Genomic DNA, 144,179 nt, shown 5'->3' on the forward strand with positions numbered 1-144,179 from the left:
CTGAGGTGGTGAGGGGGCAGGGCTGGTACTCTCCTGAACTGTGGGTGCTGTGGGTGACTGCTCTTGCCCCCCAGCAGGTAAGCAAGGCTGGGGTTTTCTGGTAGGGGCTGGCAGAGGAAGCCAGGAAGGCCTCCATACCTGGGCCATTGGCTTTGAAGGCCAGGATGGACTCTGATGTCGTGGCAGAGACCGTGGTGTCTGAGTCCCTTCCCGGACATGTGGGGTTACTAATCACCTTGGATTTCTTTAAAGAGGATGTAACTTCCATTCAGTGAAGGAGGATTTGGTTTCCCTGATCTTAGTTTATTTCATCAGGCATACTTGTCAACTTGTACTAATTACTGGGATCACTCCTTGCAGTTGGACTATCCATCTTGGACTCTTTTGGAGGCTTCTTTTCTGGTGCCCCTCTCTAAGTGGAATGCATTAGGGTCTACTTATGCTAGAGTGGATCTCGTTCCTCTAGCAATTTCTGCAGCTATACAACAGTGGTGCATAATGGCATAACAATATCAATTTGATCCATTTAAACATGCTAAATTAGCATTATGGGCCAATTCAGATCTAAAAATTGGGAAGAAATTGTTTTTATGGAAGACTTGGTCTGATAGGAGGATTTTTACATTGGTCCCATTGATAGATTATGATGATGAGTTTTTGTTCATTTTCTCAGCTGAGGTCTAGGTATGAAATGTCACCTTCTGTAGAATGGTAATACTTACAATCACAACATTTGTTGGTGTTTAAACATTGCCCTGAGGCATTAAGTATCAGAGTCCCTGTTGCTCCTGGAAACGATAATTGAATCAAGGCAGAAAACAAAGCCCACAATATTTGTTTATAAATATTTGATGTCAATTAATAAATATGATATGCAGAGTCTCAGGAATGAATAGAAAAAGGAGCTAGATCGCCCTATTTTGCCAAAACTATGGGATATGGCTTTAAAGGTTATACCTGCTCTCTCCATGGATCTTAAGTTGAGACTTATTCAGCACAAAATTGTGTTTAGGATACATTAGACACCAAAATGACTCTTTAGCAAAAGACTGAGTAAAGTGTCTAATTGTTGGCATTGTAACTCACAGGACCCGTCCCTTAAGCATATGTTTTGGATGTGTCCAGTCATTTGGTTTTTCTGGAAAGAAGTTATTACTCATATCAATTTTGTATTAGAATGCTTATTGATTTTTGAGGATGCTGATGTACTTTTAAACTATCTCCCCGTCTCTTGGCGGCTAACTGATGGTCAACAAAAATGTATCCTCCATGACTTTGCTACTGCTAAAAGACTCATATTACAATATTGAAAAGATAAAAGCTCAAATCTGGTGAATCAATGGATTGAAGACCTTATAACTCTATCAATGTTTGAATGCATGGCACATAGAAGGCAATTGCATATGGACTTATTTTTAGATATTTGGAAGCTGTTTATAGAAACATGTGTGTAGATCTGCTACAACTGTTGTTATATTTTTGTCTTTATGCATATTCTTTTCCCCCCCTTTTAAAAAAATCTTATTTAGTTGTTGGATTTTACGTTTTTTCTCCGTGTTCTTTTTTCAGTTTTTAAAAAAAGAAATAAAAATAAAAATGTACCTTTGTAAACAATAACGTTACGTGCCTTAAATTTTAGAGGTTTTTAAATCTCTTATTTGAAACCCACAAGGAATTAATATAGTTTATTCACATTAAGGATTTTTTTCCAGTTATGGTTTTGCACTTCTCTCCTTATAGCTCCAGGGGTATTTCCAGCAGCTGTTTTTATGGGTCATATTTTAATTGTGTTTTCCTCAATTTTTTTCCTTGAGACTGCTAGGAGTTAGAAAGTGGAGCATATGTGAGATATGTGCACTGGAGCGTCTGTTGCTCAGGGATTTCATAGGCTACTGGAACGCCCATTCGTTGCCTGAGTTTTCATTGTGCACACTGTAAATCTTCTTCATTGGTTTTTCTTTTCATTCTTTAAAAGGCACATTTGCTCATAAATGATAGGCAACTTGTAAACAATGGTAATGAAGTGAAATCATTTCCAAACTATGGCTACAATCCAGCTGCTTTTAAACTATGCTGGGTTCCAGGGACAATTTAAGCACATGCTGATATTTTCCTATACGTAGGGTTGGCAATCTCCAGGTGGTGGCTGGAGATCTCCCGCTATTACAACTGATTTCCAGGAGACAGAGATCACTTTCCCCTGGAGAAAATGGCCGCTTTGGAAGGAGGTCTCTATGGCTTTATACCCCACTGAAGTCCCTCCCCTCCCCAAACCCCACCCTCCTCAGGTTCCACCCCGAAGGTCTCCAGGTATTTCCCAACCTGGAGCGGGCAACCCTACCTATACTCTTCCTGTGTTCATTTCCTTCTCTGAAACAAGGTCCAAGTACTTGGACAGAAATTGTGGGTGTAGAGCTGGGGATGAGGATTCTGTGGGGTTGAGCTCTCTCACTTGAAACATCTACTGACACTCCACTTTCCTGTTTGGAAATGAAAGAGGTGGAACATGGTGCTCCCTTGGCATATGCCATAGAATTCTGAGGTGAAAGTATTGACTGCACTCCTTTAGGATGCCTGCAGGTGTGTGATCTCATTTTTAACCCTCTTCTGTGTTATAAACTCCTTTAAATAGAAAACCATCAGGCAAAAGTCTGGGCTAGAGTACTTTTCATGATGTGTTACTTCTCTGTTTGCAGGAAGTCCCCCCCTCCCAACATATGGAATCATTCAAACATCTTATTCTACACCTGCAATCAGAAGTGGTATAATCCATTTTACCACTTCTGTATACTATCATTGCATCCCCATTTTATTCTGATGAACACATGAAGCTGCCTTATACTGAATCAGACCCTTGGTCCATCAAAGTCAGTATTGTCTACTCAGACCGGCAGCAGCTCTCCACGGTCTCAGGCAGAGGTCTTTCACATCACCTACTTGCCTAGTCCCTTTTAACTGGAGATACCGGGGATTGAACCTGGGACCTTCTGCATGCCAAGCAGATGCTCTACCACTGAACCACGCCCTCAGACTCTTTATCACTTATGATTACTTCTCAGGAGCAGCCATATTTCTGGCCAGCTTACTGGACCTGATCATTGGCTCTGTACAGTAAATGACTATTGCTAAATGGGCCTGTGCTCTTAAATGGGCTTGGGTTCTTAAGTATGAATGCAAAGGAACACCCATTTTGCTTTTTAAAATGTGTGTGAGAGAAGGAGAGAGAGAGACATCAGAAACATTGTTATAGTTACTATGAAACATAGTGGTAATTATAATAAATCTCACAACATATTCTTTAGAGGGGGGTGGTAATTGCATTTTAACTTTAAACATATGCAAAAGCAGTTATTTAAACCCCACATTAATTCATTGCTGTTATGCAATTGAAATGTCTTCACTCATATGCTCCATTTAAAAAAATCTGAAATGGCATCCCTGATTTTACTCCCATTTCTGTGTGGGTTGATACACGTCCAGATGTCCAGACATAGCTTTGTTAAGGCACAAATGTTAGTATAGAAGTAACCTTTGTTCACATCTGACAGTACTAATTTCCACATGTCTGGAAAAACAGGGTCAAGGATAAGATCAACTGATACATTATTGCTATCTGTTGGAGAGGTCTTGAGCCATTATTATGTGACTCTTCAATACTTCATTTTTTACATGCTTGTGGTTTTTGATATTACCTAAATTGCTTACTTTTACGATAAAAATACACACTGTCTATCAGTAAAGCAAGTAATTATGGGATTGGCTTGGTGCTGACCAAATCTATGTGACGAGAAAGCAGCGGGAAGCAAACACTGGAAAAGCTGAAAACATTTTCAAAGGCTCTTTTTTTTTTTGTAGTGGCTTTGAGGAAGGAAAAGCCATCAAGGAGAAAACATCTACTGCTACAGACTCATACAGCAATAGGCACTTATCTACAGCAAAACAAACAACATTTGCCCTGTTGGGCTTCCTGAATTTTTTGCAAGATCTCTGCTTCTTTTTGGCCACTATTTTGGTTGACCTGCCAATTGCCATGCTTGATTCAGTGTCCACAATGGCGGAATGTTGTGAGACTGTACGAAGATCTGAAGGGCATGTGTGGCTTAATTTTAAAGAGAGCTTGTGGAGAGGGCAAGGAAGACTGCCAGGGTGTTTAGGAGCAAGGTAAGGAGCAAGAAAGGCATTCTGTGCAATGTGGCAGCAGTATCTGGTTGTATCTGGTGTAGAGTGAACACACACACATCAGCTGAGGAGATCAGATGAAGTTCTCCAGAACAGAAATCTTAACAAATGACTTTAGTTTAGACAGAAAAGATCCAGCTACTGTGGGATATGCCCTGGTAGCATTTAGCTACTGCAATATGCTCTATGTGGGGCTGCACCTGAAAAGTGTTGAGAAACTTCAGTTGGTACAGAATACTGCAGCCAGGTTGTTGACTGGAGTGGGTCATGGGGACTATATCAGTCCAGCCTTGGTCCATATCAACTGGCTCCCAATTTGTTTCCAGGCCGAATTCAAGGTGCTGACTTTTAAAGCCCTATACAGTTTGAGAACAGCATACCTTAAGGACTGCCTACTTCTATATGAACTTACCTGACTGCTACAATCATCTTCCAAGGCCCTGCTTCAGGTGTCCCCACCTTCTGATGTTAGATGGGTGGGAACATTAAAGAGGGTCTCCTCAGTTGTGGCGCTGAAATTATGGAACACCCTCCCAGGGATATCATCTGTCCCCATCCATCTTCATCTTCCGCCATCAAGTGAAGGCTTTTTTGTTTGTTTCATCTACTGTTCCCTCAATGACCCCTCCTTCCTGCCCTATGTTTTAATTGCTGGTTTTGTGTTTTTATATATGTGTTTTACTTTTGTTTTTAATTTTTATGATGTATGGTAGGTTTTGCTTTTACTTGTTAGGTGCTTTGGTGTCCCTTATTGGTCAGAAAGGCAGGATATAAATTTTGTAAATGAATAAATAATAAATAGTTTCTAATATGCCACAAGATTGTAAATTTTACTGCAGCAGTGGTGAATGTTGTGAAATTTCATCAGCATATTAAAAATTATATTCATGAGGGGGCCAACAGCAGCACTTGGCATCAGCTGTAGCTTTCAAGTCATTCTCAAGGACATCCCCACATACAGCATATTACAGCATCAGTCCACAAGCTTACAAAGGTATGGACAAACTTCATTTAAATGAGCAGATGTGTTGTGTTTTCAGGAAGATCTAGGAATGTATTAAATAAACCCCAAAGAGCAATTTCATGTTTAGTGAAGAGATACCTCACGGATGTGTTGCCAGGCAGCAGAAGACAGGGTGGAATCATGGGGGAGAGTGCTGTCAGAAACAACATGATGTCACTTCCTGGGAAACCAAGAAGTGATGTCACACCTCTCTAGGAGTTTCCAGAAACTCTATAGTAATTACCACATATTGTTTCTAACCAATTCCTAGAAAGACAATGTTACTTCAGAGTTTTCCCCAGAAATGATGTCACAGCCTTGTACAATGGAAATTTTTTAAAGATTATTTTCTCCCATTGGCTTCAGTAGTAGAGGCAGGAAATAGCATCCAGGGGTGAAGCATCTCCTGCCCCTGGTGAGAGTTTGGCAACCCTACTCTCAGAAGCTTGTTTATTAATTTGTTTGTCCACTTTTGCATTTGAAAGTAGGCTTTGCAACCTTTACTATTTGATCAGTTTGTTAAAAAAAGACAAGTGATGTACACTGAAATCACTGCGATGTAATTGTTATAGATATGTTTTTCTTTCCTCTAAGGAGCCATAAAAGAAGAGAAATGCTTTCTCTTCAAAGATAGATTAGACATCCATGGCCAATAGCTTCTAAAGAGGTCACATTTCATTTACTGGAAAAAATATTTCCTTTTCCAACAAGCTTACTCTTGTCAAGATGTCAGTGTTGGGGGTGAGATGAATCATTGCCAGAAATACACTTCTTCCCTATTTGTTTCTTAATTTCTTGCATAGCTCTATGGGAACTAAGTTCTGAAGTACCAGGTCAAGGCGATGACCAGCTGTACTAACTTCATCTAGTGAGAAAACTCTGACCCTTTCATTTCCTGTGCCGATCTTGTCTGTCATTCAGGCCCTCCGGATGATACTGCAAGGTTCTCCATGGTTTAGCCTTTGATAACTGCACAGAGAATGTAGCCACTTGGTTGTACATGTGCATAGCAGGACACAAACATCTTTAACATCTGCTCTATCATCCTGTAGCCTTTATCTAGTTCAAGGGCCTTCTTCTGCTATCTTTGGCAATCCACATTAGACATTAAAAAAACCCTACTCTCTCAGGAGAATCATACAATTCTTCCTGCCTAACTGTTCACACTAGGGTTGCCAGGTCTGGGTTGGGAAATACCTGGAGATTTTAGGGGTGGAGCCTGAGGAGGTGGGTTTTGGAGAGGGGAGGAACTTCAATGGAGTATAATGCCATAGCGTCCATCTTCCAAAGTGGCCATTTTCTCCAGGTGAACTGATCTCTGTAGCCTGGAGATCAGTTATAAAAGCAGAAGATCTCCAGCTAACACCTGGAGGTTGACAACCCTAATTCACTCCTACTGCATTAAGGCATCCCTCAAGCTGCTGAGCATGTGTTGTCAGTTGTACCAGGCACACAGGACAAGTCCATACAATAAAGGCAGGTTTTTAAAAGTCTGTTTAATTGTATGGATTCTTCCTCCCCACAAGAGACTGATGTCCTGCATCTGTTTTGGAAACACTAAGAAAGCCCTTGAAGTCCACCCACTTCCAATTTTCTACATAGACAGCACTTTCATGGAGAAAATATAATGGAAACCACATGTAAATCATTACGTACAATGCTTGCACGCACATCTATATGCTATGTTTATTCCTCTGTTTTACAATATTTGGGAGAAACCAGACATGAGTGAGACAGAAGCAGCTGTATGAACATTCTGGACACTGTGGCCTACTGTGACACAGGGTATTATGGCTTTCAGTAGCAGGGTTGAGGTATCATTGAAGGTAGTAGAGTAGGGAATAGACAGGATGTATGGAGTATAATCTACTGGAAATGAGGTTTACCAGCATGTGCTCCATTAAAATGCGTGCAACTCCCAGGAGAACATCCTAGTAAATTGCACTGCATGTTAATTAGTAATTTGCATGTGTCTGTCTATATCTTTGTATGTATGCAGACTGTTTTCTTTCTCTAACATCAAAATATCTTGGCTGGCTTTGTGTGACCATCAAACATCCACACAAACGAAGATTGCCAGGTCCCTCTTCACCACTGGCAGGAGGTTTTTGGGGCACAGCCTGAGGAGGGTGGGGTTTGGGGAGGGACTTCAATGCCATAGAGCCCAATTGCCAAAGCGGCCGTTTTCTCCAGGTGAACTGATGACTATTGGCTGGAGATCAGTTGTAATAGCAGGAGATCTTCAGCTAGTACCTGGAGGTTGGCAACCCCAACATAAACTTCATGGAAGGGAACACAGGTTGTGCTGCAGCAGTGCTTGGAGTGTTGTGGTTTTGGAATGCAGCTCTGGAACAACAAAGGCAATTGCAAGCCATTAATAATACATACTGCTTAGACTGAGCCAGCATTTCCAATTAAATAATGTTATCTACCAAATATCTGAGAAGCAAAAAACAAAAACAAAAAAATTCTGGAAAGCTACCTTCCCAAACCCCAGACGAAATTTCCACTGTGATTGTTGCATCATCAGCCGGGTTGCCAAATTTGAAACCAATATTTCTCTGCTAGTTTACTCCTTTCACTCTCGCACCCTGTCCTTGAAATACCAAACATGATTAGGTCATGCTCTAAGATTATTGCCTGCCAATTTTCATGTCTTAAATCATGCTGAACTGCGTGATCTTACTGGAAGAATATTCAACTGACAACCTTGTTTGTGTTACAGCCATGTGATGCAAAAAAGTTCCTCTTTGAGTCTGGAGGCTGGCCCAGCAGTGAAGAGACATTTCTCCACAGATGTTCTATCAGCTTAGGGCAAACCAACCTGTGATGGCACTAAACACAGTCAGCATGGTGTAGTGGTTAAGAGCGGTGGTTTGGAGCGGTGGACTCTGATCTGGAGAACCGGGTTTGATTCCCCACTCCTCCGCATGAGTGGGGGATGCTAATCTGGTAAACCGGGTTGATTTCCCCCCTCCACATGAAGCCAGCTGGGTGACCTTGAGCTAGTCACAGCTCCCTTAAAGCTCTCTCAACCCCACCTACCTCACACGGTATCTGTAGTGGGGAGGGAAAGGGAAGATGATTGTACGCCGGTTTGATTCTTCCTTAAGTGGTGGAGAAAGCCGGCATGTAAAAACCAACTCTTCTTCTTCTCAACCTTATTGTAAAGGTAAGATAAAGGGATGGGTGGAGCATGTGTAGTAGAGATTTAGCTGATGGCGGATTACTCCCTGCTACCCATTGTTCAGCTGTTTCCCACGCATGCCTTCTTCAGTAAGGCTCATTCCTGATCTTGGAGCATGCTGAGAATTGCTGAACAGTCAAGAGAAGGTTGTAAGAGAATTGCTACCACCTGTGCTCTTGCAGATGGCCTGCCACTGTCATCCAGGAGCCATCTACAGATCCTCCAAGCTTCCCAAGGCCTAAGGCTGAACTGCTGCTGCTTACCACCACCATCTTGCTGTGTTGATGAGATGGCTTTTGGGGCTCTGCTGAGGGGGACAGAACTGGCCTGGGCAGGTAAAGCACAAGCCATTGGAATCGTAGTATACACAGTTGTTCTTCTGGCACATCCCATCCTTGCCTGTACACCCAGGCCACTTTCCGCTTGCTTGGTACTCATGGAGGAATCACACACGTTTGCAGAAATTTAAGAAAAAAATGAAAAATAAATACAAATTAAATTAGACAACATCTTAGGCGCCTCACCAGATCAGAAAGCAAGACCTGCGAACTTACAAATAAAACAAATGTGCAACTTATGCTATTCATTTCCCAGTCGATTATTGATTCTCATCTTCAAGTGCCTACTGGCACTGTACTGGAAACCATGTTTCTGATTTCTGTTGCCTGGGGTGGGGGGAGGCTTTAATTACTTTTTGCAATCAAAGCAAAAAAAAACATTTTTTCCCTTCATGATACGCAGGTGATTGTGTGGGTGTCGCTGCGCACAAAAGCTTTAATGACAAAATGCTCTGGCAGTGGTAAATATGAATGGGAAGCAGGTCTCCTTCTTCTGGCTGAGGTACCCCCATTCATCATTATCACAGAGTCTCACACCAACGAGCATTTTCCTCCAGTTGCATTGGAGAGGCCCTGGAGACACTCAGGGGAGCAACAGCCATTTAGATTCCATGCATGCAGACTGGTACTACTGGCACACATACCTGTTTCCATCTCCCCCATCACCAGCTGGCCAGTATACAGGGCAAATATGCATAAAAGCTAGTGTGCAAGAGAGCCAGTGTGGTGTAGTGGACAGAGTGGCAGTCTAGGAACCTGGGTGACCTGGGTTCGAATCCCCACTTCCACCATGAGTCTCTGAGTAATCTTGGACTCATCACAAATTCTCAGCCTGGCCTACCTCACAGGGTTGTGAGAAAACGGAGGAGGGGAGAATGATGTTCTAAGCTGCATAAAATAAGCACTTTTAAAATAATAATGGGAATAGAAAGATGGGGGTGGTAGGAAGAAGACACCACTCTGCTCTGGCAACTCTTTTCATCTCATATGTCCAAGGTGATAATCTGAGGGCAGGGCCAGAGGCCTGTAGTTTCAGAGGGATTGGGGCGGAACAGAGTGTTGGGAGCCCAACCAAGCAGAAAAGTTTTCAAGTCACGCACAGCTTGCCATTAAAATATGCCTGAGGGATAGGGGGACTGCAGTGCCCTTTCCTAGTGACTTCAATCAATTGCATTCAAAATATGTTTCCTGTTATTTGTTGAAATTGCACTGAGAGTCCTTGGCACCCAAAACCTGGAGTATTAGGAAGGGAGCTTCTGCTCATGTCCAGAGTCTTTCTGCTTGTTGTATTTGGGGCCAGGAAGGGATTTTTCCCTGGTGATTGGAAAGATTCTCTACCCATTTTCTTGGTGCATGTTGCTTGCTTGCCTGAGTCATTTGGAACTTCTGCTTTGCAAACACCCTTTTCAGTGGCTCCTAAAAAAGAGTGCACCAGGGTGGTGCAGTGGTTAAGAGTGTCGGACTAGTATCCAAATGACCCAGGTTCAAATCCCCACTCTGCCATGGGCCAATCACACTCTCTCAGCCTAACCTACCTCACAGGGTTGATGTGAGGATAAAATGGAGAGGAGAATGATGTAAGCCACTTTGCGTCCCTGTTGGGGAGAAAGGTGGTCTATAAATGGATTAAACAAACAAACAAATGTGCTTCCCCTCTTCTGTGCTTGTAGAACATTGCCATATTGTTTGTGTCTGTCTGTGCAAGGTTTGTGGTTCCATGGTCCTGTCTTTAGGTGAAACATTGGCTTCTTTGGCCATATTGTAGATCTGCCCTCAAATATCCTTGGAATTGCTTTGGACAGCTCTTGATTTCTACACCTGATGTTGGCTATTGTATACAAAGGAAGAACACAGAAACAATCCTATAGAGAAAAATCAAATCAAGACTTCACATAATATTGAAAGAAACACATGGTTTATTCAGCTCCATGAAACATTTACATCAGTCTGGCTGCAGTTCAGTGGTCACCTGCCCAAGCTTGGAGTTGTCTCCATGTTTCCTGAAGAAATTCAAATAAAGCATTAGTGTCATCATTAATGTAGCTGTTTCCCCTCATTATAGAATCAATAAGTGATACGAATGTATAGTATTATTTTTTCATATTACTTTAACTTGGGTGCCTGACCTTCCCTGAATCAGGGCAAAGGAACACTGTTGTTTCTGTGGAGCACAATCAATCTAGTACGAACTGGTGAGCATACAATGGCTGCCACATGGAAGTTGCTTAAATCTGCTTTGTATGTAGGTTGCCTCTATATGGCAAGCCACTCATATGTACTAGCTTGTTTACATCTCCTGGGCATGCAGTAGGGGTCACTGGGTGTGTGTGGGGGAGGTAGTTGTGAATTTCCTGCATTGTGCAAGGGGTTGGACTAGATGACCCTGGTGGTCCCTTCCAACTCTCTGATTCTATAATTCTGTGATTCAGGGCATTTTCAAAAATGTGATGTGAAGAAAATCCCAGTGCCAAGACTTTATACATGAACAGCATTATAAGGAGCAATTTAAGGAAACATCAACATAGGTCCTTTATGCATGGGTAATTTGACTCACATTCACCCCCAGACTGACTCAGTTGTTCCTTGGAGTTATGCATGAGTTTTCTGTCCCTCAATGTTGACCTTGTGCCCACCCAGCACTTTTCTTGGGTTTTCCCAATGCTGTTTTGCCACAGTTTTAAAGCCTGCTCTAAGATCAACTCAGTTCAAATTGTGTGTATAAGGCATTATAATGGTCATTCTGTGTGCCCCTCCCCCTTTATAAGGTCTTGGCACTGGGATTTTCATAAATATTGGCTATTGCATTGTATGCGCATGTGGCTGAGCCTGGAAGAGCAGAGTTGTCATTTGAGTCCATTAAGTAAGTTATAAAAATGTTCATCCGATTTTACAGTGCAGCCTAGCATTTCCTTTAAACATCGTATTTTATTGATATACATTTGGCTACATTCCTATCAAAAGGAATCCTAAACGCAGCAATAATATGTTGAAGGAAAATAACAATTAGTGCTAATCTTTCATTTACCTGCTGTTCCTGTTCCAATGGGAGTTCCCTTTCAATTTAATTTCTGTTCTGAGATATGGCTACACTTTAGGCTCTCAGGAAGGTGAATTTGATTTTTTATCTTTGATTTTCTTCCTCTGAACCGTTTCCTTAGGCTTTGTGATAGGGACTGTGCTGCCTCGGATGCAATCCCCATTTATGACGACTGTACATAAAGACCAATTGAGCAACACTCACTGCCTAAAGGAAAGAGCTCCAAACATTTTACTATGAAGCTACATCAAGGGGTTTTGTTTCTGTTAGGAATCCACCCAGAGGCTCCACAAGCTTGCACAGAAGTGTTTCCACCTTGGCACTGGTCACTAGGATTAAGCACTAGGAGCTTCACTAGGCAGTCTGCAGCAGATTTGTGCTCTGCAATCCAATGATCAGGAAGCTGATCCCTGCTAATAAATGTAGACTAGAAGGATCAGCATAGGCGGTACAGCTGCTGCCTTATAAAATAGATAGGGATTCTATTACTAAGCCTACACAATAGGAAGCATCTCTTCTATGAGGGATTTTCTGCACTGAGTTACCACTTGAAGAAGAGAATCCCCCTCCCTCTTTTTGTACCTCCCCCCCCCACTCTCTTGTACATAGAAGTTTGGGAGGGATGTGAGAGAGAATCAGGTGTCTCTTCCTTCCTTGTATGTCTGTGTCGGTCAGTCTGTCTTATGCTGTCCATCAGCACTCACTCCCCCTGAGAAGCAAGGCAATTTGTGGCAAACATGGGTAGGATTAATACTTAGTCAGCTCACACTCAAAGATTCTGAGTAAAATGAATTTTCAATAACTAAACATAAACCCTAGAAAGCATAGATAGGAACAATCAGAAGAAAGTACAGACTAGTTAGGCAGAATCTAGAAAAAAGCTATGAAAAGGAATCTTGCTTAATGGTCCTATACTTACAATACAACATTGACATTGCTGTCCTTAGAATGAGTTCAAAACAAGGCATCCTGGCACAGAATGATTCGGCATGCTTGGATATCAGAGCCTCCAGTTCAGGCTAATGCTTTTATGAATTCTTCTGCAGCCTATCAGTGCATTCCTGAGCCTGGGGGCTGAATGGGCTTAGGAGATGCCCAGACCCCAATGCCGGCGTCCGTACCACTTGTGCCATGCAAACTGGTATGGATTCAGGCATAGTGCCACTTGCACCAGCCCCCCAGGAATGCCGTGGTAGCGTGGCCCTCGGACGCCGGCTTGGCGTCCTGCCAGTTGGTGCAAGTCCTCATGCCGACATCCCAGGATGCATTTCCGGGGTGTTCTGGGGGGCTGAGCTTCCGGTAGGCAGGCTCCTAACCCCTTTCAGGCTGGAAACTCCCCCTTAGGCTTCAGCGGTACTCTGCCAGGTTTTTGCTGGCGCAACATCACTTTTCTCCGTGGGGCTTTACCCCCCTTTTAAATTTTTTAGTTAAAAATGCCCCCTTTCCCCCCTGCAGCAGCCGCAAAACCTCCTTGGAGGCACTGTGGCGGTGCCACGGCCATGCTGTTCCCAGCCACTGCAGGGCTCGGGAATGTGCTGTATGAGTCTCCTAACTAACCCAGTCAGATTTTCTGGGTGGCAGCCTAAAGGTTTCCTTCTAAGCCTGCTCTTGGGGATAGAAGTGATCATCACAGCTCCTCTGGTGGCTTGGCCAGATGTGCCCAAGATTCAGTTTTCTTTGGTTGGTTTATAGATCACCATATGCCAGTCTCTCCCCTTCCTGGGATGCAACTTTATTATCTAATTGCCAGCATTCCTACAGTTAATCCTGTGTTATTCTAACAGCACGTTTATCCTTTGCTAAGACCTTCTATACACGTGTATCACTGAATGTGTAGTGGTTGGGTGGGATGGGGGCAGAACTGCTCTAGAGGTTTTGTAGGGGGAAAGTGGAATATAAGTGTTTTGATAAATAAACCTACTTTTCCCTCTCCATCTGTGATTTTTGTGAAGATAGGGCTGTAGTGAAGGGCTATAAGGCTACAGATGCAATTGAGTAGGGTATGGGAGAGAACAGAATCACATTGCCTGCAAGGTTAGGTCAAGTTTGTCCAGTAAAACAAAGAAGGAAAAGAGGGGAGAGGGAAGAGCTGAGAGTTACAACAGAGGAGATGCTGGAAGATCTATAACTGGATCCTCCTATTGGAGTGTATCCAACCATCTGTTCACAAAAGTTTTCCCCATGTTCCTCTTCTGCTGCCCCTTCTGATCACTGGAAAGATGGGGTTGCAGAATCCATGCAAAGAAACAGCCTTGTGGGCCAGTGAGCTAGGGTGAGGAGAGACAGGGGGATGAAAACGATCCCTTTCTTCAGTGGAGCTGCACTTGTGGAAGAGGAAGGAGGAGTGGTTTCTCTCCTTGTCCTTCCTCACTTTAGCCCCCCAAACCCTTGTGGTTATTCTTCCATGTCAGTCCCTCCAAGACCTTGGGAATTATCTTTTCAGGGGTGAGAAGAGGCTGCAGGAACAAAGAAGAACATGGGAAGAGTCTGTTCCATGTATAGGGTGATAGTATTTTAAAAACCCTGGTGGGAATCCTAACTGGGGGGGGGGGAATCCAGATTAAGGCCATGTGGTGGGGGGTTTCATCACACATTGCTATTAGCCCTCAAAAGGAAGAAGATGGACAGAAGATGTCTGTCTTTTTTTTTTCTTTGAGTATTAATAGCATGGTGGCAAGTTGATCTGCAAAACTGCATGGGGGGAATTTAAACTCTATTTCCCACCTGCATGACCCGCTCTGAGTTGGGCACCATTTACAGTGCAGCTTCTATTAACATTTTTCAAATGATGTGAGGATCTCAGCATGGATCTCCTGGGGTCTCATCTACAATCATGTACAGGTACACAAAGGAAAAGATATGTAAGGAAAGGTGAAGGAGAAGACAGTAGATAAATACTGATTGCTTTGGCTACAGGGCTGTGATGTGGAAGGCAAAGATAGCCCCCCCCCCCCCGGCCAACATAAACAGCAGAGGCAGTTTTACAGCTCTTTCTTCCCTTCCAAATTGGTCAAATATAGTACTATAAGATACAAAAACGTAATGAACAAAACTGTGAGAGTCTCTCAGACATAGCAAATAATGTAGAAAATGAATAATCCCAATGGTTCCAATACTTGCAGTCGAGCAATTATATATTGTATCCAACTTACAAAGTGGAATTTTACAGCAAGTAATGGCTCAATTTGAGAACTTAATAGGCAACAAGGAAGGCTGGAAAGGTACGTTTTCTCAAATAGATCATGAAATGCTGCACCTTAAAGGCCATAATGGAAAATACATTAGAACTTGATGGGGAAAAATGTTAGGCATGGAAATTGAAGACACGGCTTGTTAAAAGAACACCCTTTATTATTATAAAAGAAACTCATTATAAATTCTCTACTGTTGGCATCTTAACTCCATGTAGATTAAATTGGAAAGACAAGAAAGACAATGGTAAGTGTCTGAAGTGTAATCAGCCCAGAACAGATTACTTTCATATTCAGCAGAGCCACTTAAAAATGGTTTGACTTTAAATGTCCATCATCGGTTGTGTAAAATGTACACGCTGGTAGAAATGGCAAAACTAGCAGAATACATCGGTGTGAGAGAGGGTAAGAATTCATAGCCTTCTGATAATACTTTGCAGCCCATTACTGATTTTATTAACCCAAACTGCAATACAGACATTGCTTTGTACATTTTTTTCAGTGTTATAATCCATTAATTGTGTCTATAATTTACCCTTTAAGTTTTTTTTAAAAAAACCCCACCAACCTGTTCCTGCACTATATCATCTCAGAATGCTAGTATAAGTGGTGGTGCTTACAGGGATAGATCTTTTCCCAAGGGTATTAAAAATCACTATACACAGGGAGCAGGTTCTGACATCTCTATATATGAAAGAATGTTTGGGCATGAGATCTCCTACCTGGAGTCTGAAGTACTGTAGTCCAATTTCACCCCATAAAACTAGAATAAGGTTTCCAAAAGGTAAGGAATCAACATGAAATCATGGGCTAATATTGATACAAGTGATTCTGTGAATAATATATAATAAATTTAATAAAAAGGTAAAGGTCCCCTGTGCAAGCACCAGGTCATTCCTGATCCACGGGGTGACGTCACATCCCGACGTTTACTAGGCAGACTTTGTTTACAGGGTGGTTTGCCAGTGCCTTCCCCAGTCATCTTCCCTTCACCTCCAGCAAGCTGGGTACTCATTTTACCGACCTCAGAAGGATGGAAGGCTGAGTCAACCTTGAGCCGGCTACCTGAAACCAACTTCCATCGGGATCGAACTCAGGTCGTGAGCAGAGCTTGGACTGCAGTACTGCAGCTTACCACTCTGCGCCATGGGGCTCATAATGAATTTAATACAAACACAAAATTAATATAAATATAAACAATATGTCGGTAGCCCTTTTCTAGCCTCTATGTATCTGTGCTGAACATGCCAAATAAACATAAAAACACAAAATTACAACAGTGTGACCATATACCCAAACAATATCACAGCTCAGAACATACATGTTTCGGCTGTGAAGCCTTCTTCAGTGGTCTGAATAATATAATTCTATGCCATTTTGAAAGTGCATGAATGTATAAGAAAATTGCAATCAGTCATTTATGTAGACCAGGCCATAGCCTGGTGCAGCAAATGAGAAAAATGGGCCCATGTCTGCGTGTGCATAGGCCCTATTAGAATATTAAACACCGTGTGGATAGCTGGTGGCATTAGAGACAGGGCAGACACACTGGGTAGGCAGAAATGTCTGGTGTAAGGCATACTTTTACTCTCAGTGTAACATTACCAGGTCTAGAAGAATCATTGAGGTCCGCACTAACCAATATTCTCAACTACTTTCACTCAAAAGTTCAAGGTGGTGTATATCTGTCAGCAATGCTGATTCTATGACCTTAGGCAGTTCATGAGAGGGAGGGCACCTTGGCCATCTTCTGGGCATGGAGTAGGGGTTACTGTGTGTGTGTGTGTGTTGGAGGGAGGTAGTTGTGAAATTCCTGCATTGTGCAGAGGGTTGGACTAGATGACCCTGGTGGTCCTTTCCAACTCTATGATTCTATATATTAAAATAAGACTTAAAAACAGCTAAATATGTAAAACAAAACACAGTACAAGTAGGCTTAACATCCAGGCCTGGAAATCTCCCAGAATTACCATTGATCTATAGATGACAGAAATAAGCTCCCCTGGAGGAAATGGCTGCTTTGAGAAGGAAGAGTCAATGGCATTATACCCCGCTGAGGTCCCTTCTCTCCACAACCTCTGCTCTCCCCAGGCTTCACCCCTACCCTCAAATCTCCAGGAATTTGCCAATCTGGACTGGGCAACCGTAAGCATAACAACCAGCACAACTAAATGTCACTTACTTGATCAACATACCAGAGAAAATAATACATGAAAAATAAATATGTGGGAGAACAGAAATGCCTTAGCCTGACTACAAAAGCTATACAAGAAGGACACCAGGCATGTTTCCCTGCAGAAACTGTTCCATCATTGTGTCATCACTGGCCCAAAAGATTTCCCTTCCCAAACAGACAGCACTTGGAAGAGGAATCAGCTTTGAAAGACGAGAAGAGACATCTCAACAATTAGTAGGGACAATTATATGTATTAGCAAAACTTGCCTCAGTGTCAGCTGAATAAAATCACTTTTTGGGAACCTCTGAAACTCTATAGTTCTTGGATGATGATATAGGTCATTACACTTTGCTTACCTAGTAGTTCAAAGAAAAAGAAAAAGCTTGTAAACTAAGCTCCGGAAAAGAATGGAATTTTGAAAATTGTACATAAGTATGCTCAGCACTATAAGACAAACATAATAAATATCCAGCAGCCAAACACTACAGTGAGATTCTTGAGCTTGAGTGGATTCTTAAGGGGTCAGACCCCTTGGATATTTCTTCTCTCCTTGCTGAGAGAATAACACAGACAGTGAAATATTTGGTTGGCACAAGCAGCTTCATTTGTCCACAGTCTCTCAGTGGGAAGATGAAAAATACATTCTGAACTGCTATGTAAGCAACCTGCAGCCTATGTAAGCAGCCTACGGTTAAGCTCTAGGCCAAATCTCCATTACATCATTTGGTCTGTGCGAATGTGATGGGCAAACCAGTCCCCGTGACTGGCATATCTAGGGGTGTATGTTCGGCTAAAGCCAAACCACCCCCCCCAATACCTTTTTGGTATTTTGAGGGTGTTTTTTTTACTGATAAAAAAATGGCGGCAATAAAAGGGAGCCGAAAAAGCAGGTTCCAAATAATGCTGCATTTATTTGTCATTATTCAGGGATGCTTTGGCCCCGCCACCATTTTTTTTACCCCTCCCTCTCCCTCTCTCACCTGCTGGCTGAGTCTGCCACTGCGGGGACACAAAACAGAAGGCTGGGCTCACTGGAGCGCAACCTTCAGTTCTTCCCTGCCCTGGCCGAACTGCACTTGGAGTTTGTCTGGGGGGAGATGCAGAACTGAGAGCTGGGCTCACTCTGAGCCCAGCCTTCAGCTCTGCACCCCATATTTTTCGGGTTCTGGTTTATTAACCTGAAAACTTTCGATTTTTTTTTTTGGGGGGGGGGGGGAAGCCGAATAAAGTATTAGAATTTTTCTGGATTTTTCTAAAATTTCCAGGTCTATTAAACTTGAACCCAAAAAATAACGGAAAAAAGTTGGTGCACATCCCTAGCATATCTTCCTCAGCTGAAGAGGCAACTACTGTCTGATCATATTTATGAATATATGAAGCTGCTTATGTAGTCAAAATATTGTGTTAGGAGATCAGTTCGAAGATCCAGCAGAAAAGTGGTAAAATTACAAAAATCATGTATATATTTTCAGCTTGTGTTTTTTTGGGGGGGTGGGTGGGTTATAGCTCCTCCTCAGGCTTGCCAGCTCCCCTGCATGATATCACTTCTGGGCAACACCTGGAAGTGAAATCAGTCCTCTCTAGGAATCGCTGGGAATGCTATGGTTTTACCATTGAGTTTTTGGCGATTCCTATAGGCGTGACTTCACTTTCAGGTCTTTTCTTCTTCTTCTTTTTAAAGTAAGCTCATTACAAATGAAAGCAGTCTTTCTCTTGCTATCTCATGGTGCTGCAAAACTTCTCTAAAGCTCCTGCAAAGTACTCTGCTGGGAAATGCAGTTAGACACAAACAGACCATTAGTCTATCTAACCTCTACTCTGGCTGGAAGTGACTCTTTACAGTCTCAGCCATGGGTCTGTCTCCAACCTGTTACCTGAGATCCTTTTAACTCGAAATGCCAGACATTGGTGGTTGGGTCTAGACTAGATTTTCCAATGGCAGCTCCAATGTAACTTTCCTGCCTTTCTCCACTAGGATTGCCAGGCCCCCTTGGCCACGAGCAGGGGATTGGGTGTAGAGCTGCCAGATCAAAGTTGAAAAACTCCTGGAGATTTTTGGGATGGAGCCTGGAGAGGACAGGGACCTAAGTGGGGTACAGTGCCATGGAATCCACCCTCCAAAGCATCCACTTTCTCCAGGGGAAATGATCTTTATAGTCTGGAGATGTAATTCTGGGGGATCCCCAGGTCCCACCTGGAGGCTGGCATCCTCATTCTTCACCCACTGCAGCCCACTGGCCTCCACAAAATGCTGCTCCTTGGGGATAGGGACCCTGAGGAATGACACTGGAGGTGTGCAGCAGTGGAACTTGACAGTTTAGTATGAATCCCACCCTGGATCTTCCACAGGCAAGGTATGTGCTCTACAACCGAACTATGGCTCTGGAAAGGAGGATGCTTTAGTTATGGAAACAGAAACTGTCAAATAACCCTGGAAATCTTGTTTGTCTCTAAGGTGCTACTGGACTCGAATCTAGCAGACCAACATGGCTACCCTCTGAAAGTGCTAAATAACCTTCCTCATAAAATAGGCTTTGACCCTTTCTTTTTCTAACCTAGTTTAAAAAACTGTTCTCTGAAAACATGGCTGCAGGCTTATTCACATGGGTATTGGACACATGGGCAGCAAAAGGAAAAGCACTGCGCAATCTTGTACTTGCTGGCTCAGGTCAGGTGTGTGCATCTACTGTCATAAGCAGGATGCAGCTGTGGGGTTGCCACAACTAATTATGATGTCCCTTTTTAGAAGGGCATGTAGTTGCAATAGGGTTGCCAGGTCCCTCTTCGTAACTGGTGGGAGGTTTTGGGGCAGAGCCTGAGGAGGGCTGGGTTTGGGGAAGGGAGGGACTTAGAGTCCAATTGCCAAAGCGACCATTTTCTCCAGGTGAACTGATCTCTATCGGCTGGAGATCAGTTGTAATAGCAGGGGATCTCCAGCTAGTACCTGGAGGTTGGCCACCCTAGTTTGCAAGCCATAGCTGCATTTTACACACTGGGGCAAAACAAAGAAAGAGCTTTTGTTGATGAAACAACTACTGAATGCAGCATTTGTAAAATATGAGGCATCAGGGCAAACCCTACAATGAAGCTGAGATCTGTGCCCTGAAAGCTCTTACCCCCTGAAATGCCCTGAAACTGGCATTGTTTGTGGGGAGAGCAGGTTGGCATCTTTTAATACTCAGAGACTCTGTGCCTTTAACAGATAAATAACAAGCAGAACACAACATCAATAGGTGAACAAGGACCACTTTCCCTGTTTCACTTGTTGCATCCTGGCCTCTGGACACCAAATCCTATGAGGAAAGGTTGAAGGAGCTGGGTATGTTTAGCCTGAAGAGGAGAAGACTGAGAAGGGATATGATAACCATCTTCAAATACTTGAAGGGCTGTCATATAGAGGATGATGCTGAGTTTTCTGTTAGAATAATTTTCTAACACTTAGAGCGGTTCCTCGGTGGAACAGGCTTCCTTGGGAGGTGGTAAGCTCTCCTTCCCTGAAGGTTTTTAAGAAGAGGTTAGATGGCCATGTGTCCGCAATGCTGATTCTATGACCTTAAGCAGGTGATGAGAGGGAGGGCATCTTGGCCATCTTCTGGGCATGGAGTAGGGGACGGGATCACTGGGGTGTGTGTGGGAGGAGGTAGTTTTGAACCTCCTGCATTGTGCAGGGGGATGGACTAGATGACCCTGGGGGATCCCTTCCAACTCTGATTCTATGAAAATAAAAAGAGGATATAGGTTTTGGATCTACCGGCTGAAGCAGCAAATGAAACGAAGCCTCTGCATGGACATCTTTCCCTATGTTGGCAGAAACTGCTCAGACGCTGAATCTTCTCCACACCCCCCCCCCCCAAATGACTTCTGTCCCTTCAAGATTAAAAATGCGTTGAGAGTCTTGTTTTGGGGAAGAAGGAAAGAAAAAAAGGCCCTCCAGCTCCTCCCTCCAACCTGGGTCCTTTGTCTGAGCTCACCAAGAGTTAAAGAGAGCCGCCGAGAGGTTTGGGGGGTGGGGTGGGGGCGTCGGCGTCGGGCTTCTGGCCCTGGGAGAAGCCTGGACGGTCGTTCCCTCTTCTGGGGCTGCGGGGAGCGAGCTGAGGTCTGAAATCTGAGCTCCTGCGCAGCCCCGCCGCTGGGGTGAAGCCCCAGCAAGAGGCAGCCCGCCCGCCCGCCTTCCTTCCAGCCTTGAGCAGTGTCTCTCTGGCCCCGAGCAGGATGCCCGCGGCTGCCGGGACTCACCTAGGACTCGCCGTCCTCCTGCAGCTCCTGCTCCTTTCCTGCTTGCCCAGAGGTAGTGTAAGTACGCGAGTGGCTTCCTCTGCATGCTGAAGAGCGGCTCCCTTTCCTTTTGGACAGGTCAGCCCAGCACTCGCGGGCTTCCACGCGCTGCGTCGTGGGGGCAAGAGCGATCTCAGGATGCATGAATAACAGAAAGAGGCTCTTGGTTATTTATTGCTTGCTGGCACTGGGAAGTTCTTCTAGGAAAGTTTTTTTTCCCTTTCTTTCTTTCTTTCTTTTTTTTTTTAAAGAGCAGTGTAATAGACTTAGAGGGAAACAATGGGCTGTGTGTGTAAGTAATGTATCTGCTTGTTGCTCACTGACATACTGGTTGCTTTAATTTCCTCGCACCCGGTGCCTAAAAATGATGACAAGAAAAGGGCCATTAAGGCTTCGCTTTCTTAAATGTAAATTGTTTGGCTTGGCCCGGGACACGTTTTCCTTTCCAGTCTGACTCGAAAGAATGAAGCGGAGGGGGACGCAAGCAAAACAAAAGCCACACAGTTTCACATCTCAGCTTTATTTCTGCCGATATAACATTACTTTAATATTGCTGCGGTTGAACGGGACTGTGCTGCAGTAGGTGTTTGCGTGATGCCATGCTCAACCGTCATGCCCGGCTTTCTTTCCTGATGTCCTGTCAAAACTGTTCCTCTTTCAATATGTATTGGCTGGGGCTAGTCCCTATTCGTTTGTGTTAACCCCACGGAGCAAGCTGTGCAAAGGAGACCAAATATTAGAATCCTCCTGCCCACTCCCAGAATCCTTTGCAGCCTCTCACAGGTTTCAGTTCTGAGTGATGTGGTCATGTCAGATCAAAAGTTCAAAAATACTGGACAACATGACGGTTTGGGTGTATGCAGTAAAAAAATTCATAAGTAACAATATTCTAGAGCAAGCAATGGAAGTAAGTATATTGTAGAATAAGCAGTGACTTTTTAAAATAGGAGGCATCCCTTACAATTAGGGGTAGCCCTCAACCACAGGCATCAGACTCTGGCTAAGTTGTCTTGTCTACTGCTGCCTCATTAAAGACAATAATAATGGTAAAATCACATGTACCAAGTAAACACTGTGACATTCCAAACACTGAAGCTCATAATATGTATAAATAACTCCACATGTCAGATATGCTGCCACATTTGAAAGGATTAAAGGAAAATGAAATGGATTTCCTGAGCAATTCCCTGGGCTTGGCTGAATTAAATACACGAGGCACTTGCGGTAGGCTTGCAGACTTGTCCAGGTGCTCTCTGCATGATTCATTTATCTCCAGAAAGTAGATAAGCAGCTCCCTCTTAAGGACTTATTGACAATGCATTTTTGTAGCTCTGCCTTGTGCCTTCATGCTCAAGCACTGCAGCAGCACCGACTTAAAACGTGGATGTATAAAGTTGTTCAAGAAACATTCCAAATGCCACAACCTCCTGCCCAGTCAACCAGAAGGAAAATGAGCTCATCTGGGAAGGCAGTTGCTTTTGGTGTCAGGCCCTTGAATGCACAGAGGTGATAAAGAGAGAGCAGAGAGAAACAGAGAAGCTTTTCCCAGCATAGTAGCATTGACAGCTAAGTAAAAGTCTAATTCAGGATTTCCATGTGCAACAATTTTAAAATACAATAAAATAATTGTTTTAACACCTCCTGCACTCCACCTTTTAGCAGTGTACCCTAGCACAATTTCCATTAGTGCTTTTAACTGTGACTAGCCTCCCTGTGGTCTTGAAGCGGGTCAGTGCGTTTCAGTTGACTATGCTCTTAGAATTGACCCCTTCCTGAGAAGTGGTATGTTATCCTATTCAGTTAGTCACCTACTAAGCAGGACTCAACTGATTTACTCAAAAAAGTAAGTCTTTTTATTGAATAGCTTCAATGTAATACATGTGTATATATGTGTATATACAAGTATTACAAAGTCTTCAAAGCAATAACAATGTATATAATACAGCAAGCCAGTTTTACATACTATTTAGTTTTAAAATCCAATACTTTAAATATAACAGTTTAAGAAGTCTGATTTAGTTAAAAGAATCAGATTCACACTATCTAGAACAGTGATGGCAAACCTTTTAGAGACCGAGTGCCCAAACTGCAACCCAAAACCCACTTATTTATCGCAAAGTGCCAACATGGCAATTTAACCTGAATACTGAGGTTTTAGTTTAGAAAAAAGCTAGTAACCTGTGATGGACTTTTCCTCCAGAAATTTGTCCAATCCCCTCTTAAAGGCATCTAGGCTAGATGCCATCACCACATCCTGTGGCAAGGAGTTCCACCGGTTAATTACATGATGGGTAAGTGGGTGTTCCTCTTTTAGTAGGGGATTTCACTGTAAGGTGAGAGGCATCGCAAAGCCTGTGCTGTGGCCCGAGCGCTCTGCTCCCCTCCAGCTATGCCATGCTGTGAGCTATGCTCCCCTCCAACCTAGCTCCTCTCTAACCCCACCACGGGAATCACCTTCACCACAGACTCAACTGGCTGCCGTCCGCGCCGCACCCTCATGCCGCATGTGAGCCGCCCTGCCGCATGTGACAGGGGAGGGAGGAAATGCTCCCATTGGGTGATGTGAGAAATGCCCTCAGGCGCGCATGGAGAGGGGGAGGGGAGCAGCCCGGCCCCGCGTTCCTCTGGCTTTCTAGTAACGAACTCAGGTGAACTCTGTGCTGGGGCGACAGTGCATGTGCCCACAGAGAGGGCTCTGAGTACCCCCTCTGGCACGCGTGCCATAGGTGCGCCACCACTGATCTAGAATAACATATAAGTAAATCCATACATACCCAAAGCCAGTCTCTTCTGAGATTCTCTTAGTCCAAAGACTTAGAGAGATCTAAAGTTCTAGCCTTTCTCTGCCTATATTTATACTGTCCAAATCACCTTGTATTGGTTTGGGTTTATTTTTCCGTTGGAATTTATTTTACTGCACATGCTCTGTAGCTTCACCACAGACTACCATATAAGGATTTCCTCTTCCAGTAGGCTATTTTGTTGAACATTGCTATTTTCTAGAAAATCAGTTTTGGGTATTGTTATATCTCCATTATAACTAATTTTACCAGTATTCTCATCTCCTAAAGAACACGATAAAAATGAATATATTCATAACTTTCTACTATCATTCTTTCATATTAAAACCTTAAAACCCAATATAACATTATATTACATCATTAGGTAACAGTTAGCAAAATTACCACCGGATAAAAATGCTACCAGAGGAAAAAATCCCCAGAGAACAAGGAAAAAGGCCATAGGAAAAAATGTTTCTGAAAGTGGAGTCATCCAAGGACAAAGACAAACAAGAGTGCAACAATAATTTCGGCACATAAGTCCTTGGCAAAAGAATGTCCAGACTTGTTCACTTTTAAATGAAAGACAAGCCTCTGCAGGGTTTTTATGAAAAATTGGGTTTTACATTGAATAATTCTGCACATGTACAACACTAATGCAGCAGTTCATATGTCCTAATATGTCAAAGCCTGTAACAGTCTAAATCTCTCACACATAAGAACGGCCCTGCTGGATCAGACCAAGGCCCATCAAGTCCAGCAGTCTGTTCTCACAGTGGCCAACAAGGTGCCTCTAGGAAGCCCCCAAACAAGACGACTGCAGCAGCACCATCCTGCCTGTGTTCCACAGCACCTAAGATAATAGGCATGCTCCTCTGATCCTGGAGAGAATAGGTATGCAGCATGACTAGTATCCATTTTAACTAATAGCCATGAATACCCCTTTCCTCCATGAATATATCCACTCCCCTCTTAAAGCCTTCCAAGTTGGCAGCCATCACCACATCCTGGGGCAGGGAGTTCCACAATTTTACTATGTGTTGTGTGATGAAATACTTCCTTTTATCTGTTTTGAATCTCTCACCCTCCAGCTTCAACAGATGACCTCGCGTTCTAGTATTATGGGAGAGAGAGAAAAACTTGGAGTATGGATAATGAACTTGGAGTATGGATAAACTCCAACAGTCTCCACCTCCAGGATCATGGCCAGTCCCAGCTCTGATTTCCATGCCATTATCTGAACTTTTGTTCACAGGGCTGTATGTACAAGCTGCCATGGATACACAAGGGGGGGATGACAAGGGGGGAAACTGCTCTGGGACAACAAAGGCTGAGGGCACCCAACATATTGGTTCATTTTGCTTAAGATGAATGGAGAAAAAGGTTGTCCTTATTTGGCCTTTTGTAAGAGCATAAGAAAACCCATGCTGGATCAGACCGAGTTCTATCAAGTCCAGCTGTCTGTTCACACAGTGGCCAACTAGATGCCTCTAGGAAGCCCACAAATGAGACAACTGCAGCAGCATTGTCCTGCCTGTGTTCCTCAGCACCTAATGTAACAGCCGTGCTCTTCTGATACTGGAGATAATAGGTATGCGTCATGACTAGTATTCCTTTTGATTAGTAGCCACGGAGAGCCCTGTCCTCCATGAACATGTCCACCCTTCTCTTAAAGCCTTCCCAGTTGGCAGCCATCACCACATGTTCCATGATTTAATTATGCGTTGTGTGAAGAAATACTTCCTTTTGTCTGTTTTGAATCTTTCACCCTTTGGCTTGAGCAGATTATTATACGAGAGGAAGAAAACCTTCTCCCTGTTCACTCTCTCCACACCATGCATACTTTTATAGGCCTCTATCTCCCCTTACCCACCTTTTTTCTATGCTGAACAGCCCTAAGCATTTTAACTGCTTCTCATAGGGCAGTTGCTCTAGTCCCCTGATCATTTTGTTTGCTCTTTTCTGCACTTTCTCAACCTCTGCAATATCCTTTTTTAGAACTGTACACAGTATTCCAAGTATGCTCTAACCATAGATTTGTATAAATGTATGATAGCATCAGTTTTATTCTCTATTCCTGTTCTTTTTCACAGCAATCACACGCTGAGTTGACATCTTCATTGAGCTATCCATTACCACCCTAAGGTCCCTTTCTTGGTCTATTGCTGCCAGCTCAGATCCCATCAGTGTATATGTGAAGCCCCCTTCCCTTAGAGGCATATCCTTGGTACAAGAGGATACCTGTTCATCCACCAAGGAAGGGGTCCCTTCTAAAGTACCACATCCCCTTTCATCAGAGAGATGATCTCCTTCACCAAGGGCTCCATCATCCATGAATGGCAGGGAGCCATCATCCTGGGACTGGGATGCGACTATTGCATCCCTTGAGTACTTGCCCACTACTTTCGCTGCCTGTCTCAGCTTCTCCAGTTGAGCTACGTTGGTCTCAAGGAAATGAACTTGCTCCTTGAGAGCCAAAATCTCCTTGCACCGAGCACACACCCATGATTTCTGTCCAGCAGGCATACATGTGGCACTCCCTGCAGCACACTGGATTGTCCTCCAAGCCCTGTGGCACAGAGTGGTAAGCTGCAGTACTGCAGTCCAAACTCTGCTTACGACCTGAGTTCGATCCCGACAGAAGTTGGTTTCAGGTAGCTGGCTCTAGGTTGACTCAGCCTTCCATCCTTCCGAGGTCAGTAAAATAAGTACCCATCTTGCTGGGGGTAAAGGGAAGATGACTGGGGAAGGCACTGACAAACCACCCCATACACACAGTCTGCCTAGTAAACATCAGGATGTGACATCACCCCATGGGTCAGGAATGACCCTGTGGTTGCACAGGGGACCTTTACCTTTACAATAGGATCAACTGGCGTATTCCCTTTTAGCATGGTGAAATAGAGGTGCTGCAGAGTTACGCCTGAAGAAATGTTCTGTTCTTTGGAACTCTCAGAGAAGCAGGATACCCCTCGGGGTCTGGTCTGGACTTAGCAACAGTGCTTGGGTATTGATAAATGGGTAGATGGTAGGGTTGCCAACCTCCAGGTACTAGCTGGAGATCTCCTGCTATTACAACTGATCTCCGGCCGATAGAGATCGGTTCAGTTTGGCAATTGGACTCTATGCCACTGAAGTCCCTCCCTTCCCCAAACCCCGTCCTCCTCAGGCTCCGCCTCAAAAACTTCCCGCCGGTGGCGAAGAGGGACCTGGCAACCCTAATAGATAGATTGTACTCTTCTTGTGCTACTGGTGGGAAGAATATAGTATCTGATAATTTCCCTGTACAGTTAAAAAGTGATAAATGGGTAGATAGATTGTACTCCTCTTGTGATACTGGTGGGAAGAATATAGTATCTTATAATTTCCCTGTACAGTAAAAAAAAAATCTCATTACAAAGTCATAAAACAGGTAACAGCTAGCAGGGTCTTTGCTGCCCTGGGCATTTCATGGAGAAAATCAGAAGACTGGCCCAGTGGCGGACCTACATTTTTGGGACCCTGAAGCTTGAACTGTTATGGGGGCCTCTTTGCAACCAACAACAACAAGGCAACATCCTAAGGACCTCGAGGCCCAAGTGGTGGAGAACATGGTGGTTGGGTGGAGTCCTTGAAAAAGGGCCCATACAGCGAGCCCTTTTCCACCAGCAACGAGGTCTGGGTAACTGCTGTTATCTTCTTCAATGGGGTTGTTCTATGGCAGATGTATTGGTTCGGAGGGGGCTCGTTAGGATAAAGAGGTGAAAATCTGTTTCTGGTGTTAAAATGCACAAATGAGACGAGTGCAGCCTGAATTGAGAATTTAGATGTCTTTTTATGGTTCCAATTGGCTGAGCTATAGAACTATTAAGCCATGCACTAATGAAGGATTCTAGCTGCCCAAATGTAGGCTGTGAATAGATTCTGGTGAGCCCATACAGCTGGGGGTTCGGGCACTGCAAGCCCCTAAGAAAATTTTGAAATTTGACCAATTACAGGGACATTTTAAGGCCATATGAAATGGGTATTAGAGCATATTCTAAGATCAATATTAAGTACTTCAACCCATTGGTTTATGATTCTATCACTAAAATAGCCTTATTTTAACAACAAACACTTAAAAAAACCTGATTTTTTTTAATTCACTCATTTAAAAAAAGTTGCTTCAGGGCCCCTCTGGGATTAGGGGTCCTGAAGCTTAAGCTTCATTAATTTAATAGTTGATCTGCCATTGGATTGTCCTTCCTTCTTAATTCTGGTCTGTTTCAGTGCAGAATAAGGAAAACTGTCAGGGTCTGTGCTGTATTTTTCTTAAACTGCAAAGGCAATAGCATCATGTGAGGAGATAACAGAATACCTACTCCACATAAAAACCTGTATAAGTGATCAAAATGGGCCTTCAGTATTGTCGTATCATATGTTTATAGTTGAACAGTGTTAAATTATGTCATGCTTTCCTTCCAATATGGGTTATTCAATATGTTTTCGAGGGTGCCGCTAAAAAGAGAAATATCAGTGGGCTGAAACGCAGCAGGCTTGTCAAATGATGTCTTGTCATAGACTCTGCAGCTGTAAACTGTCACAGAAAGAACAGCCAGCAATTAGATACTCCCAGCGGCGGAGCAGAGAATCCGAAACGGTTGACGCTGGTTCAGTAATGGCTCGATTTAGACCAGGGCCCACGCACAACGTGTCTGGACCCATACAAACTTGTAACACTTCCCACAATTCTGGGGCCCAGGAATGCACAGCAGCAGCTACTACTTTGGAGTGCAGCTGCTGAAGTTCCTTCCTGTAAAGCAGCTACTGCGGTCTATCTGAATAGTGAGATTAGTATTTTAGTAGTAGTTACCTTTAAATGTATACAACTGTTCAGGACTTGCTTTAGAATTTCCCAGATGCTCTGCAAAGGATTCAAACCAGAGTCAATTCCTGTGTGGCTAACTCTTTTTACACTGGTAACTTCTTTTCCATACATATCATTCTTTCCAAAAAGTCAGACCGTCCGTTGGAATGTATGAGGTGCTCAGGCTTGCTGTGGGTGGATGAGAATTATAGCCTACCATCAGTGTAGTAATAACTAGTGAACAGCTCCGAGTACAAGCAGTTTTGCCTTCCAGATCTCGTTACGGTCCCAGTGGCATGCGTGTGTGTTTCTGCCGTCTCACACAGTCCTGACCATTTCCTATGAAGAAAGGGCTAGCGAAAGTAAACAGTGTCTTCGTTTGACCCACCCAGCTTGATGTACTCAGTCTGCTTGGAAGGTTGTGTGAGGTTTGGAAAAATGATTCATAAGGGTGCATTCCAAACAAATAAGTGTCTGCAAGAAGACAGTCTTTGCACAATATACCCTTCCAATCCCCTCCTCCACACACACAGGATGAGTCACACGGTGAAAGCAGAACACGACAGTTTGCTCTTCAGATGCAACAAGTGAATGAACTAAATTCTTCTTATATAGTGCCTAGATACTTATTGGTGTCAAAACTGATATTCTTTTTTATGTGGAATGAAAGAGCATTCTGATAGCAAAGGGATTCCATGGCTCACTCCCAGATTCCACGTGTTGACCATCTGCCGAACTCATGAACAATCCCCAATGTTTGTGAAAGCATTGAGAGGTGTACTGGCTTCCTCAAATGCCAGAGAGCGGGGCCATAGGTACATCATATGTCACATCTTTTCTTGGTCACAGAAAACGTTCCCTAAACGGTCACAACAAAGGAGAGCAGCTTCTTTGTGGAGATATAGGAGGGAAGAAAGGGATGAGAAGTAATTGTGCCTCTTGGCCACTGATTTCTGAAACCTAACCAGAGAGGAGCATTGGAAGAAATAACATAGAAGGAGCGGCGTTCTTTCCCCTGAGCGGGTCATAGTTATTGAGAAGCATTTGGAGTCCTATCTAGACTGTTGGATGTCTGTGTATTTATTAATATGAAGCAATATTTCTGCCAGGCAGCCCTCTGGTTCTTGACTTTCCTGAGTAGCAATAAAAGTGTTTCTTGTGGGGCTGCTATCACCTCATGAGTTGCAGGCCTACAGTTTGGGATAGAGTTGCATTGGAGGTTTGGCATAGGTATTGAAGGTGAGTCATGTATGTGCCCAGACTGTCTCTGTGATTAGAAAAACAGACACTAGGTGAAAAAAATAGCAATTAAAATACTACCAATAGTTTCAGACCAGTACTATGGCCATCAGCCCAAATGTTTTGCTCTTCTGGAAGTAGGGTTGCCAACTTCCAGGTGATACCTGGAGATCTCCCGCTATTACAGTTGATCTCCAGGTGCTTAAGATCAGTCCCCCTAGAGAAAATGGCTGCTTTGGAGGGTGGACTCAGTGGCATTACATCCTGTGGAGGCCCCTCCCTTCCCCAAACCCCACCTTCCCCAGGCTCCACCCCCCAAATCTCCAGGTATTTCCCAACCTAGAGCTGGCAACCCTATCTGGAAGCAGAGGCGGCTCTATTGTGAAATTAATGAAGCTTAAGCTTCAGGGCCCCCAATGCTGGAGGGCCCCCCGAAGCAACTTTTTTTAATGAGTGAATTTCTCTACAAAATTGATGGAGTTTTTAAGTGATAGAATCATAAGCCAATGGGTTGAAGTACTTAATATTGACTTTAGAATATGCTCTAATAATACCCATTTCACATGGCCTCAAAATGTCCCTGTAATTGGTCAAATTGCAAAATTTTCTTGGAGACTTGCAGTGCTCTAACCCCCAGCTGTAAGGGCTCACTGAGCTCACCAGAATCTATTCATAGTCTACATTTTGGCAGCTGGATCCTCAAATCCTTCGTTGGTGCACGGCTTAATAATTCTATCGCTCAGCCCTTAGGCTAGAGCCAATCAGAATCATAAAAAGACATCTGAATTCTTCCCGCCGCCCAGCTTAGGGGCTTTGAACAAACATTAATTGTTCAAAAGCATGCCAAATGCAAACTTTTACCTTTCAATAAAAAGTTGTTTGTATCATTGAGAGCTCTGTTATTGTGTTTTTCTTTTAAGGCAAAAGATGTTAATGTATGTGTTGTTTTTTCTAAACTAAAACCTCAGTATTCAGGTTAAATTGCCGTTTTGGCACTTTGCGATAAATAAGTGGGTTTTGGGTTGCAGTTTGGGCACTCAGTCTCTAAATGGTTCGCCATCACTGTCCTAGAGCCTACAGGCCCTAGGGAGGCCTACATCAGTGTCACAACCCCAATCCAGACCTTTCTCTTGTTATTGTATGCCACTTTGCTGATAATAAGTAACCGTGACTGAAGAGCTGTGATCTGCCCCACCACTTACCCTTTCCTATTATGTTACTATACCAAGTCCACTATTAACTTCAGGTGTGTAAGGTAAAGTGGATTTCTTTTATTAGTGTGACTTCTTTTACACACACAGGATTCCTTAATGCTGTACCCATGAGCACATCAGCTACAAATCAAGTTCCCTTTTCTCTGGATCCTACAGAGTATGTAGTCCGGTATATTGGTTGAGGATAACGCGAGGGTTGAATATAACAAAACACATACGTTTATTTTGTTTGTAAGTGTTATCTGTAATCCTTTCTTACTATAGACTGTTGGGTTGACACAATTAACAGAGTTGGGAGGTGTGTTAGACTTATTGGTTACAATGTTGGTTTTTCCAGTCTCAGATTTCAAGACAGTATGTAGACAGCTTTAACAATTCACTGTTTTTTTTTTAATTATCAAGGAAGGCAAACTGCCTGTCAAAAATCATACACTACCATCCCTACACTATCATCCCTACATCATACACTACCATCCCCTTCTCCACACTTCAGCATTCCATACAGCTTTTAAAAATCTGATTGGTCTAGAATGGCGAGAAAAGAGGAAGGAATATTCTCCTGTCCATCACAAGCACAGGGCCTTTTCAGTGGTTGCTCCCCTTCTATAGAACTCTATCCTGGGAGATATCCTCCTGGCACTATCTTTTGGAGCTCTCCAAAGCCTTTCCTGCCTTCTCAAGCCTTGGGTGGAGGGAGCTATTTTGGTTTTGTATTGTAATTCTTATTGGCTTTGATTGCTGATTTGTATCCGCTGCTTTTATCACTGCTTAAAATGTTTTGTTATGTTATTTAATATTTTAACGTACTGTTAAGCTGCCTTGATGGCCTCATTATGGCATAAAGGTGCCATATCATTTTTAAAACAAACAAGTGATTACTATTAAGCATGAATATTCCATTTGCCGAGTCCTCCATCTCGTGGTAGAGCCCAGAGTACGAAACGAAACTGGAAGGGGCTGTGGCTGGTGGCTGGAAGGGGTTAGCTGGCTGGTATATGAAACAGGAGAAGCAGAAAGGTCTTTGTACTGGGTTAAGTTTCCATATTTTCCCTTCTTTTTTTTGCTGTCGAGTCACAGCTGACCTATGGTCACCCCACAGGGTTTTAAAGGCAAGAGATGTTCAGAGGTGGTTTGCCATTGCTTGCCCCTGCGTCATGACACTGGAATTCCTTGGAGGTCTCCCATCCAAAAACTAGCCAGGGTCAAGCCTGAGAGCCCAAGGGCACCCAGCAATCTTACATGGTGTGAGTAGGGATTTGAACCTGGGTTCCCCAGGTCCTAGTCCTATAGCCCTCCCTTATTGTGTTCCCTTCCACCAGTAATTAATCCTCATCTGAGCATAGAGCTGTCATGGTTGACAGCCATTGATAGATCTACCTTCCATAAATTTGTTCAATCTTGTTAACGCCATCTAAACCAGAGGCCGTCACATCACCTTGTGGCAGTTAAGGAAGGAAAAAAGAAAAGAAAAACTCTACGTCCATCATACAGTGCATAATGGCATTTTTAAAAACTCTCTAGTGTACATGCTTTTCTAAACAAAAAACTCTTATTTGAGGTTGATACAAACTGGAAATGCAGGGAATTAGGGCACCTGTGTTTTAGAATACAGGAACCTGGAAATGGGTTACCTATTTTTCCCACTTGAAGAAAATGCCTATTTCCTAGCTCACTGAGTTTGCAAATGTCTGTGAGCGCTTAATTGCATTTCTACCATTGTTACATCCTAATAAATTAGCTAGTTGCTTCTGTCTTTAATTGTCGGAAAGGGATTAATATTGAAGAGGTTGCCAGGTAACCTGTACCTTTAGGGTAATTAAACAATGTCACAACCATGTAAATCCCTACACATGTGCTTCCACATGCTTGACAGAAGTACCCCAGTCCTTAAATACATTAAATTCACCCAGTAAACATCTTCAGTGCTGTTCTCTAGAACATGTATCTTTGACAATGCATCAATGAGGATGTGGGAATGAGGATGAAACAATGGTAGGTCAGTTGAGCCACAGGCTGTCTGGGTCCCGTTTGAGATTTTAGGGGTGGAGCCTGAGGAGGGCGGAGTTTGGGGAGGGGCTGGACTTCAATGGGGTAGAATGACATCGAGCCATAAAGCAGCCATTTTCTCCAGGTGAACTGATGATCTCTGTCACCTGGAGATCAGTTGTAATAATGGGAGATCTCCAGTCACCACCTGGAGGTTGGCAGCCCTATTGAGCCATCATGTTTATGGTACCCTGAAACACTGGGCACCATATTTGTATGTTGTTTATAGGAATGTAAGTAGACCCTGCTGGATTGAACAAGAGGCCCAACTAATTCAGCATCCTGTTTCATACAGTGGACGATCAGATCCCCTGGAGGGCCAAACAAATAAGGCATGGAGGTGTGTCTCTATACTTTTATCAGCTGGACTTTATGACTTTGAGCTGACATGGGATATTCCTCAATGCAATTTTATAACCGAGAGCTCCAAATCCATCCGTAAAACACTTTTTTTTTTTTTTTTGCATGCTACAGTATTTTGCCTTTTACAGAGTGGCCCTCTAGTGTTCATTCCAAATCAACAGTTTGCATCCAAACCAATTCCCCGTTGCAAAGGCTCGCCACGTTTAACTGACCTCATCAAATTTTAAAGTCAGGCTATAAATAATGTCTAAATTAACCCTACAGTAAGCTCTTAAAAACCCACATGAAACTTTGCTTTGCTTTGCTTGCAGGTTACAGGATTTTTAATATATATATACAAAGAAATACTGTTTGGCATATTACAAAGGTCATGGTGCATATAGCACCCCCCTTTTTTTACTGAAGTACATAAGAGTAGTTCATGATAAAGTCATGCCATACTAACTGAAGAATAATGTGTAGAAGAAGAGTAGTAGTATTATATGAAGAAGAGTAGTGTATCGCACCTCAATGCTTAAAGTATGTGATTAACCACCATGGTTCCTAACGCTACCTGGACTGCGCATCCTTCTTGTATAACAAAAAAAAAAAAAAAACACTCTGCAGGAAAATCACAATGCAGCTGCTTCTGCTCCCTAAGCCTCCCCTGATTTTCCAGGGTGCTCCTGTCAGATGAAGCATGGTGTTCCAGTCCCAAAACATCCCTGTACCAGATGCAGGCAGGAAACAGGCATATCTGTGAACAGTCTCCACCTGCCTTGAATAATGTAACATGGAGGGGATAGAGGTCACATTGTATAAGTGAAAGGATAAGCAAATTCATAGATATCAAGACTTCTAGATAAGGACATTGCTGAATGGAACACAATACATTAGAATTTGGTGCTTGGGAGTTAATTTGGATATCCTTAGAGACAGTGACATGAAACAGAACCGTGTGCAAATTAAGTCAACTGCATGCGCTTATGGGATCACTTCTTTATATCTATGTTTGAGTTCATTCTAATTCATTATTACTTGTATTAATACTACATGTTTTTTTAAAACAAACAAATGAACTGAATAATCAAAGGTCTCTGGGTGTATGCTCCTAATTAAAATTTAAAATGCATAATCAGCAATTGCTGACACATTCAGGTTCATTTAATTATGTACAGAGTAATTTTCACATGGTCAGTGCACCCCCATTCATTTAAAAATAGGCAACTATTACTTTGTGACATTTAGGGCTTCAGTTTCTGCACCTTCCATTGCATGCAGGAATGCAATACCTCCATGTCTACACTGAAGGATGGGAAGGCTGATTTTCTAGAAGGGCTGGATCCACTTGTCCTAGAAGGAGTGAAGGTGGCTCTTTGAGACCAGGTTAAGAGCTTGGGAGTACTCAAGAGATGAGGAGGGGCTAGGGTTGCCAACCTCCAGGTACTAGCTGGAGATCTCCTGCTAATACAACTGTTCTCCAGCTTATAGAGATCAGTTCCCCTGGAGAAAATGGCCGCTTTGGCAATTGGACTCTATGGCATTGAAGTCCCTCCCTTCTCCAAACCCCGCCCTCCTCAGGCTCCACCCCAAAAACATCCCACTGGTGGCGAAGAGGGACCTAGCAACCCTAGGAGGGGCCCGTCTTGGAGATCTTCTGAAGGTGCTGCAACTCTTCCTTGTTTGCCTGAGCATTTCAGGGAGTCTGAATTGACCGGTATCTTTTAAGGGGTGGGAGAGGAAAGATTTTGGATTTGTTATTTTAATCTGGTTTAATTGGAAATGTTTTAAACTATTAATGTAAGCTGCCTTGAACCACAAGGTAAGGTGGAATGTGAATGTTTTAATAAATAAAATAGAATCATAAAAACACAAATCTGACTCATTTCAGTGTGATTTCAACATGCCTGACTTTTTAAGAATATGGCCTCTGGTAATAACTAGTACAGAGCCAGAAACCCAGCAAAAATGTGAAGGTTAAAGGGGTTTTGTTCGAGAGAACACAAATCAGGAAGTTGTGTTTACCAGGAATAAAGCAATATAAAACCCAACAACACATATAAACTGCAAATCATAAAGCAGAGGCTTTTAATTTCCTTTTAAACGAAAAGAGAGCCTGGATATTCTTTGCCTGAGGCTTATGCTCTTAAATGCTTCAGAGTCATTGCAATTTACTAGCAGCACATTCTGCCTTTTTCTATGACCTTTCCCAGCCTTTTCAATGGCTAAAGAGAAACGCTTAGCAGCATGTTCTGTATTTCTTGAGCTACAGAACAGAGTGCTTGCTTCCTGCCTTTCCAATGACTTCGAGTGCAGAAATGCTCTCTCCCCTTCTATATTCCAAGGGTATGTGATGCTGTAATGATGTAATGTAAACAATATATTATATTTTATGATTTAAACATGAAGGCAAGATGCTCGAAATTAATGAATGGGTTCAATCTCAATGCATTTTTCTGGAGATGAGAATGATGATGAAATTGATTATATAGAGTGATAACAAAACTCAATAATGATTGTTTAAAGTTTAGCAAAATAGCCTGGTGGAAGAGGAAGTCCGTATTTGGTAATACAATGGGAGGCCACTGAGCATGTGCAATAAAACTGTCTCCTGCTCGTTTGGTAGTGTCAAGCTCATTGAAAGTGATTGAAACAGTATAAATACAGGCAGGGAGAGGGCTAGAACTTCAGACCTCTAAGGGAGGCTCAGAAGATGGTATTGGTATGTATGGCTTTACAAATATATTATTCTAGAATGTGAATTAGATACTTTGAACTAAATCAGATTTCTTTAACTGTTATGTTTTAAGTGTTGGATTTTAAAACTGAATAGTATGTAGAACTTGCTTGCTTTACTGGATACATTGTTACTGAATATTAAGACTTTGTAATACTTGCATATACACATATATATACATAATTAAAGGAGTACATCAATAAAAAGACTTACTTTTTAAGTGAGTAAAGTAGTTGAGTCCTGCTTAGTAGGTGACTATCTAAATAAGATAACATACCACTTCTCAGGAAGGGGTCAATTCTAAGAGCATAGTCACTCGAAAGGCACTGACCCGCTTCAGCCTCATCACATTTATTTCATCTCTGCAACCTCTTCTTTTGATTCTTGTCTTCAGACTCCATAGAAACAGTACTCAGGTCCATCTGTTGACTGAGGGACTCACTGACAGCGTTTCCAACCCATTAAATTTCATTTTGCTCAATGCAGTCAGCATGCCGAAGAAAGATGCAATCTGCAGAATTATTCTCTTAGCTAACCGTCACAGTTTCAACTGTTTCAGTCTGGGATTTCCTTAAAAGAAATTGGCAGGCTTTGTAAAATCAAATAGGTTTTTAAATGACAACAGCACAGATATTTTGTAATGAAAGTGGATTAATAATATGGGCATGGGTCCAGACTAGCATTTTTGCAGGCACAAGGAATTGCGCTCAGAGACAGCAATTTTCCTTCCTACAGAACCTCGAAATGCATTTGGAACAGGTTTGGGGAGCATTTTGGGCTGCCACAAGAGGCAAAAAGTGGGGAAATCATATTCTGCAAGTGGAGGTCTTTGTTCCTACAGAAATGCTAGTCAGGAGGACCTAACCCATTAATCGCTTCCATCAAAGATGGTAATATTTTTGTCTCAGCTGTAATATTAAATGAATACAATATTGTAAAAGGAGGTACAAAGGTTGTAACAAAAATCATAATTCATTGTAATAATTGGGAGTGCCGTCTGCGAGTAATAATGTGTATTATGTAAAATCAAATGTATTGTAGCAGCTGTATTATATGAAGCACTGTAAGCTAGGAACTGAAAGTAAGGCAACTGTGACTTCTTCTGGTGGTACAAATAAAGCACAATTGTAACTTTGCATATCGCATTTTATTGTAAACTGCATCAAGCACTTTGGCCAAGAGCTGGTCTCTGCGAAATTTAAAAGAAACAACTTAAGTCTACGCTTTTTAAAATGCTTTCTGGCTAAATGTTGGCACTTGGAAGGCAGATATAGATCCAATTCAGTGAGGTGCTCGTCATTCTTAGGGGCTTGAATACATTTGCATAGAAATCTTTTTTGCTCATAATCTGGTTGTACAATCATATAGAAAATATTTGGTAAAATGCCTTCCCCCCAAGTAGGATGATATGGTATAAAATAATTCCAAGCCAATAACCTACTTTGCCCCATAGACAAGGCAGGCCGTGGTGGATACACCTTCATCTTCTGTAAGGCTTTAACAAGGGCTTGTCACAACACATGTGTTTGTGCCCCTGCATGTGATGTTCCTAGGTTTGCCAGCTCTGGGTTGGGAAATACCTGGATATTTGGGGGTTAGAGCCTGAGGAGAGCAGGGTTTGGGGATGGGAGGGACTTCAATGCCATAGAATCCAACTGCCGAAGCAGCCATTTTCTCCAGGTGAACCGATCTCTATTGGCTGGAGATCAGTTGTAATAGTGGGAGATCTTCAGCTACCACCTGGAGGCTGGCAACCCTAGATGTTCCCCTTTCCAAACCCTGTGCAGAGAGATATGCTTCTAAGTTTAAAGGCTGCAAAGTGGTTTTAATAAGAGAATGAATTACTTTCTTGGAACATTGGCTATGAATTTTTGAAATGTCCAAATATGACTTGATATTGCATATTCCAATGGGTTGACTCATCCATCCCTTTTCTCAACAAGAACATCTTACAGGGAAAATTATGGATCTGAGTGATGGATTAGCATGGAAAGGGCCACTAATTTGAAAAGTGCAGGGGGTGAAAACATATATAAAGCACAGAAAACAATGTTATATATCTTTGCCGGAACAAGTGAAAACATAAATATAAAGTTTAGGACTTTTTTTAAAAGGCAAAATGGAAGCCAGCATTCCCTGGAAGAAATCTAGTAACAGCCCAATGTGGTACACATAAATTTAAAACATTCACTCAAACAAGTAATTGTGAATCACTAGCTGCTGCCCCATTCCCACATTAGATTTAAATCCTGAATTTGCTCCAACTTTTTAAAATCCATGGTGTGGCTCCAACCAATATCCTACCATTCCATTGAGGAAAGTTTGAAGCCTTCTTCCAGCTTCAGGAGCCTGACTACAATGGAAGAACACCTTACAGATTGGGTGGGGGGAGAGTTCTGCAGGCTGGAAGGTTGAATCCACATTCATGAACCTGTTTGTATAATGGTACTGCCAATCACTGCCATATTTTTATGGGACATCTTGAGCTACTATAGTAACCCAATAAAATAACTCATTTTATTTTTAAAAATAAATTACTTTTAATATTTTTTAATTTATTGCAATGTCTTTGCATGTACAGAAATCACTGGTATCTTTTGTTATGTGTGTGGGAAGGTTAGTTATGATTTTGTGTGTGTGTTTTTAAAACAAGTCTTATTTTTCAGGAAACCTGGGGAAAACCATTGTGAAATCTTATATCCTAGTGCTGTTGGCTGGCTCTGTTGTGTGGGTTCTTTGATCCACACAAGGGTCAGTGAAACAGTAGGCAGGGTAGGAAACCTTGTATCTCACTTCCCTCTCCCTGCTGTCCATCCATTTGACAGGTGCCTGAAGGTGCGTTTATATTTTTATAAATGACTTGGATGATGGAATAGAGAGCATGCTAATCAAATTTGCAGATGACACCAAGTTAGGAGGGGTAGTTAATACCCCGGAGGGTAGGGTCAGAGTTCAGCATGACATCGATAGACTGGAGAGCTGGACCATAAGCAATAAAATGGATTTCAATAGGGAGAAGTGTAAAGTACTTCACCTAGGCAGAAACAACACAAGGCACAGGTACAGGATGGGAGATAGTTGGCTTGACAACAGTACATGTGAAAGAGATCTGGGAGTCTTAGTGGACCACAAACTGAACATGAGTCAACAGTGTGATATGGCGGCTAAGAAGGCCAACGCAATTCTGGGCTGCATCAATAGGAGTATTGTGTCTAGATCAAGGGAAGTAATACTACCACTGTATTCTACATTGGTCAGACCTCACTGTGTCCAGTTTTGGGCTTCACAATTTAAGAAGGATGTTGACAAGTTGGAGCGTGTCTAGAGGAGGGCGACCAGAATGGTCAAAGGTCTGGAATCCATGCCTTATGAGGAGAGACTTAGGGAGTTGAGTTTGTTTAGTTTGGAGAAGAGAAGGTTGAGGGGAGACATGATAGCCATGTTTAAATATTTGAAGGGATGTCATGTTGATGAGGGAACTAGCTTGTTCTCTGTTGCTCCAGAGACTAGGACACGGAGTAATGGATTTAAACTAATAGAAAAGCGATTCCACCTAAACATTAGGAAGAACTTTCTCACGGTGAGGGCTGTTCGACAGTGGAATACGCTGCCTCGGAGGGTGGTGTAATCCCCGTCTTTGGAGGTCTTTAAGCAGAGGCTAGATGGCCATCTGTCAGGAGTGCTTTGATTGTGGGATCCTGGATGGCGGGGGGAGGGTTGGGTCACTGGGGATGTGTGGGGGAGGTAGTTGTTAATTTCCTGCATTGTGCAGGGGGTTGGACTAGATGACCCTGGTGGTCCCTTCCAATTCTATGATTCTATGAATCAGAAGACCCCCTCATGGGTATCCCATATAATGTGTCCAAGAATCAATTTTTAAAATTTCATGCGTTTCTTATGTTTAGTTCAGATTCTACTGTTTTAATATTGTCTATTTTTTATGTCTTGGGGGTCTGTATCTTTATATTTCATTGTCTCTAGCTTTCTTCTGTTGGATAACTTGCATTCACAATTGGCTAAAAGAGTGTTCCTGACTTCTGGTATACTTAGACCGAGAATAGAATTATTTTCCCCTCTTCCGACCCATTGTCTTGCTTTTTTTGCAGAATATACAGTGATCAATGAAAACTGTCCAGGAGCTGAATGGAATATCATGTGTCGGGAATGTTGTGAGTATGATCAGATCAAGTGTGTCTGTCCTGGGCGGAAAGAAATTGTGGGTTACACCATTCCCTGCTGCAGGAACGAGGACAACGAGTGTGACTCCTGCCTCATCCACCCAGGTGTGTTGCTGTATTGCCCTGTCCCATCCCAATTCATGCAAGACATGAATTGTGCATGCTTGTGACAGCCATTCCTGTAGCTAGCTTAGTGGAGCATGCAGCTCGTTTTGCCTGCCATACTTTGATGATGAATAGCCTTTTCTCTCCTTGGAGAGGAATGGATGCCAATGCAAATGGTTCACTGTACTGATGAGAGTTAATGCATTTAGCATATTGCCTTTAGCATGTTCCTGTTTCTAGAAATATAACCTCCCACCAGGAGCTGAAAGTTTCCAGGATTTCACCATGCATGGCAGGAAGCTCTCCAGAGGGTAAAGTCATTCTTGGCTTCAGTGCTGGATGGAGATTTTAATTCCTTGGTCTCCGAGGGCTGGTTTGTGCACTGCTTTATTAAACAAGATCGGAAAGGAACTGCTGAGTTCACTCTCAGTAAAAGGATATGAAAAGCTGCAACACGGGGATAAGAAAGGATAAACCAACTGGAAGATTATTGCAATCCAAAGTAGAATCACACACTTCTAAGTCCATTGAAGTAAATGGATTTAGAAAGGTGTAACGCTGCATAGGATTGACCAGTGGATTTAGAAGGGCAAATTTCTGCATAGTATTATACAGTAAATTTCTGTTGGAGATGGGCGCCATCTTTTGATCTTGATTTGAATCCAGTAGCAACATAGACTTGCAACAGCTTCTCACCCACATGGATACGGACTCTGGGGCCAGAGCCTGTAACAAACCAAGATGCCAACTCTGTCCCCGTATTCACTCAGACAACACAATCACCAGACCTAACAACACCAACCTTACCATCTCAGGTTCATTAACTGGTTCATCTTCCAGTGTTATATATACTGTCAAATGTCAGCAATCCCCTTCCACTCTCTACATCTGACAAACGGGTCAGATCCTAAACAAAAGAATAAATGGATATAAAATACCACAACACTAAAAAAAACAGTGGGAGAACATTGTAATCTTCCAGGTTATTCCATTGCTGACCTAAGGGTGGCAGTCCTCAAACAGAGAAGCCTCAAGGGGAGGTTACAACATGATTGCAGAATTTGAGTTCATTCACAAGCTCACAACACTGGACATCCCTCCCAGGGCTGAATAGGGACACAGGATTCTTATTTCACTACTAGATTTGAGTACAATAGCACTTTAGCGATTAACAAGATTTTTGGGGTATACACTTTCGAGAGTCAAAGCTCCCCTTGATTCTCGAAAGCTTGTACCACCCAAATCTTGTTGGTTTCTAAGGTGCTACTGGACTCCAATCTAGCTGTTCTACTGCAGACCGAAATGGCTACCCTCTGAAACTATTCATCTTGGATTTCTGTTCTCCTGTTCTATGTTTACCTAAAGAATATTTAAACCCTCATACCATATATGCAGCAAAAGGAGTCCAATAGCATATTGTGGTCATGTTCTCCTTCAAAGTATAGGCAAGATTATTTAGACACAAGGGAATATTGGTCTGTCTAGATTTGGGATGCACTGTCCTTAGTCATAATCAATCCACGAAGTCAGCCTTTTGTTTTTTTATTCTTGCTGTTTGGTCCAAAAAGTGTGCCTGCCAGCCCTAGTATAGTGGGGTGGTTTCTCCCCCTGTCATACCACTCCACTGAGCAAAGTTTGAAGCTTTCTTCCTGGCTAAGGAACCTTCCTCCAAACTGAGTGGCTCTTCCTCGAGTGGAGGAATTCATCAAGAAGCCTTCCTCCAACATGAGTGACTTTTCCTACAACAGAAGAGCCACTTAAGTTTGAGAAAGTTAGGCTGGACGAAGGCTCCTTGGAGGATAATTGGATCCACCCAAGTATCTCCAGCTTTACTTATCCACAAGTAAGGCAACCCACTATCAGTTGCTCCATGCTGTTAACCCCAAAAGCTTACATTCTGTAACTATAGTATTGCATTTTTCACATAATACTGAGGTATTTGTGTGAACTGCAGGCCCTTCTCTGAGACAGAGATCCAGATTAAGAACATTCAGTCACTACAAATGACATTGGTTTGGACCTGCTTCTATATGCATTTTTAGCCCACTGTGGCTTCATACCTTGGTAAGTTTTGGCATGGATGAAGGCTAACAAGCTGAAACGTAATCCTGACAAAATAGAGGTGCTACTGGTGGGAGGTTGGTCTGACCCAGGAAATGGGTTATTCCCTGTTCTGGGTGGGATTGCACTCTCCCTAAAGGAGCAGGTTTGTAGCATAGGGGTGCTCCTGTTGGATAAACTGGTGTCAGTGGTGGCCAGAGGTGTCTTTCACCAACTTCAGCTGGTGAGCCTGTTCAGCCCTTCCTGAGCAGAAAATATCTTGCCACTGTGGCATATGCCCTGGTAACATCTAGATTAGATTTCTGCAATGCACTTTATGTAGGGCTGCCCTTGATTACTATCTGGAAGCTACAGTCGGTACAGAATGCTGCAGCCAGAGTGCTGACTAGAGTGAGTCACAGGGACCATATCTCCCCCATCTTTTTTCCATCTACACTGGTTTCCAATTTGCTTCTGGCTCAATTCAAGGGGTTACTATTGACCTTTAAAGTCCTATAAAGCCTGGGGCCAGCATACCTTAAGGACCACCTCCTCCCATATGAACCTACCCATACACTCAGGTCATCTTTGGAGGCCCTGCTTTGGTTGTTCCCACCATCTGAAACTAGATGGGTGGCAACCTATGAAAGGGGCTTTCTTGGTTGTGGCACCAAAACTTTTGAACTCCCTCACAGTTCATTCATCTGTCTCCCTTTATTAGTGTCTTTCACCAGTAGGTGAAGACTTTGTTTTGTTTTGTTTGGCATAACCCCAATAGTCATTACTGGCCCTCCTTCTAGTGTTGTTTATGAGTTTAATTGAATTATTTTATCATTTTTAACTGTATTTTAATTGCTTAAATGTATAAATATATGTGCTGCCTTGTGGATCCTGATCAGGTGAAAAAGCAGCATACAAACGTTTTAAATAAATAAATTTAATGGTTGGGACATTTTTTCCCCCTCCAGGTTGCTGGCAGGGTGAAATACACACTAACTAAATGCTAACACAACAGTCAGTCTGATATCGATGAGCCGTAACTTAGCAATAGAGTACTGTGCATGCAAAAGGTCTTAGGTTCAGTCTACAGAACCTCTAGTGACAATGGATCTCTGGATTCAGGAGAACTTGTTCGGAGAACTTGGAGATCCACTGCCAGTCAGAGCATCTAATGCTGTGCTAGAGGGGCCAATAGCCTGATATGCTGATAATGTGGTTTTGTATACGCAGGAATCAGAACCAGCTCTATGATGAGATGCAACAGTGTTCCCAGGCCATGGATTGAGGAGCCTCCACCACCACTCCCTCTCCTCCTCTCCTGTGCATCCATGCTAGACCAGCTAATGCTCCTTCCCTCCTTGCTGCCCCAGGTATCTTTAAGCACAGTGCAGCAAGCAGGACATGTCCAATAAAATTTTCCAAATCCTCATGATTCTATTTAATGATGACTGGAGAACAAAGAGAGAGGAGGAGTGTGGGCTGCTCTGGGCAGAGGTGGTAAGTGGTTGGTGGCGTGCTGGTGTTGAATGACACATATGCACTGTGGTTTCCCAAATAGTTGTTTGAGAAGATCGTTGATGATAAGCATCATTTCCCACCCAAAGATAAAAGAGAGTCTTGTGGCACCTTAAAGGTTAACAAGTTTATTCCAGAATAAACGTTTATGAATCACTGTGCACTTAAAGAGTTGGGCTTCCATTAACCAACTGGGCTATCTTCTTTCAGGCTGCATGATTTTTGAAAACTGCAAGTCTTGCCGCAATGGGTCCTGGGGAGGAACACTAGACAACTTCTACATCAAGGGCATCTACTGCGCAGAATGCAGAGCAGGCTGGTACGGTGGGGATTGCATGAGTGAGTATTGCCGGTGGTAGCTTTATTGTTGGGGAAGGAGGGAAAATGGCATGGAAGGGGGCAGAGGAATTATTGAGCGAGTTCCAAAGAGTTGCCCTCCCAGAACAAGACCCAGGCTATGGACAAGGGGCTGCAAGCATTAATTAGAATACCCGTTAAGGTGTAGAACTATGTATGTGTTCATTTATTTATTGCTGTCAAGTCACAGCTGACTTATGGTGCCCCCTGGTGGGACTTTCAAGGCAAGATACATTCAGAGGTATTTTGCCATTGCCTGCCCCCACGTCACAACCCTGGTATTCCATGGAGGTCTTGCATCCAAATACTAGTCAGGGCTGAACCTGCTTAGTTTCTGAGATCTGACAAGATCAGGCTAGCCTGGGGCTATCCATGTTAGGGAGCTGTTTATATACATTATATTTTATTTACATTTGCATTTTAATTTTTTGTGAGTTGCTTTGGGAGCCAGTTCTTGGCTGAATGGGATAAAAATGCAACTAATAGCATGTTCCTATTCCATGATATTTCATATATAAAATGTGACAACAAATATAAAACGTGACAACAAAAAGCTCTCCGAAATTCTTAACAGTGGCGAAAACAGGATTATATTTCTAGACTTGAATTGCACACATACATAAATGAGTAGGGTTACAGTTATAATTTTGGATTCTTGAGAGTCAGAAGAGTCTATTTCTGATCCAATGTATTCTTGTACATACTCTATTGGGATGAATTTCCTAAGGAAATAGGGTTACCATCCTTGAGAGCCAGTGTGGTATAGCAGTTAAGAGTGTCGAACTAGTATCTTGGAGACTTGGGTTTGAATCCCCAATCGTGCTGTAAGCAGCCGTATCCCTCCTGCTAAAAGGTGCCATGAAGACACAGGGACCAATGGCTGGCAAAGAGCAGAACACTGCTCCACTCAGAGATTATTGGGATCCATCTTGTGTGTCTAACTTGGGCAGGAAGATAATTGACAGCTGTGCATTTTCCCATGTCCTAAAAGTGTGCCAGGCTAGACAATGGAATGAGCTAATCTCCATTGCTTCACCTTAAGTTGATTTAATCAGCGCTCCAAGCTAACCATTAACTATCTTAGCTGCACCCATCCTGGGCAATAAATCAGCCCAGGCATTCTTCTGCATCCTGATGACTCATCAATAGGGTTGGGCATATCGATAAACTCGAACCAAAAATAAATCCGAAATTAGCCGTTTTGGTAAAATTTGGGTTTACCGAATGCAAAAACCTGGGGATAAAGCCGAAGATTCCCTCACCCACATGGATGAGCAATCTCTTTAACATGAGCTGCCTTGGTCATGACTTCGGCTGGCTTCCATATTGTTTCCCCACACTGTGACCATCTCTTGGAATCTGTTTTTTCATGACCACAATAAAGAACATTTTCACAGGATGTCATTTGCCACCAAAAGAAATGTTTTCTGTGCCTTATTTCTCTTGTATTTAAGCCTTTCCCCTCTGTATGGGAGCTCATTTGCATGGACATCATACAAAGCGACCCAGAAACGAAGGTAGAGCCCAGACTTTGAGGCTCCAGCCTGGAATCACCTCTTTCTGCCAGTCCTCGGCAATGCTGAACTTTTCAACCTGATGGACAGCTCGGGTTGCACAATTTAAATGCCTGCAGGATGAGGACGACCCTTTTGCAGGCCCATACAATTGAACTCCCTATCCCAAAGTTCATCAAACTTTGGTGACCGTCGAAGGAGAGTCCCTTGCAGCCACACTGCAAATTTGGGGGCTCTACCTTCACAACCCCACCCCCAGGAGCTTAAAAAAATCCCCATTGACTATAATGGACCCGAATTTTTCAGTAAACCCAAAAATAAGTTGAACACCCATATTTACCAGTATGGGTATTTGGCTTATTTTGGGTTTACCAAAAAAAATCAGGCCGAAAAAATCTGAACCCGAAATTTACCAGAAAAAACTTTTTTTGCACAACCCTACTCATCAACTCTTTCCTGTCTTTTTGTTCAGACCCCAGAAAAGCAATCAATTCTTTGTCTCTGGCTGGTTTTCCTGCCAGCTTACTTCATACTGCCTTAGGACTCATTTTGAGGTATAAATATTAGTCCGGACTCCTTTGGCCATTCATAGTATGTGTGTGTGTGTGTGTTGGATCCGTTCATACACCCTCACTTGTGAATGGGCTCCTTTTTCTTTGCTCCTGAAAACGATGGCTGTTTTCCCCCTCAATGCTGCCTTCTCTGGACCTCCTCAGGAATGGTAAATATTGCACGTCCCTGAGCTATTCCAATTTTCTACCCTTGTTTCCTTAGCTCTTGTATGATTTGTGTGTGTTTACTTAGTGCTTGAAAGTATACTCTTTACTATTATTGTTTTCAATAAAACCCCTTTTTTATTTTACAACTAGCTGTCTATTTAAGAGTTTTCCCCAGGATTAATCCTGGTATACATAGATTAAAAAGATCCCAGTTACCAGCCTCTTCCTCTGTCTCGTTGCTGGTTCCCCCAACTAAAGTGGAGACTGCATATTTCGGGCAACAGCACCATGGAAACTCACTGGGTGATGTCAGACCAGTCACACTATCTTAGCCTAACCTACCTCACCGTGTTGTTATGAGGATAAAAGGGAGGAGATGGGAATGATGTAAGCTGCTTTGGGTCCCCATTGGGGAGAAAGGCAGGGTATGAATGAATTTTTTAAGAATAGAATTGCAACTGATCTCTATAATATCAGTACCCCTGGTGGAAATAGCAGTTTTGGAGGGTGGGAGGGTGGGAACTTTGGCTCCAAAAGGCTTCAATGAAGACATTGACTGGCTTTGTCTTTAAGGGACTTTTTCAAACTTTACAACATTGTGATCTACTTGTAAAATCCCTTGGCTTGAGTGCACAGGATCAGTTGTAACTAACTTCTCATAGAGATACAGGGTGATTGCATCACCCATTTACAGATGTGCTGAGTCATAGAGCTTGCATCACCTTTTTAACATTATTTAAGTGGGATAGGATCACCAGTTTGACACTGCTCTACTAGGTTGATACCTGCACACATAGTATATGAGAGACATATACTAACCAGGTATGTGTTTATATATTGGTATATTTAATATACATAGTAAAGTAATTATTCAAGTTAGATTAATAATGAACCGAGGTTTCCAATTTGTTTAATCATGTTTTACAGTATTACAACTAGAACCAATCTGACCAGCTGTTTGAGTAATTGGTAATAGATTTTGTAAGTATCTTTCAAACATCTCTTTCAAAGACTTACAGAATGGGCTCTTAAATAGATAGAAACGAACCCATTATTAGTCTATCTTTTCAGACAACCTATACACATGCCTGTTTGGTTTTGAACTGTTTGTTTATGTATGTATGTATGTATGTATGTATGTATTTATTTATTTCTGTAAATGTGTGCAGGCTAACGTGGGTTTTTAACTAACCACTGATGAAGGCCCAATAGGCCGAAATGCGTTTGGTTGTGGTTACAGATGTCAACCTTAGGATATGCCATTGGGCTATTTTAATGTTTTTAAAATATTTTTAACCTTTTTAACCTTTACATAGCGCTTCCAATAAATTATATTTGGAGTATTTATATACATATATGGATATATTTTTTCCTTTTACCCAACCTCGGGTACCCAACTTTACAAGGAAACCATCCTGCACGGGAACTCCTTGTGTGCTTTCGAAAGTGCCTGCTAAATTCTGGTTTGAGAGCAGGGCAGGTTGAGTTAATAAGGCACAGAGATATTGTTGGTTATAAAAACACCCTTGTTTAACTTAGCATTAACTCTCATTTTCAAACACAGTAACTGAATCAGGCACAGAATTTCATATCCGCAGAACTGTAATCTTTATGTAATCTGACTTCTAAGCTTTATGACATAAGAGTGCTTCTCCGGTGAGCAAAAAGGTCACACAGGAAGGGCTTGTATCTATTACAATCTCTGACATCAGTATGTAGTTACTTCTGGATGCTCATTCCAGAGGCTTGGAGCCTTACCAGATACAATGGAGCCTTACCAGATGCTAAACACAGTGTATTTGAACTATCGCCGTATAATCCAGACATCATCATCCAAACAAGCATTTCTTTCATGGGAATTGCACTTTCATAGTTGTCAAATTGCAGCCCTGTTGCTGGGAAAGTGACAAGGGAAAAAACTCGAGTGAATAACACTTCCTCTGTCATTTCTGAGAAAGGAGAGGCATTTTTCTTCAGCAAGGGGCCTGCCTGCTACACACTGAAGAGCTCACCTCTTACTACTAGGGAATGAATGTATTTCTCCTCCTTTCTGTGAGATTCAGAAAAAGGTTTCTTGCAGCCCCAGCAAAGTATCTGAAACCACTCACAGATTCTTGCCCCAACATGTGGCTGTGGGCTAGCAGGAAAACTGGATGGTTCCCATGACTTCCCTGCTGAGTACATAATTTACCTGTTTGCTGTAAAATTGTACCAATGTCAGTGTCTCACGGTTTCAGACTGCTTTTACCATTTTTGCCTTCCCTCCACTTTCTTCAGAGGCTGTGTGCTCCTCCTCTCTAGCACTTGAGTGCATGTTTCCTATAATATGAAAAACCAACTGTTCCCTCCACCTCCACCACTATTCTATAGCTAAGCTATCTGTGAAATGGGGATGGGGGATGTTGCTTGATGTTTGTAATGTGCTAAGAGAAAGTAGGGTTGTGCCGCCATGGAACAAAGACTAGGGCTTTCTGGGAAAGCCCTAGATTTCTCCTTACCACATTGCAATAGCTGCTGCAAAAATATTTTTCAGTAGGTAGAGTTGTCAGGCCTTTTGCTATGGCTTTATCTCTATCATTTTACCATAACGTTTCCAGCAATTCCTAGAGCTACCCATTGTAGTGATGTAGTGACATCTGTGATGTTACTGGCCTTGCATGCCTCTCCATGTCACCGCCCACCGAACCCTCCTACATTTAGGTCCAGAATCAGTTATGGATGTAGTAACAGTAAAATTACTGCATTTATTAGAGTACAATGAATAAACAACTGAACAGGCCACAACCAAGCTCAACTGCTCTAGTTCTTCCCAAGTGCAAGGCATGAGACAACGAGCCTTAAAGTGACAGCACTAATATTTTACAGTTCTGCTAAGCACTTGACAGATTATGGCTGGATGTAATCTTGGCTGTTGCTGTCCTCTATATTAAGTTTTCCTGGGGCAAAATGTGTGCCTCTCTTTTTTTACTCCCAGAACTTCTTGTACAATATTTTTTTGCATCTCATAATGTCTTGGTGCTCCTTGTGAATAGAGAACAGAGTCCAATTTTAAACAGTTGTGGGCCAACTGAAAAACTAAAATAGCAAGCCGGCAAGAAGGACAGTTATATAGCTGTCCCACATTCCTTGCAATTCATATTTTACTATTTATTGCAGTGCTTCAATCCCTCCAGGAGGTGGTGCTCAGAAGCACTTCCAAAGGAAGATGAGAAAAACACATTTCTTTAAAAAAAAGTTTGATTCCTATCATTATTTCAAAAAAGTTTGATTCCTATCATTATTTTGTTCAACAGGAAATCACAGCATTAAAATTAAATATCCAAAGCCACAAGGCAAAAAATGTTCACAAAAAAAGCATCATAGCTTCATTTTGGGACTTTCATGAAAGATGCAATCGTAGAATAGTTGACACGTTCTTGATGGCCAGAACAGAGGGGGAAATGACCCAACCTCGAAACCAAGTTGGGTACTCAAAACGTTGGGTGAAATAAAATCAAATTAAACAATGAAATATATTTATTACTAAGTGCTCATGCAATCATATATTAAAAACAAGGACACCATTAGTGTAGATAAGAACCATATTAAGTGAAGATTTCTCTCATCGCTATTTCTTTGCTGGAGGAAGTTTCTCTTTTCAGTTCTGCCTCTACTGCAGCTAGAAAATACATCGAACCTCTAGTGATAAAAAGGGGCGCCAGGAAGAAAATCTGTTATTATTCCTCAAGTCCAATTAAGCCAAATGACTTGGCCAGAAGCCAGTTTTGCACCACTGATTTCAATGGAAATAAATCCACTAAAATCCCAGCCTTCTATCTCAATTTGGCTGAAAACCAATCTGTGTATCAATCTCTTATAAATCTGCTTTTGCTTACAGTATTTTGCACCTTATTATTTTAAATGATGGGGGAAAGTGTGAAGAATTATACTTTTATTCTTTTATTTCATTTCATTTACTTATATGGCTTGTTTTGTTTTTAATCCCACCTTCCTGTCTTGCAAATGGCACACAAGGTGACTCACAGCATAACTAAAACTAAACCCTTTTACAATTAGAACATTTGTTTCCCCCTTTTGCTGTTAGAGTTATCCATTTTCTCTTCCTCTTTTGACCTTAGTCTTCTATGCATGGCTGTTTTACTCACCGTCACCCCTCCGACGACTTCGGGCCTTTGTTTTGATTATGCATGCCGTTTCCGACCGTCAGAGGTCGCCTCGCTCTCCCCCTGTGTTTCCCCGCATTTTGCCCACGTTTTCAGAGACCTGTTTTATCTCGAATTTGAAAACACGGGCAAAACATGGGGAAATGCAGGGAGAGAGTGAGGTGACCTCTGACTGTCGGAAATGGCATGCATAATAAAAAACAACGACCCAAGGTCATCGGAGGGCTGCCCACGAGGGAAACCGCCATGAGTAAAAGGCCATGACCTCCTAAATTTCCAGGATTTAACAATCTCTGTGAGAAAGGCAGAGTTGCTAAAGTGGCTAAGTAAGGGCCTAATGTGTCCTGCTCAGCTGCCATCTTATTTGTGAGAATACTATTAATAGCAGCCAGACACAAAAATTAGGACGGTGGAACTTTTCCTGCCTTGAAAAGTAGTGGCAAAGTTTTGGGTGTTAATGAAATGACAAATGGAACAGGAGACTGGATCTTTAATGGAAAGACCTTAGCCAGGTGGTCCCACAATTGCCTGCAAGGAAACCTGAACAGTTATCCTGAGTAGTGCTAGATTGGGCCTGGGCCTACAGAAGTGGGAAGGTTCATGGAGCCTCTCGGGAGAAGAAAACATTGTAAAGTCACTCATCTGAAATATGTATGTACATAGGGTTGCCAACTCTCTTGAGAAAAAAAATGCCCTGTCCCTTTAATACAGCCTTAATGGGATATAATTTAGTTCCATATTTGGACGCTCTTGCGTGCTAGATACGTTTCTCCTTATGTTCCACTACAGCAGCTTCACTCATCCGAGCAGGGCCTTCTGCAGATGCTACCCTGTCAATAGGCAAGATCAACAACTACCCATACATATGAGTTCTGTGTAGAGGCCCCCACCTTGTGGAATGGCTTGCCTGATGAGTAGGGTTGCCAGGTCCCTCTTCGCCACCAGTGGGAGGTTTTTGGGGCGGAGCCTGAGGAGGGCAGGGTTTGGGGAAGGGGAGGGACTTCAATGCCATAGAGTCCAATTGCCAAAGCAGCCATTTTCTCCAGGTGAACTGATCTCTATCGGCTGGAGATCAGTTGTACTAGCAGGAGATCTCCAGCTAGTACCTGGAGGTTGGCAGCCCTACTGATGAGGTCAGGAAGGCTCCCACTCTCCTTGCATTTTGCAAACTATGCAAAGCTGAATTATTCACAAGAGCATTTTTACAAAGGCAATAGGTCTATGCCCCGACCTGGATAGCCCAGGCTAGCTTGATCTCATCAGATCTCAGAAGCTAAGCAGGATCGACACTGGCAAGTATTTGGATGCGAGACCTCCAAGGAATACCAGGGTTGTGACATGGAGGTAGGTAATGGCAAACCACCTCTGAACATCTCTTGCCTTGAAACCCCACCAGGGGTCACCGTAAGTCAGATGTGACTTGGCAGCAAACAAAATATAGAGCTTTATAGTAATCTCTTTAAGGAAAGAGATTGCAGACCATACTACTGTGTTTAGCACATATTATCTGTTGCTATATGAATTATCCTATTGTGTAATACCTTCATAATTTAATATGGCATGTTAATGCTTATGCTTTGTTTCATCTTTGTTCTGGATTTTTACTTGGTTTTAATTTCTGCCATCCTAATCCTATATATTGCTTCCTGGATGTCCCATCCTATTGACAGCATTGACATGCTGTGTAATCCTCCTTGAGACTCCATGAGAAAGGCAGACTATAAATAATGTAAATAAATACATAAAGCTGTTGAGGGGAGAAATTTTAAGTTCCAGTGTTTAATATTATCCTGTAGGGTTTTTTTTCCCTTCAATTGGAAAAAAGTATACCTGCAGAGAGATCTGAGACCTCTAACCAGACTTCAGTTTGTTTACAACTTCCTAGTGGTATTAGTTGCTCAACATTTTTTTCTGTTCTACCGATTTGCTAGAGGAACTCCACATACAGACATGTGGAACAGTGTTTAGAGGACATTTCAGGACTTGAAGTAATTCTAAGGAAAAAGTGGCACCAGTGTAAACACTTAGTGTGGGTTACCGCCTTAGAAAGGATCCAGTTTTTGGCCTCAAATAAGAATTTTTATGTGTCCCAGAAAAGTTTTGCCTCCTTTTCAGACACAAAAGGAACAGTGATGCTGACAATCTTCCAAATGGATTCTTTTCTTTCTCTCCCCCACCCCCCCAACAATGCAGGATTTGCCAGGATTAGCATTTGGAGTGTAAATTATTCTTGAGAACCTTCCAGCTCTCTCTCTCACTCTCTTTCTCTCTATGTATAAGAGTTAAAATATCTTTTTAATTGGAAGCTGGTGAAGCTGGTTATCTGATAACTTCCTTAGAAGGGTATCTGAGCATTACGTAAACCTCTCGTGGTTGAACTCAAGGTAGAAGAAATGAAGATCACATCTGACCCTTGACATGCTTCATGCAAAGAAAGTTTGAGGCAAATATGAGCCTGTTTTTGGAGGCTCCCTTTGAATGTCTCTCTCTTTAGCCTTTGGACCACCTGCCTTGTTGGCCAGTCCTATTTCCTTGGCAAGAATGTGACGAAAGTTCAGACTGTACTGTTCTCCAGAGAAAGGTGCATTCAGTATTCCCTGCACGCCGCCATCTCTTTGCACCAGTTCTTTCCCATCAAAAGCAATAGCAACAAAGGAGCCTCAAAAGCCCCCTTGTCACGAAAGGGGAATGTTCTCTGAGGTGATTCAAGGATCTTGTCAAGCCTTCTGAAGGTTTCCTGCAGCTTTGTCTCAGGTTGTTTTGAGGTAGGAGCCAGAAACAGTGCTAGGTTCCTCTCTTCAGTGTGGGAAGCCGCATTATCATGTACATTGCAGCGGATCCTGGCAGCCATGGGGGCAAAGTAATTAATTCTCCAGCCTTTCACATCAGGAGGAACCAACAAGCTCCGTGGAATGAAACACTTATGATGGACTCTTGGGAGCTTGTTTTCTGTTTCATGAGAGTGCACTTAATTGAGGGTAATTGAGGGTAAACTGACAAAGGGAATGGTATTAGAATGGAGAAGTGTTAACACTATAGTGTCTTGCAGTAAACAGAGGATACCAAGTTTTGCACGTTCCTGAATGTCGCACGCAGTCATCAGTTTTGTGGTGCATAAGCAGAAACCAAAAGCCACCCCTATGTATAGGAACAAACTAGTTACCACTAGAGAGCCTGCCCTTAAGAGAGCTTGCCCTACAGCCTTGAAAACTGGCTGGCATATGCCTTGAAGGGGTTTGGAGCTAGGCCTGAGCCTGTGCTGCTGCTGTTTTTATTACATTTTTATCTTTGCCTTCTTCCAAGGACCGCAAAGCAGTGTAGTTGATTCTCCCATTCTCCATTTGATCCTTCCAATAGTCCCGTGAGGTGGGTTAGGCTGAGAAAGGCAGTGTCTGCCCTAAGGTCACCTGGTGAGTTTCAAGGCAGAGGGGGGCTTTGAACCTGGGTCTTTCCATCATGATGCTCTGCTTGCTTCACCACCTGCCCAGGCCCCTATATTTTAATGTGTACCAATGTTGGAGGACTGATTCTGTACAAGATCAATATAATGTGCACACCCAGTACTGGCTGAGACAGAAAATTCAAATTACACTTCCTCTCAATCGACTACCATGCATAGGGTTGCCAGCTTTGGGTTGGAAAATACCTGGAGATTTTGGGGGTGGAGCCTGAGGAGGGTGGGGTTTGGGGAGAGGAGGGACTTCAATGGGGTATAAAGCCATAGAGACCACATTCCAAAGCAGCCCTTTTCTCCAGGTGAACTGATCTCGGTTGCCTGGAGATCAGATGTAATAGCAGGCATCTCCAGCCACAACCTGGAGGTTGGCAACCTTAGCCATGCCCCAGGAAATTCTCATGCTCAAACTTCATTGGAATAAATGGAAGCTGTGCAAGTGTGTGTGATAATCTGGCCAACAAGTGCCAAAATAGTGACCTGAGTAATGTGTAGTACTGGAAACAGAACTTCTGACTCACTGCAAGGCCCACTAGCCAGCCAGGGGCTTGATACCTCTCAGGCTCCCTCCACCATGGCTGCCATATTTTTCCGGTCTCAAGCAGGAAATGTACCAAGCACCTGGTAGAATGCCCCACATGGCTGGTGATCTGAATTCACGTTAGAGAGACTGAGAGTCTGACGTCATGTGTTGCTCTTTTGTCAGGAACATGCCAACCCCCTTGCCTTTTATACTTCAGCCTGTAAATGCTAAAGCTGATTCTATTTATGGATCTTAATGGACTTCTTTCCCTTCCTCCTCTTTCAGGATGTGGGCAGGTTCTTCAGGCATCAAAGGGGCAAATTTTGTTGGAGAGCTATCCCCTGAATGCTCACTGTGAATGGATTATACATGCCAAGCCTGGCTTTGTTGTTGAGTTAAGGTTGGTGGAAAAGGCTTATTAGTAGATTAAATTGTTTATTTTCTTGCATGTCACATGGCATAGTACATACATTCCATCCTGAGTGCAAAGTACTTTCTTGGTATCCGCAACATAAATCTGAACATATACAGCATCTAAAAGTTATTCTCTTTTTGTAACATATTAAGACATTCACATATGACGCCTTGGAAATAGTCAGAAAGAAATGTATGTGCATAGCTCCATCAAAGGCTGAATTCCCACCGATCAGCTGTTTAAGAGGAAAAGCAGGGAGCTGGATTCAATCCACCTCCACTCCCCTTTCCTCAATATTCTGCTGCACACAGCAGGAATCTGGCTTTTTAAACGAGGCTATCTGTGCACACCAGTTTGTGTGCAAATTTCTCTTTACTTTCCCTTTTTCCCCTTTGCCATAATATTTTTTTTCAGATGAGATGCCCATTTGCACTCCTTACCTATCCCTTCCTATCCCCATGTTTTTCCCCCTCCATACATTTACAAAATGTTTTGCATGATATCACTCCATTACACAATCTCTAATTATGCTACTTTATTAGGGTTGGATGCTTAGGCCAATGTAAATGACAGGTTACTCACCTAGAGACAAACTGTGGATTAAAATGTGTCTGCAGTTAATTACTGAGGCTCAAATGGACCGTGTGTTGCTGTGCAAGTCTCAGAGACACCCTGCTGACCTCTTACCTAACAGCCAATCCTCAGTAATAGAAGCCACTAGCTTTAGTGCATAGTGGATTGCTCCATTTGTGTGAAGGGCCACTTTCTCCTTCATGGACTTGCCCGTGTACCAAGATTATCAACTGAGGTTCATCTCTGGGTTCTGCCGCCAGCTGCAGTTAGGTGGGTGACTACCAAAGACAAGGCCATTTGGGGCATGGCATCCCAACTGTGGAATACTCACCCGAGACATATTCACCTGATGTCTACTTTATTATCCTTCAGGTGCAAGGTGAGGGCTGTTTTATTTTCTTCAGCTTTTAGTGTGGTTGGTTTTTACTTTTTTATCACAGTCAACTGTTTTTAGCAAACTTTGTCATTCATCAGTCACTGCTGCTATGTTTAAATTTTGGGTTATCTGTTTTACTTTGTTTCAGTTTGTAAGTACTCTTGAAGCTGTATGCAGAAAGGTGGGGTATATATTTCTTTAATAAATACATTTGCAGGATTCTCAGAACTATATCAGGAAGCCTGGCAGGGTGACCCATTCAAACAAAGTTAATAGCTTTTCATCAATATTTCATCAGCTTTGGAGACCAAAGTAGAAGCTTATGCTGTGAGCACAGACATATTTCTTTCCATACATTTAATGACACCTTTAATATTGCATAAGAGAAGGGAAGGTGAGACTCTACAAGAGAAAAGAAACTTGGAGGTTCCCGTGGAGTTCCTGCCTCCTTATCTGAACTCTACATTCCTTTTGTGGCTGTGAATCATGACCATGGTGATCGTCTTTGGTCTGTAGCCCATGAAAGCTTGTAGGGGAAAGAACAGATTCGATTTGGTTATCACTGAACAAGATTACAACATCCATTGTACAATTTATGAACCCAAGGGCATTGGCATTATGTGTAAAGCAGGCTTTTAGGGCTTGTACTGAGAACTGCACTAATATAAGGGGGAGGTTTTCCCAAAAGTTGTGGAAAAAATATGCAAAATAGAAGTCTTACTAGTAAGCCTTTGACATTTGGAATTATCATAAAGAAGCTGGGGGGATTAGTCCCACCCCCCCACCCCCGTTGCTTCCAGCAAATAGAGAACTGATTCCAGCCGCTTAGTAGATTCTTCAAGAGCAGGGGTCGGCAAACTCAATAGTCAAAAGAGCCAAATATCAACAGTACAACGATTGAGATTTCTTTTGAGAGCCAAATTTCTTAAACTTAAACTATATAGGTAGGTACACTGTTTATTATCTTAATAAACTTTAATTAAAGTTTTAAGTCTTAATTAAACTATAGGTACACTGAATAAAACTTGATATCATACTTAATAGTGATCTTATTTATTGATAAAAATTAAATTATAAGTCCCTGCCATTTCCCCCTCCCCGTCCGGAGTCCTTGTCTGGAGTCCTGGTCTACCTCCATAAAAGCCTATTGGTAGACCTGGCCTCTGGCTGAGTCCCATTGGGAGGCCAGGTCTACCTATTGTCTTTCTTGGCAGTAGACCTGGCCTCCGGAGGCCCATAGAAGCCAATTGGTAGACCTGGCCTCTGAAAGGACAATTTTTCCCCTCCTCGGAGTCCAGGTCTACCGAAGGAAGCCCGCCCCGCCCTACAGCTGATAGGCGGGGGGGGCAGGAACTGCCGAGCCGCCCTCCCAGCAATCGCGCGGCTAGAGGGGAGGGGAGGCTTTAGCCTCCAAACCATTGAGGGCAAGGGAAAGGGGGACCCGGCCATTCTTCATGGCGGGCGGGGGGGGGAGAGACAGCGCGCCTGCTCGCCTGCTCTCTCGCGCTCGCTCTCTCAGGCACGCCGGCTCCGCAGCCCGGCTGCCGACGTGAGCAGGCACGAGAGCAGGGGCTCCGAACCAAGTTCAGAGAGCCGCACTCAATGGGCCAAAGAGCCGCATGCAGCTCGGGAGCCGCAGTTTGCAGACCCCTGTTCTACAGGTTAAAAAAAAGAGATAAAAAAAACTTAGCTGTTTACAGCCGTGCATCTACTGTTGCTTCCTGATGAGTTATATGTAATTGCTGCAACCAAACTCTCTGGCTGCTAGTAATAGCATGCGAAATTAAACATGTTTTCTTTTAATTCCTCAAATTTGCATATGGCATAAAAAGAGAATGTTGTAGAAACTACTTTCTCCTGTGCTGCTATTCTGCTCTAAATTCTGCTCTAAATGTCTTCTGTTTAATAGTCATTCGTTGACAAGCAGAATTCAGGATTCCTTGTAGGAGTTTTTTTTATTATTGTCTGTTTTGTTATGCCAAATAGAGGGGTCTTCTTTTATTGGGGAAAATTAGCTAGGAGACTGATCGAGTGTTGCAAGAGGTTGGTGTGGGGAATCTTTGAACCTATTTTTACGACGATGAGAAGCTTTTATAAATTTTAAGGGTTTTATTAAAAATAATCAAATTCATATACATATTTACAGAAAAACACGCAAATCCCGATACATATAGAACTAGGAAAATAAAGGTATGAGAGGGTGGATACAAGGATTAGAAGTTCCCAGGGGAAACTATATTAACCTATCCGGGGAGTGAAGTCCAGATAGAGGCAGCTGCGTGGAGACGAGTAATGACCATCATTTCTTGTAAGGAAAGCAAAGGAAAACTGTACATGCAAGTACAGGGCTCATATTTTGGATCCAAGGAAAAATGCTAGCAATTGGCTATGGTGAATGGGGAGATATTTATACCCCAAAGAGTAGTTGGAGGTATGGTGTCGCAATGTCTGGTAATAGCCTGACATTGCCAGTGGACAAAAGGACTGATTGCTCTTGATGAGTTTAGGAGTTTTAGTTTGAAAAGCCAGGAGGTGAGACAGCATCAGAAACAATGCCTAGGTACTTTGGGCTAAGTATCCCTGTGTATTGGCTATAGATTTTCAGATGAGGGTGAGGTCTGGGAAACTGTCAGGGGAAGGATAGGTTGAGTCAGCTAGCAACTTGATGAGTTTATTTGTGTCCATCCCTATTCTCTGAATGAACTTCTGTCTCTGATGAGATTACTGAGGTGTGCCTTATCTGCTGCAGGAGAGAGCTAAACAAATGCTGAAGGAGTCTGGCTTTTGTCCTTTGGTTTCTAAGTTATAACTGGTGTCTTCTCAAGGGAAAACAGGCAAACAAGCCGGAACTTTCCCCGTCAGCTCTGTAGCTTGGCACACAAGATGGACGCCAGGAGACCCCTTTGGTCTCTGGCAATACAGCAGTGTCCCATCCCCGCACACTTGCTCCAGTCCTGAATGCTTTGCCTGGTATACCAGGGTAGCCTAGGTATGTCAGGATGCCACAACGGTTTGCTTGTTTTGCAACATGATTTTCTTTCAGATACTCGTGAGTCAAGTCAGGTTGGCCCATATTGTGAATATAAGCCTCAGTGTTACATAATCCACATTCATTTCCTTTAAGGCTAAACCCTGATTTGCATTTGAATATTGTTTTCTTTTAAGGATAGGACACTTTGGAGGACATTGATTCATAGGGTCGCCATGAGTCGGAGACGACTTGACGGCACTTAACACACACACACACACACACACACACACACATTGTTTTCTTAGGTATAAGAGCACCTCCTAAATGGGCAGATTCATATTTTCTTCATTCTTTAACAATAGCGCAGTACTGGGTTGTTTGCTAGAGAATTTGAACTAATATATAATTGAACTGAGTTTTGATATGTCTGCAGAATTAGTCTGTTGTCTAAACTACAGTCCAAATTGTACAAATTACACCATCACCTGCCATTCATCTATGCACTGCTACTGCAGCATAGTTCTAACAATCCAGCTTCCCTCCCAAGAAAACATATGTGTAATTGACATAATCTATGAGGCTGTGGTCTGGGTGTGTGCAGGGGAAGATCTTCTAACTCCAGACAGCCATAGATTTAAAACAATCAGCTGTTTCTCAAAATGTATATTGAAACAAGTATGGAGAAATACATGCAGAACTGGGAATGCATGCAGAACTCTTGTATCTATTTCAACCAAATTAGTTGAGGGAATGTTTTTTCTTACCCTCTGACTTTTCTAAAAAGATAAAAATCATCCTGAATAGTCAGTCCTTGTGGGAGTTCTCAGAGAACTAACCAGATAAGTGATTCCTAAACCTGGTTTTACAGCAGTCCCCAGTTATCTGATTGATTGATTGATTGAGAGAGAGAGAGAGAGAAATCTAAGTATTTTCAAAACCAAATAAAACTAGTTACCACAGAAAAAGCAAATTTTGAAATTAATTTGAGAGTTCCTTCTAAGCTAAAACACTTGAGGCGTTTTAGTTTTGATTAGGCTAGCAAAACTTTCCAGGGATGGAGTGAGGGTGAGGGTAGGGCTGTTGAAATTTTTTTTTTGGTAAAGTTCGGCTTCGGCAAAATTCGCCCCTTTTTAATTCGGGATGTGCCGAAGTCCGAACTCCCCCGCTTCGGATCCGCGAAATTCGGTGCCAGATCCGGAGTTCGGGGAAAAATTTGGCCGGGTCTTTGAAGTGCTGGACGCCGCCTGCCCAGGCGGTGCCCACCACTTTAAAGAGTCAGGAAGGGGGCGGGGGTCTTTAAAGAGCCCCCCCACGGGCCTTCATGGGGCTTCCATGAAGTCGTGCGGGGGGCTCTTTAAACAGATCTGCGCCTTCCAACTGGAAGGCGCGGATCTGTTTAAAGCGCCCCCCGTGCGCCTTCATGGAAGCCCCGTGAAGGCCCGGGGGGGCAGAGGGGTTTAAAGATACCCGCCCCTCTTCCCAGGAGTCCCGGGAAGAGGGGCGGTGGGTTGTCAAGCCCCTCTGCGCTGTCTGCGCAGGCAGTGCAGAGGGGTTTAAAGACCCCCGCCCCTCTTCCCGGGAGTCCCAGGAAGAGGGGCGGGTATCTTTAAACCCCTCTGCCCCCCCCCGCACCTTCACGGGGCTTCCATGAAGGCGCACGGGAAGTCCCATGAAGAGGGGCGATGGGTTGTCAAGCCCCTCTGCGCTGTCTGCGCAGGCAGCGCAGAGGGGTTTAAAGACCCCCCACCCCTCTGCTGCTGCCCCGAATTTTTTGAATTTATTCACGAACACCCCGAACTTGCTGAATTCGGCTCCCTGTTTTCCCGCCTTTTTTGAGTTCAATTCGTCCTGAACTAAAAACCGCCGAATCAGGGGAAATTCGGCTGTTTTTCGTTTCGGGATGAACCGAATCGACAGCCCTAGGTGAGGATGTTTTATGTGAAATTTGAAGAGAATGTGCAGATTCCTTCTCAGGAGCAACACTTGAGAAATTATTGGGGAAATTGTAAGTTTCAGCAAACCTAGCAAAATATCTTAACTCCAGGCAGAGTATACATCCCAGGATAAAACAAACAGGCCCAGGTGTAATTTTTACAGCTGTATCTCTGCTGACTAGGGCTGCCAAGTCCAAGCTGGGAAATTCCTGGAGATTTGGGGATGGGTCCTGGGGAAAGGAGTTTAGGGAGGGGAGAAGAGATATGATGGCATGGAGTTCACCCTCTGAAGGTGCCAGGGTAACTGATCTCTGTTGTCTGGAAATCAGTTGTAATTCTGGGAGAGCTCTAGATGCCACCTGGAGTTTGGCATGAGGGTTGCCAACTCCAGTTTGGAAAATTCCTGGAGATTTGGGGCCAGGATCTGGAAAGGGCAATGTTTAGGGAGGAAGTTCAGTAGGGATGTGATTGCATACAGTCCGCCCTTCAAAGCATTTTCTCCAGGGGAACTGATCTCTGTGATCCAGAGATCAGTTGAAATTCTGGGAGATCCCCAATTTCCACCTGGAGGTTGGCAACCCTTCTACTAACTGTATAAATTACTTCTATTTTATGAATGGAGGCTCTTCTCTTAAGAAAATGAAGGGAGAGGAAGACAAAATGGGGAGAGAGACTGATCAGATTAAAGGAGGTTAGATTTAGAACTTTAATACTAATAAAAATTATGTTTTCACCTTAATCTGACTCTTTTTTTGCCCAAGGTTTGCCATGCTGAGTCTGGAGTTTGACTATATGTGCCAGTATGATTATGTGGAGATCCGAGATGGCGAAAGTGTCGATAACAGGATAATTAAGCGTTTCTGTGGGAATGACAGGCCTCCTCCTATCCGAAGTACAGGGCCTTCACTCCATGTTCTTTTCCATTCAGATGGGTCAAAGAATTTTGATGGGTTTCATGCCATCTTTGAGGAAATTACAGGTAAAGGGAATGAAAAAAATATAATACTTTCCCACAGCTCAAATAGATCTATCTTCTGATTTCCTTTCCTCCTTTTTGTACCATTAAAAGGTTTTGTTCTGTTGTCAACAATATTTTTAAATAAAGGTAGGCATCGGGAAGAAGAAGTGTTTATTTTTATATGCTGACTTTCTCTACCTTTTAAGGAGAATGGAACCAGTTTATAATCTCCTTCCCTTCCCCTCCTCACTACAGACACCTTGTGAGGTAGGTGAGGCTGAGAGAATTCAGAGAGAACTGTGATTAGCCCAAGGTCACCCAGCTGGCTTCACGTGCAGAAGTGGAGAAACCAACTTGGTTCACCAGATTGGAGTCCACTGCTCATGTGGAGAAGTGGGGAATCAAACTCGGTTCTCCAGATTAGAATCCACCACTCTTAACCACTACACCACGCTGACTCTCAAAGCTTCCTCCACTGGACAATTGCACCAGATGCTCCCTTTTTTTCTGCAGCTGCCAGGCTATTTCATTGGGGGGGGCATCCCCAGTGGTGACTTTTTATTGCACAGGGAATTACTTCCAACTAAATGACACAATCTAGTCCAACATATTTCATGCATTATAGTTTAAGCTTATTGAAATCAAAGGCTTTTAAACATACCTAGCTCTGTGCTGGTTTGTAGCCAATGTGTTTAGGATCATAGTGTGAGAATCAAGACACATTAGAAAGAGATTGTCCAAAATAGTTGCAACCATAAATATGGATCTGATGTATCTCAAGTTCATTCAAACTCTCTAAAGCCACACACATACACCACACTATTACCAGCATCTTACACATGTGTATGGTTTATACTGCCTCAGAGAAGGCCATCAGGGCTGGTGTTGATGTACTGTCTGCCCATAGTTTTTCAAAATAACAAGAAAAGATGTAGAACTATAAATATATAAAAAAAGAAACAGAATGCTGATTTCCTCTATATAATCCAGGGGAGGGAAAATCCTGGTTTGTCAATAATGCATTCGTTTTACGTTCCTCACATAAGATTCTCATTGGAATAGTTATGCAGATAATTTACTGAGTTATAGGATCTCAAAATGTATGCATTCATAGTGTCATTTCCAAATGCCAGTTCTTGTTTACAGATAAAATCAGGGGTTGGACTTTTCTTGGAAGCTTGAGTTTGAGCGCTAAGAAGCAAAGAAGTGAATTTGTTTTAGATAGCTGGGGATTTTGTCTATAAATAATGTATCTATGTGACGGCTGACCCAGGGGTCTATTTTCCACTTAAGGTATTGTATGACATATAGAGGCATTCACACACATTACAATTCCAGAAAATGTTTTGGAGGAAAATTTGGAGTGTGGGTGGGTTACCAACCCTGCTACAAATGACATAGCCTGAGGCCCAGACTTGCATGTTGCTTTCCAAATTGCGGATTGCATCTTGACTTTTTTTCTACATTACAAGGCACAGTTTCAGAGTGGAGTGCAGGGAAAGGTAGCTGTGTGTCTAATGCATACAAAGATAGTTTTGTGTCTAATGCATACAAAGACGCACCTTTCGAAATGAGATGGCAGACCTTCAAGGTGGTAGAATAGACTGAACCACATCAGACCACAGATGGTAGATTCTAACCTTCCAGAAAATATCTCCATGCAAATAGAAACCTAGCACAGCAGGGAGAAAGGTTCTACCCCATCTCTGTTTTTCTGTTTGCAAGGAATTTTTAACACATGGCCACATTCCAAAATGTGATTTCACGATCCTCCCCCTGCATTCTGAAGTGGTCCAGCCTGTTCTGACTCTTCAGCATTCTACTGCCTCATTCCCACCTCACTCTCCTGTATGAATTGAAACAGGTCTGACTTAACTCGTTGATCTGCTATATCATGGTTTCCTTGCTTGTCACTGAATCAAGTACAAACAGTACCATCACAAGAGTGGTGTGAAGCAGCATTATGTTCAATTAAAGACCCTTGTAAAAACAAAAAACAAAAGTCATTTCCTTGAAATTGAACTTGGTGTGGGGTACATTGCAGCAAGGCCTCCCACACTTATGGGACTAACATATTCCGTACTGGGCATGATGAATAGATCTTGTTTCCTTTGTTCAGTGGGAACCATTTAGTATTCCAGCGTTGCCATCTACTTTTCTTTCCGCCCCATTTTGAGCTGTAATTATTTAAAGATTGGGTGGTTGCTACTCTGGTAATCTATGCAGAGTAGGATGTGGAGGACTTAAGGTTTCATAAGGAAGCTTTTTTGTGTGCCTTATTGAGAGTCTGTCCAGTGCAGTTGAATGAAAAGCTTTTAAATGTCTCCCTTTTGCCAAACGTTAACCTGGCCACTTACACTGTTTATCAGGAAGAATGTGATTCGCATGGGAAATGAAGAGGGTGGGAGCTTGACCAACTGTGGGATGGAGAGCTCTGGCAGCACTGATTTAACAAGGAATGGCAGTGTGAAATCCTTCTCAGTTCAAAAGACTGGAAGGGTAGCTGAGAGCAGTGGAACAAGTTGAACAGAGCTAATTTGGCTGATCCCCTGTTAAGCACATTTTATTTCTTAAGAACAGGTTTCAACATTTATGGGCTGTGCTTTAGGGTGACAATCCTAAGCATTCATACCAGTAAGCCCCACTGAAGTCCCCAGGACTTACATCTCAGTACCCTTATTTTAGAACAGGGCATAGGAGTATTTGAAGTTGAATAGGCAAAATGAAAGGAGAGGTAGTGTTATGAACAACTATACTAGTGAACAGTTTTGTTTGTTTTTTTCATTCTGATGCTTCTGTTGATGGACTTCAATAAGAATCTTTTCAGATAGCTCAGCGTGAACCTACATCTTCACTGGCATTTCATAATTCTTAGTCCTGTTTAGGTCAAGGGTGGGCAAACAGTTCAACCTGAGGGCCACATCTGAGTCTCTGATCCCTGCTTGTCTTAGTGGCTCTTAAATGGCACTCAGTACTTGAGCTGTAGTCAGGTGAGTGGCAAATTGTTGAGTAGCTTGAGGGCCAGACAAAAAGTTCCCTTGAACCAGATGTAGGCCCTGATCCATCACTTACTTCTCTCTGCTCTAGGCTCTACTGAATTACAGCTCTGTGATTGTAAAGTTCGCATTCTCCCAGGCTCCTTCCCTGCTGCTTTGTATCTGCTCTCCTAAAACCATAATGGACAATTCAAAGCTGTATCACACAATCTCAATTTACCTGGGATAGGTCCTTGGGGACCTGGACTAGGTCCTTGGGGACCAGATGGCATATATGGCTCAGATGATATACAGGAAAAGGTATCTGTTGGGGAATGAGATATTTTAGAAAGCTCAATTGTGTGAGTAAGGTGCCGTCAAGTCGCAGCCGACTTATGGCAACCCCTTTTTGGGGTTTTCATGGCAAGAGACTAACAGAGGTGGTTTGCCAGTGCCTTCCTCTGCACAGCAATCCTGGTATTCCTTGGTGGTCTCCCATCCAAATACTAACCAGGGCTGACCTGCTTAGCTTCTGAGATCTGAAGAGATCAGGCTAGCCTGGGCCATCCAGGTCAGGGCAGAAAGCTCAATTATTCAGTGTCTAATAACCCATCATTGTCTTGTCTTTGAACAAATGTTCCTTTCCATATCCAGAAAGATATGATGGGCCAGAAGACTGGGAAAGTTACAATTTATATTCTTATTAAGTCTCATACCCCTCTCCAATACCTATGTTATACTTTACCAAGGAGTAAATTGGAAATGCGTACTTTATGTGTACATTGCATTTGGGAAGATGGATGTATAAAGGGATGGAGATAGCATGTGGAAGAAACTGAGAAGTCCTCCATATATTATTTTTCCAGCTTGTTCTTCATCTCCATGTTTTCATGATGGAACCTGTGTCTTGGATAAAGTTGGTGGCTACAGGTGTGCTTGTCTAGCTGGCTATACTGGGAACCGCTGTGAAAGCTGTGAGTACATCTCTATGCCAATGAATGTACATAAGTGTGTTAAGAACTATTTCCACTAACTTGGTTACTGTTCCTTTTGGGTAGAATACAGGGTGATAAAGGAAAATAGTTGGATCACCCATTATTTTTAAAAATCACAGAGTTTTGAGAGATGCTAGCGAATACATGGATTTTACTGAAACACAGATTGGGTTGTGTAACAAGCCATACTCATTTGCATGTCTTTTTCTCTGTCCTGCGTGTTGGCCTTTTCCTTGTACTTTTCACATGTGTTAGCAGATGCTCTGAGGCAATTTAAATCAGACTGAGGCATGTACAATGCACAGTGTACCATTAATTACAGATTGACTGCATATTTGACACCATTGGCTCTGAGTATATGACAAGCAACACAGTGGCCAATGATTTTAAGTTATTAGCAAGGGAGTGAACTCTGCATGTGCACACTTAGGGCACTTTCACACATGCCAAATAATGCACTTTCAATCCACTTTCAGTACACTGTTGTTAGATTGTATGCAAGTGGATTTTGCCAGTTCACACAGTAAAATCCAGCTTCAAAGTGCATTTACAGTGGATTGAAAGTGCATTATTTGGCTTGTGTGAACGTGCCCTTATACGTTTCTGGTGAAACCTATGGAGCACGCCACAGAATAAAATTATTTCAATCACCTCTTGCTCAAGTTAACAGTTGCTTTAATAATCTCTGCATCTAATGTTAGGTATAAAATACACTCCATTCATTCCTGCACACATTCCCCCCCACAACCCATTCACTCATGCCCTCTCCTTCATTCTCATACTAACCCATGACACTCTGTTTGTTTCCTGGTGCACCAACAAATATCCTTCCTCACTGGTACTTCCCTCTCACATAGACACACCTCATGTGACTGCATCTTTAATTATGTGGCAGTGGATATCCTAAAATAAAATCCACACAGTGACAGATTGGAAAAGGACTGAGATATGCAGAGTGACTCCAAACCTTTCACTAATTAAAAGCCATAGAACTAAATGAGTTTTTTTAAAAATAAGAATGTGACATGGCTTATTCAAAGGAACATTTTAATATATACCTCATCTTGTTCTATAACACTAGAATGTTGGAAGGCAGAAAAAAATCCAATCTAAATACCACAGATCTTAGCATAGAATGTTATGGCAAAGTCTTTGTTCAAACTGGCTCTAGGGCAACACTGAAAATATTTTAAAAACTAAATGTTTTCCTGGGACATACTTTAAGAAAGAAGTAACAACATGTGTTGTTTCATACAGCAAGATGAAGAACTGAAAATTATTATTGCTTTAATTCTTTAAAATAAATCCATCAAGTTATCTGAATAGCAGGTTCATAATGGATCCTACCTAAAGGAAGATGGGTATAACTTTTCATTAGTCAGATCCTGCCAGTGAGAAGCTGTTTCTTGACAGATGAATTTTTTCTGAGCATTTATGAACAATCTTCATCTTTTTCCAAACCAATTTTTAATGCAGTTTCTTCACAAAATGACCATTATACCATTGGTCAGAACAAGCCAGCGTCCTTGATGTACTTGGTGAAAAACCAAAAAAAGTAGGCCTGCTCTTCTCTTTCTTCTCCTTCTCCTCCTCTTTCAATGGAGGTTTCAAAATAATTTTTAATGTGACTCAGCATCCCGAAAAGTTAGAATAAAGCTGCATTATGAATATAGTGTTATATAGGTTTTATTATTATGGATTCCTAAGTTGCTCTTGAATTGTAGCTTTGTAAGTCTTTAGAGAATGTAAGTGCAATCCTGCTAGATCAGACCAATGGCCCATCTACATTGGTATCCTGTTGCCCACAGTGGCCAACAAGATGACCCTGAAAGATATGCAAGCTGATCACAAGATTCCCCCTTTGTTGCCCTTCAATATGTGATACTCAGAGGTCAAGGAACTCTGAACATGGATTTAGTCATCAGGGATAATAATCATTGGCAGACTAATCCTCTATGAATTTGTTTAATCCCCTTTATAAGCTTCCCTGTGATAGTGAGTTCTAACAGTGAGTTATTTGTTGTGTTAAGATTTATTTTCTTTTGTCTGTCCTGAATTCATTGAGTCACTCCCACGTTTCTCTATCAAGAGAGAGGGGAGAACAGCTCTCTCTATTGACCTTCTCCAGACTGTGCATAATTTCATATCATATTACCCTAAACAATCTTTTCTCTAAACTGAAAATTCCTAAAACCTAGCCTTTCCTCACAGCAAAGGTGTTCTAACTCCTTTAATGTTTTGGTTGCTCCTGTGTTGAGAAACCTGGGTTGGAAATAAATAGTCTGTATTGATGGAAAAATCTAGGTGACCTTGGGCCAGTCACAGTTGGAACAATTTGTTCCAACAAAGTTTTTAATTACATGACCAATGGGGAGGCAGGGGAACCCCTGCAAAGAAGAAGCATCATATGCTGGGAAGATATATACAGGCAGCCAGGAAGAAATAGGCAGGGGGAAATCTGCAGGCAAGGAGGAGATTGATGACACTCCAACCTGCATAGATTCTCCTAAATACAATGGCCCACCTACTAGACAGCCCGAGGTTATGCCTAGGGTGCCAGAGGCAGGGCCAGTCCTAACACCACTGCCCTGCCCAACTGGCTCAGGTTGTGCCCCAGCTGGCTGGCCGGCTTGGGACTCACTTGCCCACCAATGTGGTGGGAGAAAGTGGGAGGAATTGTATCAAAACCCAGATATGACACCATGCCTGGGCAATGCTCTAGGAACCACCTAATCTCTATGCTCTTTCTGTCAAAAATTGTAGGAGATTCCTAGACCGTCACCCAGAAGTGGCCTTACTTCTGGGTTCTGATGCTATTTCCTCCCACTTCCTCCTTCTACATCAGCAAGCAATTGAGCCCCAAGCTACTCAGCTGGTTGATCACTCAGGGTGCCCGTGAGCCACTCCCAGGCTGGTCAGAGGATGGGGGTGCTCAGGCCAACCCTGCTTCCCTATAGACAAACCTTCTTCCCAACAGCATTGAACCTAAGGACAGTTGACCCATGAAGAAATGGCCTAATTAGGAGGGCACAGAACAAAGCAAAATATATTATTCATATTCAATGCGAAAGTAGAAGCATTTGGTTTTTTTAGCAGATTTGAGGGGAAGAAGGAAGTAGTAGGAATCTGCAAGCATGAGGCATCCCCTAATTTGTTTTATTTGCAAATCTTATTTATTTACGTATTTCATTTATACCCCTTCTTGCTCTCCAGTGGGGACCTCAGAGTGGCGAACATCATTCTCCTCTCCTCCATTTTATCCTCACAACAAGCCTGGGAAATAGGTTAGGCTGATACTGTGTGAGTGGCCCCAGGTCACCCAGCACACTTCTATGACAGAGTGGGGATTCAAACCTGGGTCTCTCAGATACTCATCCAGCACTCTAAACTCTACATTGGCTGTCACTCTTCCTAGAGAGGTGAATGATCCTTGAGTATTTCTAGATAGTGGGAGGTTAGAAGACCTCTCTGTAGGTCTTCAATGCCTATGTGATATTTAATCATCTGCTTCTTCTCTGTGCCTGCTGCAGCTCTTTCAGATTGTATGAACAGTTGGCATTTGGACACCCAACTTTAATGGGACAAATCTCAGGGAATCCATTTTCTCCTTTATTAAAGAGAATTCTATTACCTTAATGGGCTGGCCTTTATTTTTAAAGCAGATTTGCTGGGATAATTTTCAACCTAATTATCTCACCAGTCCCAATTCTAGGGTTAAGGAAACGATTAGACGCTACAGATGGTCCTCTCCTGTCCCCATTACAACAGCAGCCAGTCAATTACTTTGTAATTTATAACGCAGGAATGCTAAACAGGTGTTTAACGGGCTTCAACTGGATGGTGATTTACTGATACCGTTAATTAATACAGCTAGATGTTAATTAGGTAGCTGCTTATTCAGAATACATCTGAATCTTTTTTGGTTATGAAATGCAAGTTCTGTTAGGTGAATAGCAAAATAAAAATATCAGATTAAAAAGTAGATATGACAGTGAGCAAGAGATATCTTTTGTCTAAGTGTAAACTCAACAATACCCAGAAGGAAAAACTATGAAAACTAAAAATGTTTGCCAACCAGCATGGTTTTTAAATCTGTGCTTCGTTTCTAAAATGAAAGGTACCACAATGCAAGGCCATTGTTTAGTCTTCAGTGTCCCACTGGAACGCTGGTTTGCCCCATCTGACAATTCTTTGTAAAATAGCTTTCTGGCTTGTGGGGAGGATAAAAAAACAAACATGTTAAATGAATGAAAGCTTGTGTTTGGAATAGAAATATATCTGGTTAAAATTCACTTGTGTCTGGTCTCCAGCCCCATGGTACTGCTCCAAACTTCATTAACCTGAGCCACTCATTTCTGCCCATCCAGCATGCTCAGGGTAGCTGTTTCAAGACCACTGTCACTCTTATAATGCTTCTGTGTTGTAGAGGGTAGAGTGTTGGACTAAGATCTGGGACACCCAGTTTCAAATTCCTCCTCTTCCCTGAAGCTAGCTGGCATATCTTGGGACTGTCACTCTCTCCGAGCCTAACTTACCTCCTAGATTTGTTGAGAGGATAAACTTGAGGAAGGGAAAATGATGTACACTGTTGCTCTCCTTGGGAAAGGGTGGTATAAAAATACCAGATTAATAGATAAAATTAAGTTATCCGGGGGTGGGGGGAATCCCTCCTTTGACTACTAGGACTGTGAAAATGGTAGGGCACTTAAATGTGGAGGAGATCATAATCTTCTATAGCTTGGGGATCAGATCTTATTAATCAAGTTGCTCAAAGGCCATTTCCCCCAGCTGTGATATCACTACGTCACTCTTCCATAAATGGTTTTATGAGACCTGCCACATGGAATTGACTGGTCCATGGTCCCACATATGTTTTATGGAAAGCAGGGATTTGAATTCAGGTCCTTAGTCCTGGTGCTATACTATTACAACTAGAACACTATATCACTACCCCTTTGCTTCAGGAATTGATTGACACCAGTTCAAGTCAGTGTTTATTTACCCTGGAAAACAGCAATCTTAACAGAGGGGGGAAGTATGACTAGTATCTTAAGGCTAGAGGGCACCTAGAGGGATCTTTCTAAGAGTACAGAATCTAATTATGATTGCCAGACTTTTCTGTTGAAGGCCTTCTGTTTTTAACAGCACTTTTTCTCTGTCTTTTAGCTAAGTACCAGTTATTTTTACAGACGTTTAACATATGACACAAATGTGACAATCGACAAGAAATGAAAAAAACACACACCAAAATATTAAGGGGACAGGTATTTTTTTTTTAATGGAGACGGAAGGGAGAGGATGAGGAGAGGAAGAGAGAGTCATTTGATCATCCAAATAGTGGATTAAATATAAGGTGGCTGAGCAAATGGAACATATCCCAAATTAACGGCATTCTGCATGTGAAAATTCAGCAGGTACAACACCTGTCCTCTACAATGGCTTCTCAATGTCAAGAAAAACTGCCTATCTGACCCTTGCTTCCCATGCAGATGGCAAAAACAAAGCTCCCCTCCCCCAGGTAATCCTTTTAAAGGAAAGATGTGTGCTACACCCACACCATACCTAAACTGCTATGTGGACTGAGTCACACCATCCAGTGTACAACATTTCACAGGCAAGAGAGTTTAGAAACTATGGAAGTGATTCTAAGCAGCTCTACTCAGAAGTAAGTCCTCTTTTGCTCAGTAGGGCCTATGAGTAGACCTGAAGAAGAAGAAGAGTTGGTTTTTATATGCCGACTTTCTCTGCCACTTAAGGGAGAATCAAACCGGCTTACAATCACCTTCCCTTCCCCTCCCCACAACAGACACCCTGTGAAGTAGGTGAGGCTGAGAGAGAATGACTTGCCCAAGGTCACCCAGCTGGCTTCATGTGTAGGAGTGGGGAAACAAATCCAGTTCACCAGATTAGCGTCCACCGCTCATGTGGAGGAGTGGGGAATCAAACCTGGTTCTCCAGATCAGACTCCACTGCTCCAAACCACTGTTCTTAACCACTACACCACGCTGGCTCACCTGCTTAGTACTGTTCTGTAAGCATGCCAGATTCCTGCATGACTGAAGGAATAGTTCAGTATTACAAGTAAAATGCCCTCATCTGAGTCATGGGTTACAGAGAAAGGGAAAAGAGTACCCCCAACAAAACAAATCAGGATGGTTTGCCTAGATATGCTCCACTCAGGACTGACCCTGTTATTCTCAGCTCCCTTTCCTCCTGGGCTTTATATCTGAAGTTGTTTCTGGAGCTGGAGGAAGCGTATAGAACTATTATGTTAGCTAATATGAATGGTAGAAGGAAAAATTCCTCCAGCCCTGGATATGTCAATTAGATCCTGAATGTAAACACAAAGACCATCCACCATGTTTCCAAACAATATTTTCTTAGCACTTCAACACAAATCCTCTTTACCAAGAATCCAATTTGATACCTTAGAGTAGGAGTCCAATAAATAAAAATGGTAATCTAATACATTTCTCTCCTCTCTGGTTTCTTAACCCTTCTTACATGCTTACCAAGTACATTGATCCCCTTCTCTTAGCTGTTTTGACTATGTAGAAATAATTTTCCCCCTCTCCCATCCCTTTAAATTTGTACTGTTGTCTTCTCATGGGACTGAGCATTCTGGCTCAGTTGGCCTCCCATGGATCTGCTGGCTTTCAAAGTGAGGGACTCTGACCTCTTTTTGCTCTGAAACTTCCTGCTATCTTTGTATAAAACAAAGCCCAGCAAACTCAAGCCCTTGAGTAAATGTGGAGATCTTGTACTGAATAGGGAATTCATTGCTCAGATCCAACTTTCTATTTCTTTCTAGTTTCTCAGTCTCTGGTGCCAGCCGCATGATATTTATTCTGCTTCCTAATGAAGGCTGGTCCACCAAGTTGCGCTATGGTATGCTTTGCCATCATTACCAGTTTAAGATTATTCCAATGCCAGTCCTAGTTTTCTTCGATGAGCCTGTGAAAGGGTTCTCTCTTTTTCTCCAAGGCAACACAACTTGACTCCTGCCCACTATCATCACCCAGTAAGGCAGTTCTTTAGGATTGCTTTGTCTCTATTGACTGACTGATCTTTGAAAGGGCCTTCCTTGCAGTCTCTTGCAGCAAGACAAATACAAATATACGTTCTCTGTAGGACAATTAAAATGAGATCTTTTTTTAAAATGAAGGAACAAACAAAAAAAAGTCAAGGTTGGGAGAGTTTTTCGAAATGTTAAAAAAATATAGTTTGCAGAACTTCTTAAACCAGAGTTGTCAACCCTTGGAGGCAGAGCTAGGGGAGGAGACTATGCTAAGTGGGGATCTCTACCATAGAGTCTGTTGTGATAGAACTTATACTTTCAAGATATTCTTTTATATTAGTCTAGTATGTTAATTTAAAGACCTTCCCATCCATCTTCTCCATACAGGTATAGCTGGAAGACATGCAGCCCATTCCTGACCTGAAAGGACGAAAGTCTTTAGGAGGCCAGGAAGGGGCTGTGCCGGGATTCGTGTACCCCGCACCAGTGCCAGTGCCACTTACGTGCCAGGGGACCCGGGCGCCATCCTCCTGGTGCTGCTGTAGTAGCGCTGCCCAGGAACACCAGCTGGGCCTTCACACTGCTGCAAAGCCCCGTGCTGACATCCCAGGAGGTGTTCCTGGGGCGTGCCGGGGGCGAAGCTACCAGTAGGCATCTTCCTGACTCCTTTCGCCCTGGCTTTTTGCTAGCGCAGCCTGTTTTCAATGGAACAAAATGTCCCTTTAAAAAAAAAAAAACCTTTAAAAGGCTTTTTAAGGCCTTTTGGTGGCTGGGGAATGGCTTTGGAGGCACCGCGGTGGCACCTCAGCCACACTGTCCCCGGCCGCCGAAGGCTCAGGAATGGGCTGAGGGACTGATTTATTATCTTGATATACAAGTTACTATATATGAATTCAAAACCTCATACTATAGTTTGCTAAAATAAAATATCCAGGTGCCAAGGGTGGTTCTTCCAGGCTTTCCTTAGAGGCAGGTTCTTGAATGTGAGGCTGGAGTCTTTCTTCCTTTCAATTGAAATTGTCTTGGGGTTCCTAAAGGTTCAACTTTTGTCTCCTATGGATATCTACATGAGACTGTGAGAAGAGGTCATCCAGGCATATGGAATTCAGCGTGGTCAGTGTAATGTTCAACTGTGTTCTGTTTTTTTCCTTTTTTCAAGTCCAGGTAGAGCAGTGGCCTCCCTCCTTAGTGGAATGGTTGAAGGTGAATCAGCTTTAAGCATGTGGCAGATAAGGAAGAGTGATGGGGAAGGAGCTCAATAGCTGGGTGGTTGGAGGAAATGCCTATTTTATGAAGGGTTCACACTCACGTTGGTGGCCTGGCTCCAACCTTGGCGGGACTCCTTGGCCCAATTTGCTTCTTGAGCTCGGGTACTGACTGTGTCCTGGGATCTCCTTTTCCAGCTTTGGCTGATTCACCAGTTATGCTTTATACAGGAACAGAGAGATCTGGTCACTGTTACTAATACCTTGGTAATATCCAGGTTAGCCTGTCATAATGTACTTTATTTGGAATCCGCTTTTGAAGACCATCTTGAAATTTTACCTTGTGAAGCTGGACTTATGATAGATATGTAGGGTTGCCAGCTCCAGGTTGGGAAATACCTAAAGATTTTTGGGGTGGAGCCTGAGGAGGGTGGGGTTTGGAGAGGGGAGGGACTTCAATGCCATAGAGTCCAATTGCCAAAGCGGCCATTTTCTCCAGGTGAACTGATCAGTATCAGTTTAAGATCAGTTTGTAATAGCAGGAGATTTCCAGCTCGTACCTGGAGGTTGGCAACCCTTTAGATATGACCAACAGCAACATATTGTGCCTATTGGGTTTGGATCCATATAACCTTAAACAGTGGCAGACGTACATTTTTGGGACCCTAAAGCTTGAACTGTTATGGGGGGCCCTTTGCAACCAGCAACAATAGGGCAACATCCAACAAGGCCCAAAGGGCCTTGCTGCCCTTGCAAGGACCTCAAGGTCCAAATGGTGGAGAACAGGGTGGTGGGGCAGAGTCCTTGTAAATGGACCATACAGTGAGCCCCTTCCCTCCAGCAACAAGGTCTGGGTAACCGCTGTTATCTTCTTCAATGGGGTCAAAGCCTCCCCAAGGTCACCCAGCTGGCTTCATGTGGAGGAGTGGGGAATCAAACCCAGTTCTCCAGATTAGAGTCCGCCACTCCAAACCACCGCTCTGAATCACTACACCATGCTGGTGATGTTTAAACCTAGAAAACAACATCAATCTCCCCCCCCCCCCCATCATTTAAACTAGATAATGTTCTATGGTTTCTTGGGATTACGTGATACAACATGAGGTAAATTGCTTAACGTATCACATTACTAACTAGAAGGTAAATTTGTTTAAAAAGCAGACAGAATTTTTGATACTATGGAAAGTAATGTGTGTGACTTGAAAAGTCATTAGGCAAACCTTGTTTTTATTGGCAGCAAAGAAGGTTAAGTTGAAATGTTGGTTTGGAGTCAGGATGGGCAGAATGATGTAGAGGGAAGAATACAAATTCCATTCCTTTCTCTGCCACAAACTCATAATGTGAACTTGAATTAAGTCATGTGGTAGCTTTTCTTCCTCCATATGGGAGAAGGAGAGAATAATAGAAACGTGCATGATTTATATAGTTACTGAGATAATGATGGGTTTTATCCTGAGGCTTGAGTATTGTTGCCAGGAAAAGTGATGTGTTTGCAGCAAATCTGAAGGAAGCACCACTTTTTTTAGATCTGTGCTCTTTGATGCTTTAATTAGAAGTCTATTCCATCTTGTTCTGAGCACAGTTAAGCAATTCAGAAGAAAACCTACCCCACAAATTATCACATTTTTAACCAGGAGCTGAAATTTAATTCCAAACTGTTTCAGATTAAGAGCTAGAGCACAGATTACAGTCACTAGGGCAGGGGCAGACTGGCCATTATAGCCTCCAGGAAATTTTCTGCTGGGCTGATCCAATCTTGGGGAGTAGAACTATGCCAGCCCGGTGAAGTGGCTCCTGGCCCAGGAGAGCCACCTCTGGTGTAGGGAAATCTGCTCCCAGCTGGAATGAGCCTCTGCTTGCCTGGAGAAGGTGGCTCCTGGGCTTGAAGAGTTGTGCCTGGCCTGGGCAAGGTGCCTCCTGACCCAGGAAGGTGGCTCCTCAACCTAGGTGAGCCAGGTGCAGGGCCCAACAGTTAGCTGCAAGGCTGGCTGGTTCCTTCTTAAGGTTGCCAGCTCCAGGTTGGGAAATACCTGGAATGTTGGTGGTGGAGCCTGAGGAGGGCAGTGTTTGGGGAGGGAAGGGACATCAATGGTGTATAATGCTATCAAGTCCACCTTGCAAAGTGGCCGTTTTCTCCAGGGGAACTGATCAGTTGTAATAGCGGGAGATCTTCAGCCACCACCTGGATACTGGCAACCCTATTGCTTCTCTCCCCCCCCCCCACTTTCTTCCTTCCTTGCTTTGTGGGGGTAGGGCCTAGGTGGTCCTGGGGCAGGGCCCTTTTCCAGGGCTACTTTTTCCTCCCCATTTGCTCCCACACTAGGGGAATGATGCCATGATGCCAACATTGATTTATTATCTTGAATTCTTCCATCATCATGTGGTGTATGTAGGTACTAACCAACCCAAGCCTACTTAGCTTCAGCAAAGCTGCTGTAAATGGAAATTGGCTTGACTATCATGAGGCATCCTTACCACAGATATAACATCTACTTCATGATATACAGGCAGTGTATATCTAACCAGGCAACTAGGTGATTTTAATGTTGGTGGTAGAAAGTGCCATCATAAAGTGCCATCTTCTTCATAAGTGCTGACTTACGGTGAGCCCATAGGGTTTTCAAGGCGAGAGACAAACAGGTGGTTTGCCATTGACTGCCTCTGCATAGCAATCCTAGACTTCCTTGGAGGTCGGGACCTTGCTTAGCAGCTGACCCTGCTTAGCTTCTGAAATTTGATAACATTGGTCTAGCATGGTCCATCAAGGTCAGGACATATTAATGTTTGAAACAAGGAGAATGATGATTTTCATTCAGTCTGATCTTATGCACAAACCAAATCAGTACTATAGTTAAAAAAAGGGTTATCCAAATAACCAGAAAGGTTGTATCCAAAGACACAGATTTCTAAGGGATTGGAACAATGCTGATAAAGATCAAATGGCTAGTTGTAAGCAACAGCCTCCAAATTGCCTCCGGATGAATACATCAGAGTGGCTGATCCAAGCATACTGTCGCATGGATACTGTCTCATTCACAGAAGCATGGAGCTGGAAAACATCAGGGTGGGTTCCACTTGGCTGAAAAGGCATGAAAAGATTTTCATTGCAGCTGGGATTAGATCACTGTTTTATTCTAATTATTCCTGGCTTGGGGGGGGGTGGATAATAGCAGAAAAGATGCTCTGTTCATGAAGAGGTACAAAAACAGGGCTTTAAATCTACTGATTAAATCATAACAGGAGGACTGGTGGTCACCTTGATGTTGATGGTAAGAATGAAAAACTGTTATACACACAGGCAAAGCAGACAGACATTGTGAAGTGAGGTGAAAGTAGTGTGAAAGAGCATTTGCTGCATTCCAAGGCAAGAACTGTGCGATCAAAACTTTTCCACTGCACTTGGAATGTACTTAGAAGGTTTGTTGGTCTTTGTCTTGAGGCTGAAAGAGGTAAATGGAAAAAAGACTTCCCATACTGCACATTTTGAAAAGGATCCTCACATGTGCCCCCATTTTTGCACTATGCAATCTTCTCTCCCCCCCCCCATATAGGAAATACTGCTAGCCATTGTTGAAAGAGAGGGGATTGTTGAGCCTTTGCACAGTAGGTAGATGTTTCCTTCTTGTTGGAATACAGATGGTTTGAGCTTGCAAGAGCTCTTTTTTTGGGAGAGCCCACTAGGGCTGTTGAAAAAAAAATTGGTAAAATTCAGATTCGGCAAAATGCCGAAGTCCGAATTCCCCCTCTTCAGGTCCGTGCAATTCGGCATGAAGTCCGGAGTTCAGGGAAAAATTCGGCCGAATAAAGCCATTAAAATCACAACCGCACCTTTCCGCGGCTCCGGGGGGGGGGGCATTTTTGGGGGTAGAGGTCCAAAAATTTCAGCATAGCTTCAAAGGACCCTTCTTGCAATAACCCCCAAGTTTTGTAAAGATTGGATCAGCGGGGGCTGAGATATGGGCCCCGAAAGGGGTCCCCCCTTCTTAATGTGCATTTGCAGTTAGCAGAGCTTGCTGCCCACTCCAAGCTCCCAGCCCCGACAAACAGCTGAGCTGCGGGGAGCAAGGGCGGGGCAGGTGTGAAGAAGTTTGCAAACCATGCAAAACAACACAACCATGCAAACCATCACGTTTGCAACCATGCAAAGCAACACCTGACACCTGGGAGTTTGCAAACCATGGAAAGGGACAGAAGTTTGCAAACCTTGCAAAGCAACACAACCATGCAAAGCAACACGTTTGCAACCATGCAAAGCAACACCTGACGCCTGGGAGTTTGCAAACCATGGAAAGGGACAGAGGCATGCTAGCTAAGCATCAGGAGCAGGAGGGGGTGGAATTTCCCCTTTTGCATCGGATTCGGGACCAGGAAAATGCATTCTTTAAGTCACAATTTGAAAACAATTTTTGAGCAAGCATCAAAATAGACCTAACAGATCTTATGAATGAGGAAAAACCTGAGGACACACAACTGAAGCCCCCCCCTCAAACCAGGGAGAGAGAGACTCGAGGGGGCACACACCCCCCAGACAGAACAGGCAAAAGCCCCCTTTGGCTTCCCCCCCCACAGAAACTGCTCCCTCTTCACACACACACAGATTCTGCTTTTCCCCCCACACACACACACAGGAGAAAAATTATAGATTAAAGCCCCAAAAGGGGTCTTACTGTGGATGTCTTCTGTTCCATCAGGAAGGACTTGGAGGACTGGGTAATCCAATACGGTTCCATTTAAGCACGAGAGGTTTTGCCTTGGATTTGCCGCTGTCGAGATGCACATAGGATCGGCTGATCCCATTCATCCCAATAGGGAAAAGGGGGGCCCTTATCTCAGCCCCCGCTGATCCAATTTTTACAAAACTTGGGGATTCTTTCAAGAAGGCTCCTCTGAAGCTACGCTGAAAGTTTGGGGGCTGTACCCCCAAAAATGCGCCCCCTGCAGCCACAGAAAGGAGTGAATGTGTGCTGTAAATGGAATAAAAATGCACGTTAAGGGGGACCCCTTTCGGGGCCCATATCTCAGCCCCCCCCGATCCAATCTTTACAAAACTTGGGGATTCTTTCAAGAAGGCTCCTCTGAAGCTACTCTGAAAGTTTGGGGGCTGTACCCCCAAAAATGCGCCCCCTGCAGCCACAGAAAGGAGTGAATGTGTGCTGTAAATGGAATAAAAATGCACGTTAAGGGGGACCCCTTTCGGGGCCCATATCTCAGCCCCCCCCCGATCCAATCTTTACAAAACTTGGGGATTCTTTCAAGAAGGCTCCTCTGAAGCTACGCTGAATGTTTGGGGGCTGTACCTCCAAAAATGCACCCCCTGCAGCCACGGAAAGGAGCGAATGTGCACAAGCACCCCCCCACGGGGATTTCTCTCTCACACAAACGGATACTCTCTCTTTCTCTCTTCGGCCGGGCCGCACAGCAGCTGGGCTCATGCACTCAATCGCGACTGATTGGCCAGAAGAAGACCCAGCTTGGCCACCGATTGGCCGGGGGAGAATGCTGCTTACTAACTGACGGTTATGCTGCTGCGCCGAACCCCGAATTTGCTGAATTTATTCACCGAACACCCTGAACTCACTGAATTCGGCTCCCCGTTTTCCCGCCTTTTTTGAGTTTGGTTCCATCCAAACTAAAAAACGCCGAATCAAGGGAAATTCGGCTGTTTTTCGGTTCATGACGAACCAAATCGACAGCCCTAGAGCCCACCCTTCACTTGCTTTTTTCACTTCCAGCAATCTTGCCCATGGAATGTCTCTCATCATGCCTCTGAGTTTATTAAAGCCTGCCCTACTAAAATCTAACAGACACATGTGGCTACGAACTTCCTTGGTCCCCCACAGGAAAAGGAATTCTAGCAGGACATGATCACTTCTCCCTAAGGTCCCCACCACCTTCACCTCATCTACCATCTCTTGCCTGTTGGTCAATATTAAATTGGGTATGACTGAGCCCCTCATAGCTTCCTCCACCATTTGATAAAGAAAGTTGTCAGCTAGGCAGGTCAGGAACTTGCATGATAGTGCACAATTTGCAGAGTTTGTCTCCCAGAACACATCCGGGACATTGAAGTCACCCATAACTACCAGGTCTTGTTGTTTCGATATCCTGTCAAGCAGCTCAAGGAGGGCAGCATCGACCTCCTCACACTGGCCTGTCCTTCCTTTCTTTATCCTCAACCAGATACTTTCCACTGGGCTGTCTCCCACCTCCTCCAGTATTTCCTGACAAGTAACCCCTCTCCTGACACACAGCGTCATTTCTCCTCCTTTCGGTTTTTCTTGAGCAACTCATATCCATCCACGACTGCATTCCTGTCATGAGAATCATCTCACTAAGTCTCTGTATTGCCTGCTATATCATATCCCTCTGTCTTCATTAGAAGCTCAAGCTCTTTCTTATTGCCCAAACTTTGGGCATTGGTACAGACACCTGAAGCTCTACCCCTTCAGCTCCATTTGACCCAACCCTCCCAGGTGGGCCTCTGCTGTTTGCTCACCTTTATTTAAATCCCTGTGTTGGTCATCTCCTTCCCCTTGTGGTGTCAGTTTAAAACCCTCCTGATGAATCTCCCCAGGTTTCTGCCAAACATATTCTTCCCCAACCTTGATAGGTGGAGTCCATCACATACTAGTAGGTTGTCATCTAGAAAACCTAGCCCGTGTTCCCAGAATCCAAATTGCTCCTGCCTGCACCACCAACTCAGACAGTGGTTCACCTCCATTATCTTCTGATCCTGTCGCATTCCCCTTCCTCTGACAGGAAGGATCTAAGAGAAAACCACCCATGCCCCCATTCCCTTCAGCTTCCTCCCGAGAGCTTCATAGTCAGCCTTAATGCTTTCGATGGTGTTCATGGCTGTGTCATTGGTTCCCATATGGACCATCACAAATGGGTAATTAATTATCTGTAGGTTTGATCAGTTATGGGAACTGGTCTACAGTATCTTTAATTTTCACCCCTGGGAAGCAATACCTATCAGCAGTGAGTCACCTAGGACCAACACTTTCTTTTTCCTTCCAGTGCCATTTCTTTGCATCCCCCTGTCTTCCTCCCTCTGTCTTTCTTGTGTTTGTAATTCTTCCACTGGCAGTGTTTCTATCTCTGCCGCCACCTCAAGGGCCTGGAATTGATTCCTGAGTTCTAATGGCACTGAGTGCCGTCTTGCTCAATGCTTTTGGGGTCTTGCTGTAGCACTCTGAAGACTCTTGTTAGGGCAGTCAACCATGCTGTTGTCCCTTTGACCAGTCTTCCCATCCCTATGCATGGCATCAACACTTCTGTTAATTCCTCCCCTTCCGTGATCTCATGGACAGTAGTAATCCTTTCCTCCAGGCTCCGAACCTTCTCCTCTACGAGCCATATCAACTTACAGTTCTGACAAGTAAAGTCCATCTTGTCTTCAGAGAGGAAAGCAAACATGGTGCATTCCCTGCAGGGGAATCATAGCGAGCATTCATCGTCACCTTCCAAGTGGATTTCTTCACCCTAAAAATACCTTGGTGTGCAGATCTAACCTGAAACTTACAGACTTGACCAAATGTCTACTACTCCAGAAGCGGTGACAAGTGCCTTATCATTAACATCATCTCTTCTTTCACATCTGAAATTGATAATAATTGGCAACTTCAGAAGCACCATGCACAATCACAGTGAAGCCCATTTTTCTTTACATCAATGCTGTATCCAAAAAATTATGTTGGCAAATAAATACACAAGAAAGCAACTTTTCAGAAGTTCTTGTGTACCACATTTCAGAGGCATGGGTGGTGATTGTCAGTCTCTGAAGTGATATTAAAAGATAAAAAGTTATCATTGGACCATGGGATATATTGTTGATGAAATTTTGGTGAATGAGATTCAGCTATATATTATGCAGCAGTGAATAACGGTACAGAAAGAGAACAGAAAAAGTGTATTTTATTTATGTAGGAAAGTGATGGGACAGGCACAAAGAACAGGGCTCAGGAAGGATGGATAGGGGAATATTCATTGGAGGAAAAATGTGGTTTAAAGCAGGTAATCCTATCTTCCCACAGCAGATTGAGTGAGTATGGAAAGTATTTCTGAGTGGCAGATAATTCAGAAATGAGGAATATCGTCTAGAAGTAATTAGAGGGAAAGGGGAATGAAAATCTACAGTGTGTTATTAATAGTGGAACATTCAACTTAAAAATTCAGACACTATCTTCACTCAGTCTAGACTTTCCTCGTGTTCTAAAAATACTGGAGACTTTTAATATACATACAAGAAGTATACTTCATATCAAGACATATTGGTAGGATAAGTTGAGGATGGTATTGAATCACTTGTAGAATTACAAACATGGTTTCAGTTGGTCAGCGTTTCCACTAAAAATTCTTCAGGATTTGGTCATCTTACACCTAGACCAAATCTACGTTGTCAAGTTTTGAAGAGCTAGCATGGATCAAGACTTTGCACAGCTGTCAAAGCAGGAATAGCACTTTAGAAAAGTATGTAGGAATGGTTGTGAAACTTCCAAGGAAAAACAATGAGTATCAGAGGATAGATAAATCTGAGCATAGGGATGTGCTTCAGAGGGGAGCGTCAGGAGAACTTTCCTTGATATATAGCAAAGCCATTCTCATTCTCTCTATCACAACCCTTTCCTGCCTTCCATTGTCCAGTGAAATCATTAGTGTCTGTTTCATTACTTCGAAGACTAAAGGGGCTGCCTATTCTGGTTTCTGGCCTAATGAGAACACTGGGCATGGTCTGATGTCAAGCTTTTTGCAGGCTCCATTGCAGTACATGAACAGTACTAGGTGGTTTGTGTCCTTTGTATACTGCATTTTCTGGAATTTGCTCCAAGGATATTTTACAGAGCTGAACAACATGTGACATTATATGCCAGTGCTTATAATAGAATCCAGATGACTGGGTCTTTGAGGCAAAGCAGCTGCAGTGATGATTGGGGTGGTGTTTGATTCTTCCACTGCTCCCCATTTTTTTCTTTCCTTTTCTTCTCTTCCTGCTATTTTTCCCATCACATGACACATGTTTACCTTCCTAACATGCATCAGAACTGCCATTGAGGGAAAGTGGTTGATCGGGTGGTGGAGTTGCTGTCAAGAATTGCCACCTTAGATCTCCGCTATTCCAAATCACCTGCTTCCAAAGCTGCTTAGAAGAAGTGACTGTCAGGCTTTTATTACATATAGAAGAAGAAGAATTGGTTTTTATAGCCCGATTTTCTCTACCTTTAAGGAGTCTCAAACTGACTTACAATCACCTTCCCTTCCTCTCCCCACAACAGACATTTTGTGAGGTAGGTGGGGCTGAGATAGTTCAGAGAGAACTGTGACTATCCCAAGGTCATCCAGCAGGCTTCGTGTGCAGAAGTGGGGAAACCAACCTGGTTCACCAGATTAGAGCCTTCCACTCATATGAAGGAGTAGGGAATCAAACCCAGTTCTCCAGATTAGAGTCCACTGCTCCTAACCACTACACCACGCTAGCATGCAAAATTTCAATTGCTTTGTAATACAAATAGCAAAGCTACTTTGGACAGAATGCTCATTTGCATTACTACTAGTCTCACTTCATTTTCCATATGAACAGCTACCAGCTATTCACCTAGACATCGATGATGATGATGATAATGATCATCATAATCCACCTAGACATGGCAGAAAAATTAAACATTATGTGTAAAAATGCTCAAAAGGTCACACTAACTTCCTGGTGAAACTTCAGTCCTTTGAGTATTATACCTATACATTGCTGTAATTTTGACTGTTGTTTTCTGAAACCCTTTTCAGTCTAACTAGGGCTACAAATTATGTTGGGACAATTCAGTTGTCTGTACAACAGTGCTGCTGTGTGAATGTGCTGCATTAATTTTCCCTTGTCGGCTTTTTCTTCCGTTGCTTTTCTTCTCTCTTGCCACAGTGAAACATGCCTTTAGCCATGTCGCACAGGAATCCCCCCTACTGGAGTTGCATGTCAAGAACTAATGAAGGCTCTGGGAGGGAAGGGATTGTATGGTTCAGTGTTTGTCAGCTCCACAAAATGCATTTGGCTGCGCCAAGGACACTGTAATGTTGCCACTTGGATTGGTCCTTTGGGCTCGTAAGTCAGAGCATGTCGGTGCTTATTTTAGCCATTGCTGATTGACTAATGGGCAGAAAAGGTTCTGCTGACAGATCTGACCCAGGGATTCTCTTATTGTCTATAGTCCCATGATGCTCAGCTGATGAGAGTGCAAGAGAGCAGAAATTTCCCTCAGAATCTAGAGAAATAAATGATTTCAGCCTGGGAATATAATTGAAGCAGCACTTTGTTGCTAGCCCGAGCTGCTGAAAGCCTACGTCGATTCAAATGCCTCCTTAGAAGTGAAGATCTAAAGAGAATGAAGGCATTTGAATGTTTCTGAGGTTCGATTGTCACTACACTAAAGGTGCCATTGGTGTGAATGTGAAAATGTTCTTGAGAAAAACCTCTTTCACCAATTCATGTATTTTTGAACCTGTTCACACCATTCATTCCATTTACATGCGTTATTTCTCTCTTCTATGGCTGCCTTGGCAAGGGGGGCGGGGTGGAATGCGGGTGGGCTGAGGCTCCCTCCTTTGGCACACTGCACTGGCACTTTCATTGGCTGCTAGCGCTGCTCAGCACTGCCATTTCCACACATGTTGTTTGCCCCAGGTTCGATACTCTTGGGAAGTGGTGTTTCCCCACACACACACACTTCTGCACAGCATCATGGTGCATTCATGCACCTCCCAGTGTTTCTCCAGCTTTTCTCTGATCTTTCCCAAACCTCCTTTGATGCAAATCTTGGGGAAAGATTGCAGCTAGGGTTGCCAGCCTCCAGGTACTAGCTGGAGATCTCCTGCTATTACAACTGATCTCCAGCCGATAGAGATCAGTTCTCCTGGAGAAAATTGCTTTGGCAATTGAAGTCCCTCCCCTCTCCAGTGGCAAAGAGGGACCTGGCAACCCTAATTGCAGCAAAGTCTGAATGGATGGCTACTATGTTGGTGGACGAGTTTGGATTTCCCCAGTCCCATCCACATGGCAGCCATTTTCTTGCCCATGTCCCCATGGTGGCCATTTCCTCCCCACCACCGCTACGGTTTGTTTTTTTTTTAAATCAGTAATTGAACATTTTTACAACATTATAACAATATGTATATCAGGTTCTCTCAATTCCCAGGCATTATCTTCACAATGATAGGGGCTAGAAACACTTGTTTTAATGAATGATGGAAATTCAGAGAACCTGATACACAGATTGTTATAACATGATGACATTATAATGATATTCAACTGCCAGATGAAAAGGGGGAAAACCCCGATTGTGCAGGAGTGTTAGTAGCTGCTGCCCGAGGACTGGGGCAGGGAAACCAACCATGAGGAAGCCCCGTTGCCACTGTACTTTATCGGCAGCCACAGCAGCGCTGGGGAAGCTACACAGGCCTGTTTCTGTGTTCAAAACACCCAAGTCTTTTGCCCCAGGTCAATTCTCATGGCATGCAGTTTGAGCGCCATTTGATTTAGAACATCCACAGTGTGGCCAAATTATGCTACCTGAACTGCGCCAAGGGAACATTGACCCAGGTGCCCTCTTTCTTCCAATACACTCTTTTGTAAAAGTGTCCAAAATATTACTGAAAAAAGGTCTGTTTTATTGGACAGGTGATCGTGTTCATGAAATGTACACTTCAGCTCAGCACCAGGAATTGTCCGAGCAATGAGTTCAATGGCAGAGTTAAGTCAACTTTTCCCGTAGAAACCAATGGGATCTAAATGTGTGTATCTTTGATTGGATTATGCCCTGTTTCATCTTGGATTTGCTTTTTGAGATCAATCACTTAACTTTTATTGTGGGAGAATACAGATGCTTCTCCCCCACCCCAGGTTACATTTCCATTGCTGGGAATGGCTCACACCACAATACAATGTTGATTTCCATTGGATGAGGAGGAGGCGGAGCTCTGAGGCGGTGGAATGACCTGCACCACTTCAGATGGGAGAGTTGGATTCTAGCTCCAAATGTTCCTTCACATTAAAAGCTGCATGTAAAGAGAAAACTATCTCAGAAGAGAAGGATTCTACCATCTCTATTTTTCTTGCTGTACTTTTTTTTTTTTAATTTGCAGGGAGTTTTTAACATAAGGAGCTTTCCAAATGTGACCTCCTCCCAGGTTCTCCTTCTGTAGTCTATTCTCCTACCTTATTCCCACTTCATTCACCAGCATGTGTAAACCTAGGGTTGCCAACCTCCACTTGGTGGCTGGTGATCTCCTCAAATTCTGACTGATCAAGCAATAGAGATCCATTCCCTTGAAGAAAATGGCTGTTTTGGAAGGCGGACTCTGTGGCATTAATACCCTGCTGAGGTCCCTCCCCTTCCCAAGCTCCACCCTCCCCAGCCTCCACCACCAAAACCTCCAGGAATTTCCCAGTCTAGAGCTGGCAACCCTTTGTGAACCAGACATAGCTTTCTCTGGATTTGGGCAATTTAGTGCAATGTATATATGCCTCCGAGACCTTTACAGAATGATCTTCCCTTCCCTCTCCAAAAGCTTTTTTGGGGTATAACCATAAGAGGCTACTGCAAAGATTATATGTGCCTTGAAGAGAGGGAGAAGTGTTGAAAGGCATTTTAAAAATATATCCTACAAAGGAGCTTGTCATGGGCTAAATCTCTTTTGAATGTACTATGGAATCTGAGGGAGAAAAGAAAAGAGCAGGTTCATGCACCCTGATAGACATCCATTCATATAATGAAAGAAAAAGGTCTTATAAAGCACACAAGGTACTGACATTCATTTCAAACCGTGTTCAGAGCTATTCTTGCATAAAGCTGCTGCATTGAGGTAGAAAGGATAAAACGGGTGAGAAAGTGCAAGAAATGCTCAAAGGATCAAGTATAAAATAGGTTACGAGACAGCTTTTATTGGCCTCACTTTGCTGGGTGAAAAGGTATTGCAGGCATTTGCTCATTCATCAGGCAGAACAGCAAGGCAGCAAGTTCAGATGGAAACATATCTGGTAATTTCAAATAGATAGAGGTAAAATCAGAAAGTGTGTGTCCTAAGGGGTGACCCAACTTGATGTAAAAAATCCAAGCGTTCCCCCGCAATGTAAAAAAAATGTTAATAATGAAGTTACTGACATTTTGCTCTTTTAACTAGACTTAGTGATGGGAGATCTCTGAACAGATGTCTTGCTGGTTTTTTTTAGACATCAAACAGCAGTCACATGTGGTTCCCAGTTTGGATTGCAACCATTGTGTGTGCGTTAAGTGCCGTCAAGTCGCTTCTGACTTATGGTGACCGTATGAATCAATGTCCTCCAAAACGTCCTATCCGTAACAGCCTTGCAAAATGAGGGCCATGGTTTCCTTTATAGAGTCAATCCATCACTTGTTGGGTCTTACTCTTTTCCTGCTGCCTTTAACTTTTCCTAGCACGATTGTCTTTTCCAGTGACTCTTGTCTTCTCATAATGTGACAGCCTCAGTTGAGTCGTTTTAGCTTCTAGGGTCAGTTCAGGCTTGATTTGATCTATAACCCACTGATTTGGTGGGTTATTTATTTATTTATTTTTGCAATCCACGGTATCCGTAACACTCTCCTCCAACACCACATTTCAAAGGAATCTACTTTCTTCCTATCAGCTTTCTTCATTGTCCAGCTTTCACACCCACACATAGTAATAGAGAATACAATGGCATGAATTAACTTGATCTTGGTTGCCAGTGACACATCCTTATACTTAAGAATCTTTTCTAGCTCCTTCATGGCTGCCCACCGCAGTCCTGATTTCTTGGTTGCAGTCTCCCTTCTTGTTGATGGAGCCAAGGAACAGAAAATCTTGATCAATTTCAATTTTGGTTGATGATGGAGCCAAGGAATCGAAAGTCTTGAACAATTTAAATTTCCTCATTGCCAACCTTAAAGTTGAGTAATTCTCCTGTAGTCATTACTTTTGACTTATTGATGTTCAGTTGTAGTCCTGTTTTGGCACTTTCTCCTTTACAGAGTGTTTAATTTGTTTCCTGCACCATTTTTGCAACCTCAGTACTCTCCCCACCCCCACAAATGTACAAATAGTAGTTCTAGAGGAAAATATGAAATCACAAAAATGGTGCAGGAGAAAGTTGCAAGAAAAACCTCCTTCCCCCGCACCACAGTTGTGCTCCAAACCAGTCCCAGCCTACCATGACTATTATTTGTAGATCAGAAAACAGCAGGAATGCACATCTTTCACACTGTTGTATCTAGTTTGAACTTTCCTCATCTCATGTCCTCTGTGTGTGGCATTCAAGCAAGAAGGAAGATTGGTCCTCTCTGTTGGTTTGTCCCTCTTCCCCAGCCTTGTATTTCCAGTCCTATCAGGTCGGACATGTACACACACATTTCAGCACATGTACACACAGTGAAACAGACATATGTGTATTAGTATCAGCATCAGCATGGGCACCAATCTAGTCGTGCCTAGGTCTCATTGAAATCAACAGAACAATTAACTTAAATCTCATTCATATCAATTTAATTTAAACCCAGCTAACTTGCTCTAGATCAGGACTGTGGGGGACAAGATTTCCCTTCCTTTTCCTGAAGTGATATCTCAAGAAAAATGGCTGGTATGATGGCCCTCTGTTGCTGTTGCTCCAGCATTAGCTTTGTCTTGATGTGCAAAATGGAATCTATTTCCTGTGCTATGGCTTAAAAACACAACGACTATGAGCCCATTATTCTGTATGTGTGGTTATGTCGTGCCCAAAGGGTTATGTAAACAAATAATCTGGATGCCAAAATGGATAGAATTAATAGAGCAAGAAGTCAAAGACATTAGTAATTTATTTACAGATCTTGATGAGTTTTTGTGTGCATTTTCTTCAGAGAAAAGTTTAATAAATTGAGTAAGGCCACAGACAACTGAAGCCAGTGGCAAAACCCCTGATGACTTTAAGGAATTAATATTCAGCACAATCTAGTGGGAGAACCAGTGTGCGGTAGTGATTAAGAGTGGTGGACTCTAATCTGGAGAAACGGGTTTGTTTCCCCACTCCTCCACATGAAGCCTGCTGGGTGACCTTGGGCAAGTCACAGTTCTCTCAAAACTCACTCAGCCCATGCGGAGGCAGGCAATGGCAAACCACCTCTCAACGTCTCTTGACTTGGAAACTTTACGGGGTCACCATAAGTTGGCTGTGACTTGACAGCAAAATCACTCCCTCACTCACACAATCTAGTGATGTGATTGGGACCATGCCTTCTTCATGATCTGAAACCCTATCGTAGCTATTAGTGTCACCACTTTCAATGAAGGAACCCAAGGAAATGGCTTCAGAATGAATAATACTTAGTACCAGTAAAGCACTTCCAAGTTTTCTATTTCACATACACTGTTGTTTTGTAATGTTTGCAACAAACCTGTAAGGAAAGTATCATTATCCCCATATTACAGAAGTTGGGTGCGGGGGTGTTACTGAAGCTGATAAAGTAGTTTCTTTAAGATTAGCTAGTGAGCTCATAGCAAAGATGTGCTTCTCAATTCACAACTGTAAGTGTACACTAATAATAACCATTGCTCAGAACAGATCCAAATAAGTCCGAAGATTAAAACCAGGCTAGAATAGGACACTATTTATCAAAAATCACTGTTTAGAAAATAGGAACTGAGCTTGCTGTGTATGAGGGCTATGGGGAATTCATAGTCTAGAAGCCTTTTTTTTTAAATGCAGTTGACAAATTTGACACAAATTATTTTTAGAAGAAAACTGGACAGTGTCAGAATTAAATAATTCTCAAAAGTAAGAGAAATGAAGTGCAAAGAACACAATACAACATTCAGCAGGTATATAGCAATGTCACAGGAAATATTGGAAGGAAGTCTTGTAGTATCAAAGAAGGATGCAGTTTTTATCAATGTACACAGAAGATCTTTATTTCTTCTTCACAAATATGCATTTAAATTTATCTTCTTAAATCAGATACAAAGCAATTATTTACTTCACAGGTCTTAATGAGATACATGAATAACAGATGTTAAGTTTATTTTTACTTATATGATGAATTGCAGTAGTTGTAAGATTAGGAATTATGTTTAAAAGCCTAAAAGAGAAGAGGGGGTGGGGGAAGCACACCAAAACATTTGCTCATGTCTGGGCTGTGGGTGAGTATCTTGTTTAGCTTTGGGATGGGTACCACTTATTTAGAGACACTGAGCTATTATTATGAGGGAGTATGGCATAACTTTTACATGGTATTTATTCTTTTGTATTATGTTATATTTTATAGTGTGTGTGTGTGTGTGTGTGTATATATATATATATATATATATATATATATATATATATATATATATATATATATATATGCAATTACATATTAATATATGTTGTTGCAAAGGTAGGGCTAAATCAGGTTGTAAATAAATTACTTAGCTTGTTGTCTCACTTTACTTAAGGCATGATAGGCTTTCTGTTCTCAGCAGTGTTTATACTGTGCTGCTTTGATACTTCTACAGTGTCATCCTAAATACAGATGCACCCTTCTAAGCCCGCTGAATTTAATGGTCTTAGAAAGGTGTAAATTAACTTAGGATGGCACTGTTAGCCTGCCAAGGTGAGTGGGGGGGCAGTGTTGAATACATTGAAACCCATTAAATGCCTGAATTATGGGCACAGTTCAGTGCTTAATTCTGTCCATGGAAATCAATGGGACTTAAATTAGGCTCTACATGTTTATAACTTCGGAGTTTCTGACCTGGGGCCATTCTTTAACAAACATTAGCCCAAAATGAATAGCAAGTAGCCCCAATTTTATAGATGTCTGATTCTGATCAATGGTATCTTTGAATAACCATTAAAATTCAAATAGCAGTGTATATTAATGAATACAGCAAAATTAATGTCCCAGCTTGTGTACTCATTCCTTCAACCTATTGACTGATCCAGTGAGTGGAATGGAATGGCACATGGCACACAAGCATTTGTCAGATCTTAGTTAAGCTGTCTTGATTTGTTTCTTTTAAAAACAAAAAAGCATATACTAGTCATATTGTTCTGACGTTATCTTTTGTCTCCCGTAGCCCTGCCCCTTAATATTTTCATTATGTTCTAAAGTAGCAAATCAACATAACACAGTCCTGTTTTTGTAATAAAGTAGATTTTTTTGAAATATCTGAACTGTCAGTGGTGATGTGTAGGACTCCAGGTGCTCCTGCTCATGGTTTTGTGGAAGGAGATGACTTTAAATATGGGGCCCAGGTTTACTTCAAGTGCAACGCGGGCTACACCTTAAAAGGCAGCCGTGTTGCCTACTGTCAGCTAGACGGGAGCTGGTCGACCCAACATCCTGGATGTGGTAAGGCTGCTTTATGTTTCTAATTGTGCATCAACAACTGTATATTCCTTTACAGGATTTAGTGGGACTAATAAAGAGCAAGAGCCCCGTGGCGCAGAGTGGTAAACTGCAGTACTGCAGTCCAAGCTCTGCTCACGACCTGAGTTCAATCCCAGCGGAAGTAGGTTTCAGGTAGCCGGCTCAAGGTTGACTCAGCCTTCCATCCTTCCGAGGTCGGTAAAATAAGTACCCAGTTTGCTGGGGGTAAAGGGAAGATGACTGGGGAAGGCACTGGCAAACCACCCTGCAAACAAAGTCTGCCTAGTAAACATCGGGATGCGAAATATATGATTTATTGATGTTACCCGCACCTGGCTTTGGCTGGGGGGAGGCAGGCTAGAAGTTTAAAAAATAAATATAATAATAATGTCTATAAAAAGATTCTGACAAAAACTAGCAATATGCATGTCTGTGTCTCAGTGTAAGCACAAACTACTGAATGATGTGGTGTTCAGAAATAATACTTGCTGCTTGACAAAAAAAATAACATTTCCTTCCACTGTTAGTTATAGAAGACAGAAATTGCTCCCATCCTGGCGCTCCACTCAATGGGTACACGAAAGTGGCGGAAGATACTTCACTGATGAACAGCCGTTATGCAAAAATTGGAACAGTCATTTCATTCTTTTGTAATAATTCCTACATCCTCAGTGGTAATGAGCAAAGGACCTGTCAAGAGAACGGAGAATGGTCAGGGAAACAACCAATCTGCATAAAAGGTAGTTAATGCTCTCCTTCTTCCAACTCATAAAAACGGATACCTTTTTTTAACCACTAGTGTGGTTTTATAGCTGATTTTATGGATCATGTTGTTTCCTAACGTGTATCAATAAATGCCTCAATTGGCACCTAATACATAAGCAGGCAATTTGCCAAACCTCCTCATCTGTTGGATTCAGCCAAGAAAGTCATTAGGGACTCCAGAAGAGTTCTAGATGTTGTTGTTAGTTAAGTGTACTTTTTCTCCATGGTCTTTGTGTCAGGTGCTAAAACTGAGAAACTTCAGATCCTTGGCAGCTCATCATGTAGTAGGACTATAAAAGTTTCTCAATCAAGTTTGGACTTCGCCAGATTTTCCATTAAGCCCTAGTCTTGGGGGGGGGGGGGGTCATGTTTCCTGATTTCTGTTCTGCTAGCTCTCTAAAGTCCAGCATCACAACACTTTGCTTTCCCTGACTTCCTACTGGATGTGCTACTTGGCATGAAACATATTGAGGAACTGGAAAATGATTTGCTTCTTTGGTTTTATTTATATGGTTTGAAAGGGAGTTACTTTTCTAAAATCTGGTTTTAAGATCAATTTTAAATATTCTCTTTACACCTTCATATAACTTCCTGACATAATTACTGCCCAGTTAATAAGAGAGATCTATATAATCACTGAAACATTTATATAGATCTTAACTTTTACAGCCATATAGTGGCTTTCATTCAAAATTAACTTTACCATTTTGCTTTTCACTGACGGTTGTAAAATTCTCCCTCCTGTTTCTGAACATAATTAGACTTTGTGAGATGGACGGAAGACAAAATTGGACATTGGCAAGGGAAGGAGGGGGCCTCTGAAACTGGCAGGGAGCCCCTTTTAATAGGACTCCCGGATTCAAGAACAAATAAACTGTACCCACTTATTTATTTCAGGCCAACAATCCAACAGCTTTATTACTAGACATAACACTGATACAGAAACTGAAAGGGATAAGAAAAAAAGGATAATGGTGGTGTGTAGTTCCAGCCCAGAACAGACGGCTCTAAATTTAACTCTTTAGCATTCATGTTAGTATATGCTTCTCTCCCCAGATCTCACACACACCAGATCCTTCTGTCTCCAAGCTCTGTACATAAGCCACATGTACAGATAAAAATGTCTATGTCAGCTAAATATTCTGATCTATGTCTGTATTATATTTTATTCCTCCCTTTTCTCCATGGAGCTCAGATTACTATGCATTGTTTAGGCCTCCTCCATTTTATCCTTACCACAACTCTATTAGGCAGAGAGAGAGTGTGACTGGTCTAAAATATTCCAGTGGGTTTAGGTACTACCTGGAGATCTCCTGCTATTACAACTGATCTCCAGCCGATAGAGATCAGCTCACCTGAAGAAAATGGCTGCTTTGGCAATTGGACTCTATGGCATTGAAGTCCCTCCCCTCCACAAACTCCGCCCTCCTCAGGCTCCGCCCCAAAAACCTCCTGCCGGTGGCTAAGAGGGACCTGGCAACCCTAAGAGGGCTTCATGAGAGAATGGACTAACTGCACTAGCTCTTGATAAGTGATTGGAAAGGGATACTTAGCTTCCTAGCTCTGATCCATGATGATTCAACTCCTGGGAAACCTTTAACCTCCGTGGTGGATTTGAAAGTCAAGGTCAGCTGAAAGTACACTGCCATATTTTGGCACTACACCCAGGACAAAAGTGTGACCTCCTGGGATAGTTTTGAGATAAGGATCAATGGAAAGCTTTGAACTGGATCTTCTATCCAATCATCTGATAGTAGGGTTGCCAGTTACGGGTTGGAAAATACCTGGAGAATTTGGGGTTGGAGCCTGAGGAGGTTGGGGTTGGGAGAGGGGGGACCTCAGTGGGGTGTGATGCCATAGAGTCCACCTTCCAAAGTGGCCATTTTCTCCAGGTGAACAGATCTCTGTCACCTGGAGATCAGTTGTAATAGCGGGAGATCTCAGCCACCGCCTGGAGGTTAGCAACCCTATTTGATTGGGTTTGTGGCAAGAAGAAGAAGAAGAGTTGGTTTTTATACCCTGATTTTCTCTACTGTACTCAAACAAGCTTACAATCTCCTTCCCTTCCTCTCCTCATAGCAGACACCTTGTGAGGTAGGTGGTGCTGAGAGAGTTCTAAGAGACCTGTTACTAACCCAAGGTCATCCAGAAGGCTGCATGTGTAGGAGTGGGGAATCAAACATGGTTCTCCAGATTAGAGTCCTCTGCTCTTCACCAGTACACTATTGCTAGCTTTACCAGTTTTGGGGGGTTTATCTTGTGCTCAAAATAAAGTTCCTCAGCTGCATGTAATGTAAAACCTGGTGGTTAATGCACAGATATACCCAGGATCTTGACTGGGATGGGGAAGCTGTGCCTTAGAGGAGTTTTCTAGTCATTGTGCAGCCCAGAAATTCTGCAGTCCTGGAATTGCACTGCCTAGTGTGTGCACACTACTCACTACCTCCCCCGCACACACTTTCTCAACCTGTGTTGAGGTCTTTAGTAAAATGCATGGAACAGATGAGCTACAAGAAGCTTGCTGCCCTTGTGCAGCTTCTGTAACATGGAGTTGTGTATGCAAGACAAGTGTCCCTGCAAATCTCAGGGGGAAAGATCTCATTATTTCTTACATGTAACCTCTAAAGCTCAGGCTTAAAAAAAACCACAGTATTTGAATATGTATATTCATTGAAAGTGTACATTTGCAAATCCCCTAAAATTGCTTGCAAATAAAAATGTACTTTATTTGTGGCTCTTCCATTTTCCACCAAAGTGATTTCAAGCCATCTTGTACTCATTTAATCAAATTCTCTTTGCGATAGCGCCTGAGATCCTGCAACTCGCTATATTCTACATACCCTACCCAAATATCTGTAATTCTATCCGTTTCCCCTAAAAAGTGAGTTTAGATTTAATTAAGGTTAAGTGCCGTCAAGTCTCTTCCGACTCATGGCGATCCTATGAATGAAAGTCCTCCAAAATGTCCTATCTTTGACAGCTACTGTAGATGGTGCCAAAGCAGACCGCTGATAATTATGTAGTGAAGCAGTAACTGTTGAGGTTGGAAATGGTGAAGCAACACCATAGGCATGGTTAAACCTAGGCATTTATACCATGCCTGAGCAATCAAATGCTAGATCTCTCGCAAGCAATTATATGATCCAATTTAACAGATGTCAAGGTTTGGCTTAAATTGTTTGGGTTCATGACCCTTTGCCTGTCATACAAATTGGGGCTCACAGACTAATGGCAAAATGTTGTGACATTTAGCTGTTCTATAGGAAATGGGGATTGTGTATTAGAACGTCAGGCATCATTCCTACATCCAGTTACAGATGAATTTCAGTGAGACTTAATGCATGCATAGCGGTGTGCAAAAACATAGCCCAAGAAGGCACGGGATTAGAAAAAGTAAGTGCTGGACCTGAAGCAAAGCTATATTGGATTGTTATCTAATTCTCCCCTTCAGTACGTAGATGCTGTATGCATACTTCTTGCTTTTCATCTTAATCTATTACTGTTAGTGAAGGAAAAAGGTGGACAGGGATCTAAACCATAACATAACCAGCTCTGAACTTGGAAAAGGATTGTGCATCGTTGTGCTTTTTTTTCTAGCTTGCAGAGAGCCAAAGATCTCTGACCTGGTGAGGCAGAAAGTACTCCCAATGCAGGTTCAGTCAAGGTAAGATTGCAATACCTTAACTATAATGTTAAAATGAAAAGTTGTTGTTTCTTAGTGTGTGTGTTAGCTCAGTTGGGCACTCATCCCATTAAATGTTTTGTATGCACTACTCTCGTTACCAAAGTGTCAGCTGCTCTTTGGGGTAGTGACCCATTAGACACAAGCATCCAAGGTTACTGAATCAGCTAAGAGACAGCATATGGTTAGAGATAATCACATGAGCACAGAGATACAGAGAGCCGCTACAGGCACCCAGACAAAGATTCCTTCATGGCCTCCCTGCTCACTTTTAGATCATACCAAACATGTTTAATTAGAACACACATATTGCTACTATCCCCCAGTGGAAACTTGCCCACCAGGTTCCCTAGTCCCCTCAGATTTTGTATTCTTAGGGCCAAACTGGACAATACAGTGTCCCTGGAGACACTCATATCCAGATGTTCGGGCTCTAGAAAATGAGACGTAGGAAAAATAGGAGCCCCCCTTTCCCCATTCCGTGGTCCGAAGTAGGAACAGACCCCGGCAGCATTGGTAAAGAGAAGCAAGTCTAGCAGCAAAACGGTATCCCTGTGTCTGTCATATTGTCATATTGTCTAGTCTGGCCCTTAATCTCACTTCTTCTTGGGAGGTGATCTTGACAGCTCTGCAAAAACACATCTTATGTCAGTGGGCACTGCCACAAATAATGAACCAGGCAAGAACTCCCAGGAAAATCTTGTAGGCTAATGATAGAGCTGTTAGAGTCTGGATGTGTGAAACCTTATATATGAAAAGCCGGGAAGGGAGGGTAGACAGAGTTCTCATTCAGTCACCATGACTAAAAACGATTAATGGAGTTCTCCTCCATGAACCTGTCTAACCCCCTTTTAAAGCCACCTATGGCACACTGTCTTAGTAATTATGAGGCCCTAACCAAAAGTCCAGGATTGGGCTCCAGAATCACAGTCACCACCCTTCCCAAGACCTCCTGCTGGCCCCCTTATCAGGACCCAGCAAGGGGCTGCCCTTGCCTTGTGTGAAGCAGGTTGGAGCTGTTGCCAAAAGTTGCCTTCCCAAGCCTCAGATGGAGTGGTCTCAAAGAGGTGCTGATGCAGGTTGATTGTGAGTGGTTGTCACTGCAAGCAGTGGACCCAAGCCTTGAAGAGGATAGATGCGAGTGGCAGTGGCAGGGGCCTGATCTTTTTCTCTTTTCCTCCCTCCATTGGGGATGGGGCCGTGGGCAAGCAAGGCCTGGGGCAGCTCCTGCTGGCCAAGACCACCCCTTTGATGACTTCTGCAAGTTAATTATGCATTGTGTGAAGAAATACTGTGCAGAATCCAATGCCCATCAATTTCATTGGGTCCCTCTGAGTTAGTTCCATTGCAACTCCTTCCATTAGTAGTGAAAGGAGAAACAAACAACCCTAAGTGTGGCCAGAGTGATCAAAGCGCATCTGAATCCATTGTGTGCTGTGATGATTTTGAGTGTTCATATGATAGTGGAGATCCCATGGGTTGTTTATACAGTCTTTCTAAGCAGCATCCTATGAACAGGATTCTCGGCTGCAGCTCATCCAGACAGATAAACAAACAAACAAACAAAAAAACCCTCACTGCAGTGCGCTTTCTCCCATGTACCCCAGCCTTAATGATGCATATTTGGAGGCAAGTTACACTGAGGACAGTGTACTGTTAGTGCTCTAGTGCCGCTTATAAGCTTTGAAGATTTTGGGCTGTTTTACTTCAGAGCCGCTCTTCTGTGATGGGAACCTACAGCCACATCACTGTGCTTCAGGGATCTTCCTCTTTTTAAAAATCTGCTGGTTTTTATTTCTTCTGAGAATTGGGAAGGTTATACAAGCAGAGCCACTGCATGGGGGAGCACCCAGAGCATAAGAAACCACAAGAAACCCTCAAGAAAATGTCAGGAATGGAGGAGTATGTCACCGGCACTTGGGTCAGAAGGGATTCTGTCAAGCATTTGGGCATTATTTTCTTTTTATGCTGCATATTTTAAACTTATGCCCCTTTTATCCTGTCGCCTCAGAATGAGAATTTTCCATTCAACCTCCCCCTCCTCCGAAGTAAAAAAAATAAAGGTTAAAAATAGGGCATAGGTAGATGAAGCAATCTGGTAAAGGACAGGCCAGAAATCTTTGCTAATGAAATCAGCTCTCCACTACCCTCTCTAGAAGAGCAGTCTTTATTTGCAAGTTTCTTGACATGTGTATAAAAGGTAACACCCTGGTAATGACAGTGATTGAATTTCGTTGGATTGTTTTTTAATTTAGGACTCAGTCAAGGGAAATTATGTGTGGTGAAGACTCGCTGGTCTCAGTCTAGCACAGTTAGGCACACTTAACCCTGTGGGTTTAAACCCAGCCAATGCTGTGCTGAATTGGGGGCAATAAATTCAATTGAACATAAGAATACAGTTAAGGTTTTCAGGACAATTAAAACCCAGTTGAATATTCTTGGGATTGTATGTATACACTAGAAGTCCTATTTGTGGGGAAATTTTGTTCATAAATGATACTAATGCTGGTAAAAATTCAGTAATGTCATTCTGGGGCCATGTTGTTTTATACCCTCATATTCTTTATGTACTGAAACAGAGAGACTCCTTTGCATCAGCTCTATTCATCCACATTTAGCAAGCATAAACTGGATGTATATCCCACCAAAAAGCCATTACTGCCATTTGGTGAGCTACCGCCAGGCTTCCAGCATCTTCACACACAACTTCAGTATGACTGCATTTCTCCCTTCTACCGTCGCCTGGGAAGTAGCCGGAGGACCTGTCTTAAAACAGGAAAATGGAGTGGGCGGGCCCCTTCATGCATTCCAAGTAAGAGGGTTATTTTAAAAGACGGAGACAAAAGAAATAATTGTGTTGCTGCTTTTAAAATGCCTAAAGCATGCTTATTTGTCAGCAACATCATAATACGCAGCATGTATATTGGGCATTTGAAGTGCTTCTCAGATATTATCTTGATAATCCTTAGAACAACCCCATAAGATAGGTCACTGTTATCTCTGTATTGCAGATAGAGGGTGCAGGGTTGATGCTGCAAAAATAGAGGCTTGCCTAACGCCACATAGTGAATTTGTGGCCGAGGTACAGTTTTAGCCAAGAACATGGCTTCTCACTGTACACTCTTAGCCACTGTGCTACACCAGCTCCATAATCTGCAACATCTCCAGAATATCCCTTTTCCTCATGAAGCAGAGTGGCTAAGAGACCGAGCTGTGATTCAACAGGTTGTCAGTTCAAATCTCATCTTATCCACAGACTGATAAGATGGCCTTAAGTGAGCTACTCTTGCTCTCTCTCTCTCAGCCTCAATCTCCCATCTGTAATATGGGAATAATCACAGTGACCTACATTACGGGGCTGCTGTATGGATTACTGTTAAAATGTATATGAAATGCTTGGAACGCTGAAAGAATACTATAGAACTGCTAAGTAGTAATGTTGATATTACTTTTCTGAGTGTGCCACGTCTACTAGATCTATATGAAAATTTGATCAGAAAATGGATTGTTCCCATCTTATGAATTTGGATTCAATCCTTTATGGAAAAGCCACCAAGACGCTTCACACACACTGGATAATGTACCTTCTACCCACTTTCAATGCACTTTGCAACTAGACTTTACTGTGTGAAATGGCAAAATCCATTTGCAAGCAATTGCAAAAGTCCATTGAAAGTGGATTAAAAATGCTTTATTCAGCATGTGTGAAAGAGTTTAGCTTTCTTTACTTGCATAACTCTGTTTAATTTAAAAAAGACAGACACCTCCCCAATCCCACTCCTCTTTTATACGAGGAGGAGTGGGCATATGAATATGTTTCTCTTTGTTATGACTGTTTTCTCCCCTAGTAAACCATAAAAATGAGGAAGATGCTCTTCACTTTAAACATTTCTTTACATCATACGTGTACATTCTTCAAAACACTAAAAGAATGAGAAGGGCTGGCTTGCTGCTGCCTCACAGTCTGATTGTCCACCGGAGGAGAGTATTAAGAAGTATACAAAGGCTAATTTTTCATAGAATTTAAAATTAGAACTGTTTCAGCTAGGCGTTCATTATCTGAGATGATACTAAAATATATTTTTCTCCAAAATAAAATGCAATTGTGGGTATTAGGAGGGGGTAGAATTTTGAAAATCTGTCATATTGTTTAGTGCAGCTTTTTTTCCTGCCACACAGTGCAGTTTGGCTGCTGGGTGGCATCTTTAACACAGATTTGGGTTGTTTTAAAAAGATTAACAGAAGTATTAAGATTATTCTCCCTCTTTTGGCAGTCTGTGGAAAGTTAGAAAACACTACTCTTCAGAAGCCATCCACTCTCAGATGGCCGTGGCAAGCAGCCATCTACAGGAAAGCCAATGGGGTAAAGACTCCCAGTCACCAGAAGGGTGCATGGATACTGATTTGCAGTGGCGCCTTGCTGAATGAGCGCACAGTAGTGGTGGCATCTCACTGCGTTACCAATTTGGGGAAGGTCACAGTTATCAAATCAGCAGATCTCAAAGTAGTCCTTGGCAAGTTTTACAGAGACGATGATCGAGATGAAAAGACTATACAGAACTTACGGGTGAGTAAGGTGTTCAGGTATGATGGCAGTTTGTGTGAGGATGAGTGCTAAAGCCAACAGAAATTCAGGGCTGTTGGAAAAGAGAGATTCTGGGCTTCAAATGTAACAGTTCTTTGGAGCTAAGTCCAAAGCATTGATTGAGGATTTATTCGGACAAGTGAATTTAGGATTGAGTTTCAGAAATCATTTGCTTATAAAATAGCTTTTTAATGAAATCTACCAGTGCAAGGTAGTTGTTAACTGTTTATATTAATTGATGAACATATAATGACAATATATACCTCCTACACTAGCACATCCCATTCACTCTGATGACTGTTTACTCTCAAAACATTTGGTGTCAGATAATATTGCTAAAGACTACCAGCTAATGCCAATGGTAATTAGTGATATTTTGTAAGGCAGGCAGCCAGTAGCTTTCTGGCTCTGGATATAATTTTTTGAAATAACAGTGAAAATTAGAAAGATTAGAACTGAACTCTTGATTAAACATAATTATTCCTGTCCTCTTTTGTTGGATTTCTCTCGCTGTCAAAATGTGAGTGGGTTTCTGAATTATTATAACACATCTCACCCCCTGTAGAAATATAAACATATGATAATATTTCAGGTAATTTAATAACCAGTTTGCTGGCAGAAACTCCATTTATAAGCAGAAGGTCCAAACCTTTTCATTCTTGTCATTAATGTATTCATTAGGATCACATCCAGAATCTTCACTTTCATTTTGTCAATGAACTATACTGCTGAACAATCACGTAGTACCTGCTACAAGCCCTCAAACCAAGGGGTCTGCACTATGCAGTATTTTTACCCTATCTCCGTTTCTCTTCAGCTTCATTTTTTTTTGCTCTTCCAAAAAAAAACTTTCTTCCTTCTCTGCCAGTCTCTGAGAAGAAATCCATAATATGTACAGAGAACTGTCATTTAACTATATAATGTATGCCTACCTGTACAAATTAAATAATATATGATGCTGGAGTGATATTCTGATTGCAGAATATTGGATTTTTAGCTACAGAAATTGGGAGTTTAAATGAAATGCTGAGATTCTCTGTCTCATTAATTTCCATTAATAAAATATTGCTAAGATAACAGTCATTTGGTTTTCTAATCAGTAATATTTTAGTAATCATTTTAGATCTTTCTAAATGGTTGTCATAAATCAATCGGAAAAACAGGGTCAGCTTATCATGGTAGCTCCAGATACCCTGGATAGTCACCAGTTTTATATTCCATGCAAATGTTAAGAAATGGAGAGTAAGTAGGTAAATTGCTTGACAGTGAATTCCTACATCTGTGCCCTTTGTTATTTCTCGTTTTTCTTTATTCTTTCTTAGATATCAGCCATTATAGTCCATCCTAACTATGACCCTATATTGCTTGATTCTGACATCGCTGTCATAAAACTTCTAGACAAAGCCAAAATCAGCAGCCGAGTCCAACCAATATGCCTGGCATCAATGCGTGATATTGATCCGCCTCCAGATGACTTCCAAATAGTGGTCACTGGTTGGAAAATCCTGACAGATACTGCAGATCCCACCTACAAGAACGACACAATCCGCATGGGAACTGTTCAGACTGTGGACTCGCTGGTTTGTGAGCAACAGTATGAGGAAAATGGAATCCAGGTCAGCGTCACCGAGAGTATGTTTTGTGCCAAACAACATCCAACTGCCTTTTCTAATATCTGTCCTTCTGAGACGGGAGGGATTGCAGCAATACCTTTGCCAGGAAAGTCATCTCCTGAGTTGACTTGGCATCTCATGGGCTTGGTGAGCTGGGGCTATGATAGAACATGTAGTCTAGAACTCTACACTGGCTACACCCGAGTAATACCTTTCAAAGACTGGATTGAGAAGAACATGAAATGAAAAGCTGGGTACAAAAATGGCTTTTAAAAATATTAAGTATATTAGTTTCTCTCACAATCTCTGATGTTTTAGGTTTCTTATCCCACTGACTGAACATGTCTGGGATAAGGCTAAAGCAGATGCTCGAGTCCTGTTCAATGAGAACAGATCATCTGTGCCAGGAACTCTGAGTGCGGCAGATGAGTTGACATGGCTCAGCTGTCCTGTTCTCCTGGTGGGAATGGGGTGCTTGGATTGTGGGCTATAATTCCAAAAACACAATGGTCGGAAGTAGCTGTAATCAATTTGCATGTAACTGTCACCTGGATAAAACAATTGGAACACACTTCTTATCAAAGTCCGAGATAATTAGAAGGCTGGAAAGAGATAATTAAGAGGTTGGTGAGGTTGTTATGGTCTAAGCTGTCTGTATTTCCACATTATTGTATTCTTTTTCCCTCCTGCGTACTTTACACATTCAAATAAACAAAGGTTTGTTTTTAACCTGAAAACCAATACTTGATAATTGCTTCCTTGCAGTGTATTTTTTTCTTATTAGGAAATCATCACAAACTTTGTGTCTGCCCTTGAATATAAAACAACCAGTGGTGCTGTTTTGCTTGCAAACCAACTGATTTCATGGTTTTAAGCTTTTGGTCTCTGGGCAACAATTTACACATTGACTTGTCTGCCAAGGAACCTCGGTGTCTGACATAGGGTTGCCAACCTCCAGGTGGGGGCTGGAGATCTCCTGGGATTACTACTGATCTCCAGGCAACAGAGATTAGTTCACCTGGAGAAAATGACTGCTTTGGAAAGTGGACTATGGCATTATGCCACACTGAGGTCCCTCCCCAAACCCCACCCTTATGCACCACCTCCCAAATTTCCAACCCAGAGGTAGCACCCCTAGTCTGACATCGAATTTCATTGCAGAAATTTTGAGGCATGTTCTAGGTAGTTCTGCAAAAAACAGTGGCATGTGTTGCAGATACTCCAGAACAATATTTTAGAAATCAAAACGCGGAGGGAGGGAGGGAGGGAGGGAGGGAGAGGGAGGGAGGGAGGGAGAGGGAGAGGGAGAGGGAGGGGGAGAGAGAGAGAGAGAGAGAGAGAGAGAGAGAGAGAGAGAGAGAGAGAGAGCATTTATTAACCCTTTCCAGGCCAAAATGCCTCCGGAACATCCCCGGACGGCCCAGTTGCATAGTATACAGAGCAATCCTAAGAGTCATACGTTTCTAAGTCCATTCATTTCAATGGATTTACAAAGGTGCAATTGTTTAGGATTGTCTGTTATTCTACTAGTTACATGCTTCAGTTCTAGAAACATCCTACCCACAGCTGTGAAGAGACCATCAAGCATGGCCCACACACTTGAGAACCTACCATTGCACCACTAAGGACTGCAGCCTTCTACTTTAAGAAGGTTATTCCAGGATGCTGAATTCTGAGGCCAGTACCTAATTCCAGATGCTGTTTTAGCCAGAATCTGGAAGATATGGGTAAAACGCAAGGGGAGAGCAAGGCAACCTCTGACAGGCGGAAGAGGTATGCATAATCAAAAGGAAACACAGAAGCAGTCGGTGGGAGTGACTGTGGGGAAACATCCCTGCATAAAAGGCCTTAGTTTCATCTTTATTGTGGGTTAATAAAGACAAATGGAAAAACAACTGGAAAAACAAAACCATGGTTTTTCTTTGATGATGATCATAAAATCAAAGCAAAATCAGTCAAGTCGCCAAAAGGACAGTCAACTGACATAGGTGTAAACCAGGAGGGCCCTGAAGGTCAGATATTAGTTCCTTACTGTCGGTATAATTGAGACCACTGGCTGAAGGAGTGGGCCGCAGGCGGTCAACATCACTTAGAAACACCCTGGACCAGAATTATTTTGTTCCTGGGAATCAGATTGTCCTAGAGTGCCAATATTTTGCCACTGCCTTCTAACAGCTCTCCAAGGTCTGCTGTGCTGAATGAAGCCATAACATCATTTCTCTGTGATTCTAGACATGTTCCTGGCTGCCTGTTGCCATCTTTGTTTCAAGCACACACTGTATTTCTCCAGCCAGTGAGTGCTACACCATTCTGGCACTTCAACCTAAGCACCCAACAATCTTTATAAGAGCATTTCTTCTACCAGTTACACAGCATTTTGTGGGCACGCAGCACGCTAAGCATCTTGGCTTATGAGAAAGCCAGGCAAAAGTGACCTCTTGTATCGGCAAACTCAGTCCAGATTTCTGAAAAACAGTAATCATGGCTGAAAAGGCTGTTGTTTCAAATTTATCTGTAAGAGTATGAAATGTACAAAGATAAAAGGATAATAGTAGTGGAAGACCCTATACTTACTTGTAAAGCATATATTCCAAAGCATTGATTGTTTGTCTTATTTTCTTTGGAAATTTTCCACAAAGACACTGGTGTGGAGCCTCTTGCCCAGAATTTCTGCAGGTAGAATAGAGGACAATTTTTGCTGCCCCCCCCCCATGAAAGACCTCTGATTCTCCCCAGCTATCCTTAGGGGCTCGGCTCCCGAACTCCCAAAAGCAGCACCCACTTCTGGGAGTGTTTCCGGCAGAAGGGGAGAACTGGCAGATATCCAGAACTATACTTTTTATACAACTACTTTTTTTGGCAACAATCATACACACGTGTTTGCTTTCAGTGTATTACATATTTAAACTATTTCTGGATGGTGTCTTTACACCAAAGTGTTTATTTTTAAGTAGGAATTATGCATTTTATTCATTCCTGACAGAAAAGAAGTAAACTGTTAGTGAATGAAAGAGGTGCTATTTTTCTTCTTAGATGTGTTGTCATATTTAATTTATTAAAAGGGATTTTAGAAGATGATCCGCTTAAAGAACATCATAAAATGCTGATGTACTTTTGTATTCAGTTCTCCTTCCCCAATGGGGGACACAGAAGCTATCAGCAGAGAGGTGAAAGAAACTTGAAACTGGAAGTTCTTTACTTTTGTATATCTGGACATTTCCTGCCTTTATATATGTGTGTGTCTTATACTATTTCACTAGAGTGAATCTTGTACAGGATTCCTGTCTAGTACATCTAGTCAACCTAGCACAGGTTCATGGTGCAAGTTAAATCCAAATCAATAAAAAGGCAGCCTACTATAAAGACTCCAGTAGATGGTGGATCTGCTCAAGAAAAGCTGGAGATAAATAATGCAGCTACACAAGACAAAAATGATACTATCATTTGAAGAGAGTATAAAAATAACCCTCCCCCCCCATTCCTTCTCATCTTTTACTAACTGAATGGAACTACTTGGGGTCTTTTGTAGATGCACAGAACAAAGGCTTTGAGAAAGTGTCTCATGTTAGACTACCTCTGTAAGAGCAGTTTGTGAAGTAGAAACTGGTATCCTACAGATGAGACATTTGAAGTATTCAAAAACATCTGTCAAGTTTATCCCTATTCGTATTTGTAGAATTTTCTCAGTGATTAGTTTGGCTGTCTTGTCCTTAATGTACATGGTGTGCCTCAGAGCCAAAGTATAGGGGATGTTAAGAATCCATTGATGTCAGCGAGGGCAAGTCTGACAATTGATTAGGTTTCTTCACCTGAAATTAAAACTCAAAATTCAGCCAGGGTTTTTAACTCCTACACCATTTCCTAGAGGTAATGTCTGTGGAATATATAAACGGAGATGGTGGACAGTAGTACAGAAACATTAGCAGTGAGGGTGGGGGGTAGAGGAGCTCCTTGAAATGGGGCAGAAGAGTGGAAGGAAAGGGAGCAAAAAGTGAGATGAAAGAGGGAGAGGTATATTGCTTTAGGCTGCATTCCTGAAGTGGGAGGGCTGAAGCTCCTTAGGAGCTGGAGTGACCTCACACTGATGTAGGTGCCACCTTATCATGGAGTAAAGTGGCACCTATGCCATCCCAGGGGCAAACACACCAGCATCGGGGAGCCACAGAGCTGCGCCAGCTCCCACTGCCAGCCCAGCCATGCCAGCAGGGAATTTCTGGAAGGGAAAGCCCGCAGCGGTATGGTGTGGGGTGTTCTAAGGGTTGGAGCTGACAGTCATCTTCCAAACCCCTTTTGCCCTGGGAACGCCCCTCGAGTTGTGGTGTTGCTACGTCACTTTTTTTGGTGGCATAGCCTTGCTTTGCTCTATGGGAGCATTCTTGCTTTTTTATTTTACAAATTCTTTTTTCTGTCCTTTTGGCAGCTGGGAAGCCTCTGAGGAGGGGGCGCGACTGCACCACTCCCAGCCTCCACTGTTCTACCCCCCCTTCGAGAATGAGCTGTTAGTCTCGGTGAAGGGCAGGCTTAAGTATGTTCAGCAAAGGTTCCACTCTCCAGCCATCCGGGCAGTTAAGAAGTTAGAATGCAGTTTGATAGAGGATGGTGGAAGTTTGAAAAGTGAACTTATGGGCCTGAACATGCAAAGATTTTAAACAGAGGAAAATGGAGATGGTAAAAGGTAAAGGTAGTTCCCTGTGCAAGTGTGTGTGTGTGTGTTAAGTGCCGTCAAGTCGCTTCCAACTCATGGCGACCCTATGAATCATTGTCCTCCAAAGTGTCCTATCTTTGACAGCCTTGCTCAGATCTTGCAAACTGAGGACTGTGGCTTCCGTTATTGAGTCAATCCATCTCTTGTTGAGTCTTCCTGTGCAAGTACCAGGTCATTACTGACCCATGGGGTGACATCACATCACTATGTTTACTAGGCAGCCTATGTTTATGGGGTGGTTTGCCATTGCCTTGCCCAGTCATTTACACTTTACCTCCAGCAAGCTGGATACTCATTTTACTGACTTCAGAAGGATGGAAGGCTGAGCCAACCTTGAGCTGGATAGCTGAAACTGACTTCCATCGGGGTCGAACTCAGTTCGTTGAGCAGAGCTTTGGCTGCAGTACTGCAGCTTACCACTCTGTGCCACGGGGCTCTTCAACTGGAGATGAAGGTGCATTATTTTTGTGGGGATATTCTCAACAAAAGAGGACTAACAGTGCTAAATCCTGTACAGAGTTACTCCAATCTTATCCCACTGGAATCAACGCTGACACTGAGCACTGGAGAGAACAGAATGACTGGTGGTAAAGTCAACAAGATAGCAGCACCAGTAATATAAACAAGCCATGGCTAAGGATTGCATAATACATGGCAGTGCACAGCCCCAACTGTATTGACTGTCACACAACCCAACACATTTTAAGAACATGAACTCTGTGGGAGCAGACATTTCAATGGAGTGCAATTATTGTAGAACTGTTGTAGACCAGTATCATAGAACTGCACCTTTCCTTTGCTCTCTAACTCGAATAAACACCCCTTCCACTTACTCTCTCTCCCAACTCTCCCTTGGCTTGCCCCACTTTCCCTATGTTTGGAGGTAAGACACTTGAGCAATATGTGTCATCTTTTCAATCCAGCAAGTAAAGCCAGTGTGCTACTCCAAGTTTACAGCCACTGACAAATTTATTCTCAGGACTCTTGTGGCCTGTGCTCTACTTGAGAAGAATATTATCCTTTCTTTTCCCTTATTCTAACGAAGTTCATCTATTGACAGCTTCCCAGAATGCCAGTTAAGAAGAAATTGTTTGAAGAAAATAAACCTCACCAAAAACGTTTCTAATTTCCAGGAAAAGTCCTGTGCCCGCTCCTTCCCACGCTTCTTTAGATAAGGACTGATTTACCACTTCTCCAACAGAGGTCAGCAGAGCCTTAGAGGACAGACTTATTACAGTCCACATACAGCCTATTACTGCAAAGAAGCTATTCATATTCTCAACTGATGTTAGTTAAACCAAGGAAACACACAATATATTCTAGTTACTGGTTTACGGAAATAATCAAACATCAAGAAATTGAAGTAATAACCACTAACGGTGCACATCTTAAAACACTACAGTCAAAATGACTGATTGGAGTCAAACAGCCCCTTAAAGACCAACAAGATTTCAATGGTATAAGCTTTTGAGAGTCAAAGCTCCCTTCATCACACACCACTAGATGCCTTCTATTGAGTTAGTTTTGGGGGGCCATTGGGCTTGATAAAAAATTCTGCGTCATTTGAAAGCTTGTTTATATATTGAGACTGACCCCCCCGAATCAAATCATGTTTTTGTTTTTATATTCCTTAATTCTTTAGTACAAACAGAGCACCGACTTTTCCTTTGCCCACTTGCACAGGGCTTTTGCACAGGTTAACTAGTTCTGCACTGTAATGAAAAGGTCAGAAAGTTGCATTGGTAAAGGGTTAGGGACCGTGGCCTATATTGTATTGCTACCTATCACTGTAGTCTGTTTCAGACTAGGCAGTTCTATACCATTTAATGTATTGCGTTAAAAAGCTCATGCTTTGTTCCTGCTCTGTTTGAGATTTCTGTCTGTTTCAGATTTCTGTGGTCCAAACCATATTGTATTGCTCATTGGATGTCCCATCCTATTGATTGTACTTGATTTACACTATGTAATCTGCCTTGTGTCTCAGCAAGAAAGGCAGACTAACAACAACAACAACAACAATAGCAACAACAACATTGGTTACAATGATGATGATGTTGGACTGTGTTCCTCAATTCATTATATATGTCCACTCACTTTTCGAAGCACCACCTGCATGAACAAGAACAACAAAAGATGTCATTTGTAGGTAGGGCCTATAGAAATCAAGGAGTTATTTCCATAAACGCATGAAGGCTTATCTGCTGGAAGAAAAAGTTTAAATTAAACTTGTGCCCATATCTCTAGAAGTGTGTAGACAGCAAAGGGAAAATATATGAAGACAGGAGGTTAGGTGCTCTTTCTTTAGGGCTACTAGAGTCCTCCCTACTCATTTTGGAATCTCACTACAATCTTCAATAGTATGATTTCCCACCCCCAGCATAAAGAAATTTATTTCTACAGCAGACAAAAGAACACATGAAGCTGCCTCATACTGAATCAGACCCTTGCTCTATCAAAGTCAGTATTGTCTACTCAGACCGGCAGCGGCTCTCCAGAGGCTCAGGCAGAGGTCTTTCACATCACCTACTTGCCTAGTCCCTTTAACTGGAGGTGCTGGGGATTGAACCTGGGACCATCTGCATGCCAAGCGAATGCCCTACCACTGGGCATGACCCAGGGCCCCTCCCTAGCAAAAGAGGATCCCCGAACAACGGACAGACCTCTTCGCAGCTTTGTTCTCTTTAGGGGGTCTATGAATGCGCATGGATTGTGATGAGCCCTCCATCCTCCCGCGAGCATTAATTCATTAGGTGACTCCTCCCCTCCAACAGAATCCTGCAGGCAGGTTTTAAAGGGCAAGGACGTGACAGCGTTGGGGGGGGGGAGTTAACTCTTCCTGTGCCGCCCAACACACTCTTTTTGCCCCCCCCCGTAAGACTACAAGCAATATTTGCAGCCAAGCTGTAAAAAGCAAGCAAGCAAGCAAACAGACAAAAAACAATCCGTTTATTCGCCAGACTTCCAGGGCGAAAACGCACGGTGGCTTGAGCCTCCTTTCTTCCCTGTTCCAGCCAGGATCCAGCCAGGATCGAACGCACGTCCGTGCGTTCGATCCTGGCTGGATCCTGGCTGGAACAGGGAAGAAAGGAGGCTCAAGCCACCGTGCGTTTTCACCCCCAGTTAGACAACCGAAGGCTGCCAGCGGCGGAACAACCGCCGCGACTGAACGACGGGAAGGGGTGGGGGCAGCAGCCTCTGGCTCCTATCGCACGACAAAGGTGGGCTCGTGGCTCTTCCTCCGGGAGGAGCGCCAGGCCTTGGCCGCCGCCCGGCATCGCACGACGGCACGCGCGCAAAGGGGGAAACGCGTCCCCGAGCCGAGCAGCTCCTGGCCGCCGGGGAGCGCCCCCCGCGCTCTCGGCACGCCCAGGGGATCCGCGCGCCACCGCCTACCCCCCCCCCACCCCGGGTATAAATACGAGGCTGGGCGGCGTGGAGGAGTCGCCCCAGCCAGTGATGTCAGCCCCGGCCGAAAATAGAGAGGGCTCGAGGGTGCAAATCCACCGCTAAACCTTCCAATCCAGCCTCAGCCAACGCCAGGGCAATGTGAAGTCGCGCAGCACCTCTTACGCGCACGCACACACACACACACACACACAAACCCCCGCCCGCCTTCTCGCCTTCACACACACACACACCCAACCCCCCGCCCCGCGCGCATCTTCCCTCCCTCTCTTACACACACACTCCTGGCCCTCCCCAGCCGGCCCTTCTGCGGGAACGCAGCCAGCCCAGGAGGCGAGCGCAGGTGGCCACGCCGCGTAAAGCCTCGCCGTCGCCCACCGCTCGTCTGCCGGCCCGGGGTTTTGTCGCGCCCCCCCCCCCTCGCAGTCTTCCCCCTCCCGCTTGCCTCCCCCCCCCTCTCTCTTTCTCTCTCGAAGACGTTCGAGCCGCCAGAAGACGCGGAGCCAGCCTCCCTCACCCCGGGCCGGAGGAGGTGGCGCGGGGGCCCCGCTCCTGCATTGCCCGACCGGGAGGATTATACCAGGCGGGGACGAAGAGGGGTCCCCGGCGGCCGAAAGCAGACGGACGGGGTTCTCCCTCCCCCCATCCCCGCGCCCCTTTTTCAAAACCCTTGGATTTCTTCCGAAGGCAGGCCGGGGGGCTCGGACGGGACCATGGCGTCCACGGAAGGGTGAGGGGGAGCGGGCTTTCTGGGGGGTGGGTGGGGTGGGGGTCGATGGGGATGGGAAGAGCGGGCGGGCGGCCGGGGAGGGGGCTGGCTCGTGCTTCGGGAAAGCGGTCGCGATGTGTCTCTGCTGATCTGGCGGCGAGATCTCCCCCCCCCCCGAGCCCAAACAACCCGCGGGGAAGGCGAGAGGCTTCCCAGCGCAGCTGCGCGCTCGATCCAGGAATCCCCAATCTCCGGCTCTCGAGGGCAGCGAGGCTTCCTCGCCGGCGCTTCCTTCTTTAACCCTCGCAAGGCTCGACGCTATCAAAGCATCTGGGGTGCGTGTGTTGGAAGGGGAAATCAAACCGCCGAGCGAGACCCGTCTGAGTCCGGGGGCGGCGGGGAGGGGGCTGACTTCCGAGTCCACGTGCAAGAGGATCGGGCCGCGGAGAGCCCGGGAGAGAAAGGGAAAGGTACTCGCGTCCCAGAGTTTGGCAACCGCCTTGGGGCCTGCTAACTGCCGCGAAAATGGGGAGGCGACGAAGAAGGACGGGAGGTTTGGCCTGGGATTGCCTTCTCTGGAGATGTACGCGTTCCCCATCCAAATGGTCAAGACTCAAAAGTAAGCCCCCCGTGCAGAGTTTTGAGAACTCGGATGGGGAACATGCGCATCTGGAAAGCAGCAAATTCAAGGCAAAACCTCCCAGGCATAAATGGACCTCGGGACGGAGTTTAGTGCGGGTTTCACAAGACTTGTTTTCGGGCCAGCAAGCACATGTTTTTTGTTGGTAACTCCCCATGTGCCAAATCTTCGTACGCTTCTTGCGAAACCTGCCCAAAGGCCAAGTGCTCCGTCGGGGTGGAGGTTTTTGGTGTCGCTCGGTCGATTGGAAGTAATGTCTGGGGCTGCCGTGGTTTTGTCTGGCTTTAGCCGAGCGTCTGGGCGACCTCCTCTTGATCCGTGGGGGGTGGCTGTCAGGTTGGATCAGCATGATCTGCTCTGGACGGGACTTTGTGAGGACAGAGTGTAAAAGGAGGCTCTGTTTATATCTTGCTGGAGATGTGCGCGCGCGTTTCCAAGGCTAAAAGGCGATTTATAGCTACGGGGGATGTTGGTGGCGAGTGCAGGCACCCAAGTGGGGCGAAGAAAAGTAAGGATGTTCTCCTTGACATACAGGTGACCGGAGAGGAAGTTGCTTAAAAATTGCCGGCTGTGTTGCTCTGAGGATTTTGCAGAGGATGCTAGAGAATCGTCAAGGCTCTCTGTAGTCGCTACAGCGTATTTTCCCTTCCCTGCCTCCTGTAGTGGTGTGTTCTGACCACAAGATCGTATTTGCAAATCCCGATGTTGGGAACTATAAAGCTCGTATTTCACGTTAATAATGATCTGCCTTTATTATGTATTATCAACAAGTAAACGAAGCAGCAGAAGTAGTCTTCAGTCAGTGTGGACAGCAGCTTACTCTTTGGGGAGGTTCTCCCAGACCACAATCTTCCCAATTTATTTGTGCATCCTATCAGTATAAATACTTGTTGCTTTAAAAAAGTCCAGTCAAGGATAAGTGCTTATAAGCCCCACTGATTTCAATTAGATACTTAAGCACCTGCTTAACTCTCTTCCCTTGAAACCGATGAGACTTAAAAGTGTTTAAGGTTGGCAGGATTATGTCCTCTGTGAAATACTTCCCTTGAGCTTTGAGTTTCCTCTAGAGATGGATGCTTAATTGTATAATGTCACAGTTTTCCTACATTCACAGTGACCTGTATATTTATCATGGTAATTCTTACAATACCACTGCAAGGTAGGACACATATGACAGATGGAGACTGAAATCTTGCTTAAGGGTGCCTGGTGCTAAGATTTGAAACAGGGACTTCCATCTCGTAACCCATGAGCATTTTGCTGTAGCAGCTCATGAAAACAGAAACACATATGCTGTGGTTTTAAAAAATACAAAACTGCTAGAAATGGAGAAACAGATGTGTTACTTAGTTTTCAGTTTATGCTGAAGAAATGCAGCTACTTTAAACAGGATTTCAGATCTATCTATCTCGTCAAGTCACAGCTGACTTCTGGCATAGGGGTTTCAAGGCAAGAGACATTCAGCAGTGGTTTGCCATTGCCTGCCTCTGTGTAGCAACCCTGGACTTCCTTGGAGGTCTCCCATCCAAATACTAGGCAGGGGCCAGGCTGATGAGATCAGGCTAGCTTGATCCAGGTTAGGGCCATCATATTTTTCATATTTCTATACATCTTTACATAAATGTGTACAAATACAAAATCCTGTTTTATGTTTTTATTCCCTTACCCAGACACATGTGCCCTCGCTTGTTCTGTAGGTTGACCAGTAACACTTAATGAAACTGCACAAAAGAATAAAATAATGTTGCAGATACTGGACTTTATTCGCATTATCTGATGATGTATGCAAATTCCATTGAATGTCACTGTGCTGGAGGTGATATGAGGTGACAAAATAGTTCTACCCGTGGAGTTTGATTTGTCAAAACACATTCACATTTGCAGCATGCAGAAGCATCGAAAAAGCACCAACTCCATGCTGGGGATTGCTATGAAAGGGGTTAAAAAAAAATAAGATGGCCAATATTGTAATGCCTTTGTATAGATGTATGTATGTTGTGGCCTCCGCCATATCTCAAAAATGATACTGCAGAGCTTAGAAAATTGCAGAAGAGGGCAAGATGATAAGGGGGTTTGAGCATGTTTTCTATGAGGAAAGACTAAAGAGTTGAGGCTTTTGAGTTTAGAGAAAAGGTGACTTGGCTGGGACACAATGAAGTTTTCTAAAATTATGCATGGGGTGGAGAAAGTGGATAGAAAGACTTTAAAAAAACTTTCCCAGAAATACTAGCACATGGTGGCACAAAATTAAGTTGATGGGCAGTAGTTTCGGGATGGCCACAACTGGTTGGCCATGGTGTGAAACAGGCTGCTGGACAAGATGGATCACTCGCTGATCCAGCAAGGCTCTTATGTAATTATGCAAGTCACCTCTTGGAACTACAAGGGGTGAATGTGAAAGTATAAATCTGCCCATTGCCCCATAATCAAAACAATCAATATTAATTGTAAAGAAAAACCAATATGTGACTTTTAAGACATATTTATGTGTCATAAGTTATAGTTTTTGGATTTCCTTTCCGCTGTGACCAAGGAAGTTTAGTTCTTAGCTATACTTACAAGAAAAGAGAAGACTTCAAACTGGCAAAATACAAATACTTGAACATTACAGAAAAACACTCATAAGAATGTAAGATGTATTAGATGACGAACGGAAAGGAAGCTAGAAATGGGATATTGGATACGGAGGAAAACAGGTACATGGCTTACAGTAGGGCAAAACTAGCACTTTCAGTTAACATTATTGTCTATTTATAGATTTGTGTGGAGAAAATCCTGAACTGCCTATTGAAAGTACAGTTTACATGGAACTCTCCCCCATTTTGTCCTCACAATAACCCTTTGAGGGAGAGAAAGAGAGAGTACCTAGCACGAGGACACTGAGCTTGCCGGCAGAGTGAGGATTTGTAGCTGGGTCTCTCCGATCATAGTCCAGACGCTCCAACCACTACCCTACCCAGCCTGTCCATTGCTGTGAAACTGCCTCCTTACTATACCCTATTGCAAGACTTGCTGTCTTTGGAAAGAGAAACTGCCTTTAATATCAAGTCAGCTGCTGATGGTCTGGGATCTCAACCCATCCCTATCCCTAATGGTCGAGGGTAAGCCTGCGGCAGTGGTGAGGATGTCAGTTAACATGTTGAGTATTGATGGTTTGGTTTTTGAAGGTGTACTTAAGTTTAGGGCTATCAGTTTAGTCAATTAAGTCATTACATCTGTGTATCACACAGTTTTGTGTAATGGTTAGAGTGTCAGATTAGGAGGGGAGGGGCTGTGGCTCAGTGGTAGAGTATCTGCATGGCATGCAGAAGGTCCCAGGTTCAATCCCCGGCCTCTCCAGTTAAAGGGACTAGGCAAGTAGGTGATGTGAAAGACCTCTGCCTGAGACCCTGGAGAGCCGCTGCCGGTCTGAGTAGACAAAATTGACTTTGATGGACCAAGTCTCTGATTCAGTATAAGGCAGCTTCAGTATTCATGTGATCGGAAAAATCCAGATTCAAATCTTTACTCAGCCGTGGAAGCTTGCTGGGTGACTTTGGACCAGTCACACATTCTGTCAGCCCCACCTACTTCAAAGGGTTGTCATGAGGGGATAATGGAAGAGGCAAGACCAATGTATGCCATCTGGAGTTCCTTAGAGGAAGGGCAAAATAAAATGTAGTGAATAAATGAATACAAATAGCTTTGAATAAAAAGCACAGAATACCTCTTTGCACTTAGAAGCAGGGCACAAAGGTGAGAGCATTTCCCTGTGGATTCTCCCTAGCATCAGCTATTCAGAGGGATACATCTTTTGTCTATGGAAGTAATATTATGGAGACTAGTTGTAATAGTGCAATAGGAATGCCTTGTGCTGAAATAGCTCTCAAGGCCTGCTGTGCTTGGTAAATATGCAGGTTTAATTGATGATGCTGTCTATGAATAGCACTCCCACTATGGATAGGCTGTTATCAAATATTAAGTGTACATGGTTGCCTCAACAGAACTGACTCTCTCGTACCCAAATATCACACCTTTGGGGCTCACATTACTACTACTCCACCCCATTCTGGGTTATCTAATAGTTTTAGATAACATTACTTCTGGCAGTGGTGCCTATCACATTCCTAGAATTGCTGATCCACACTGCTAATCCCATAAACAATCCTGGGCTAGCCCTGCAAGAAGCCCCCTGATGTTAGAGTAGGGCAAAGATTAAAGATATTCCAGACTTGGTGCCAAAATATATCAAACCTACAGATCATTACCCGTTTATGATGGTCCACATGGGAACGAACAGCATGACTGTAAATACCATCACAAGCACTAAGGCTGACTATGGTGCTCTTAGGAAGAAGTTGAAGGGAATGGGAGCAATACAGGTGGTATTCTCTTTGATTCCTCCCATCAGAGGAAGAGGAATGCAATGTGAACAGAAGATACTGGAGGTGAACCACTGGCTGTGTTGGTGGTGCTGGCATGAGCAATTTGGATTCTGAGACCACAGGCTAGGAAGATGGCCTACTAGAACACGATGGTTGGGGGTGAATGTGTTTGGCAGAAACCTGGGGAGATTCATCAGGAGGTTTTAAAATGACACTACAAAGGGAGGGAAATGACCAAAATAGGGATTGTCCCCAACAGTTCCTGCCAGACCAACCTCGTTTCCTTCTTTGATCGAGGGATGAGGTTATTGGATAATGGGAATGCCATTGATGTTGTTTACCTGGATTTCAGTAAAGCTTTTGACGTTCTGATATGTAAACTGGAGCACTGCAGACTAGACTCTAGGAAAGTCAGGTGGATAGGGAACTGATTGGAGAACTGCACCCAAAGAGTAGTTGTCAATGGCATTTCATCTGATTGGAGGGAGGTGTCCACAGAGCTTGATTTTGGGCCTAGTACTTTAAAATACTTTATAAAAGATCTGGATGAGGGAGTGGAAGGGCTAATTAAATTTTCAGATGACATCAAATTGAGAGGAATAGTGAACACTCCGGAAAATAGAAATAGAATGCAACACACTGGAGAAGTAGGTGGATGTGAACAAGATGCAACTCAGCAAGGATAAGTGCAGAGTTCTACATCTGGGTAACAAAAATGAGAAGGACACATACTGGATGAAAGAATACTCTTCTGGGTAGCAGTGTGTGTGAAAAAGATCTTGAGGGTATGGGTGGACTGTAAGTGAAATATGAGCGGTCAGTGTGATGCAGTGGCAAAAAAGGCTAAGGCGATCTTGGGGTGTATCAGCAGAAGTGTAACATCCAGATTGCAAGATGTCGCAGGGGGTTACCGCACTTGTATTCCCAGTGATGTATTAAGAGTTTGAAAATGTTATAAAAATACTGTTCGCACTTTCTATGTATTCCCACCGATGTATTAAGAGTTTGAAAACATTATAAAAAATACTGTTTGCACTTTGTTTGGCCTCTTTAGCTGTGAAGACGTCTTCCAACCATTTATAAGCCGTGGTATCCAAAACCCCTTTTAAAGCGATGTTTTTTTACAACATTTTCAAACTCTTAATACGTCGCTGGGAGTACAAAGTGCGGTAACCCCCATAGTCTCGCTGTACACAACATTGGTCAGGCCACACCTGGACTATTGTGTGCAGTTCTGGAAGCCTCACTTCAAAAAGGATGTGGACAGAATGGAGCGAGTGCAGGGGAGAGTGATGGGGATGATCAGGGCCTGGAGACCAAGCCTTATGAGGAAAAGCTGAGGGAGTTGGGAATGTTCAGTCTGGAAAAGAGGAGGTTGAGGGGGCACATAACTGCTCTCTGTAAGTATTTGAAAGGCTGTCACTTAGAGGAGAGCAGGGAGCTGTTCTTGTTGGAAGCATAGGGCTCACAATAAAGGGTATAAATTACAAGCACAAAGGTACTAGCTGGATACTAGGGAATCCCCCCACCCAGTAAGAGTAGTTCAACGGTGGAACCAGCTGCCTAGGGATGTAGTAGTCTCCTCAATTACAGTTTTCAAGCAGTGGCTGAACGAACACTTGTCAGGGATGCTTTAAGCTGATCCTGCATTAAGCAAGGGGCTGGACTAGTTGGCCTGTATGGCCCCTTCCAACTCCATGATTCTATGAATCTAGGACTGTAGTGGTTGCAAGCAGCCCATACTATATACTAAATTTCTTAAGTGAAGGTATCTGCGTATTCAGTATCCATGAATAAAAACATCTACTGACTAGAAGAGAGCCAGTGTGGTGTAGTGGTTAAGAGCGGTGGTTTGGAGTGGTGGACTCAGATCTGGAGAACCATGTTTGATTCCAACTGGATTTGTTTCCCCACTCCTACACACAAAGCCAGCTGGGTGACCTTGGGGTAGTCACAGTTCTGATAAAGCTCTCTCAGCCCCACCTACTTCACAGGGTGTCTGTTGTGGGGAAGGGAAGGTGATTGTGAGCCAGTTTGATTTTGCCTTAAGTGGTAGGGAAAGTCGGCTTATAAAAACCAACTCTTCTTCTAGAACATGAGTTCTGGTAAACATTAAAAATGTCTGCCTTAATTTCCTATTCATTAAGGATCTATGTACTGAAGACTGAAAGGTGTTCTTAGCATCAGCTGTAAGATTGCTAATGCTGCAGCTCATATGACTGGGTGTAGGAAAAACTTTGTTATACAAAATGCATACTGATATTTGCTGACATTAAAGGCAAAGGTAGTCCCCTGTGCAAGCACCGGATCAATACTGACCCATGGGGTGACGTCACATCCCGATGTTTACTAGACTGTGTTTACGGGGTGGTTTGCCATTGCCTTCCCCAGTCATCTACACTTTACCCCCAGCAAGCTGGGTGCTCATTTTACCAACCGCAGAAGGATGGAAGGCTGAGTCAACCTTGAGCTGGCTACCTGAAACCGACTTCTGTCGAGATCAAACTCAGGTCGAGAGCAGACCTTTTGACTGCAGTACTGCAGTTTACCACTCTGCACCATGGGGCTCAGTGTTGCTGACATTAGCATTCTGCAATAGAATGCTAATAGTTGTCTTCAATATATGAATCAGCAGAGGTAAAATGAAATTTTAACAATATTGCAAGGCTCACAATGTTTCAGAGACATGCATGACTATGACAAGATGCTGCTTTTCAAAAAGTGGGAGCAGCTGGCATATAAGCCAAAGTAAGGGGGAGAAAGACACTCTAGGGGACACCCTCTGCCCAAATATCTAGGAGCAGTGCTAGATTAAGGAATACTTTCACACTCACACTGTTTCCTAGTCTTTAGAGGAAGTATGACCCCCCCCCCCCATCCAGAAGAGGTATAAAACCTAGTTTGCATGGGAGGTAGGCTGACTCGTTTGAGAAACTACAGGCATGCCTCGTTTTTTTGAGCTTTGCTTTATTGCATTTTCGAGCAAGTCTATCGCTGCCATTTTTCCAACAGCATGTGCTCACTTTGTGTCTCTGTGTCACATTTTGGTAATTCTTGCAATATTTCAAACTTTTTCATTATTATTATAGTACATTTTCTAGACATGCTATTGCACACTTAATAGACTATGGTATAGTGTAAACATAACTTTTATATGCACTGGGAAACCAATTTTTTTTGGTGTGACTCGCTTTATTGCGGTCTCCTGGAACCGAACCCGGAATATCTTCTAGGTGTGCTTGTAGAGGACAAATCCTCAGAGAAGAACACCAGTTGCAAAGCACCATCTTTTTTTTCTGTCTATGAGCTAGGAGTGGAATTGCTGCAGTGCAGTGACCCTACTCTTCAACCCAAGCAGGGGATGTATACATTACTGCAGAGAGAGAGAGAGATTTAGGATAATTAGCTGGGTCACATCACACTCCCCTGTCTTCTGGCCCCAGTTAAACAAGACAGATCTAACCCCATAGCTAGCCAGAAAGCTGGACTGATTGCCCAGAGCTGACTATCACTGCATGCTCAGTCAACTTCCTCCCAGAATAACAAATTAGGACTGCTGTATTGTTTGCAAGATCAGATCATTCCAATTGTGATTTAAAAGAACAACAACAATGTTCTAATTACTGTTTCCTTTTACACGGCATAAAACCTCCTTTCTCTCAATGGAGGCATTTATCCCTACCAAAAGCAAACTGTTCAGACTCTTATGATTAAAGCGGAGCCGCAAGAGGCTTGGATTGGTAATACAAGTGTTTGGCAGTGGCCTCGCTTCTCCAAGAGCTCTGTCAGCACCTTCAGGTGTCAATAACTGAAACTCATCCAAGCCAATGAGACTCAGAGGAAGCCAAGCGCACTGCTCACACTCACTGTGAAATTCAGGTTGGAATGAATGAGAACTATTTTACCAGCAAAGCTCTCTACAAATCACAGGAAATTATGGACGGATCCTCTACCTCTGCCTTAGGGACTAGGCTGTAAAAATCCACGAACCATACAAAAGAGATCTATTGGATGGACTGCCAGCAGATTGTGATAGTGTGATTTTCATTTACTTCTACCATTGCCATAGTAGGCATCCAAGAGACCTCTGAACTGTTTGGTTGGATTCACTGCAAGACTATAATATAGCTTTAATTGTCATAGTTTCTGCTAGCATTTTTGAGAACTGTAGTTTTCTAGGAATCCTGTGTTGCAGATCTATAGCCTCTCTTACAAAATTATACCTCTTAGGATTTTCTGGGTGCAAAGAATCATTTGTTCAAGCAATCTGATGTGAACACACCCTAATTCTCTTTTTAACGCCACCCCGTTTTAGGATGCTTAATGTGAATACAACATCTAGTGTCTCTTGTTTGCAAAGTGTTGTGATACATACAGCATTTCCAAGAGCCCATTCTAGATGTTGGCTCCTTCTAGGAAAATGAAATGCTCTTTCTAGGAAATATCAGTAAAAATTATTGGCAGTCTCTAGCCTTAAGCGATCATATTGGATGAGTTCCTTGCCTTTTGTTTGTGTTTCTACTAGGACTGTTACTACTGTTTACCATCAGAAAAATATATAAATGGGCTTTGCTGAAGCATGTAAATAGATTCCAAAGATGTTGAGTGAAAGCTTGAACAACAGGAACAAGAACATTTCCCATTTTGGGAGGCTCTATTGAAGTGATCTGTTTTGTTCTGAGAGTGCTGTATTTGGGAGTGGGAAGAAATTTTATTCTGTTTCTTTGATGGTTTTTGTATAGACTTCTTCTGCATTGCACGCTTGGCAGTGCCATTCTAAGCAGTGTCAAACCCTTCAAAGTCCATTGATGTCAATGGGCTTAAAAGGATGTAACTCTGCTTAGGATGACACTGTGGGTTAACTTAACTTGAGCCATATATTTGCTTTACTTATTTGTTCATTTTGCTATTCTTGCATTGGCATCCTCTAACATGGTTTATCTTGTGGACTCCTACCCCTGGTTATAGGATTCTATAATCTGACTAAATTGGTTTATTATACTGGGCAGGGCCCCCCAAACCTTTTGAGCCTGGAGGCACCTTCAGAATTCTGACACTGGGTAATAGATGCAACCATAAAACAACTGCCTCAGGAAATGGAGACAACCACAAAGTGGCTGCCAGAAAAGACAGGGCCAACCACAAAATTTCAGGGAGTGAGGTCATGCATGGGTCTAATAATAATTCTTCAACATTTCAGGAGAAATCCTGTTTAACAGAATGCATTCTAAAATGAACATATTGTTTAAAATATTTTCTTGCATACACATAGCTTATCTTCAGTCATGCAGTGAAGATCCTTCTGCTGTGGGGGCAGCAGCTCCCAAAGCAACTTAAAAAAAATCTGCAAGCAAATTAGATGTCTGATAAGCAATCAGAAGACCCACTGGAAGTGATGTAGTGGACGCTCTAGCATTTAGCAAAAACTCAAAACCATAGAGTTTTTGCAAAATGTTAAAGCATGTGCCACGTCACTTCTGGTTTACCTGGAAGTGATGTAAAATCACCAGCATGGTGCTGGTGCACTAGGTGCCACACCCATTTCTTCACAGTGGTTGTTGGGTTTGGCCTGGCTACACTTTGTAGTGCGGTCCAGGAAAGGTGTTGGCAGGCACTATGGTGCCCATGGGTGCCACACTGAGGACCCTCGATAAAGGGTATTTCTGTTTAGGAGGTCCATTGCTATATCAGGGAGATGGTTAGTAGTCATTGGTTTCCCTTTACTGCCTGTGAGTCTGTGAATTGTCCATCGCTGTTGCCCAATCTTTGGGTGCATTCATACCTAGGTTCAACAAATCACCTAGAATATGCAGATTTCCCATATTTTCTCTCCAGAAATTTTAAAAAAGTCACAAAATAGACTGAATTTTAAAAAATCAGAAATTGCAATTGTAAACAAAAAAAAATCCCAAACTGTACTGTACATACTTAACACAATCATAATGAGGACCCAAAGTGGCTTACGTTGTTCTCTTTCCCTCTATTTTATCATCAAAACAATCTTTTGAGGTAGGTTAGGCTGATAATGTATGACTGGCCCAAGGTCACCCAGCAAGTTTCCATGGTAGACTTGGGATTCAAACCTGTGTCTCCCAGAACCTAATCCAACATGCCATCCACTTACGCCACACTCTGGGTGTGTCATGAAAAGAAATTTTATTTTAGCATGCCTAATTATTGACATATTTCTTTTGCCAGAGCCTTTGCTCCCAGCTGTTTAATTCATTGGGCCAGACCTTCCACTTTTTACATGAAGCCTATTTGTTTTTTTATAGCTTCCTTGACTTGTGTTGTTATCCATACAGGCATTCTTTTAGACGTGTCTTCCCTAACCTGAGGAATGCATTCTCTCTGGGCTTCAGTTAGTGTGGTTTTAAATAATTTCCTAGTATCCTCTGGGGTTTGACTCCCATGTGTTTCCCTTTCAGCTTCCTTTTAACTATTCCCCTCAGTTTTGTAAAATTCCCTCTTTTGAAATCAAATGTTACAGTTTTGGACTTTAGGGATAACTTTCCATTGATATGAATGCTGAACCTAATAACATTGTGGTCACTGTTCCCAAATGGAGCAACAACCTCTACATCTCTCACCAGGTCTGAGCACCACTCAGAGCCAAGTCCAAGATCACCACCCCTCTCATTGGCTCTGCAACAAACTGTTTCAATGCACAGTCATTTCTGATGTCTAGGAATCTACAGCATCACTTGAGCACATGTTTACCCAGTCAGTGTGAGGGTAATTGAAGTCTTCCAGTATCACATTACCTGCTTTAGTCACCTCCTTTACTTACTTCTCCATCTCAAGATCAGCCTCAAGGGTTTGATCAATAGTACGTCTCCCACTTTTAAGGAACCTTTAGGGCCCAGTATTTCTACCCAAAGCAGTGCTGCTGGGGAGTTCATTCTCCTAATGTTTTCTAACTTATTTGATTCTATGCCTTCTTCGATATACAACGCAACACCTCCCCCAGCCTGTCCCTCCCTGTTCTGCCTATAGAGCATATACCTGGCAATGACTGTAGCCCATTGATTTTCCTCATTCCACCATGTTTCTGAGATACACACTATATCTACATTGTCATTTATCACTAAGCACCCCAGCTCCCCCATCTTCACTTGAAGACTTCTAGCATTGGCATATAGATACCTGTAACTTGTTTCCCTCTCCAGCAACCCTTCCTTCTCTCGGTCCTTTGTTGCCACACATGGCCCTCCTTTGCCATCCTATCTGCACTCCCAAATTCTATTATGCTCTTATCAGTAATACCCCAAATGTTTACACAATCATCCTTTTGGACTGACTTGTCCTGAACTAGAGGCTCTCCAGCTCCTGTTGGCTTTCCCCCTGGGATTAGTTTAAAAGCTGCTCAGCCACCTTTTTGATATTAAAACACAACATAAACAGGTTAAAAAAACACACCAACACCTTCCCTATGTACATGTAAAGAACTTTAGTAATCAAACAGTTCCAATCCACATTTTCTTGGCTGCCAAGGTAAACTGTGACACTCTGTAAGAGACATACTGGTCCAAATCAGAGAGATGGAACATTAGTTTTTCCACTGCAGAAGAAGAATGTACACCTTTTAAGAGCTCAGCAAGAAATTTACTTCTGGGCTCTATGTACACAGGGCAGAGCAGAATATAATGCATGAATGAATGAATTTTATTTGCAGTCAAAGACCAATAAAGAATATAATGTGGAAGATCTCCTGGGACCATGAGTCCACAAATACACACGCATGAAGCAATCAGAGTTCGGGTATAGTGGCCATCTAAAATAGCAGAATGCGTGGTTTGAAACTGCGCAGTTGTTAAGGCTGTTCTAAGATTGGGGGAAGTAATGTTGGGCAGATAGGAGGCTCTTTCTGGAACTTTTTAACAATTTGAACCAGGGAGAAAATCTGGAGCAAGAGATTGTGCATCTGTCCAGCATGGCATCAACCTTAAAGATCCACTCTCGTATGTTGAAACGAGGCAAGGGGATACCCTGAGAATCATCCCTTTAAAGATTTCTCTTCAGAGCGTATAAATCTTTAACTTGCTAATGCAATAACAGCCTTTGTGTCAAGATCCACCTTGATTAATTACCAAGAAGTCCTGATTAGTAGTCTAAGGTCATAATGTTTAGGTGGGTCCATATCTCTCTGGGCTGTCATTGTATTTCCAGTGAGCTGTGACAGAATCAGATTGGGTGAACCCACTCCTACCCCTCCATGCTGGTTTATGTATTTATTGCATTTTTATCCCATTCCCGGCCAGCCAGGCTCAGAGCAGGTCACAACATAATCATAAAACATTAATTAAAACATACATTAAAACTCATGGTTCATATTACAATAAAACAAGATGGCATTTCATACCAGGCGCAGCCACTAGACGGGCTGTGGGCCCCCAGCAGTCAGCAGTGGGCCCCCAGACCAGGTTGGGGAAGGATGGGGAGGCCAGCAAATGATGAAAGTGGACGGACTTGCGGCTGCCCTCAGGTATAGGCCTGGCAGAACAGTTCTGTTTTGCAGGCCCTGCGGAACTCATTTAGGTCCCGCAGGGCCCTGATGTTACTTGGTAGACTGTTCCACCAGGCTGGGGCCAGGGCTGAGAAAGCCCTGGCCCTTGTTGAGGACAGCCGCACACTCTGCGGGCCAGGGACCACCGGTAAATTGTTCCTTGAGTGTAAAGCTCTCTGGGGGGTGTTCCAGGAGAGGCTGTCCCGTACGTACAATGGTCCCAGACAGTGTAAGGCTTTAAAGGTTCTTATCTTTCATGTTGAAAATGCCCCCAAGTGGTTGGAAACAGTATGCTGGGCTAGATGGACTATTGGTCTAAATAATTATGTACTCTCACGAAGGCATGATGGCAGCTGAGGACTGCAAGGTTCCAATACAACATCAGGAAGGGGGAACTGCACCCTTTCTACAAGGCATTGTAATGCAACAATATAGGTATGGAGCATACTGAAGCACCATGCAGACACATAGCTCTGAGTGGATAACAGTGCGCTGGATACACCCTTGACATCATCACTTGTGTCTGTGTCCAGCACTGCTACCCCAAGCAGCTGCTTGCACAGGGCTGAAGTAGCAGCTCTTGAGTCTCTGCTGCCACCTTGTGATGTCCTGGAGTAAGGCAAAGAGGTCCCCTTCTCCCATACAATGGCGTTCCCTGGCAGAAGCCCACAGGTCACCAGTGAACCACTGCACAAGCCACATTAGAGCAAATACCCATTTTCTTCACTTACTTGTGGTTGTAAAGATGTAGGAGGTCTGTGTTTTCATCCCAACATAAATTCATTAAGAAACGAGGAATCACTTTCAGGCTATGATGCTCTTGTTGGTATCTCAAAGACAACTCTTCAGGTATCTTACATTATGTTCCTGGTTTGAATCAACTGCCAATTCCTAACCTAACATGATAGTGATTTAGCAAAAACACATTTACATCTGTGTACAGGAATAAAATGTAACATCAGAAGAATTCTACTCGGAGGGGGGAGAAGGGAAATCACACTGCATATCAAGGTGGTCTTGGAGGTAAAAACGGCCCTGAAAAAGGGCCACACTGCCTCCTACAGCCATGCGCCCTAACCAAAGATGGCGACCAGCACGCTGCTGTGTTATGTTCTCCTGCCAGAGTTTTAGAGATTTAGCATTTATTTTATCTCATTTTAGTTTAATTTTAATTGGAGAGGCTGCTGTTTATCTCTAGCAGTTCCAGGTAATTAATTGCATTGCAAGTAATTTTCCAGTACTCTAGATGGACTGGTCTTTGTTGCGGTTGTAAAGCATAAGCCTGTGCCTGAGATGAAAAAGAAAACAGAGGAGGAACTCAGGCCAGCTTTCTCCAACAAAGTCTACAAAACAATTGTAGAAAAGAGCAAGAGTCCAGTAGCACCTTAAAGACTAACAAAAATATTTTCTGGCAGGGTATGAGCTTTCGTGAGCCACAGCTCACTTCTTCAGATACAGCTAGAAAGTGAATCCATCTGTCTTTAAGTAGAGGAGAGTGAATTCAGACAAGCATTAGTATGTAAATGTTAACAGTATGTAAATGTGAATAGCAGGCGTGATGGGATTAGGTGTGTTATGCAGAAGAGTCTGTGATGTCCAGGGGAGAGATGGGTGTGGAGAAATCAGCATTGGTAATGAGCCATGAATGCAAGGTCTTTATTCAGCCCAGGTAAATGCATTGTCTTTAGTTTGAGTATCAACTGTAATTCAGCAGTTTCTCTTTTCAATATCCCTTTGAAATTCCTTTGTAAGAGAATTGCTACTCTTAAATCTGCAACAGAATGTCCTGGAAGGTTGAAATGTTCTCCCACTGGTTTTTGAATATTGTGGTTTCTGATGTCAGACTTATGTCCATTTAATCTTTGCCTAAGAGACTGACCTGTTTGTCCAATGTAGATTGTGGAAGGGCATTGTTGGCATGTGATGGCATAAATCACATTAGAAGATGAGCAGGAGTATGAACCTGAGATAGTATGGCTGACATTGGTGGGTCCAGAGATGATGTTCCTAGAATCTATATGAGGGCAAAGTTGGCACCTTGGTTTGTTGCAGGCCTTGGTGCCAGAGTCCATGTTCCTGTTAAGTAGTTTATCATCATGGGTGAGAAGTTGTTTTAGGTTAGCCGGCTGTCTGTAAGCAAGAATGGGACGCCCCCCCCCCCCCAGTGCTTCAGCGAGGGAAGTGTCACAATCCAGCATTGGTTGTAGGTCCTTAATAATACGTTGGACTGGTTTTAGTTGGGAGCTATAAGTGACAACAGAGGTGTTCTGTTGTCATTCTCTCTGGGCTTATCTTGTAGTAAGTTGTGCCTGGGTATCATTCTGGCCTTCTCACCATATCAGCAGGTATGAAAACCTAATGCAGGCTGCAGAGCCAGCTGGAGAGAAAGAGGTGCCACCATGTTCCTCCTTGCCAGCTGCACCTTGGGTGAGCCCCCAGGGCAAAGGTGGGGACTGTCATGAGTCTTGAGTTTTCCCAGTCACACCTTGCTTCTGCTGGTACAGGGCAAAGCCAAACACTGCTGTGCCCATGCTCCGCCTCACCATTCTGAGCATGGCGAGGTCAGCAAGGAGGAATATGGGTAACGTGATGCTCGTTTTTCCCCTGGCTGAACCCACCCATGCCAGCAGGACAAACTCAGGTCCTGTGCCCCTGCTGCACCTCACCAGCCAGGCCTGCAAAGGGTGAAGCCAGGCATCATTGTGCCCGTGCTCCTCCTTGTAGCCTGAAACCACACACCACTGTGCCCATGCTCCTGCTCATCACCTGCACCACACCTGTGCTGGCAGGACTGCTGTGCCCATGCTTCTCTGTGCTGGCCTGGGCATGGTGGGACTGGCAAGGAGAAGTATGAGTGCCACTGCCATGGGGAAAAGCTAGCCACTACTGTGCCTGTGGTCCTCTTTGCTGGTGTGAGTGCAGTGGGGCTGGTGAGGAGAACAATGTGTGCCACTGGCATAAGGCAAAGCCTGTGTTCCTCTTTGCTGGCCTGGTTATACCTCTTCCTCTCATATTGCAGCAATAGCGTGAGCTTGCAGCTTCATGGCTCCCAAGATGCTGCCTAGGAGTTAAAAGTAGGGTTGCCAATCTCCAGGTGGTAGCTGGAGATCTCCAGCTATTGCAACTGATCTCCAGCTGATAGAGATCAGTTCCCCTGGAGAAAATGGCTGCTTTGGCAATTGTACTCTATGGCATTGAAGTCCCTCCCCTCCCCAAACCCCACCCTCCTCAGGCTCCGCCCCCAAAATTTCCAGGTATTTCCCAACCCAGAGCAGGAAACCCTAGTTAAAAGTGAATTCTGGTCTAGAAAGGCTGAAGTGCGCTCGCTTAAACTGTCTGGATTGCAAAAATCCATTTACTGTTAGTAAGATAAATACAAAGCAAGGAATTGAGACAACACCAGTGGGTCTAAATTCCTTGTGTTGTGTTTTATCTGAATTAGGAATCATGGGGCAGATTGAATGGGTAAATCTAGGACATGAAAATGTCCACTGTACCCTGACCCTGCTCCCAGTGATCTCAGAAACAAACCTCCCACTGATTCCAGGAGTTTACTTTAGCAAAATAAAAAATAAATGTTTTTCACAGCTTGAACACGCATCGGTGCTATTCATTGAATTTTATCTCAACCAAATAGAGCATTGTAAAGATACCGTTCTGTTAGAATCAATGGGATGTATGTCACTGATTTTAATAGAACATGGACTGTACTTAGGGTTGCCAGGTCCCTCTTCACCACCGGTGGGAGGTTTTTGGGATGGACCCTGAGGTGGGAGGGGTTTGGGGAGGGGAGGGACTTCAATGACATAGAGTCCAAGTGCCAAAGCGGCCATTTTCTCCAGGTGAACTGATTTCTATCGGCTGGAGAGCAGTTGTAATAGCAGGAGATCTCTAGCTAGTATCTGGAGGTTGGCAACCCTAACTGTACTTGAAACATCTGAGATACTGATCCTATGCCCATTGTTCTGCAGTTGGAGTACACTAGGCTGAATGGAAGAGAGGCACAAGGGTGGATCTGGCACCAGGACAGATTGCTGGTCTTTGCCCCCTAATCCTAACATAGCAGAATAATTGCAGCACTGGTAGGGTCAGTTCATGAGTGGGAAGGGAATGTGGTTCCCTCCTCTTTCATATACTGTGATCCTTTGAGGCTCCCTGGACTGGTTCTGTGCCATCAGCCTCATCTCGTGCTCATTCTAGGAATGGGAGTGGAGTCTTGGAAAACAGGACGTGAACCCAACAGAATTGCCAGGATGAAGCCCAGTTTAGTATATCACATTTTTTATCATTACAGCTCAAACAGAGTTATGTATACACTTGCTGTAGTAAAACTGACTTTCATTCCAGTCAGGTGGAGGTTTATAGCAAGCTTTAAAGGCCTGCTTTCAGATATATGCAAGATTAAATTGCAAAGAAGCAATGAATTTTAAGAGCATTTGTTGTGGTTAGTTTTTTTAAGACCTCATTAAAATTGTAGCAATATTTTCAACAAGGGTAAGTCCCATTTTAGAAACAAGGGGATTTATGCATGTCATGTGCATCATTAGTACATTGCTTTTTAAATTGGTCATAACAATAGCTACTCTTTATACAGAACCAGTGAGTTGGCCAAACATATAGGTGGTCCTGAGGAATAGTTTTATGATAATTTAAATGTGTAGTGTGCTACCCCTTCCATGTCTAAGTGGGGGGGAAAGTGTCTAAATTAAGTGAAATAATGTAATTTATAGAAAGAAGAACTGGTTTTACAAGGAGTACTTTATTGATTACTGAAAAAAAACTTTTATTTAGACATTGATATTTATACTGATTAGAACTCTAATCTAGTGCAATCTATTTGAAGCAATATCTATTGATATTTGTATTTTGTCTTCTTGTATAGTACTGATCACAACAGTAGCATCAAAAAGAAATGCTCCAAACTGTACCAACGCATTCCAATCCAGCCATCTGTTCCAGATGTGTTGTGAAGATATGATACATGCACGGAGCTCCCTTTGCTGCAGCCACATGTTCCCATTCATTTGACTCATGAATTGTTTCTTATGCCCAGAACCTGCCCTTTCCATTGAGGTAAATTGGATGTGTGTATCAGACCACACATGGACCACTGTATTGGGCTGATAACCTATAATATGTGATGGAGACACATGCAGAGTATTTGTATGCAATTATGCACACACATTTCTACATATTTATTGGTTGAAAAAATGTCCTCCAAAAATAATCTGCCTGTGTTTCTATATTTGTTTCTCAAGCAAGAAATAGGCTACATCACAGGAGAATTGGCAGCATCTTTTTTACCCACCCAACCTCTTCACATCCCCTTTGCTCTCTAATCCATCTGCAAGAGCTGCTTCTAAGGCCACAAATCTCTGAACAGCTTTCAAACAGCTGCTGTTTTTAAACCAAAAGGGGGGGGGAGTCTACACAATGATGGTCTAGGAGTCCATGTGAATCTTGCTTAAGATCTAGAGGTACAGCATCATCTTGTGTTAGAAGAATGCTTAGAAATTTAGCTCTAAAGGACTGCAATCATTAAACTGTACCAATACAACACAACTTCCACTTTTGGTGTGGGTCAGAGATAGCCAACTAATTATTTATTTTATTGCACTTTTACCTTGCCCTCCTCAGCCCGAAGGCCGGGCTCTGTCCCTTAGTAGTGCTACCCAATTTTTCATCAAAAATATAGGAAAAATTCCACATTCTTAAACAAATGAATAAAGATTTCTGGATCTAAGATACAGAGATATGACATACTTTAATGTTATGGATTTTGGATTTTGCAATATATGCAAAGATATAATATGTGTGAGCACATTTGTGTTATAACTCTGCTTTTATATTACTGTTTTATATTACTTCTGCATGGGACCTTTTTTTAAGGAGCCTCGCTACTTATGAAAAATACACACATTCTCCCCCTAAAAGCTGTCTAGAGAAAGCATTGCCCTGCAGGCCACCTCTGGTAGAGAATTACATACACAACCCATCGATTCAGCATTCGTAACTATTAGTCCGGTTAACTGAACCTTTCAAGTTAGAGACATTCATTTAAAGAACAGCATGGTGAGAATGTAGCACTTTCTCTCCTCACTTCCCACATATATTTGTACTCATGTCATGAATGTGGGCGCATCTATTTTTACTAGCAGGTGTATATGCAAATAGTGTTAATTTAAAACTTCTGTGCCACTTCTGAAATTGCCCATTTGTTTCCTGCAAAAGACCAGGTGGCTTAAGCAAAATAACCGGCATAGTTTCTTACAAACTTTTAAGAAGATAAGCACAGGCTGAGTATCAGAGTTCTGTCTGTGGCAGCAGAAAGTGAGCATTCTTTAATAATGATTAAACTTTCACATCATTATATGTAGGGGGAAAATCTATTTAGACCCAGCTCTGTATGCCACTGTAATAGCAAAGAACTGACCCTAGGGTTGCCAGGTCCCTCTTTACCTCCAATGGGAGGTTTTTAGGATGGAGCCTGAGGAGGGTGGGGTTTAAGAGGGGAGGGACTTCAAAGCCATAGAGTCCAAAGTGGCCATTTTCTCCAGGTGAACTGATCTCTATTGGCTGGAGATCAGTTGTAATAGCAAGAGATCTCCAGCTAGTACCTGGAGGGTAACCAACAAAAACAAACATCTCTGTACTGTTATCATAAGTTAGGAAATTAGTACAGCAATATGCTGAGATATCTGCAAAAATAGTTTGTATTGGAAAACCAAACAAACAATAACAGCAAAGTGCTATATACAGAAGTGACAAATCACATCAGTGAAGCGCTATGTACATAAATTGCCATAAGCATATACAGCAATCTAGGCATATATTTTTCATATCCTAAATGCAGGTAGATGTTCAATGGATGTTCATATTACTGAAAAACAAGATGGAATGCTGGGATACGATCGTTTCAGAGTCTTCTTCAGTCCCACATATTTCACCATAAGTGTATGTATTCACTTCAATGAAGATTAATAAGTTCCTCATATGGATACATGGTCTTGCTATATTCAATTTTCATAAAAATCTGTAGTACAATAGTCTCAGGAAATTTAAAGCAGACCAAGTGCACAGCTTCTTACAAAGACTGTAACAGGTTCCTCAAGGGATACAAAGTGTAGCAGCCTAGATTGCTGTATATGCTTATGGCAATTTATGTACATAGCGCTTCACTGATGTGATTTGTCACTTCTGTATATAGCATTTTGCTGTTATTGTTTGTTTGGTTTTCCAATACAAACTGTTTTTGCAGATATCTCAGCAATTTCTTGTACTAAGTACCTGGAGGGTGGCAACCCTAACTGATGGTGCACCGTTACTAGTGCTATGTGAAGTATTTCAGAACAAACATTTTGGAATGAATAAGGAACTTTTGAGGGGCTCCCAAAATGATTCCCAGCAGGCCCTCAAGTTCATTTGGCAATTACAACCCTAATAGGTTACAGCTCTGGTGCTTTGTTTGTTTGAAAACACCCCTTTGTTTGTTTGAAAACACCTCTCCGACTGTTACCACTCTACCTGGAGAGAAGGAATCCTAACAAAAATTAAGTCCATGGGAGTACCCTTTGAATCGCTGCTCTTCTAAATGAACAGCAAGGTTATAGATTGCTTGAGCAAAGGATCCTTGATATTGAAGGACAGAAGCTACGGTCTGTGGCCCGGAGAATATGCTCCCCGTTACACTTTGGGATTAACCCAGAAAGAGGCAGCTTGCCAAATTATTTTTCCTCCCTTATTTCCCCACCTCTAAGACGACAGTTTATGCTGGCACGTCTAAACATCTTATTGTCTGCAGTTACAAGAGGCAGGTACACAAACATCCCCTATGAGGAGAGACTTTGTTCATGTGCCAAAAAACAACCAGAATCAGCTGTCCACATCCTCCTGCACTGCAAACTCCATACATCGGCCAGAGAGAAATATATAGTACCCCTCTTAATCAACAGCCGAGCTCAAACTGAAGCAGGGCTTCTACTAAACGATGGCAACCCACATGTAACTTGGGCAGTAGCTAGATTCCTTGTAACCTCACTAAGCATGCCACACTAAATGGTACCCTGCACTTTACGTGCAGCACTGGATGTAGATATATTTCAGCTTTTGCTACCTATTGTTTTAGCAATTTTAAGTAGAAATACTGTATTTATGCCATTAAAGGTTTTTGTATTTGTATAACAGCCCTGCTCCTTCATAATAAAAACAATCTTGTCATATAACCGACCAAATGTTACGTCGCAATCTGGTCATTCTGCATTAGTTTTACTTGCCTGCAGCAACATCATCATGGAGCCAAGTTTAATTTGTTGAGCAACAATTTCACTACCGCTAGGATGAAGCAAGCAAAAGCGTCACAAAGCTGCAGCTGATTACGACTCCCTCTTTATTCAGTATCAGTCAGCCTAATTTACCTTGCAGGGGTGTTATGATGATAAAATGGGGGATCCATGCCCTTCAAAGTTGCTTCCTAAAATTGTGTAAGATAGACTGTTTATGAATAATCCTTATTCACACGGATCTATTTCCACTGAGATTGTTCTTCTCTGATATATACTAGCCTCTGTCATGTTTTAGCAAAAATACGACTATAGTTTGATATTTGTTTGTAGAATTATAAGAGCTGAAAGCAATGTTTTGTTGTGGTAGTCCATCCACATATGATATGTAGGTAGGGTTGCCAACCTCCAGGTACTAGCTGGAGATCTCCTGCTATTACAATTGATCTCCAGCCAATAGAGATCAGTTTCCATGGAGAAAATGGCCGCTTTGGCCATTGGACTCTATGGCATCGAAGTCCTTCCCCTCCACAAACCCCACCCTCCTCAGGCTCCACCCCTAAAACCTCCCACCGGTTGCCAAGAGGGACCAGGCAACCCTATAAGTAGGTATTAAGAATTTATATGTGTGGATTTTTATATCTTTGTTGTAGATTGGACAGTATTTTATTGTGGGAACTAGTCAATTTTGTATAGTGTGTATGATTCCTTTCTGTATATTCTCTTAATGAAGAGCTAAATGATCAAACAGTAAGGTAATGCTTACTAAAGTGTGCAGTGCTGTTTGTGTGCAGTGCTGTTCCCAGATCAATGCTCCTGACAATACTATGATTGGGAGGAGTCTCAAAAGCACCCATGTGAGGGCAAATATGGAGAACCAACTCACGCAATACATTCTTACTCAAGATTTTTCCACCGAAGAACAGTTGTCACAGACTACATGAAGGCTCTTCATGTGCATAAAATAACTCTGACTAGTGAAGGGATGATATCTGACAGTGAACAAATGCATTTACAAAGAATATCGTATTAAACTGTTCTGCATGCTTTGATCCTAAAATTTAGGGATGCACAAAGAGATGTTATTGAGGTTTGGGTTTGTCTCATTTTTGTTCTTTCAATTTTTGTTCAGGTTCCTTGTCACATTGTTGGGGTTATCATTTGCACTGGAAAGCACATTCCCACCTGTAACCTTCCCTTAGTGGAATGAAAATCTGAGCATTCATAACCAAGGGATTCTCTGTACTAAACTGCAGACAGAGCAGAAAAAAGATCCCTGTTGCACAGAAATTCATTTTTTCAGAGATGTGGGGGTGGATTTCTAAACACAAACAGCAAAGGATGCTAAATTATTGTACATGCACATCGACCCTGTGATAAGTTAAGACTCATGCATACCTGGGTCCCCATGGGATTGCTTTTCGATGGGAAGAGAGATTTGATCCTTATCTTCTCTCACTGCTTCTCTGTTTTCCACTGGGAGGGGTGGTGGAAGTCAAATTGCCTCTGTCTGTGAAGTAGCCTGCCTATAGCAATTGGTGGGAGAGAATGAAGCACAATAAGCCAGAACTCTGGCTGTTTGACTGCCCCCACCTTACAGACTACAAGCAAAAGTGCCAGATATATAATGCACTCCCTTAGGGTTGCTAACTTCCAGATACTAGTTGGAGATCTTCTGCTGTTACAACTGATCTCCAGCCGATAGAGATCAATTCCCCTGGAGAAAATGGCTGCTTTGGAAATTGGACTATATGGCATTGTAGTCCCTCCCCTCTCCAAGCCCTGCCCTCCTCCTCCCAAACACCTCCCACCAGTGGCGAAGGGGATCCTGGCAACCCTACACTTCCTGGATGGGGGGAATATAACATGGGCTGAAAATCCTCTCCCTTTATTCTCTGCCATCCTATGCATCTTTTGCATGCTGGCCCTTGGCTGCAAGGCATTAGCCTGCTCCTGCCATCAAGCCAATTCCAGAAAGGTGGAATGGCTCAAACATGCAGAACCTTGCGTATAGAGAGGGAGAGCACTCCACAAGCTAGGGAGCCCCACCATGTCATTAGGGAGAAATACCGTGCACAGAAATGCCACTTAGGGATGACACTGTGCAGCATGAACTGGACTACGTGTTCTGGTTGGTTGCTGCGTCTGTCAAAAACATACGTGCCAAATTACTTTCCCGTCTTGCTGTCCTTCCACTACCCTTCACTGCTCCAGGGAAACAAACTTTAAGATAGTGTTGGGAAATGGAATTCAGAGTGCTGCCCAAAACATTTCAGTACTCCCAGGAAAATGGCTAGGCCTAGCATCATTGGTTCATATCTAAAAATGGACGGGTTATCCTTCAGATTATCAGGCTGCGCTCCGATCTAATTCTGCTTAGTTAGTTTCTAAATGCACATGCTTACTGAGATGATTGAATACAATAAAACGGCACTGGTCCTGCATACCAGCTAGTGGCCCATGAGGAATCATGGGGGTGGGGGGCAACAATTTGAAAATCCTGTTCCACCTCATCTCTCTCCCAGGTTCTTTAGTTTCCTAGGGGCCTGAGCAGCCTAATTTCCCTGATCTGTTTCCCCCCTTTTAATCTAAGTATCAGATGCTGTAGATATTTCATGTCTAATCTTCATTGAGCCATTTCCCATTTTTCCCCATTTGGTTAATATTTAAAAGTTGTGTTTTTCTATATACCAGGGGAGTCCCCTCAAGTAGGCAGAAACACCTTCTCTTTGGATGGTCAGATTCTGATGCTTTTGTGACTGGTTCCCAAAACATATGTGAACAACCCAATGTTTTTTTTCTTGAAAAAGCTGCTGTGCCTGATTTGGATCTGGGGAAGGGGGGATTAAGGTTTACCCATCCACTGTTTAAATGGCCTGAAATAGCTGCTATTTGACCCACTGAGACAAATGTAGAGGTTCTGATCAGGATCTGTATAAGGGTCTGAATGTTATCCCTCCACAGGGCACTCTGTAGTTTTGTGGGTTCATTTCAGGTTGGGAAAATGATGGGGGGGGGCTTAAACTGTTCTCTCCCCTTTGCCTCTATCCTGATCCAAACTGGGACTCATGCACTAGCTTTTTAAAAGGGAAAAAAACCATGGCAGTTCATTCCCTGAGCCCCAGCATCACATCTGTTTTGGCTCTCAGAATCAGTGATGGAAAACCCTTATGGAGCAGTACCCAATGGCCTTTCATGCATGGCTGTTTCCTCATAGTCACCTCCTGACTGCTTCCCGGCTTTGCTTTGATTATGCATGCCTTTTCCGACCGTCAGAGGGCGCCTCACTCTTCCCGTGCATTTCTGCATATTTTGCCCGTGTTTTCTGGATGCTGGTAACCAGAAAACATGGTCAAAACATGCGGAAATACGCAGGGAGAGCGAGGCAACCTCTGACAGTTGGAAAAGGCATGCATAATCAAAGCAAAGCCCCAAAACAGTCAGGGGTGTGTGTGTCTGCATGGAAACAGCCATGCATAAAAGGCCACAGTCAGATGTAGATATGCATTCATGCTGTGGCACAGAAGGTCCCAAGTTCAATCCCCAGCACCTCCAGTTAAAAAGATCAGGAAGTGGGTGATGTGAAAGAACATGAACTGAGACTGTGCAGAGCTGTTGCCTGTCAGAATAAACAGTACTGACTTTGATAAGCCCGTGGTCTGGTGGCATAAGGCAGTGTTATGTGTTCATCTGTATTGAGAAATGGATAGGCAGGTGCAAGTGTGAACTGGCTGATGGATAGCCAGTGGCTGTTAGATCTAGGGAAAGGAGATAGGCAGGTGCATCCTCTTCTGTGATATGGGAGGAACTGGGGTAACTGTGCATTGTGTATGGCATATGCATATTGCTCAGTGATTCTACTGTCCCATCAACAGCAGTGTATCTGGTTTCTTTGGATGCAGCACCAGCCAGCGGATAGATCTTTGGACCTGTACATCCTTTTTGCCCCTTGAAAAAGGACCCTGTGTTGTAGATATGGACTCGCTGTTCCACATTCGGAGTCTCCAAACTTGGATGTAGTCTATATATGTATATGTGTATGCATGCATTGTTGTTCATGCTGGCACATTGATGATTCTTTATCCTTACATTTGGGTGGTGCTAAATTTTCTGGGTGATGGAGAAAGTTATAGATGTAAGCAGACTGAAAAAGAAAACAATAAGTGAGTGGTTCTTGTAGGTTATCCGGGCTGTGTGACCGTGGTCTTGGTATTTTCTTTCCTGACGTTTCGCCAGCAGCTGTGGCAGGCATCTTCAGAGAAGTAACACTGGGTGTTACTCTTCTGAAGATGCCTGCCACAGCTGCTGGCGAAACGTCAGGAAAGAAAATACCAAGACCATGGTCACACAGCCCGGATAACCTACAAGAACTGATGAACTCTGACCGTGAAAGCCTTCGACAATAAGTGAGTGATTTCATAACTCAGAAAGGTGCCAATAACTGTGGATGCAGATGGCTGTCAATTCTCATGCAGCCGATGTATTGAAATGTTGTAAGCAGAATTTGAAGAATGGACTTTTCAAGGAGGGAGATTTTGAACAGGTATCGTGACACCAAATCACCAAGGAGGGAGATTTTGAACAGGTATCGTGACACCAAATGTGGACTTCCATATGGCGCAAGATGGCTTTCTTATCGCTATCTTTCTGGGCAATGTTTACAAAGCCTAAGGAACTTGGGGGGATGGGTTACAGATGGAAAACCATAGAATGACACTGAAAAGTCAACCAATCCTTTGCAGGCAGGCTTCTTTCCCCTACTAATCTACTAATAATGGATGTTATCCCCATACTGTCTTGAAGTAATTAGTATTTGAAGTGTTGTAATAGAAAAGCCAGCTTGATTATGGCTTCTTTATACCACTTTAATTTCCTCAGGCTGTCTCCAATTACTTACACACAACCATTGTGCAATAAAAAAGGCTTTTTTGGGGTGAAAGGGAGAAGAGCTGTTGACAGCTCTTGTGTTGGATCTGAAATTAGGGGAATAGTCTGTGCTGTCTTGTACAGGGTTGATGCTTACCAGGATTTGCTGAACTGAGGAGAATTTTAACGCATTTCAGTAGCAAGCAGACAAGAGCCCTACGCCAGGGATGGGGAACCTCAGGCCCGGGGGCCATATGCAGCCCCCGAGGACATTTTTTGTGGCCCTCGGGAGCTCCAGGGCCCCGCCACGGAGGCGCAGCACAGGGCGGCCCTCCCTGAGGGTGTTCCTGGGGCCACGGCTTGCAGGGGCGCTGCAGCGGCCTTTGGACCTCCTCTCGCCGAGAGGAGGGGGAGGGACGCTTCCCCCAGGGCTACCCTCTATAGCCGCAGCATGCAGGAACGCCGGGGCACACTGTAAGCCCCTCTTGCTGTCGGTCGGCTGTTGAGCAGCAAGAGGGAGAGGGGGAAAGAGGCCCACAGCTCCCGGCGGCAGATCATGTGCGCAGGAGCCGATCAGGCTTCGGGGGGCCTTTTGTGGACTCTGGGGGTGGGAGGGCAAGGAGCCTGGGGCCAGGTCGCGTGGGGCCGGCGTGTGTGTGTGTGTGTGTGTGTGTGTGTGGAGGGGGAAGGCTTTTCTGTCTCCCTCACTTTCTGTCTCTTTCTTTGTCTGTCTCCCTCCGTCCTTTTCTTTCTCCCCCTCTTTCCATTTCTTTCTCCCTTCTTTCTCTGTTTTCCTTCCTTCCTCCCTTGCTGATCGACTGCAGCTGTGCCGCCCTGGCGTCTCGTTTGCTTGGGCCCACCGCTGGCTGCCCTCCCGCCTGGGGGGGAGCGGGGCGCCCTCCAGGCCTTCTTTGCGTGGCCTCCCCTGGGGTTGCCAACCTCCAGGTGGTGGCCGGAGACCTGGCAACCCTAGCCTCTCCCCCCCCCCCACCGGGAGATCTACACCTGGTATGGCCCCCGAATGATGTTATAAATGTGCAAATGGCCCTCGGCAGGAAAAAGGTTCCCCACCCCTGCCCTACGCAGTCTTAATGATAGCGATTCTGCAGGCTGATTTGCACAAGCGATGGCACATCTGTATTTCCTGCCCATAAATCTTTTTGTACAATCACTTGCCCATTCGCCAGAAAGGAAGTAGTATATGAACCAGAAATGCATGCATTCACTGTAACTTGTGATTGCCTAGAGTTTTGTCATCTCTAAGAACATTTGCATGCAGAAAATTGGACAGTGTTGCGTGGGTGAAATGATCTTTGTTGTCTGAAAATAAAGTATTAGCCTGCAGTTCTTGGTTGGATTACCCACTATGCTATCTATGTCACAGAGTAGGGCCCCAACCAAATGAAGCCTCTTCAGTGATTCAGTCATCTGGGGTTTCCTAATATGAAAAACATTGCCATTAAAGGTTTCTTTTAAATTCACTGTCAATTATGGTGGATTTACACTTACTATAAGACACAGAGAAGGGACTCGTGTTCCCAGGGAGAGAAACCCCTAACAATATTAGCTATTTGGGCATAGGGTTGTCATGTCCCTCTTTACTACCAGAGGGAGGTTTTTGGGGTGGAGCCTGAGGAGGGTGGGGTTTGTGGAGGGGAGGGACTTCAATGCCATAGAGTCCAATTGCCAAAACGGTCATTTTATCCAGGTGATCTGATCTCTATTGGCTGGAGATCAGTTGTACTAGCAGAAGATCTCCAGCTAATACCTGGAGGCTGGCAACCCTATTTGGGCAGCATGAGCCTGCATTGTAAAAGTAATGTGTAATAGAAAGGCAGAAAGGGTAAGTAGAAGAAAGAGACGGAAGGAAAGAAGCTTCATTTCCTGTTATCCATCAGAAGATAATGTAGATAATGCCATACCACTGCTAGTGGTATGTTGTACCCAGGTATGCTTCAATAGAAGACCTTTTTTGGGGGGGAGGGGGTTCATGGTTTTGATTCAGTCCAATTGTTCTGGTTAGAGTGCTATACACCAGCTCATTAAGGAAGACACATTATCAACCTTTATCCAATATGTTTTTACTTGCTAAGTTACCAGGTTGTTATGTCTTAACACTTGTTTAAATGTGAGAGGTGCCGATGTATTTGGATGGGCTTTTAAAAAAATTTCTAGCCCTCGATTGTTCTATTTCTTGCGAACCCATTCCTTATTCTGACAACAATGATGTAACTACATATGTATTGTCTTCTAATTTTACCTGTTTTCACTTTATATACAAAGAAAAGTATGGAATATTATGAGAAAATTTCACCAGTGAAGGGAGGAATTCGCATCCAGTTTTTCTTCCCTCACATAATGCTTTATTCTGTGAGAAGGGAGTCTCCCTTGTAGTCTAAGGGATCCTTTGATGCAAGGATACTGTGTTTTTAGGCTATATGCTGTTCAAAGCCATTTCCCTCCTGACCTTACCCATTGTTTAATTCATACCAGCACACTATTCTGTGATGCCAACATACTTTAGCAGCATTATAGTAGTGTAATGCACAGTTCTCAGCCCATGCCAGTTTTGGGATATTTGCAGTGGTATCCTAAGCAGAGTTGCAATGTCTAAGCCCACTGACTTCAATTGACTTAGAAGGGTGTAACTCTGCTTAGAACATCATTTTTGGGTAAGTCAGGGATTTATTTTAGAGAGAAAAACTTCAAGCTTTGGGATTCCAACTGGCTTCAGAGACCCAATCCTGACTTCATTTTATGATACTGATTTTGGCAATAAATAATCGGAGTTATTTTGTACTGTATTCAGTGGGGTTGCTCTCACTGGGAAATATCTCATAGGGTTATATCCAACAGTCATTTTGTACCTATGGGAGGGCACTTCCACCAATGAAGAAGGATGTGATTTTCACCGATTCCCTCCTCTAGCTGTATTCCTTAGGCATTTGTGGGATGCTGTGGGTTGCATTAAAAGGAAACAGGAAGGAAAGTCCCATTCCATTATTAGACTTCTTCTCATAATTCATTAGCTACAACCCAGAATGGTCATTGATAGTGAAATTTAGAACAGAAAGCGAACGGCATTACATATAATTGACACTGTAAAAGGAAATGTAATTTTTAATTTCACTGTTGATCAAGGACTATTTGCTTAATAGTATCTATTCTGTTTTACAATTTTTTCATGCGTTATGTGAAATTGCCTCTTACTGAATCAGCCATGGTTTCATCTAGTTTAATATTGTTTATTGAGATGGAAATTTTCTTGAACAATGAACTTCTTACTATATATTTAATTTAAATGATGTATAAAAACTTTCCTAAGTTTAACTTACATTTTGTGTGTGTGTGTGTTAAGTGCCGTCAAGTCGCTTCTGACTCATGGCAACCCTATGAATCAATGTCCTCCAAAATGTCCTATCTTTGACAGCCTTGCTCAGATCTTGCAAATTGAGGGCTGTGGCTTCCTTTATTGAGTCAGTCCATCTCTTGTTGGGTCTTCCTCTTTTCCTACTGCCCTCAACTTTTCCTAGCATGACTGTCTTTTCCAGTGACTCTTGTCGTCTCATGATGTGACCAAAATACGATAGCCTCAGTTTAGTCATTTTAGCTTCTAGGGTCATTTTACTGCTCATAAATGTCTATTTATTTATTTGGCTATCTTATTGTACAAATATTATCAAAATTACCTCTGTTTGTTAAAAATGTGTTTTTCTGGCAATGTATTTTTTCACCAAAAAGAGTGCTATAGTCAGAACATTACTAAGATTTATACAGGTGGCAAAGACATATGTTATAAATATTTCTGTCACAGCTGAGAGAAATTTTACATGACATCCAACAGGGGGCAGTACATGTCAAGACTTCTCCCAAAGTCTTGCCTGAAGAAACTTCATTTTTAAACTTTCTTTGTCAAATCGTTGCTCCTGAAATGGTCTTTTCTCTGTATTTAGTTTTAAAATTTTTTTAAGGTTAGTGTAAACATACATATTATTATCATAGCCCCAGAGAATGTTATATCAGACATAAGATTTGTATCTATGTATTTTTTACATATCTGGTAAGGAAGGCACTATAGAATAATAGGTGTTTCTACTGAATAGTTATCACGACTGGTAGTATTGTACCATACTTCTGAGTCCTACCTAATCATGACAAATGTTTTCTATGATCTGTGTTCACATACCTGCTAGGATTGGTCCCATTTTTCCTTACAGAGACTGTGGCATTTAAAAGCTATACAACAACACAGTTCGGTAGACACAGCTCTCCCAATCTCTGTTTCCGTGCAATAAAGTTGGTACCTGTTATTTAGTTTTTAAAGTCGCAGTCTCCATCGGAAGAAGGCGATGACGTATAAATCATACGTTGCATCAGAGGTCTTAAAAAGTTAAATCAGGTTCATTATGTCTGTTACTCGACAACAGGGCCACAGAAATCTGTTAGAATTAAACTAGCGCAGCAGACCTTCATCTATGTCGCATTTAGCACTGACCAAAGCCGTTTTCAGTCATTATGGTCACATACAGTGGGAGCACTGCAAACACATGCATCAGGAGTGCACACTACACATGATTAGGGTTGCCAGCCTCCAGGTAGTAGCTGGAGATCTCCTGCTATTACAACTGCTCTCCAGGCAACAGAGATCGGTTCACCTGGAAAAAATGGCCGCTTTGGCAATTGGACTGTATGGCATTGAAGGCCCTCCCCTCCTCAGGCTCTGCCCCTAAAACCTCCCGCTGGTTGCCAAGAGGGACCTGGCAACCCTACCAATCCTCCCAATACATGTGACTGCCATTTTGTCTGAAAGAGGCAATCCTCTTATTTTTAGTCTTGATACATGTGAACCAGGTTCAAAATCCAAGCATTGCCCCTTTCAGATAAAATGTCAATTGCACATATCGGGAGGGTTATGTACAGCGACCTTTCCCCATATGTGTAGTGAACATAATGAGTGAAAAAGACTATTCTGAGCTCTCTGACCAAATTATCTCTGTGCCATCCAAACAACAATGGAGCACAGAGAGGTGAGCTTTAGTATGCAGAAGGTCCCACGTTCAATCCCCAGCTTCTCCAGTTAAAGGAACTAGGCAAGCAGGTGATGTGAAAGACCTCTGCCTGAGACCCTGGAAAGCCGCTGCCGGTCTGAGCAGACAATACTGACTTTGATGGACCGAGGGTCTGATTCAGTATAAGGCAGCTTCATGTGTTCATGTATCATGGAACTCTTGTCTCCCGAAAAATCTTGAAAGCCATAACAGCAGCAGTTCCCTGTGTCCTAGAAGTCTTCTCACCAAATCTTCCCAGTCTTCTGCCCAGCCAAGGTAGGTTCTGATATACCAGCTCAGTTGAACAGAAAAATATTTGGGTGAAGAAGCTGTAAGGGGAAGTTTTGATATTCTTCTACATGCCCTCTACATGCTGGAGCTCTTTTGAGAACTTTTGTAAAACAATGCAACTTGCTTTTAGGGTTATAAATAAGATGGAGGAGGGGATTTTAGTTTTGTATTTATTGTACTTGCAAAGCTGCAAGTAAGTTCCAGTAATATGAATTATTATTTGATCCTACAAACCACAAACACTAGGCACTCATGGAAGCACACCTTTCCTCATTTTCTCTTCGCCACAGCAGCCTTCTGTGACCTGCAAAAAAGCAGGGAATGGGGTTAGCAGATGCATGCCAAAATCTGAACCCAGGTTGAATCCTGCATATGACAACATTGTCTCAAAACTGCCTGACTCGAGGATGACGTGCTGGAAGTCAACATGGGTTCATTATTTCCCCAGGACTGCCACAGGCTGAGCTGCCTTTTAGATTGGCCTTTAAAAGTGTGATGGAAGTTGGTTTGAAAAACATGGATTAAATGGAGAAAGATGCAGGTGCAATGAACAGAAAAAATGTTCAGTCTTCTGAGCCTGAACAGTGACCCAGTTTATGCAACCCAGATTCCTTCATGCTTTCTTGATTTTATAAGGTTACTAAAAGACAATGTATGTTAAATGCCATTCTTATTTTCATTTAGAATCTTTGCTATATCCTTAGCTGCCAGTCAGTGGCGGTCCCAGTACTGAGCAGAATTAGGTTCCTGGACATTAAAAATGCCTTTTCCTGCAGCTGCTGTGTGACTGGAAATAGTAT

The 144,179-nt window shown here is 43.1% G+C and overlaps 1 protein-coding gene across 1 annotated transcript; it reads left to right on the forward strand.

The window, feature by feature from the left end:
• The first annotated feature begins 21,369 nt into the window (after positions 1-21,369).
• PAMR1 (peptidase domain containing associated with muscle regeneration 1) lies at positions 21,370-102,813 on the forward strand. Its single transcript, XM_056851182.1, has 12 exons — positions 21,370-21,400; positions 40,677-40,853; positions 44,619-44,747; positions 55,424-55,538; positions 62,169-62,386; positions 66,207-66,314; positions 91,733-91,903; positions 92,449-92,661; positions 96,284-96,350; positions 98,948-99,180; positions 100,643-100,935; positions 102,276-102,813. Exons 2-12 carry the CDS (start codon positions 40,724-40,726, stop codon positions 102,810-102,812), a joined length of 2,214 nt encoding a protein of 737 aa, XP_056707160.1. The 5' UTR covers positions 21,370-21,400; positions 40,677-40,723; the 3' UTR covers position 102,813.
• Positions 102,814-144,179: the final 41,366 nt, after the last annotated feature.

Source organism: Euleptes europaea, chromosome 6 (genome assembly GCF_029931775.1).
Source record: "Euleptes europaea isolate rEulEur1 chromosome 6, rEulEur1.hap1, whole genome shotgun sequence".
Taxonomy (NCBI): domain Eukaryota; kingdom Metazoa; phylum Chordata; class Lepidosauria; order Squamata; family Sphaerodactylidae; genus Euleptes; species Euleptes europaea.

What these genes read in the sequence shown, in the direction of transcription:
- PAMR1 (XM_056851182.1), top strand. Translation starts at nt 40,724, where the DNA reads ATGTGTCGGGAATGTTGTGAGTATGATCAGATCAAGTGTGTCTGTCCT. An exon ending in GACCCAACATCCTGGATGTG is followed by an intron (nt 91,904 to 92,448) that starts GTAAGGCTGCTT and finishes TTCCACTGTTAG; the next exon opens with TTATAGAAGACAGAAATTGC. An exon ending in AGACTATACAGAACTTACGG is followed by an intron (nt 100,936 to 102,275) that starts GTGAGTAAGGTG and finishes ATTCTTTCTTAG; the next exon opens with ATATCAGCCATTATAGTCCA.